At 37.5% G+C, this 144,179-nt stretch overlaps 2 protein-coding genes across 3 annotated transcripts; both read right to left on the bottom strand.

Moving 5' to 3' along the window:
- Positions 1-38,158: 38,158 nt before the first annotated feature.
- On the bottom strand, positions 38,159-47,068 carry LOC117399843 (delta-type opioid receptor-like). Its single transcript, XM_033999254.3, has 4 exons — positions 46,504-47,068; positions 45,773-46,022; positions 41,304-41,656; positions 38,159-39,815 (listed from the first exon to the last, which is right to left on the bottom strand). Exons 2-4 carry the CDS (start codon positions 46,009-46,011, stop codon positions 39,289-39,291), a joined length of 1,119 nt encoding a protein of 372 aa, XP_033855145.1. The 5' UTR covers positions 46,012-46,022; positions 46,504-47,068; the 3' UTR covers positions 38,159-39,288.
- A 27,387-nt stretch (positions 47,069-74,455) lies between these two features.
- LOC117400450 (V-type proton ATPase subunit H-like) lies at positions 74,456-143,968 on the bottom strand. Of its 2 annotated transcripts, none has more exons than XM_034000446.2 (14): positions 143,859-143,968; positions 142,485-142,632; positions 138,463-138,562; positions 138,272-138,361; positions 130,809-130,922; positions 126,162-126,266; positions 125,292-125,339; positions 123,154-123,251; positions 122,467-122,659; positions 111,151-111,329; positions 109,235-109,360; positions 102,402-102,503; positions 87,379-87,492; positions 74,456-74,848 (listed from the first exon to the last, which is right to left on the bottom strand). In XM_034000446.2, exons 2-14 carry the CDS (start codon positions 142,586-142,588, stop codon positions 74,788-74,790), a joined length of 1,434 nt encoding a protein of 477 aa, XP_033856337.1. In that variant the 5' UTR covers positions 142,589-142,632; positions 143,859-143,968; the 3' UTR covers positions 74,456-74,787. The 2 variants fall into 2 exon arrangements, with proteins under 2 accessions (XP_033856337.1, XP_033856336.1); XM_034000445.3 differs by lacking the exon at positions 143,859-143,968 and adding an exon at positions 142,924-143,101.
- Positions 143,969-144,179: the final 211 nt, after the last annotated feature.

Here is a 144,179-nt window from a genome sequence, read left to right as displayed (position 1 = left end):
CACTTTGTTTGGGATGCCGGAGAATGCGGTGATAAAGCGTTATCGTCTCACTCCGCAGGTCACCCTTGACCTCCTAGCTGAACTGAGGGATGAGCTAGACCCAACATCAATCTAGGGACCGCTATCCCTGCACATGTGAAAGTGCTCTGTTCTCTGCACTACTAAAATGTATTTTCTTTTCCGTGCGCCAAGAGGACTTTGCTGCCCTTCTGACACCTTTTTATTTTGGTTTTAATTTTCGTGCTCCACAAATGTCATACAGCCACTGCTGCTCTCTGTAAGAACATAAGAACATAAGAAAGTTTACAAACGAGAGGAGGCCATTCAGCCCATCTTGCTCGTTTGGTTGTTAGTACTCCTAACTCGGCAAGTGCGGCCGCTAAATAGACTGATGCGCTCATTGAGACCCTCATTGTCATAATTGCGGATCATTATTTGTGAGTGTTGAGTAATTTGCATTGCTGTTAAGCTTACATAGGGTGTAAGCTTAAGAATGCAGTGCAAAATAATTGCCTGGCCACAATGCAATTTGAATTATGTGTACTGCGCCTATACTTACATCACCCCCTAAATGTCTGAGGTTTTTAATTCTGGTTTGGTAACATTGGGTGTGTTTTAACTTGTAAAGAAAATGAGTTAATGACAATGGAGTAAATTGCTTTGAGAATCTTAAGGAGGTTCCTCCATACTGTAAATGGTAAATCAGACAAAAATCATGTTTCTGTGGAGAGCTGCCATTCATAACTGAAGAACTGTTCCTTGTTTTTTATGTGTGTTGTACCGTCCATGTTTTGCCATTCATTTCAAAATCACAGTAGGAAAATGTACTCAATATTTTATGTTTAGGGTTTTCAAAAATCATTACAATTCTATCTTGTTTTCAGCAATATGAAACAGCTGGGGTTCTTGGGTATTGTTAAGGTTTTCAATATGACGAACCTCCTTAAACTAGGCCCTCGTGGCATTTGTATGTGCAAATCTAATAGTGCTTAAACCACCTACACCTACTGCTATGGCTAGAAGTTTTGCATCACCTAGAATTTTAGGATTGAGACATTATTAAAAAAAAACAAAAAAAAAAAAACTATATAAACATAATTTAGACATTTTATTTAACATAATTTAATCAAAGCAACTACAAAATTATATTGCATAAGTTTACTGGTAGTACAGTATTTCATCTTAGATTTTGAAATGTCACATTTTTAAATTTCTTTCAGTTTTTCGTTAAGTACATAGAAAACTACAAAGCAGTATTTAATTCAACATGATAAATGTAACATTATTCAGCAGGTTTCATTCGACTTTATGAAGCAAAATGTGTTAATTCTATAGGGGGATGCTAAGCTTTAGACTAGCCATAGCTGTAGTTAAATAGCTTCCTATTTATTACATCTGAGCTTTTTTTGTTTGTTTAATATGATTGTTCTAAAGAAAATGCTTAAAGAACCAAAGCTCCTAACATATGAAATGAATAACAAATGTATTAATACTATAATTATATTAATAATACATTTTTACTTAATCTTTACATGTATTCCCTTGTTACATGGCTGTATTAGTTAATTTTAATTAATTTAATTGCACGTTTAATTATGGTTTACAGGTGTTCTAAGGCTTTGTGAACCACTATTCAGCTGAAAGGTGTAGGTGTTTTAACCCTTGTGTAAGAAACTTCACACAGTTTTACATTAATTGTGTTTCAGTAGAGTAGTTTTTATTCAAGCAGAAATATTCATAGTATTACAGCACATTTAGCATAACATACTGGATGAAACTCCATGGTACAGAGAATTACAAACTGCTTTACAGTTTCTAATTATACTGGAAGCAAAGCAATCACTTATTAACATACAGCCAATCATATACTGCCATCACTCCAGGCTTACCCAATAACAGCGGAAACATTGTATTACTCTAAATTATTTTTATTACCCTATACTAGCCTTTTAAAACACAGATAATATCTTTTTAAACCAGTTCTAACTGATTCCAGTTTTAAACATAGCTTTGTTATCTTTATGGCGTCACACACACGCGCACGCGCACACGCACACGCACATACCGCCCTCAGGTTCAGCTCCTGCCAAGTGAAACGTATACACTAACTTCAACTGTGAGTGGAAACTATGGGTTATTGATACCTGGGTAGTAAAAAGAGACCCGCGTCTCTTTTTACTACCCGGGTATCAATAATTAATTTGAGAATTTAAAGAAAAGGTAGAAAATATGACACTACAGTTGTAAGCACAGGTCTCTGGCCGGCATAATACAGACAGTGTTAAAACAAGCTTTGCAGTAAGCCTTTTCTTAACTGATAGGACATCAATGTTTTACAGAAAACAATAACACACAGAGCGGCAAATACACCTCAATAATAATAACTGTGGTGACTATTCTTCTCATTAACTAAATCGGAAAGAAAACAACATAACATCCTACTGGGTTTATGTCAGTGATAACTCTGTGATCCATTAATAATAACCGTGTGGCTTCCAATACAGAATGCTTTATCTACAGTTATTGCACAGATACCGTTTCTTACCAAAAATAAAAATAAATAAGCAAATAAAAAAAATAAAAATAAAATGTGGAGCACATTAAGTAAGTGTGCATCCTCCTTTTGAATGAAATATTTCCTTGGCAGAGTTTGAAATTCCATTTTCTCCTGCTTGGTAAAGAAATTACACACAATGCTTTGATTGGATGCCATTGTTCTGTATTCACAAGACAGAATTTAGTGATCAGGAACGGCACTTTATTGTTACAACCAATGACTGCCGTCAAAACCTAGCTGTGTAATAGCAGTGCTGTACTACTGCATTAGTTTAAAACTGAACATAACAGCCATGTTAACAAGAATAGCGGAATATTATTATTATTATTAGGCTGGGATTTCGTGGAGGTGATACGCTACTAGAGCGGATCATTACTGCTGTAACTAATAAAAAGAAAAATAAAGATTTTCATATTTGCAAAAAGTAATGTGGTCCCGACCTCGTCGTTATCCGGACAACCTGGGTGCTTCAATATATTACTGCTGTCAATCGATTTAACATTTTTACTGCTGTCAATCGATTAACATTAATCGGTTAATTTATGGGCATTGGTTGATTAAGCGGTAGATTAATCCGTGCACATTTTTAATAAAGGTAACAATATTATAGCAGCTGTCCTGCATAGTAATACTAAAAAATCAGTAGAAACTAAAATAAATGAATAAACCAATGGGAATTTGGTCTTTTTAAAAGCATTTTTATTATTATTTTTATTTTAGTAAATGTAGCTTTCTTCCACCATTTATTCTATGCTCTCCTGCCACAAACCAAGTATAGTACTTGACCACCTTGACTCTCCTCCAATTGCTCCTCCTGTTCTGTCTTCCTTTTCTCCTCTCTCTATTACTGATGTCTCCAGCCTATTGTTGAAATCAACTACTGCAACGTACCCCTTGGACCCGTGGCCAACAAATCTCGTCCGTCTCTGTGCTTCTGATCTTGCTCCTTCCATTGTGCACACTCTCAACCTGTCCCTGGATTCAGACCTGATTCCTGCTGCCCTCAAGACTGCCCGAGTAACGCCAGTGCTCACAAAACCCTCCCTTGACCCGGCTGTCTTATCTAACTTCCGTCCAATATCCAATCTTCCTTTTCTCTCCAAAACTCTCGAAAGGGCTGTAGCCATCCCTGCTGGGATCTCTGGAACCTGTCCCTCCTGGCTGTCCTCTTACCTATCTGGACGCATGCAGTCTGTCTTCTATGATGGAAGCAGTGGTGACGCAAACCCGGTCACCTGCGCTGTCCCTCAAGGGTCTGTTCTTGGGCCTCTATCTATATGCTTCCCTTGGGTCACCTCATCTGCCAACACAGCCTCATGTTTCACTCCTATGCAGATACACCAAGCTCTACCTAAAACTCGAGGTCTGGATGTCTGCCAATTTTCTTCAGCTCAACACTAACAAATCTGAACTTCTTCTAGTAGGATCGAAAACTCAATTCAAGAATCTCAATATTGCTGCCTTGAACTTCAACTTTGTCTGCTGCTGTCTTCCCCAATTGATGGGAGGCTGTGTGGTCCAGTGGTTAAAGAAAAGGGCTTGGAACCAGGAGATCCTCGGTTCAAATCCTACCTCAGCCACTGACTCATTGTGTGACCCTGAGCAAGACACTTAACCTCCCTGTGCTCCGTCTTTCGGGTAAGAAGTAATTATAAGTGACTCTGCAGCTGATGCATAGTTCACACACCCTAGTCTCTGTAAGTCGCCTTGGATAAAGGCGTCTGCTAAATAAACAAATAATAATAATAATAATAATAATAATAATAATACAAAGCCTTGGTGTACTTCTGGATAGTAACCTCTCCTTTGATGCCCAAATCTCCTCTGTAGTCGAATCCTTCTACCACCTCTGAAACATCTTAAAGGTCCGTCCCTACCTTTCCCTCCCAGATGCAGAGATACTCTGTCATGCATTCATCTCCTCTCAACTTGACTACTGCAACTCTTTCTATGGTGGTCTTCCGTCACACGCCATAAACTAATTGCAGCTGGTTCAAAATGCCTCTGCTAGGATCCTTACCAGATGTAAAAAACATGATCACATTACCCTCTGTCTTGCCCAGCTGCACTGGCTACCTGTAAAGTTCAGGATTACTTTCAAAATTCTCCTGCTTGCCTACAAGGCCTTTTATCACACAGGTCCAGAGTATCTCTCCAACCTCCTATGTTCCTGCATGCAAGCTGAGGCCCTCTGACTCTGGCTTGCTTGTTATACCCAAGCAAAAGTGCACCACACTCGGAGAGCGCTCTTTTAGCTTCATGGCTCTGACTCTGGAACTCTCTCCCAGCTTTAGTGCGTGTAGCTCCCACAGTCGCTCACTTCAAATCAACTCTCAAGAATGATTTGTTCTCTCTTGCTTTCAATGCTCTTCAAGCCTGATATCTGCTATTACCTGTTGTCTAAATTGCTATTTCATGTTTTTTCCTCCATTTTATTCGTATAATTCTGCATGACACACACATCCACAATGTTTAGAATTCACATCCTAGCCTTGTATTTAATGTATTATGCCTGTAGTTAATGTATTTGCATTGCTTTTTACTTTTTGTATTTAATGTACTATTCCCTGTATTTCACTTTATTTAATGTATTATGCATTGTTCCTCACTATCTTGTAAAGCGCTTTGTGATGGTGGTCCACTATGAAAGGCGCTATATAAAATAAATATTGATTGACTGATTGATTGTACTTCTGAATCTAGCAGAACCTGAGGCACCGAAGAGATTAAGCTGTTTGGAATCTTGTTACAGGTACCCGAGGAATACTGTGGCTATTGACAAGTGATTGCTTAACATGCTGTCGTAGTCAGAAATTAGAGAAAGTAAGTCCACATAATTACCTCTATTTGAAGAATTGGTGCCTTCAGGTATTTCTGGTGTACACCTCCATTTTTTCTGAGAAAGTTCTTGAAAATTGATTTGTAACCAAATCGACTACCATGTCTCTGTTGTCATAACATTTTTTTTAAATTTGTAAAAAGCAATTCAAAATATTACTTTGACGTTCTCAATATAATTCTCTATAACTGTCTCTGTAATAAGCAATATCGCGCGAAATTTAGCTATGCTTACACCCCATCCTAACATATTTATGTCCTGCCTCTGCTCACTAATGATTGGACAGCTGGAAAACCTGGGAAGATTTTTGACTTTCCCATTGGTTAAACCAATTATGTCTTGCCTCTGCTCACTCATAATTGGACCTTATAACAAGGGGTAGATCGTTGACTCTCCCATTGGTTAAACCTACTAAAGACCGTCAACTGTTTATGTCCTGCCTCCGCTCACTTATGATTGAACTGCCGCGGAAAAAATGCAGATCTTTTATTTGTTGATTTTATTTTATGTACAAAATAGAACTGTACGATTTATATTAAAAAAAATAATAATAATAATAATCTGCGATCAACTCTGTAGTTGATTAATCGGTCCGATTAGCCTATGAATCGGAGCAGCCCTAATATATAGTAACACGGCAGGGAGGGGGTTAAAATCTTCCCTGCCAAAAACATGTGGAAATGCACATTTTGTTTTAAATTAATTGTTTTATTTGTTTAATTATCACCCGCACCTGGTAGTTATTATCAATTAGTACTAGGTGCAGGGGTATTTAAGATGTGCAGTCAGTCTGCACGGGACTGCTGAGTAGACCGAGCAGTCATAGGAAAGTAAGTGCTGGAAACCTGCATAGTTTGTTTGTGTTGTGTGACAGGTAAACGGCTTAGCCGTCCTGCAAGTTAGTCAGGGAATAACCCGTTTAGTAAGTACTCCAAAACGGAGTTAGGTTTCTTTAAAAAAAGAAAAGGATATTTCAGGTACATAAAAAGGTAGAATAATTGATTACAAATCAATTATCAGGACGTTTCGGACTACAAGTCCTTCATCAGCTGAATACAAAAAAAAAACAGTGCTTTAAGAAGTTGATAAAAAACAAACAAGTAGTCTTTTAAACAAAATTCCAGAATGTTGATGATGATGATGATGACCTCAGAATAGAATGTTCTTTCCAAATGGCTCCAAAGTGCCTAGTTTGAAAATAAGTTCACATTCCTTTTGTTTCCTGACAGCATTAGCTCCATAGCATTGAACCATCCCACAAATTGTGATGTCTTCTATAGTGTGGTCATTTCTGTTAATGTCTGGCGACAGGAAAGGTAGAGGTGTTAATTCGTATACTTCTCAGATGTTCCACGAAGCGATCAGCCAAGCGTCATTTTGTTTCACCAATATATAGCTTGTTACATTTGATGCAGCCAATGCAATATACTATTCCTTTACTAATGCAAATAAAAGTATCGTGGATAGTAAATGAGGATTTTTCTCCCTTAACTACTGTGTTGCTGTGAATGTATTTACAAGTTGCACAGCGTGACCTATTGCATGGAAACGTACCCTTAAGACTGTCCAGATTGGGTCGAATGTTACTGTGGACCAGATGCTCTCTTAAATTTTTGTCTCTTCTGTATGACATTAGAGGAGGGTTATTGAAAATAGGAGCTGTAGAAGGATCATCTTGAAGAATGCTAAAATTTCTTTGTATGATGTGTTGTACTTTTTTGGTCATAGGATGATATGTAAGAACAAGGGGAATACGACTGTTGGTATTCAGTGTTTTGGTTTTGTACAAGGCATCCTTTCTGTTTATTGTCGATACTCTTAACTGAGCTTCTCTAAGTATAGTGTCTGGAAAACCACAGTTTCTGAAAAATGCACACATGTCATTTGTTTTATTCAAAAAATCACTATCATCGCTGCAAATGCGTCTCAGTCTTAGTAATTGGGAGTATGGAATGGAGTTACGACAAGCTTTGGGATGTGAGGAGTCGTATCTTAGATATGAATGAGAGTCTGTTTCTTTGTAGAAAATTGTAGTGTTGATGGTACAATTAGAAACCGTGATGGTAATGTCTAAGAGAAATTTGTTTAGAAATGTTCCATGTATACTTTAGAGCTGGATGAAACTGGTCAATAAAATGTATGAAATCCATTAAATCTTCATTAGTGTTATCTGAGATGCCAAATATGTTGTCAATGTATCGAAGATATAACATTGGTGAATGTCCCTTGTACTGTTGAAAAACTTTATTTTCGACCCATCCCATCCCATTTTTATTCCCATACTGACACCTCTAACTTGTTTATAAAAGTCTCCATTAAAGGAGAAACAATTCAAAGAAAGGACGAGTTGGGCTAGTTGCAAAAGAATATCGGTTGCAGGTTCTTTTACTGTCCGTTTATCAAGGAAGTATTTTAGTGCTTGTAAACCGTCACTGTTGGGGATAAATGTGTAGAGGCTTTTGACATCCATTGAGAAGAAAGTTATATTTTCACTGTTACCATTTAAAGAAATGATCTATTTGCAAATAATGGTTAGAGTCTTTAACGTATGAAGGTAGAGATTCCACAGTGGGTCTGAAGTCATCATCAAGGAACTTGGAAATTATTTCAGTGGGGCAGGAACATGCTGATACAATAGGACGGCCTGGGTTGGTAGGCTTATGAATTTTAGGAAGTAAATAAAAACGGCTACAGCGAGGGTTTTCAACAATAAGATTAGACACAGATTTTGGTAATAAGTTATTCTGGATGGCAGAATGGATAGTAGATGTGACTGTAGTTTGTAACAGTTGGGTAAGATCATTTGGGACTTTCGTATAGAAGTTAGTGTCAGAAAGTTGTTTAGATGCTTCTTCTATATATATATATATAGACAGACAGACAGACAGTGTGTTTAGTTTTAATGCATCCAGACTGTGGAACTCTTTGCCTCCCTCTATTAGAGGTGCTGCTTCGGTCGTTATTTTTAAATCAAGATTAAAGACTCACGTTTATAGATTAGCTTTTTTTAACCTAACTTAGATATAAAGTTGCTGGTACCTATTTTTATCTGCTAAATGTTGTATTTTATCTATCATTCTTATTTATTTCCTTGTATTTTTTACTTATTTCCTGTGTTTTTATCATTGTCTTATCTAGATATTTGTTATGTTATTTATTGCATTTATTAAAATAATTATATGTTGTTCATTTTGTGGTTTTACTGTGGTGTTTTTTTTTTTTTTTGATGATGATGATGCATACTTTCTGTAAAACGCTTTGAGGTACCATGGTATGGAAGGTGCTATACAAATACAATAAATAAATAAATAAATAAATAAATAAATAAATAAAATATAAACTGACGACTAGTTTACCTATTCAAATGCTTTTACCAGGACTTATCAACTCTCTTGGTCGTTTTACCCCATACACAGGACAAGACACACCTACATTATTATTATTATTATTATTATTATTATTATTATTATTATTATTAGAGGCAAGTATCAGCGTGCAAACACTGTGTAGGAATACAAAACTAAGCCTTTTAAGATGTGTCCACATCTGTTTTAACCACAATTATTTTGATAATTGCATTAGTTCAGATAGTACCATGGGACCTTTTTGTTTTGATTATAACATTTATACAGTTGGATAACAGCCATACCTTTGAACTCTTTTTGAGCCCAACTTGTATACCAGAGCAATCAACCCCTTAAATAATGCTTCCAAACCTTAAGAAATTCGACTCTGACTCGAAAATCAAAAAATATGAAAGAAAAAAAACAGAACTTCTCCCAGTTGATTAATTGAAATCTGCAGAAAAAAAGCTTTGTCATCATTTGCTGTGTTCATTATTATTAACATTGTTAACATTATAACACAATATAACATAATATAACTTTATAACATTATTAGCATCTTTAACATTACAACATTAGAAGCATTGTCCATAATGAACACGAGTCAAGCTGTTCAAGCTGTTCCAGTGTATCATGGTGCAGGGGTTAAACATGAGCTTTGTTGTAGTCACTTGTAGCTTTCTTGGCTGTTTCAAGAATTGCTGGGGTTACTTGAAGTAAGGATCATCACAATTGATTTGGCATTTCAAGAATGCAGTTAGAGTGTCAGGAAGCAAGCTTTTTCTGAATTCTGTTTGGATCTTGCAGGCCAAGGAGAAGGCTCTCTCGCAGTCTGCATTGCTGTGGGGCAGGCTCAGCAAAGCAGCACAGACCCTTGCCATTTCAGGGAACCTCGGTACACCAAGGGGAGTTTTCATGTTGATCACTTTAGCCCAGAAGCTATCCAGACTCTTGTGCTAGCCTTTATCATCCATCATGGAGACAGCAGTATCAGGAAGGATCTGGAAGTCTTCCCACTCCTCTTTCAGCAGCTCTGTGTCCACTATTGGTGCAAATCTTCCAGCCAGTCTAACAATTAGGACATAGTCTGTATCAACTTTCTTTGATGGGTCTAAAACCACCAAGTCTGGCAATACTGAATCTCCAAAGGGGAACTTGTCAATCATCTTCTGAACTGCTGCACTATAGAAGGCTCTGACATCACTGAAAATGTTCTTTTTGTATTTCATGCAGATAGATCCTGGCTGCCGTTCAAACTGAGATGGTGTCATCATCATGCTGCAAATCCCTGTCCACCAAGTTGATCTTGTGCAGGTCTTGTTCTTGGATGTGTTTCTTCTGAATGAACTTGACCAGAAACTTCCGCAGGAGACAATCCATTTCTAGCAGGAGAGCACCAATCTTCATTTCAGTTGCCTGAAACAATTTGTTAAAGTTGTTCAAGACTGGCGGGATGTGCTGTAAGAAGAGAAGAGTCAACTTAGTCAGTGGGTCTTGCAGCTTCTCTGGAGATGTGCTTCACTCGGGCCGGGTTTCTCAACATCAGCATGGCTGGCAAAATAGCTTTTCAGTGCAGGGTACTGGTTGAGGTCCTGTTGCACACCTTCTCCAGTGAAAGCCATCGACAATGCTTAATGATGTCAAGCTGGTCAATGTCTGCAAAAAGCTGGAACTCTCTGTAGCCTTTCACGTAGAGCTGTGTTCAAAGAAGTAGTAGATGTCTATGAAGAGATCATCCACAGGCACTGACATTTTCTTTACAGCAGACTTTACACATAGGTTAGCCAAGTGGCAGATACAGCCGATGCTGAACACATTGGTGTTCTTTTCCCTCAGGCGTGTCAAGAAAGAATTGTATGCTCCCACCATAACATTGCAGTTATCGCTGGCAAAACCAATCACATTCTCCCAAGGTATTTTGTTGTCCCTGAAAGTATATATGAAAATATACATGGTAAGTAACTTTTACAAATTATTTTGTTTACATGAAAAATAAATGTAAAAGAAAAATTGTAAAGGTGTCTGCTAAATGTTAAAAACTACAAAAAAAGAAAAACATGGGAAAGAAATCATAGGTGATCATAAATGTAATTATAAATCAGCAAGCCTAATCAATACCTGATCTAGTAATCATCTAATTATTTAGTACGGTCAGGATTTCTTCGCCAAAAGTGAGGGAATGTGTGTGTTTTTTGTAAATTGTGGCTTTCCAGACAAGATCATCACTAAAGCTAAATCCTGCATTTCAAACATAAATAGAAAAAATGTTTTATATAATAACAATATACAACACACAGATGATAGAATCCCTCTGGTCCTCTCTTACCACCCTACCAACAAAAAGATACAGACACTTGTGCAAAGGAACTTAAAAATGTTACAAAAAGACCCATCTACAGCGCCTATTTTCAAGACTCCCCCCTTGATATCATATAGAAGAGACAAGAATATAAGAGAATATGTACACAGGTACACAGTGATATTTGTCCTTCTGGGGAACCTTTGAAACTCACATATCCATGTAATAGACCACAATGTAATACCTGTAAATACATTCATTCTAAAACAGAGATTAGAGGCATTACATCTTTATTCAACATTCATGCACATTTTACATGTACATCTAAAGGAATAGTCTACTGTATTATCTGCAAGAAATGCAACAAATTGTATATTGTAGAACACTTAAGAAGCATTTGGATTAACACCACTGCATGTCCAGTAGCCCGTCACTTCAACAGTGATGATCACACTGCTGAAGACATCACAGTCTGTATGATCAATCAGTGCTATGGAACAAATGTTGCTCGGAAACAAAAGGAACGAGAGTTTATCTTCAAACTGGAACTTTGGAACCTCTGGGAATGAACATTCTATTCTAATAACCACAGAATTTGTGTATAATTACAAATCTTGAATAATAACAAGTTTACAGCACTGTATTAACTTTTCTTTTTAGCCAGCTGAAGCACTTTGGCCCGAACTGTCCTGAAAATAAAAGACTTTGTAATCTTTTAAACCTTTTGTGTATATCTTTCAATAAGGAACAAGCAACACAAATGCGTAGACAAAATGGTGAGTTCAATACCTGCTGTCTTCAGAGGCCAACTGTGACATTGGAAAGCTGGGTATTTATGAAACAAAATCCATATTGGTCTAGTACGGTAGAGATAAGGTTGTTAACAAGTGGGGGATTATGGATTCTCGATATATGCCTGTGGTGGATTGCCTTTGTCACATGTTCAAAGAAATACGATTTTTTTTTTTCTGAGAAAGCAAATCAATGGTCAATTTCAGATAATGCCAAACAGTTTCACAATTAAAAAATGATGTCTCTGAGAAACTGGGTTGTGGAGTGTTCCACAAATCCTCGACAACCCACCTCCACTGGGAAAAGAGTTTTGGTTTTAATGCCTTTTCTTGGTGGTTGCACCCCTGGATGGAGGAATGTTGTTCTTTGTGTGTCATTGTGGCAAAGTGGCTGCTGAGTGAGAACAGGTGCAGAGGTGATGCAGTGCAGGAATAATCAGACAGAAACTGTAATCAGTTTGGAAAAGGAGTCTTTTATTTTTTTAATCCCGGTCTGGCGACCAAACAATAACATACGGTAATACACACCAATGTGTAATGCACGGAGATAACAATAATAATGGGTTGTAGCCCAAACAATACATACACGTTATCTGCCCCACAATAATACTGGACATGGTCACCAGTCCGGGTGCGTGCAGAAGTGCTTGTGGTGGGTGATAACAATTTATTAAGTGACTGTGGTGTAGTGTTGTTCCGGTTTTGTGCTGGCCCAAGGCAACAGCTCCGGATCTGTGTTAGCCGTCTTGTGATTCATAAACAAAGACAATTACTAACAACGGCAAACAAACAAAAACACTCGCAAATACTTTTTCAGGTTTCTCTGGGTCTCTCACGGTCCTTCTAGTTCTCTGAAAAAATCAAGCGAAGGAGTAGATTGTGATTCTCTGTCCCCTTTTAGAACATAAGAACATAACATAAGAAAGTTTACAAACGAGAGGAGGCCATTCAGCCCATCTTGCTCGTTTGGTTGTTAGTAGCTTATTGATCCCAGAATCTCATCAAGCAACTTCTTGAAGGATCCCAGGGTGTCAGCTTCAACAACATTACTGGGGAGTTGGTTCCAGACCCTCACAAGTGCCTCCTATTTTCTGTTCTGAATGCCCCTTTATCTAATCTCCATTTATGACCCCTGGTCCTTTTTTATGCTATCACGCATGACCCCTTGGTAAATGAGTGCAGCTGTCTCTACAATCTGCAGTTGCTACATCGTTTCCCTTCTGGGTCAATACGTTACTGCAACGGAATCTCGCCTTCTTCCAGACTAACCGACTTCCCGACCCTAGGAAAGAACAGTCAGGCCAGTCTGTCCAAGAGAACTCTACTTTCGCTGCTTAGCACCCTCACAGGACGGGAGGGAGATTTACAACCAAGATTCATTATATTTCTGTCATATATCCCACCGCTCAGAGTGGAGTCGAAGGAACACTCGGCTTAATCTATCTTTTCCATTACTCCCCCCTCCCGGGAAAAATAATCTGCAATTTGATGGTCTTTCCCCACATGATGTACCTTGTGGTACATGAAGGGTTGCAATGCCAGATACCACCGAGTTAGCCGGGCATTGATATCCTTCATTGTGCTTAACCACTTGAGTGGGGGGTGACGAGATCAAATGAATGCCCCAGCAGGTAGTATCGTAATGAGTGAGTATTGCATCTTTTTGCTGAGATACAGTATCAGGTGTTCTACACCATCCACCTTTTGGGACAAGACTGCACCCAAATCCACGTCCGACGCATCGGTGTGGATGATGAATCTCTTGGTGAAGTGGGGGCCTGGCACAGTTTTCACAGCTTGCTCTACTTCTTTCCATTTAGGTGCGCAGTCCTCTTTTTGGTATTCTGGTGGATTGATAGGTGGGATGTCTGAAGGAATCTACATAGTCTCCTGCCTTTTTGAATCTGTGTGCATTTCCTCAAGATATCTCTCCAGCTCAGACTTAGTTCCTTTTAGTGTGCCATTTTTTTCTCTGGTGAATAACTTCTTTGCAAATCTGAATGGGTCTTTATAAAAGTTAGTTCTCGCACACTCCTTTTTTCTGTAGGTGCTCAGCTCTGTGCAATGTTGCAAGCTTATCTTTTGTAATAGATTGAGTGTCTCCGTCTGACTTTGTTCTGCTCTCCTCCATTGCTTCCTCGGCTGCCTCCTTTCAGTGTGGAGTAGTGGTTAGGGCTCTGGACTCTTGACCGGAGGGTCGTGGGTTCAATCCCAGGTGGAGGACACTGCTGCTGTACCCTTGAGCAAGGTACTTTACCTAGATTGCTCCAGTAAAAACCTAACTGTATAAATGGGTAATTGTATGTAAAAATAAATATGTAAAAATAATGTGATATCTTGTAACAAGAAATAAATAAATAATAATAATAATCTCACTTCCATATGCGTATCTCCAAATTTATGTTTTCTTTTTATTTCTAATCCAAAAAAAACAGGGATTACGCATCAAGATCCTTATTTACTAAGTAAGAATTAAGTCTCCAATGACGAAGCCACATGTGGAATATAATACCTTTTATTTTCTGCTGCACAGGAGTTATACAAGTTTACTGCATTACACTATAGTAAGCACAGGGCTTAGTAAAGCATATGAAAACTTATTTGAAGTTTTTCTTCATCTTGCTCAGCCCTAGAGTGCTATCTTGTTAAAATTCCTTTTCATCTGTTATGCTTTTTATGGTCAGATGTACTGTACTGCCTAACATTACAGGATTAGATTGTTTTGAGATTTTCCACAATATCCGTAATTCATGTTTAGTTTCCTCTTTCCACGAATGTCAACAGCACTGCACCACAATGATTCAGACGTCTTTGCAAGGTATTGAATAATTTGTCAATTAATACTGTTTGAAGACCTATTGTTGTGGCATAGTGACATGTTACTATTACAATTTCATTTCCCAGATGAGTTCCACTTAGCTCCCACTTGTTCTGTTTTCCCCTGTGGTCAATAAGCAGTAATACAATGGAGATATATGTATCTATTGTTTTATGTTTCAATATCTTTTTTTTTTTTATAATATTGAACAGCATCTTCAAGATTTCGATCACATTTTTCTCATCTCTTATGTAGGTCGTTCAAAATGTGCTTGTCCATCTCATTTCATATCCAATCCTTTTTCTTAGAAATGTAGGGCTCAGTCTATTACAATTTCTTCAATACTCATTTGAAAAGGAATTGAAACCAAATGAATGTCCTTACCCAGTGTGTTTGATTTATTTATTTATTTATTTATTTTTTATTATTTTTTGTGTCGGCTGCTGAACGTATGTAGCAGTGAATTGCTAAACCAGGAACCCACATAGGAAACAGAAGTAAGCAAGATGCTTGACAGATCTACTGCTGAGGCGGGCGTTGAGGGAGCAGAGGCTGCAATGGCATCTGCAAGAAGATGAGAGAGTAACAGAATACACCTTATTCACGCCAGACTCAAAACAAGGCTTGAAGTGCAGCTGCTAGCTTCCGGTCGCTGATGTCTCCAACTGCAGTGGAGAGAAGTTATGGCGTTGCACTGTTGCGTTCTGTTTTGTGAAATAATCAGTCGAAAAATATATCATTTAATCGATATCCCAAATAAGAAAAAATTAGGAAGGAATGGGTATATAAAATAAGAAGATAAAACAGCGGGCATGATTATTATTATTTTGAAAAGGAGGTGGGTGGAGCAAAGACTTGTGAATCATTATATTAACCTTTAAAGGTTCACATTGCCATTTTGACTAAAGAATTATTCAAATGGTATATATTGTACATATGAATCACAAACATATTTCACTATTTTTTTAATATATGTTAATTTTTAGAAAGTTATTTATTGTATCCCCCAGTGCACATTGCCCTTTTTAGATGTTAAAACTCCAAATTCTGTATGTATGTATATATGTGTGTGTGTGTATATATATATATATATATATATATATATATATATATATATATATATATATATATATATTTTTTTTTTTTTTTTTTTTCTGAAGAAAAATCTCAACTTTCATTTCTGTGTGAATGTACATATTCTTCATTATAGTCACAAATTTGATTACATTTCAGTTATACTTTCCGGGATCCAATTGAACATTTCCAATCAGTTCTAATCAATAGATAAGTAAGATGCAGAAGCTTGAGATTATGCATGGATACTAAAGGGAATGTGTCTTGTGGGATACAATGCCCAGTTTGTATTAAAAAAAAATGTATATGACACACTGAGTGTACTAAAATAGTCTTTATTAAGCACAACTGATCAAAATTACAAAAACGTTTAGTAACACGAGTTAACAAAAAATATGCTTGAGTTACACAATACTTGGTCAGAAAGGAGATCCTTAACGTTACATTAACTCCAAATAAACTGTACAGGAATAACAGAAAGAGGGACGTTTGATTCTTGTTTTTAAAATGTCTTTACTTACCTTCTTATTATTATACTTACACTTGTTCTACACACAAAACATTGAATGTGCTAATGGAACAGCAGATTAGTATACAACTGAACAGAATCCTAATAATGGGATTAATAACTGAACAGAACTAAGCTTGGAGAAACAAACCAAGCCTAGGTTTTCGGATATGGTGTTACCTGAACCCCATTCTTTTTCATTGACCAGAACGCCTTAGCCCTAATGCTACATCCATTCTCCTGCCTCTTAACTGTATTTAGAAAACAATTAACACATGCTTATACCAAACCAATAAACGTGAAACAATACAGAGGCTTGATATCAACATCAATATCAATTAAAGTAAACGTTCTCCAACTAAAACTGTGAGATCTAAACGTATTTTATATCTAGTACAGGCTAGAAGTTTCACTTTCTGATCACAAACACACTTGCTAATTTACCTTCTACTTCATGAATATAACCCTCGATCCAATTGCTGTACCCTTTCTGCTGTATGTTTTTTGGAATCCTCGCATTATTATCTGCCCAATTATCAATTTCTTCAACTTTTATTTGAGGAACACATATTAAAGATTTCATCCACATAGTGATAATTGATTGTGCTGCAAGTCAGTCATTTATAACAGTCATGTAATCTATCTTTTTTTGTTGTTGCTATTTTGAGAAAGATTAACAAAGCAGATATAAAATGTGTGGGAGTACTAAATTAGGTTTGGCAGCATGTAGCTTCATAAGTGTATTTAAATTATAACAGGAACAGATTCACGTCACTCCTAATGAAGATGTTGTTTTTTTTTTCAAGCCTATTTCTTGAGTAAACATGTTTATACAGCTTTTTGCAAAAAATAAAATAAAACAAAAGGGTGGTCTTATCCCACTTATTGTAAATGTGTTCTACAGCAAATTAAAAGCAAACATTTTCTGCACTGGTTCAATGTGGCAACGTTGGTAGTTGTGTGCATGATCCAGGCTCATCCTTTATCTGTCGTCTGAGATCATTGATTTGCATAAAATTAATCATTTCTGGTTGCATTTAGGACTACTGTTCATGTGCAACAAGAGGGAGCAATAAGACACTCATGTGGAGATGATAACTTTAAGTATACAGATAGATCACAATATGATAAAATATTATGCGCAACTGGTAGACAGTGCAGCCTGATAATTGATGTTGCTGCATGTTGTAGAGGCTATTTCAACAGCTCACTTCGTCAGTATGCCTTCAGAATGTCGGTACCGGTACTGTTAGTTTTCCATTATTTTCTTAGTTTTTGACATAGCCTTTATGCCTTGTACAATCCTCAATTAAAATGAACAAAATGTGTAATGCAATTGTTTCTAACAAAGTGTTTTTCTATTGTTGTGTAGAATGTAATCAAAACCCCCAGAATTGTCATTATCTTAAGCATAACAGACTAGAATATACAGAGCAGCTGAACAAACTATTCTAGAACAGGGCTCTTGGTGTCCAAATAGGATTCTAATTATTCTTGGAAGGAAAGAAAACATTACGTTTCAATACAAATGAGTGGTTGTCACCTTATGATTGACCTTATACTGTACCACAAGAATGATTGCTGAACTGAAGAAACACATTTCAAAAGGTATTTAATCAATTCCAAAGCTGTTTTCTACTAATGTATTCATCATTGTCTGGGGTAAGTGAAGGGTACACTCACAATACAAAAGATTAATACAGAAATATAGCTTTTGATTAGTTTCCTTCTCTGTAAATGTGTTTAAGAATATAAAGCCATGTCATATTTTTCTAGCAGTACTTGCATTGATTTGAGTGGGGCTAATGCTAGAATGCAGCAGCCCACATAAACACAAATACAGTTTTGAAACCTGCTTTTAACAAATCCTGTTAATGTCAACCTCTGCTTATTATCACCACAAGAAAAACAGTTTTGGTTTTGCTTATTTCATTATTTTTCTACTGAACCTTTTCTTGTCTGCAAATGAGCCATATTTTAATTCTTTCAAGGTTGCCACTGCATGGAGAAAAAATGGTAACGGTTCTACACTTTAGACAGAAGGAAACACAGCTCAAAAACAATACATTTCCAAGTAAAAGGTGCAGATAGTGCTGCTCAATAATATACTTCTTTTGAGGTGCAGTCAGACCTATTTTCCATCTGGTGTCAGATTGCTTTTTAAGTAAACCAAGTTACACCTATATTGTATAAAATGCAGAGAAATACCAGTAAAAGGCTTTTGAATCTAGTGAGCTAGAAGCTGTAGTATACTTCTGTAGGATGTGCCTTTGTGTGTCCTCATTATACTGCAATTGTGATAACCTTAGCCTTGAAAATCATGAAAGGGGTTTTCGCCTGCACCACTATTGTCTGTCATTGCAGTAATACAATGCATTTTTCCTTTTTTCTGTGCAAGGCACAGTCCCATTTTTTACAAAGAAAGCTCAACGTGGAAGTAAGCTGAAGTAAGCTGTTCCTAGTCGAAATAGAAATAGTATAAAATAGAGGCTTTGAGTTTTTGGTTAACAGGTTTTGTTAACTACTGGTCCAAAGGGAGCTGACATTTCTTATATTTGATACTAAAATAGTGTACATTGAATCTCATGAGACCTGGTCACTTGTAAAATAGTCAAACCATCGTATTTATGGAGAAATTCAACTATCTTCAGAAGCAGTTGTTTGTTTTTTTAATGCATTTTCCCCATGATGGCAGACAGCTGCTGTTCTTAGGCATGTATTGCATCATCACCTTGACTGACATTTAACTGGGGCTCGTTTCCTGATAACAAGTACTTGGAGCTCACATATGAACGTGCGACTGCTTCCAGTCTCTCTTGACCTGCGTTTCCCAAAACCCCATGTGAAAATGCAGCTCGTTCATGACGTTCACGTGCAACGTTAGGCTTTGAAGAGCTTCTTTGGGACGTTATTGGGAAACACATTTGAAACTCATTTATGGAGTAGCCTATATATAAATGATAGTTTAATTGTAAAAAAAAAAAAAATGCACCAATGATTGAAAATGCAGGCAAAAGAAGTGAAAAAAAAAACAAAATATATGTTACCCAAAATGAGGTAGAAATATTAATAATGAAGTAGAAATAAACAAGGATATATTCTGTAAACTAAAAAATAACGTAACGAATAAAACAAAAAGAAGAAATTGCAACAAAAGTAAATGCTTCAAACACTGGTCCTCCGCGAAATGGCGTTGAGGGTGCAAGCAGGTTTTATCGACTTTTTTCAAACGGAATCAACTGAAAGGCAATGGATTTGCAAGTGTCTTAAAACCAATTAGTCCTATAAAACAATGGAGAAAAGGGGAAGAAAAACAGGTTATTAGCAGTTGAAGTGGAAATTTAAAAAAATATTAGAACACTGATCTGTTCTATAATGAAAAAGGTCTGAAGCCTTAGTTAAATGCAAAATATGGATGGAAAATCCATATTTCCATAAAAAGTCCCATGAAAGGAGTGCAAAAGAAAACCAAAATATAATAAGCACTGTGTATGCTGTATAAACATTAATGCATATGAAAAAAAAAACCATAAGGAAATGAAAATCACATCCAAGATGCAGTACAGTTGATATTTCATGCCTACATTTAATGATTGTAATAAAAAAAATCATATCAATAAATCATGACATTGTAATGGTTATGCATTGTTGTCACAAAACCCAATTAAAATCTTAAATAGTAATATGTGATTTTTGGGTAGGATTTGTATTCTAATGTTTTTATTTTAATGTTTTTATCAAAACTTTCTTTTCCTAGTCCCTTCTTTCTCTCGCTGCATCAACCCTTTCTTAGGTCGCATTAAATACAGCACAACTAAGACACTGGGGAGAATATGTCTTAAATGTCACCTGTCTTTTGTTTAACTAAGTGATCACATTATTGGTTGTGAAGAAAATATCTCAGAGTTTACAGCAGTAGCCCAAAGGAACCCATAAACCATTTTTTTCTTCTAAAAAATGGCCTGCGTCATAAATTAGTGTATAGTGATGCGTATGTTAAAATTGCCAAGAAAAGACGCGACTGCCCTAGTACATAAATAGGAAAATGACTGGCTGCCCAAGAAAAGATTAACAAAAACATCCATGACATACAGGCAGCCATTTTCAAAGAAGCCGGAGTCATTGTCTGGTAGATGTCAAGAGGACTCTTCCGACTCAGAGGATAATGACTAGGAGAGATTCATTGTTGTTACAGCATGTTCATTTACCAATATGCCATATATACAAGTTTGTAGCATTTCATTGACAAAATGTGTATTCCTTTGTATAAATTGCATTTATTTGATGTTTTATGTTTTCCTTAAATTGAGGGTGGGAAATTTAGGCTGTGTCTTAAATTCAAAGGAATACGGAATATTGTATAATCAGCGAGCAGTGCTTTTTGGGTCTTGGAAAAAAAAAAACTGGGTATAAGGCTTCTGTGCCACACTAAACAACCACCAAACATTGTTACTACAGAAATAAAAAGTTGCCATTTGATTGTGTATATTTACTTAAACGTGACTTAAGCAAAACCTAAAACAATAAAAGAAAGTAAATGTACTTAAACCATTTACTGTACACATTTTCTTTAAAATGTAAATATGTTTTCAGTCAATCAAAACCTACAATATCCAGTATCCAACCTTTCTAAAGCTACTTTAGATTTTCAGATACAGAAAAGGTTTTTAATATACAGTACATTTTTTTTATTATTAAAATGCATACTGTGCAAAACAAAGGTTATACTTGTGGAACATATTTTTATGCTGCAAAATGTAATTCCTGCAGGAACTAATTTTTCAGCAGCTGAGATGCTGGCATAAATCTGTTGTAGTAAACGACAACATTGAAGACCTAGAAAACCAGTAGACATACATTAATGCTTTGTGACTACATAAAACATATCACAATACCACTGTCTGACAACCCTACAGCTTCTACATTTACACATTAAGCTTGTTCTCAATATATTTTTTCAATAAATGATTTAATTCAAAAGTATGTATCCATATGTCACAAAGACGGCCGGAGTGGGTGGCGTCAGACCAGAAACAGGAACACAAACGACAGAGAGATGGGGTTTTGGTGAGGCTGAACGCGTGATCGCGTTCAGCATTTAATAAACAGAACAGAAAATAAAAGGTTGGAACAGACAAAAACACAGGACACGGCACTTGTAGCCAAAATAAAAAGACAGACAAAACGGACTAACACTAAACAAACGGTGCACGGATAGACAAACAAACACGGTGAGAACAAACACTTATCTTTACGATCTTTTATATTTACTTTACTCCTCTCTCTCTCTCTCACCCGTTCTCCTCTTCCGAACACCTAACCCTGAGTGCAAGAAATGTGCGTCTATATATACTATTGTGCTGGGATTCAATTACTAATTAATTATTCACTTGAATCCCAGCACGTGAATTAATTCTGTGCAACCCCGTGCTCACATATTACATTTAACCAGCACGTGAAGTGATTTGTGCTCTCCTCGTGCCTAAATACAAATCTACACTTTAAATACACGTGAAACACAGACCCGTTTATATCCCGTGTACCAATGACTATACACCAACATTTACACACGCACGCAACACACAAATGCACACAGGGACGGGGCACATTGCCACACCATATTATTATGGTCGTTCATGTTGTGAAGCATCTTGGTGCGGTTTACAGACTTGGTAGGTGTATGAGGAACTTCATGTTTGATCTGATATCCGTTCCATATTGCAAAGAAATTAAATTAAATTACAATGGAGGATTGTTTTGAGATGTTATCCTGCAGCTGGGAGAAAAGAGCTTCCCAGCTCACAAAGCATTACTGTCTGGTCAGCTGTCAGGCAGAAAGGGAGAGCAAGACCAAAGAGTTGGAGATGCACACGATCAGCTCCAAAGTTTGTAGGCAGACTGGAGCACTTCCCTGAGCCAATGACAGCCGCCAGGTTTATCCTAACAGGGTCTGAGGGAGACCCAAGAAAATCTCTGCAGTGGATCCAGTAGTGTTTGCCAGTACAGCCATTACAAAAGAACTGGGGATTTTCACCTGCGGACTCTGTGGAGAACTTTTCACTGATATCGTTCACCTTAGACACCATGAAGACCAACACATGGGGAACATCGTTACACAGCAACAGGGGCTGGGCAAAAACAGGCTGTGCTCCCGCCTGGCAGGTCACAAGGAGAAACTCCCATAACAGGTGACGGGCCACTTAAAGAAGCATAGCAAGAGCCTGTACAACTAATTCAGCGTCTGTAATAAAGGTTTATCCACTGCTTCCAACCTGAAGGTGCATATACAAACCCACCTCTGTGATGCCTTCCCAGGCAACTCCCACTTTACTGAGCCAACCAGGGGGCATGCCCTTACACACCAAAACTCTTGATCAACGGTTTATTTATTTATTTTTTTTACTGAAGTGCATTGCGCGATTATAATATAGTGAAGTGCCATTTACGATGGTCAAAAATATATTTAAAAATACACATTTCTATAGAATATCAGTTCTCTTCAATGCTGTCCCCATTTAAATGTTTATTTGACCATAAATACCATTACACTGGATATAATCTGTCTTTAAATACAGAAGTCTACCAAGAACTATGACTTTAATGCAGAGTTTAAGCCATTACACATGCTCAGTATGGATCTAGTAGTAAGTATTCAGAATACCAATACTGATCATGTAATCTCGCAATTGAATTAGAATTTCAATACTGATATCATGTAACAGTGCAATCAGTATTCAAATTCTGAATTGTTGGGATTCTAAATACACACTCCATGTGAACTGAGTTGTTTTTTCGTCAAGGTCTCACAAACTGATGTTTCAAGGTACAGAGACACGTGAAAATCCTTGATCTGAAAATCAAGGATTAATCCGATCCTTTCCTGACTAATCCCCTTCCTCCCTCCTTGTATGAGAATCACTAAACACCCAAATCTGAATAAATCCAAAGAAATGTCTGGGATTTCCTCGACTGTCTAACTTTACCATTAATTTGTATTTTAGTGCTGTTATGCACTTTTCCCATGTGACACACCCTTACTGTAAACCTAATCAAGAATTTAGAATTTGAAGTAGCAAAGTTAAAGGTTACATTTACAGGTAACTAATGTATTCCAGATCACGGGCATCATGCAAACTCAGCCATGGGCTAATTCTCAAGTGCATTTATTTCACAGAAATGCTAATTTCCGAATTAAGTAGTGAAGGTTTAGCATTTCTTAAAAATACAACTTCACTTGCAATTACTGTGATGAAACATTTATAAGTGTAAATTTATTATAATAGAGTCAGCACTCGGATATCTGTTACCCAGATACACGTCAGCGTTTTACCGCCCATGTATTAACACTAAGATCAATCCCCATTATATATATGTAACAAATTAATGCATTTACCCGTCACACACGATTTACGACTCTGTCACCAGTTTTCTGATACAAAGCCCATCTCTTCAGTGTTACAGTGTACTTGTTTAACCATCCCAGCCTGTGTTTTTTTATTTCCCCTCGCAGGCCAAATCTGTCTTTTATTGTAGTTACAAAGCGCTTCCTCCAATTTCACATGTCGAAATGCAGCAAAAACAAAGCGAACGAGACAAGCTATGGTAATGTAAAAGTTAATCATTAAACAGTTTTAGATGCGTGATGCATTAAAAAAAAAATCTGTGATCTTTAGTTGCTTTTGTGTATTTTCATTTGCAAGTGAACTGTGACATTAGGGCCTTATCGAGAACTATATTCTGCAATTTTGAATACTGACTTTGGATACTGTTTTAATTCTTGAAACTGGTGTTGTTTTTTTTTTATCTTTTGCTAAATTGCAATGCCTTTTACGTTTTACACAGTTCTGTGCATGGGTAACATTTTGATTTAATTTTGCTGTTGGGTCGTTAATGGGGAATTTTACATTCTGCTATAATACATACCAAATTTAAAAGTATGTACAGTCCATGTGTCCACGGTCATCTCTTTTGGCAAGGGATATTTTCAGAATCGTATTGTTCTGAATTAAAATACTTCTTCTAGGGGTCCCTGAGTGGCTCATCCAGTTAAAGCACTGTCGTGGGGAGCACAGGATGAGTCATACAGCTTGGACGGCACCAGTTCGCGTCCAGGCTGAGTAAAGAGGCCGAACTTTGCTGGGGACGCCGAAGGGGACGTCACATTGGCTCTGGTGCTCCCAGGGGTGGGGAAGGGAAACCAGCAGGGACTTATTTTCCTCAACAGCGAACCCTACTGGCCAGACACCAAGCATAGTCAGAGTGGATAAGAAGCAGGGTTGATCTCTGTTTTCCGGAATCAGTAGTCCGCCCACCTCAGCTCAGGATTGCTCTGCTCTTGTGAGAAGCCTACTTATTTTAAAACACAGTCCTTTCAGCTATGTATTTTTATTGATTTATTTATTATTATTATTTTTTAATTTAGACGTTGCCAATGATTTTTACCCCATTTTTCTCCCCAGTTTAGAATTGCCAATTGTGTTATTATTAATCCCGGTTCACCGCTGCAACCCCCCGGCAACTCGAGAAACGGCAGCTGACACACTCGTCCTCTGAAATGTGTCCCTGCATAGCCATCTTTTTTCGCACTGCGGATCCACAGCGAAGCCATCAGACCTATAGTGCCGGAGGACAACACAGATCTGAATGGCTCCACTGCAGACCCGCAGGTGCCCTATCAGCCACAGGGGTCGCTGGTGGGTGGTGACACGTGGATTGACCTGCTGACCTAAGCCCTCCCTACCTGGGCGGCGCTTGGCCAATTGTGCGCCGCCCCCTGGGAACTCCCAGTCACGGTCGGCAATGACATAGCTTGGATTCAAACCTGCGATCTCCAGGCTATAGGGTGCATCCTGCACTCCACACAGAGCGCCTTTACTGGATGCACCACTATGTATTTTTGACATTGTTTGTAACTTTTCTATGTTGCCTGAAAAAACTGACAAAAGTTGGAACGGGCCAAAATGAAATAATCAGATATGTGTCACATTCGTTTAACCGTCACGGAAGTCAACATTTTATAGGGTCAGATATGTGAGTGCTGACTGTATCATTTTTTATTTCCACAGTTTTTAGCTTGCAGTGTTATCTCGTCATTTATTAATTCTGTGAACAATGGGTTTATAAATATAAAAAATATGTTATGGAACCGATTGGCACTGCTTGTGAATAAGGAACGGCAGTAAGTTTCAACACTGCTACCTAACTGACCTTTATACACACTATCCGACTGTATCAGGGAATAATGAGTGATTCCCTTATCCTTCATTGATGGGCATATTCTGACCAGACTTTCATTTTTAATATTCTAATTCTAATATGACACTAGATATTGTCTCTTGGTCTATACCTCAATGTGATATGCAAAGTCCTAGAAAAACAATTAAAGTGGCTGCTTTGGACATTTTTTCCCGCACAGCACTGTATATATAGCCATCCAGTGCTGATCAGAAGACAACTGCCTTGGACCAATGATGACATTGGATCATATATTGTCCCAAGTCTGTCTTATTGGTAATACAACTGCATTGACTGCACTAACAAAATGCATATCCCCACCAACCAGTGAATTATTAATTACAAACAGGCTGACAGATAAACCTTATTGTTCAACATCGCTTAACTGTTGACTAATTATTAGCAGTAAATCAATGTTAAATAGTAAACATTATGAAAAGATCTGCACCATCTATTCATCTAACGATCAATGACAAAGGTGCAAAACTTTATTTTCATTATTTGTTATTCAACATTGATTTACTGTTAATTAATTTAGATTAATCGGTCAATGGGGATATATACATTTTGTTAGTGCTAAGTGTAAAGAGAGGCAGATATTGGACAATGCATCATCCGTTGTCAGGTGCTCACTTCCTCGCTTACCCATATACTCCAGTGCCACTGACATGGGCCCAGCAGGGTGGGAGATGAGAACCCATACTCTTGGCTGCTTCTTAATTAACCCACTCGAAAACTGCTGTCCACACGGAACTACTGTCAGCCGTTCTTCATCTAGGTCTAGCCGGCTCTCTGACGCTCACAGAAAACGAGCCCTAGGACCAGGTTGTCCTGCATGGTGATAAAGTGAGATAACAGAACTATTTTTAAATGTTGAATTTCATTGAGACACTGAACATATAAGAGGCTTTTGATCAATTGTTGAATACACATTAATAAATAACATTAAACAAGGTGAACAAATATGTTGCCTTTTATTTCCACACAGTACCAAAACTGTCTAATTTGTCCTACTGATTTCCCCCCGGTTTTCAATTGTAAAAATAAACACTGAAATTCCAGGGAAACAATAAATAAAAATAAAATAAAAAGAAGAAGAATCCTAACCAACGTGGATAAACCATGGAGGCTAAGTAAGCAGTTATAGTTTAAGATGTTTTGTGTAGTTTTCTTCTACAGGAAAATGCATTCAAACTGTACCTTAAAAAATAATAAATATATAAAAAAAGAAAAATGTACACAGTAGTATACATTTTTTCATAGATTTGTAGCTTCTAAAGACAATGTACAGGAAATATTTTGGACTGGTGGAAGGATACATTCAATAATATATATATATAGTCAACCTCGATTAACTCGACATCCCACGAGTTAACCACGGGTGCACGTGAGCCATGGCATTAACATACATATAAGTAACAGAACTCACATGTTTATAGTATTACAGTATTTACAAGTTTATTTTTAGTTAAATGTCCTTATGAAAACAGTTGAAAGAAATGCAGTGAATGAATCAATTACAGTATACAGTACTGTACAAACTCAGTACAACTCGTGTAGTTTGATTGAAATAAGAATTAATAAAATAACTACAGCGTTATTTTTATGAAAAAATCTGGCTTGTAGTGTCTAATTTGGCGGCTTAAATAGCAAAAGCTAACAAATGTACATTATACAACATTAACTCAGTGAGCCAAAACAATAATAAACAAGCTACAGTCTCACACAGAAATCAAGCATTGTCGATTGTGTCGCATGCAAAAACACCCGCTTTGAAAGTTCTGCTGACAAGCTTGTTATCCCGAATAACCTGAGCTTTAAAGCCAATTGAACGAGAACTAATTTTTTGTTTCTCACTCATTGTGAACTGATACTGTAACCAGCTGCACTTGGTAGTTGTGAATGAATGAATGAACAATCCATTTCCAGTCAGAGGTCAGTCATGTGAAACGACAGTGTTGAGTTATCCACAAGTCTTTTTAATAGTTTGTACCTCTTTGGTACCGGTAATAAGTGTTGAGTTACAAGTAAAGCGTGGTGTCGAATTAAGAGGCAGGATGCATATAGTTTATATGGAGAAAATCCGGGACTAAGATTGTCTGTCGAATTAAGCAAAGGTGTTGAGTTATCCACCAGTCACGTTAACCAAGGTTAACTCCGGAGCCATAAACCCAACACGTGTGCTCTGGACCCCCTCCCCACACATTTTCCAGGCTGCTGCCCCTGCTCTATTCCCTTTCATCTCCTCTCTTCTCAACACCTCTCTGCTCTCTGGCTGTTTCCCCTCTGCCTTCAAACAGGTCTGCATGACCCCCATCTTGAAAAAAACCCTTGATCCCTCATCCATCCAGTCGGAGGTCAGACATCCAAAAATGGGGCAAAGCCACAATACTAGAAGTCAGCGTCTTACTGCAGTAGGCAAACAAATAATAAATAATAATAGGCAATGTGTCAGTCATGTATTGGAGGAGACGTAACTGCACTTGCTACCAAAGGGGGCGTGACTGAAGGTATATCAGGGGATGTGGCCGAGCGATCTGTTCCTATGTTATGGTTACGAAACTGTTATGTTTGTCGTTTACAGAAGGCTAATATCCAGGAGATGTAGCTAAACAGCCAGCAATTAAACCTGGACTACACTTCACCATTGTGCATGTATAAACCTGTAAATCACCACTTTCACTAAGAACACTCACTTTGGACTTGTGACCGTTTGTGTGTGTCTTGTTTAGTGTCTATTATTATTTCAGGACTGAACCCCGTGGTTTACCTGCACGATACACATTGTTGTGTAGAGGCAGGTATTATTTTTTCTGGTTGCAAAACAGGCAACCCAGCCAAATAAAGAGATGTTTAACTGTGATCTGTGTTGTTTCAAATCATTCCTGAGCACTACATCACCTCTACACCTGCGCACTACAAACCACTTTGCCACACTGCACTATCTGCGCTGCTGGAAGCGCTGGATTTCAGACGGGAAGCAGAGGCGAGAAAGAGAGAGGTGAGGTACATGGCACTGATCAAGCATCAGGGACTCGCTCCAAGCACCAGCTGGACATGTGATGGTACCCCCTAAAGCGAGGGCGCAGAAGATGACGGCACAGGATGACCTGGAAGGGTACTTGGTTGCTTTCGAGTGGATGGCTACCACTGTGTTATGGCCAAAAGAATACTGGGCTAGTCAGCAGGGCTCCTGTTTAATCGGGGAGGCCCAAGCCACCAACAAGGAGTCCAACCAGATTTTGCACCTGCAGGCTGACTAGTTTTCTTCCCTTTTTCGTCCTAGAAAAACAAAGAAAAGAGAGACGGATCGAAAAATGGGAAGGTGCATCAGTGAAACAAGGCTGGGGTCTGGTGGGAGAAAGCTTGGATGGTATCAAATGCCATTCAAAGGGAATCGGTACGCAGTGTGACCGAGAGGGCGAGATTACTGGACCATCCAGGGCTGATGTTACTCCGGCCCCTCTCAATATACCGGACGTGTCGGACAGAAGCGAAGACCTGGTGTGAGACCAACACAACGACCCCACACTGGTGCATGCTTGGGGACAGGTCCAGTCTATTGAAGGAAAGGATATTGAAGGCTCTGGGGCGCTAGTATTTCCACGCTTCATTATCAAGGGGCAATTATTATATAGGGTGAACCCTGCCACGGGCACAGGACAGCCTGTAACACAAGTGATGGTTCCCCAGTCTTATCAGCCCAAGGTCATGAGGCTGGCATATGATATCCCTTTTACGGGACACCTGGGAGCTGATAAAACTAGGGAATGCATATTGGCTTGATTTTATTGGGTAGGACTTCATAAGGAAGTGCTGAAATATGTAGCTACATCCCCAGACTGCCAGTGAGTAGCGCCGGGTCGAGTGTGCCCCGCCCCTTTGGTCCCACTGCAAATAATTTCCACTACCTTTGAACACAACTGCAATGGACATTGTAGGCCCTTTGCTACCTTCTGACTCTAGATATATATGCATATAATAGTAGTGGTAGATTATGCAACACGATACCCAGAGGCAGTTCCATTGAGGTCTACAAGTGCAGCTGCAATAGCCAAGGAATTAGTACAGATTATATCAAGAGTAGGGATCCCCAAAGAGATATTGACTGATCATGGAACTAACTTTTTGTCTCAGAAAGTGTATAAAATATTAAAAATACGTCCCATCCGGACATCTGTTTATCATCCACAGACGGACGGTTTGGTGGAACGTTTTAATCAGACCCTAGATGCTGAGATGATTTATCACATCAATTTATTATTATTTATAGCCCCATGAAGTAGAGGATGATTTAAGACCCTGTATAGAGGCCCCTAGCACCAGAGACATTCCAATGTGGGAACAGTTACTTCCAGATCAGAAAAGAGAGCTGCGTAAGATAATAGAGGATTTCAAGGATGTTTTTTTCTGACTAACCTTGTTGAATATGCTATTATCACTCCTCCAGGTATCACGGTGTGAGAGAGACCTTACCGGATCCCGGAAAGTCGCCGAAGTGGCGTTAGCAAAGAGGTACAGGTGATGCTCGAACTTGGGGTGATTGAGCCTTCCAGGAGCGAGTGGTGATCGTGATAGTCACCAAAAAGGACAGCACCAATCGCTTCTGCATTGATTTCCGCAAGGTAAACGCTATTGTCAAGTCTGATGCCTACCCCATGCCTCGGGTCGACAAGCTTCTCGACAGACTGGGAATGGCAAGGTTCATCTCAACTTTGGACGTGACAAAGGGAAACTGGCAGAAGTGGGTGGGTGAAACCCGTAGCCACCAAAGTCCAGGCTTTGATGACCACGGCAATCCCCAAAACCAAGTGCTAGGTAAGGTCTCTATTGGGGTTGGCCGGTTTTTACTGAAGATTTATCCCCGAGTATGCCACAGTGGTAAACCTCACTAGAAAGTGCGCACCAAATTTGATTAAATGGTCAGGAGAATGACAGTATTTTTTTAAAAACATTTTTTAAATGTAGTCATCGCCAATGGTTTTTACCCCGGTTTTCTCCCCAATTTGTAATGCCCAATTGCGACTCGGGGAACGGAGGCTGAAACACGCGTCCTCCGAAACGTGTTCCTGCCAATCCGTCATTTTTCGCACTGCAGATCCACAGCGAAGCCACCAGACCTATAGTGCCGGAGGACAGCACAGATCTGGCGGCTCCGCTGCAGAGCCACAGGGGTCGCTGGTGTGCAGTGAACCGTGGATTGCCTCCTTGGAACCCCCAGTCATGGTCGGCAATGACATAGCCTGGATTTGAACCTGCCATCTCCAGGCTATAGGGTGCATCCTGCACTCCACGCGGAGCGCCTTTACTGGGTGCGCCACTCAGGAGCCCATGCGTTTGACACTATTAAGCAGTACACTGTTATGAAACTGTGTTTACATGGGCGAGTGGAATGTGCTGTGTCATGTCAGTTTGACAGGGCAGCATCAACAACACAAATCAACCAAGAGTTTTTCTGTGTCATACTGGATGAGCAACAGAATATAGTTTAATGGGAGGGATGGCCTCATCGTAAGAGTTGGGCTGTATACGTTGTGCTGTAATACCAGTATGTTCTGTAATCTCCAGTGTTTTAGGACTATGTTGACAGATAGCATACACAAGCGTGCTGTAAATATCCATCCTTATGCAGTGCAGATGGATGTCTTGTGTTATCTGCAGAGTTGTATGTTGTTCGTCTTAACTGACGATGCCTTGCCCCTTCCACTGCTTGTAAGGGGGTGGGAGGGAATGCAGAGAGGGTTAAAAAACCTTACATTGCAGTTACCTACTTTTGTTGTTTTAATATCAAGCCTTACTGATGCATTAAAGTTGTTTGCAAATATTAGGGGTTTTAATCGATTAATGATTTATTGATTGAGCACACCTGTGGGCTTTGATCGATTACAAAATAATTGATAGATTAATCTTGTGTACCTGAGTGTGGTATCAAAAAATGGTGTGCAGAAAATACATCTTGAAAAATAGCGGATTTACTGGAAGGTATACCCAATGTGCAACAATTGCTCATCTGTGCTTTCCTTTCTACAACTTTATTGTGTCCCATTAGTCACAAGTAAGTTGATTTTCTTTCAAAGTGTATCAGAAAATGTATATTGAAAAATAGTTTGTCTGAAAAACTGTCTGGCTTAGTGATTTAACTGCAGTGTATATATTTAGTGTTTGCTGTTAAGAGCGTTAAAACAGAAGCTGAAGAAAGCTAAATACCTTTTATTATACTCAGTCAAAAATGCAATTCATAAATTGTTAATAAAATGTGCAAGAGTGAATCAAATAAACATCTCCCCCTCTTTTCGTGTTGTTTTGCTTTTAAAAGCACTATACCCTTTTTTTTTTTAGCCCATCCTCAGCACCACTGATTATAAAGAACAAGAAAACCCTCTTTAGTTATCCTTCCCTCCTCTTCCAATTAAACGTTCAAATTAAAAAGAGCCAGGTGTGAGCCCTCCCAAACTATGAAGCACCACAAACAACAATTAAAAACTAAGTTCATATTTTAAGTGACTCACTTTGGCTAACTTCCAATTGCATGTAAGCACATATTTTCAAACTGTCAAATGAAATGTAAGTCATTATACATATTATTATTATTATTATTATTATTAATTTCTTAGCAGACGCCCTTATCCAGTGCGACTTACAATGTTACAAGATATCACATTATTTTTACATACAATTACCCATTTATACAGTTGGGTTTTTACTGGAGCAATGTAGGTAAAGTACCTTGCTCAAGGGTACAGCAGCAGTGTCCCCACCGGGGATTGAACCCACGACCCTCCAGTCAAGAGTCCAGAGCCCTAACCACTACTCCACAATTAAGCATTAGCTGGCATTATAAAACTTTTGCAGTAAATAGTGTGAGTTACATATAATCTAAAAGCTCAATTCAAAATGTAACTTACTTTGCATTACTTTGGCAGCTTCAAACTTGCAAGAATATCAGGTCATATTCCTGTTTAAATAATCAAGAAAGACATACACAAGTTACTGTATATCCAGGATACACAAGAATTAACGTTACCTGGATTGGAATATTTATGATTTATTGAGTTTTTTTTTTTTTTTTAATAGGTTCCCCTATTAAGATTGGATTTTAGAAAAATATATATATATATTTTATTTAATTTGTTTCACTAGGAAGGAAGCCTAGAGACATAAGCCTACAGCGGTGTTTATCAGAGACAAAACCCAGAAATACCCTTCTTAGTTGACGCTAACAGGAAAAGCAAACACAACCACAGCCCAGTACAGTGTGTGGAACTGGGGTTGTAAATACAATTTAGAATCAGGATTAGTTAGTTGATTTTAACACTGAGTGTGTGTCAGGGAAAAGGTTCCTTGAGCAGGAGCTCCCTTATAGTGGGAGCAGCCCTTGACCAGTGTTTTGGTCTGCTTTTGTTTTATTAGCTGTGTTTTTATCCCACTGTGTTTTGTTTTTCCTTTTTGTATGTTGCACTCCGGTTTGTTTGTGTGGTAGTGCTCTACCATTGCTGGTATTGACACGTGGCTGTTGTGTTGGTAAATAAAACATGTACACCTCCATGTCAATCCCTTACAGAGCTTTTAAATGACCCTTTCATAAAACAAAATATAAATGTGTGGCAGGGCAGAAGGAAGCCCTGCACATGAACAAAGCGTTTTGTTGTGGTTTAGCAGCATGGCTGGGGAAGCCCCATCCATACACAACTTGTGCAGAAGGTGACCATCTCCCGATTTAATTAATTGATTAATTTGTTGCTAATCGGAAGATGGTCACCAATATAACAGCCTGCAGCTCTCCCTGTTCGAGGTGGGTGTTCAGGAAGTGGAGAACGAGAGCGAGCGGAGAATCATAAACAGAAAGTAGGAAAACAAGTGTTATGAGTGCTGGAAGTTCCAGACTTGTTAAACCTTTTTATTTTTGCTCTGTGAGCTGTGTTTTGTGTTTAAATATTTATTTTATTTTTGTTGTAAATAAACACGGCACCGCAGAGTGGAGTACCTCTGTGTGCAGTGTCTGTCTCTTTCCTGTCGCCATCACCCTCAGCGACCCTGTCACACCATGAAATAATGAACATTTCGAAAATGATTTAGATTCAAATTGAATAAAAACTATTTAAAATAAATCAAGCAGACTGAGTTCAACTGAGTTCAACTGCTTTGAAGTGTTGGCCAAATGGCTCCACTTGAGTGTCTATGTGGTGGTGGTGGTGGGATCACATACGCCAAGGTTAGATGGCAGCAATCTGGGTGGAAAATGTACTAAAACATCCTGGCTAGGTCTGAGAATCAAAGACTGCATATTCTGTGGCAGGCAAACCTTGAAATGATCCAACAGAGGCAATCAGAGTGGGCTGCAGATAAGAAACGGAATGGATTGCAGGAACAGTATTCCTTTTACCCCTCATTTATATTTCTGTTAACTCAGGTGTGTGTGTATTCTTTTTGCATCAGGAATCATCTCTTCCATAACGGGGCAGCAGTGTGGAGTAGTGGTTAGGGCTCTCGACTCTTGACCGGAGGGTCGTGGGTTCATATCCCGGTGGGGACACTGCTGTTGTACCCTTGAGCAAGGTACTTTACCTAGATTGCTCCAGTAAAAACCCAACTGTATAAATGGGTAATTGTATGTAAAAATAATGTGATATCTTGTTACAATTGTAAGTCGCCCTGGATAAGGGCGTCAGCTAAGAAATAAATAATAATAATAATAACAGCACACTGGTCCCTTTTAAAAACACTGTAACTAACTCATTAAACTATAACACTTTGGGGAGGAGGTGCAGAGCATTTGCAGATGAATATGGGGATATGGTTGGCAGCCATGGGGTAAATTAACTGAACGCACCACAAAGCATCAGCAATAAAGGAATTTCAGCTTTCTAATGGACCAATTCAACTGTCAAACCACAAATTCTGCTTGCATCATCTATGTTACTACCTGCAGCTCTCTGAAACTGGAAAATCATTCAATACCAGACTTTCACAGCAAAAATACAATTTTAGATAGATCATGTTACTTCAAAATCGTATTCCAGTCTTGTTACTTTAGAATGACTGATATCCCTTTTGGAAATAATACAATTATCCCCCCCATGTTCTTTTTTTTCTACTGTCTTTTTCTCCCAGGTTTATCATTTTACTTTTTTTTTTTTCTTGTGTTCCACCCTGGCGTATGTAACCCCCAACTCATTAAATTTATGAACAAAATTGGTAAAGAAAAAGTGTCTAGATGATGCATAGAAAAATGAATAAAAATACTTAAATTCTGAAGAAATAAATAATAATTGAAATGCACTTTTATAAGGTACAGCATATGACAGAGTAACATTATAGTATGCTGGATGTAACCACAATAGCAGATTGCTGTGTATACACATTACCTCTGTCATTCATTTAAAATAATATAAAACATTGTTTGGGGTTTATTAGCTGATAAGAGTGACAACTGTATGTGTAATAATATAGGCACATAGGTGACACAATCTATTCGTATGAATTATTGTAACAATATACAGTATGGAAAATTAAAGATGTCAGTTTTATTCAGGGTGCACTAGAACATAAACCTTATTGTACTGAGCTAACTTTATTGTATTGAGTAACCTCAAAAAAACTTACATCTGTTGGCAGATCAGCTAAAAACAAGGAAGTTTGCTTTGCATTGTGTCTTGCAATCCCTTTCCTTGTTTGAATTGTATGTGACACTTTTTTATAAACAACGGTATGTTTAAAAGTATAGCTATGGATTGCAATAGCAGTATGGATTCCATTACCATTACCAGTATAGTACATACATGGCAACCTGAGTGTTCCTTTCAACGTGGCATCATGGTTTTATGCATTATTTATAATTATATTTAAAAAATGTTTCCATAGCTGGCACTTCTGCTAGAACCCATTAACTGATGACAGTAATGGTTCCTGAGCTGGAGGCATGGGCACTTATAGATAGTACATTAGCTTGCAGGAACATTGCAAAGGATATTGTTATTATTAACCAACACTCTCTTTATGTCTAAAGACAGTTTTTAAAAGCTGAAAGGAAATTGCTCTTCAACCAAACTGCATCAACAGAAACCTTGAGAAATAATTTTTCTGTTCACCATGTTGTTCTCAGAAACATGTAAATCTTTGTAGTTTTAGTTCAGAGATGGATGTGTATTACTCATAGGATCCCATTTGTGGAGAGATGAATTTACTCCAAATGTTGAATACTTTAGGGCAGAAGGAAGTTTAGGAGAACAGTACTGATGGAAACTTCTGTCAGGTATACAGACGGCATAACAATTTTTTCAACCCAACTATTTTGTATTTTAGTGCATTACACATAGATGCAGCAGAGGAAATGTACCAGTCGGGGGATGTACCAGTCAGTTTTAATTCAATAATATAGTATAATAGATAAATCCATTTAACAAAAGCCCAACAAACATACGCTCTACAGTAATCATAAAAAGCATCATAAAGAAATTACTGGTCATCTACCTTGTTAATAGGTGCTATTGGGTGAATCATTCACCAAGGATTTTTTGCTTTGTAGTGTGTATGCTTATAGATTACACCGGAACAAAAAGTGCAGACCAAAAGAGAATATTTACATTTTAAACAATTTTTTAAGCAATTTACAATAGCAGCTACAGCATAATGATGTTCTAGTGGGCAATACACATGGACGTTGTGCTAAAACAATATATAGTAAGCATTATTTGGAGAACATCGGTGATTGTACATTTTTATAATGTAGATCTTAATGCAAGTACACAGTTACAAGATATCTGAAATGTACAGCGGTAACAAGAGAAAATGTGTTAACCACAAAACTCACATATTCACTTTCTTATGAAACTTAAGTGGAAAAAAAAATCTCATCCCAGAGCTATTACACAAAATCAAGTACAACATAAACAAATATATTTATCGTTTATATGTAAAGATAAAAGGTAATTATTTTTTGTTTTATTAATTTTGTAGTATGAGCGGTGTTAAAAAAGAAACAATAACATCATTTCAAACACACACAATACACAATTACTTTCATCTATAGACATGGGCAGACAGAATAAAGGCCACCACACACCAGATGCGATGCAGTGACATGACCACACACACCTGAAGCGACACAGACACGATGCGACAGACTTGAAAACTGCCAGATCTATACAACTATTGACAAAACTATAATCAAGACTGGTACATATTCCTCAAGATGATGTGGAAATTATGAGTGTCTTCTCCGACGGTATTTCAACATATGGCAATAAATCACACATACCAGGCCAATCCATTTCCTTCGAAATAGACTCCCATATATTTCTCTATCTTTATAATTGCGATGACCTTTGTCATAAAGCTCTGGGTATTTTTCCAGGGCAAATCAAATGTGTTCCTCTGTCATTTTGGAGACTGGTTCACCCTAGTGGACACCGTGCATTGACGCTGTTCTCAGATTGCTCATTTCCCTAGTTGTCGCACTAAGAAATCCAAAAAAATAGGTTTCAATCCTATTTATTTCACGTTGCTCCAGTGTCACCCCTGTGTTGTCTGTGGTGTGAAAGATACTTATCAAAAGTATAGGTTCTATTAATTTTGTCGCATCACTGCACATTTTCGCTTGTCGCATCGTATCTGGTCTGTAGCGCCCTGGAGTGTATCTGGTATGTACTCCAGTATATGGGAATCCCTGCCCGTCGCTATAATGTACATCATTTATGTATGTAGAAGGATACTCATTACCACATCTCCCCTGACACAATTAAGATAAAATGCCCAGTCAAAAACTGTACATTATTCTCTCTATATGTTTTGAAGGAAACATGTTTCATTAACAAGTCAACAATCACTCGTAATTACCATTTTGATAAAATATTAGCAAGTAATTTTGTATTATTTAATCGTATTACACCAACCTCCAACCTAAACCTAATCATTATTAACAGTTATTAATGTGTAACAGAAAATATGCAGGTAATTAGTGGAATTTGTTGCTTAAAATACAGTTTGAATTTCTCTATACAAGTATTGGTTTGTAGATATTTCCTAAAAGCTTTATCAAGCTTGAAATGTACTTTTTTTTTTTTTTTACTGTGCATTTAATAACATTTTTAAAACTAGACTGACTAAACATATTATACAGTCAAATGAGTTTTAAAGCCCTCTGTCAAATTCAGTTTAACATTCTTGTGCGGTAGCGACAGGAACAGGATTCACTACTTGATTGGTTGGTTTTGAGTCTTGTTTGGAGGATCCAGCCAAGGATAGTATTGTAGACCAATTATGTTTTTGCTCAACATTTGCTGTCCAATAGCTGCGAATCGAGCTCTCATTACAGTGTCCCGTTACAGACATGAATTCTTTTGTCTCCATACTAGCGTCAGCTACAATGTTGTCAGTTTAGCTGTAAGCAGGAATGTAATTTTAAAAAAGCTGGTATACACGCGGATTGATTTTAAATTTGAGATTCACAGTTGGTGCTGAGACATTCCAGCGGGCATGTACCGTCTACTACAGTCCACTAAAGCTGGAAGCTGATTGGCTGATGGTACAGAATCGTTTTCTAATTTATAGTAACCGCTGATAGTGATGTGATACTACATCTGAAATTCCTTTGTTTCAGACACTGTAACTTGTATCAGATAGAAATGATCTCACATTAAAATAAGCTATACTGTTTAGTTATTCTTATATATATATATATATATATATATATATATATATATATATATATATATATATATATATTAGTATATGGTGCTGTGTAAGACACAAGCTGTTTTTTACCCACTCCAGGTCAGGTCAAAGCCACTCGTGTGCAGCCGCTTTGACTTCCTGAAATGGATATCAGTCTTTCACAGCACCCTATATAATATTCTACGAATGATAAAAACAACAAGGGGCCACAAACAAACAAAAATTAAAATATGATATCCTATGTAGTGAGGAGATCCTGGAATAGGAAAATGTTAACTTAAGCCCCTTTCACACTGGCACCTCTGCCTGGGTCCTGACCCGTGTTCTGGCTATCCGGGTTACAATCCTGCATAGTGTGAAACCACGTACCTGGGTCGTACCCGGGTTAACCCGGGTCCCATCAACCCACCTCAGGATGTGGGTTGACACGCTTTGACCCGGGTTGAGCGAAACAAAATGCATGACGGCCGACGCAATAACAAACAGCCACGCCTGCGTGAAGATTTCACTTCCACAAGGAACGTTTTTGTTTATTCTGTTTAGCCATATTTTTGTTTCTTGAGACACACCATCAACCAGATTGCAGCAGGGATAACAAATAATTTGCTCTAATCAACATTTGGGCCGATGGTTCAATCCAGAGAAGCTTGGATGGAAGTGTCTGTAACAAGCTGCTTCCAGGGAATTGATACGCACATTATTTACTTGCGTCTGTTACCCAGGTCAGCCCTGCTTTATCAAAAGCAGTGTGAAATCGCGTAGCCGACCCACATGACAGCGGATCCTGACCCAGGTTGCTTCTGACCCGGGTAGAGCATGCCAGTGTGAAAGAGGCTTAAAATGTCTGAATAGCAAGATAAATATAACTCCGTTGCTGGAATTAAAACGGTTACATAACAGCATTCTGTATAGCTTTGCAACATTCAGAAACTGATCTTGGTATGTCACAAACATTGAATTTAAATTAATTCATTTTTGGATTAACACTTTTTATCCACCTTTTATGTTCATTTTGACACGTGAGGTTTATTCTCAGTGAACAGTGGGGGATGCTACTAGTATCATTTAGAGTGCAGAAGTTATCTGAGTTAGTCCTAGATCACGTGAATCTTCTGTTCCGTGAGGGGAGAAAGAGGACATTTCCACTGCTAGTCATAGTGGTTTCCTGGTTCCATCAGCATTTTCCTGATGATAAGTTGGATTGTGGACAGTACTCCTCACCCTGCTGGCACTCTGGCGATCTGTTTTTTGCTTTGAAGGGATGCAGAAGTCTTTAAAACATCTTTTGAAGTTTTTATCCAAGAATGTGTAAAGAATGGGGTTCAGGCTGCTGTTGGTGTAGCCAAGCGCCACACAGAAAAAGTAGGCCGCCATCACAGATGTGGTTTCAGGAATATTTGTTAATACCTTGACCAAAATGAAAATATGTATGGGAGTCCAACAGATGATGAAAATAGCCACCACCACTAACACCAGCTTTGTAATGCGACGCAAGTTTCGGTCCTTCTCCCTGGAGCCAGACAGCAGTCGGACGCTCTTCAGCCGCAGGATCATTAAAGTGTAGCACACTGAAATGATGAGAACTGGCACAACGAATGCAAAAATGAACACACAGATTTTCATGAGGGTGTCCCAGTACACATACGGTTCTGGAAACTGCAGAGCACATTCTGTGGTACCTGTGTATAAACAAAACAAAAACCAAACTTGAATATGTTAAAATAGAAAACCAGATCAACTGCCCAATTAAAGTTGCAAAATAATGTTTCTATTGATCCTATATACTGTTGCCACTATTAAAAAAAAACAAAAAAAAAAGTTTATTGCAATATTTAAACTACGTGCCTTAATGCCCTATTCATATTTTCTCCAATCCAGTTTAATGTTTGTGTGTACAAATTGCACGGTCACTAAAATTATATATATATATATATATATATATATATATATATATATATATATATATATATATATATATATATACATATATATATATATATACACACACACAGATGAACCCATTTTATATCACCTTGCTTAATATTATGCCTCATTTATTATCATGATTTTTCAAAAACCACTTGCCATGCACCATAGGTTCTTTGAGAAATTACCTCTCTTAATATCATCTCTCACAAACCTGCTAATTGTCACGTTTTGTGCAGCCAGTCAGATGCTGCGTGGCTGGGCTTTACTAAGTAACCACAAGATAGAATTAATTTCCAACACAACTAACAACCAATAATCATCTTGGCTGATAAATTGACATTTTGTTCAGCCTGTCAAATGCTGCGTGGGTGGTCTTAACGGGATAGATTTCAGTCACAAAACACCAACGTCACCAAATTTTCTTTAACAGTCATTCACAAAAAAAAAACACCCCAAGTGCAACGCCTAAATGATAGCTCTTATCAGTTGACAATTAATGCCTTTTTTAGATAGACACAAACTGTTTTGTTCCAGTTAATGATACAGTAAACTATATGCATTTGTTTAAATGTAAATAACTAAATTTAAAGTATTAAAACACTGCTCTTTAATTCACCGTTAGTTATTTTTTCTTCTCGCACTCGTAATGTGCGGTCATAAGAAAACATGAAACCCGGTTTATATCATGACCCACTTTATATCACAAATTATAAAATAGTTTAATGAAAGGAAATATGAACATGCTAAAGAGTGCATTTAAAACCAACTAAAGTTCTGTCTGCACCACTGGAAAACTCTCTCCAGTTCAACGAGTGTTACCTCGCAATAATCAACAACATAAGAAAGGTTACAAACGAGAGGAGCAGCTTGGTTAGGAGCTTATTTGTCCCAGAATCTCATCAAGCAGCTTCTTGAAGGATACCAGGGTGTCAGCTTCAACAACACTACTGGGGAGTTGGTTCCAGACTCCCATAGGGATAGCAAACACAGATGTATGTAATCCCTAAAACTAGAAATTGAGATAGCCAAAGCTGTCACTGCTTTTCATATGTATTATTTTTTTCTGTAAAAAATTGCTTTAGATCATCTAGGCAAGAGAACATCACTCCATTTGTTGAATAGAAACTCTCCAGAATCAAATGGATATTTTCCAGTTGTATTACAGCCACAGCCAGTGGCTATATTTGCATGTTCAGTTTGCAGGAAAACAGTGTGGTTATTAAATGTTGGCTACTTACCATGATTAGTTTGTGTGCTGCCCAGTATCAGTGCAGGTATACCAGCTGCTGATGAGAGTATCCAGATACAAACGTTAATTATTTTGGCCTTTACTGGTGTGCGAAAATCAAGGGCCTTTACAGGGTGGCAAACAGCAATGTACCGGTCGACACTCATCATGGTCAATGTGAAGATGCTGGTGAACATGTTATAGTAATCTATTGAAATAAATATTTTGCAGACTACTTCCCCAAAAGGCCATGTACCTAACAAGTAGTCCGTACTCTGAAAGGGCATTGTCGTGGTAACAAGAGCATCAGCCACAGCTAGATTAAAAATGTAGATGTTGGTAGCCGTTTTCATCTTTGTATATCTAGAAAAGAAAAAAAACAGATTATCCAGAGTTAATGAACTTCCATTTAATACTTGCTGGCTTTTAAATGGTTTTACTAATGCAATAGCGATAATACTTTTTAAATTGTGTCAACATCTTTTATTGTTTATTTATTTTACACACATACTGAAATTCACTAAATATAGTAAATATGATCCCAAAACACTGGAAAGCACTTGAACACAAGCTTTTGCTTGAAATTACATAAAGATGTATTTACATTTTACTAAGTTTCAATTTGCATTAATTTTAAGGACCACAAACACATGTGCTAAAGATTAAGTAGAGGGGTTCTGAAAAATACAGCGTTCCACAATATACTCATTTAAATATTTGTTGCGTCTTCTTAACATCTACACATGCAAGGGTGTAAGAATCAAAATAACATTGTTTTTATTAAATGTAAACGTCATCTGAACAATGCATTCTGTTCCGTCTTCATTTTACCTATTTTAATACTGTGCGAAGGCACCGAGGAACGTCTTTGGAATTGAAGCACTGATGCACCGAAGTAATGGGGCAAAGAGTGAGCCGCAGCTTCGAGGTCACGAGAGAGCCGAAGCACCATAGGGCACAGAGCCCTGAGGGCGTCTCACTCTGGAGTGCCAAGGCATGAGGGTGCCGAAGCACCAGGGGCATTGCGTGCACAGAGGCTCAGAGGGCACCGAAGCATCGAGGCAGCGAGCACCGAGGGCATTGATTCTAGAGCGCAGAGGCACAGAGGGCGCCGAAGCACAGAGGGCACTGTGTGCACCTAGGCTCTGAGGCCAAGAAGCACAGATTGGTGGCGAGCACCGAGGGCGTTTGATTCTAGAGCGTCGAGGCACCGAGGGCACCGAAGCACAGAGCAGCGACGAGCACTGAGGGCGTTGGACTCTAGAGCGGCAAAGCACCGAGGGCACTGTGTGCACCGAAGCTCTGAGGCCCTGTGAGTGCCGAAGCACCGAGGGCGTCTGGAGCGCTGAGTGCAACACCGGGGCACCGAAGGTCTGAGGTCCCAGTGGAGGAATTCACATTTTATTTTATTTTATTTTTGAAGCTGCAAATAGCAGGAGAGATTACCGACTTCCAGCAATATAAAATATTGCAGGGGAACTCCAGAAAACACGAAAGCGCTTTTTAATAGAGACTCAATCACAGCAACTGGACAGGTTAGTACCTTACCGCAGTGAGAAGCAAAAGAGGAAGAGGAAGTGGGACCGAGGACGTCACTCCCTGGAGTGGCCTATCGGCAGCTCTGACATAAAATGTTCTGTGAATACCTGACCAGTGTTAGGCATATCCCAAAAGTATTGTTGGTGGTCGTCTTCAAATTGAAAACATGTGACTAGATAACAGGTATCTTACTGTCTGTAAATAGTTCATATTGTAATGTTGATAACTTGCAGTATTCACTGTGAAGTCATTTTAGAGAATGGTTTATGTAAATAAAACTATGTCGCCTGCAATACCAGAGAATAGCTTAAGATACAGAATCAGAAATTTCACTAAAGGAGCATTGCGTTGAAAGAATGCAATCCTTAATGTTTATTTCTTGTTTTGTGAACTATAAAGGAGCTTCCATTGTATTTGCATGCAACTTACAGTTTTTAAAGCTAAGCGATTAGAAGATAATCTCTTACAGTGAAATCTATTGAAGTTGTTTTTTGACCAATTGCTCAAATGTTATTGCTAGTTCGTTGATAAAATGTTGTTGAATGTCTTGTTTGTTGTAACATTGTTTAATGTAATATTGACTGTGCAATTGTTTTTATGACTTTATTGCCTGCTTAATTGTTTGATATCCTGCATTGCTTGTTTTAACTTTTCTGAACGTATTAGATTGAATGCATGTTTAATAAAATTCCTTTTTAAAAAAAAATAAAATTCCTGGTAAATAATTTGCATGTGTAACAACCTTGATTAATGAACTTCAAATAGATTGTGGTCTATTTTTAGTTTATTGTAACATGTAAATCTACTATCGTTTTCAGAGAACGATATTGAGAAAAGGTTTATACATTTATAATAAAAGGTGGTTGTTTTAATTATAATTAACTGCCTACTATACCACCCACACCACCATCTGGCCTTGCATTCCACGTTGACAGCTTTTTTTAGATACATGTATACTGTATGATTCATCTCCCTTTACCATGGCAGGTGATCATTTTAATTTGTTTTTGTATGTTTTGCAAAATAAAATATCAATGTAAAACAGTTTGACAGAAATTGTACAAAAAAAAAATTCATAAGAAAGCTGCATGAATTCCTATTAAATTAAGTACCTCCAAAATATTCACATGCCATGATTATTGCAGACAATGTTCTTTAATTTTAATTGACACTGTCTTTGTGAAATGAGTTCATATTGTTTCTCTATGGGCAAATAAAACACCCATTCGTACCAACTGGCGATAACAACTTCACATCAAAACTGGATGATTTACATACTCTCCTCTAAGTTCTCTCGTCAAAAGCATTTCCAATGAACTGTTGTTGCGGCCCAAATCATAAATAGCCTGTTTTGCCTGAGGATGCCCAATAGAAGTAGGAAGCATACATGTCATATTCACGTGAAGGCTCAACAGCATGAATGCCATCAGCAGGGCTGTTCAGAACATATACTGTGTGATCTTTATGTTGCGAACCGCTTGAAACCCAGACTAGTGTATGCAGTACACAGGTGTGTCAGGTCTTCAACAGCCCTTTTCCAAGTAACTGCCAAGTCTGCACTGTTCAGTTTCTATCAGCTAATAAAGTAATTACCAGCCTGGACCAATAAGTACCATCTGTCTTCTTCAGTCTGTAGAAGACAGGGCCTATAAAGACTAGTAGCAGAACTTGGTGATTTTTTCCTTATTGTTTACCACTGGAAGTGATTGGGACTATAAAATATGTAAGGGTATAAAGCTTAGTGTTACTCTTACACAGAAAAATAAACCTTGTTATGGAAACTCCTTTATACTGTTTACACACCCCAGTTATTCTTACTCTTATCGTTCTACCTTTTAATAATGATTACTTAACCAATTCTCAAAAATATCATTAATTTGCCATTCATAACATTATCTGACACTACAAATGCTGCTCAAAAGACACCAGGATAGGACACAAGAGTCACTCTACTGTGTTATCCTCAGAACAGTGCAACGTGGACAATACAATATTTAGTGTGATTAAACAAGTAGATTCAGTGGATATAGTATACTGTGACTGCTCGTGTAAATCAGAGAATTCTCCCAGAATCCAAATTACAATATCTTGTAAACACATTCAGGCTACTCAGTCTCCTCACTTACTCTGGGTACCAAACACATATAATAAACCACTACTCCACAACATAACTGCATGGAACCATGTATGTATGCCTGCACTGTACATACATTACAAGCATATAGCAGCATTTGTCAGAATTGTTTTTGGATTAACTATTTCAAGCCATATTTACAGGCCAAGCTAAAAAAGCCTTGGGGGGGGGGGGGGGGGGGAGTTGGGGGTCAAAGACAAATGGCTGATGACCAATGCTGACTATGTCTAAAGCAAGTTTAATTTCATCTAGGATAAATGGGGGCCATTTTTGGTCAAATAAGTTTGATTTCTTTGCATCAGATTTATAATAAAATTGCTTTATAATTGGCATTGAGTGCATTCGTTTTCAGCTTTAATTTACTTTGCAAAAATTACTTCCATATAAAATCATGTGTTTCCATAATTTTTGCTGTGATAAGCGACTATGATGGACCTAAAGATACACTATTAATCTAGACTGTAGTATTGTGCAGTAGTGAATGTGTATACACGTTGTATTCAGTGTATATCAACTGAACGTTATTATCCCAAAAATATCTGGTTGAAAGACTGACAGGTAATAATTCTTTACTGCCCTGAGCTACTGTTTAGTCATTCTACCGAGATGAACCACTAAGGGGCACACGTGGCTTCAGAATGCATCATGCTACTGTTTAAAAGATGTACTGTACCAAAAGAAGTGTGTGTGTGTGTGTGTGTGTGTGTGTGTGTGTGTGTGTGTGTGTGTGTGTGTGTGTGTGTGTGTGAATATCAATGAACACAGCCAAGAACCGTACATACCGTTAAAAGAATATCATATCTCACCTGATAATAACATACATTACCAAGCAGTTACCTAGCAAGCCCACCACAAACACCACCGAGTAAACAGCAGTGATAATTGGAATAATTGGAGACATGGTGTGGTTTGTCCACTGGTTTTCATCGTAAGTGAAATTGTCAACGTCAAAATAGCCAGACAGCCAAGAGTTGTTGGTAAGACACTCTTCTGAGAAGCCTGACAAGCATTTATCTTCTTTAAAAATTTCCACTGGTGTGTCCATTGCGCCAGTATCTTAAGAAAAGTAACAACAAGGAAATTTACGTGCTTAGCACAGAGATCGCACGCAAAGGTATTCAAACAGTATTTAAAATGAAAGCGTACAGTACAGTGTCGTATTACATTACCTATAATAACTGTCATATATATTACAATACTTAACTCAAATGGATGAGAGCTGGACCAAATCATATGCTAAAAGTATTTGACTGCGCTCTGCATCATACCTGCACATAATTAAACGAAGTTAGCATTACAGTTGTCAAGTTTATTATGCCACTGGTCTACATTAATAAGTTATTACATTTGTTTTTAAAACAATGATATCTGCATTCTTTAAAATGTACAGATTTCAAATGAAAATGCACCTTAATTCGTTACATTTAAGCTATACCTTTAAAAAATATGCCGTCGAGTTTATCTTGACATTTGTGTTTGTTATTTGTAGGATCATTTAGATCAGGAACATGTGGGAATACAGATAATTATCTCTTACCTGTAGGCACGGTATTATCACAAAAATGCTTCTTCTGCACTGGTAGGTTTTAATCTTAGAAGAACCGCGTAGTGTTTTTTTTCCCAGCCTGTTGGAAGATGTGTCAGAAACTTTGTTGATTTTCGTAAGAAAAATTACCATTCTTCAGCACCTTACCGCTAGATGTACAGTACAGCGCTGACAGAATCACAGTCTCTTTCCACTAGTTCTTGCCTCTGCTGCTCACATGACATCAGAGCAATGACTATAGCCCAAAGACACATGTCCCCAGCTACTGAATACAGTACTGTAGGTGGGAAACCAGCAAAACTTCGCTTCACCCTTTAAATCTGTATTCTGCGTCCAGATCTATGTGGTAAGGATGGCGTGTGTGGGCGACGTTAAATGCAACACACAACGCAGTTTGTACGGAGTAAATGTGAGACGCTAGGCGCTCACTATTTATTAAATAATAATCAGAATTTAAATAAACACACAAATTAAACGGCACACGGGCAAAAACAAAACAAACACGGAACACAAGACTGGAATTGGTATGCTACAGCTGCAAGCATACGTATCATTTAAGTTCACATTACTCACGTCTTTCCACCTTCGAAACTCTCCCCCTTCACACTGGTAGAGCCAGGCTTTATATACTGTGGCTAGGAGGAGTTAATTAGACCATTATGATCAACTAACTCCTACTAGCCACATCGCACAAGAGTTCTAATTATGCGTGACCGTCAGCTAGCTCAATAAATCAATAGCTGAACAGTCACGCACTCACGCAGTAAAACTACTGAATACAAAATAACCAAACAATAACAAACAATAGCGAAACGCAATCTCACTCGTCCTCTATTTTAAATCATAGCGTTATATGGCGTTCTATCTGTCATAGTTACAGTAAATCAAATATACAATAATATTAATAATAATAATAATAATAATAATAACAGTGCACACATACTATATACAAAGGGGGCGGGGCTCCCCGTCACTATCATATAAGCATAACATATAGAAGCAGGTGTCGGTAACCATGTCTCGCACTGTTTTACGTTTAATGAGAGACTTGGTGTTCATTTATGTCCTAAATTTAATTCAATTTCATCAAATATGATAACTGAAAACAAATGAACACAACATGTGAATTCTTCTTCTTCTTCTTCTTCTTCTTCTTCTTCTTCTTCTTCTTCTTCTTCTTCTTCTTCTTCTTCTTAGTCATAGTAGTAGTCTTTGTAGTAATTTTTTTTTAAAAATCAGATGTATTTTATGTATGGAATCAGTAGATATTTTACGTACCTAATATGATCATTACAATTAAAAGCGGAAATGACATTGTCTTCCAAAATATGTTGCACAGAATTTGTTCTAGATCCATTGTACAGTTGAAATGTGCGTTTTGTTGTCAGCCATTCAAGTTTTGAGATGTGATTTGCTCATTTATTGGAACAGATGCAGACATTTCTAAGTTATTTCTTTTTCCAAGTGAGTAGTAATTGTTTGTCCTGATTGAAAACTGGGGTGTAAAAGTTATGTAAATTATTTTGGTTTACAAAATAATTTTTTCTGGAAATAAAACAAATCACTTAAAAGCATTAGGGCTGTCATCGCAGTTAACTTCTATGATTAGCGCGTGCATTTCTTAAGATATTATTTTTTTTAACACATATTAATCTCACTCCTCTTTTACCTTTTTAGCATACCCTATCACCACATTCAACTCGAGCGCATGCAACGCAATGAGATCAGTCAGCTTTTGCATAGAAAGTTAGTCATATAACTGCAATAATATAATGGAGCAAAATACTAAAAGTGAAAGACCTGTGAATGGAAAGAATATTAAAAATCAAATTCTGACATCTACTGTCAAATTGAAACTTTCAGTATCACAAATGTAGGCTACTAATATAATCTCAAGCACCATCTGTGTGCTAAACACGCGTTCACCTCTCAAAATGCGCTTTCTAGCAACAACTCAACAAGTGAAACCCGTCATTTTCGACAGAGTACACTTTTAGAAATTCAGGATCGCTGGAAGCCCATGAATCAAGCTAAGTATATATATATATATATATATATATATATATATATATATATATATATATATATATATATATATATATATACATACACACACAGTCACCTCCAAAATTATTGCCACCCTTGATAAAGATGATCAAAAAATACTGTATAAAATAAATAATACCAGTACTGAGCTATGTTGTAATTTTCCAACATGTGGAATATATTTGACTTTATTAATGATTCACTGGAATCAACCAAAATTACACATTTCTCAAATTATAAATTTATTTCCAAAAAAAATGAAGTGTCACAATTATTGGCACCCTTGTTTTCAGTACTTTGTGCACCCTCCCCTTGCAAGGATAACGGCACTGAGTCTTTTTATATAATGTTTAATGAGATTGGAGAACACATTGGGAGGGATCTTAGACCATTCCTCCATACAGAATCTTTCCAGATCCTTGATATCCTTTGGTCTGCGCTTATGGACTGCCCTGTTCAATTGAAACCCCAGGTTTTCAATGGGGTTCAAGTCCAGAGACTGAGATGGCCATTGCAAAATGTTGATTTTGTTGTTAATTAACCATTTCTTTATGGATTTTGATGTGTGCTTGGGGTCATTGTCTTTCTGGAAGATTCACTTGCGGCCAAGTTTCAGCCTCCTGGCAGAGGCGATCAGGTTTTTGGTTAAAATGTCCTGGTACTGGGTAGAGTTCATGATGCCGTTGACCTTAACAAGGGCCCCAGGACCAGTGGAAGCAAAACAGCCCCATAACATCAAAGATCCACCACCATATTTTACAGTAGGTATGAGGTTCTTTTCTGCACATGCATCCTTCTTTCGACGCCAAACCCACCGCTGGTGTGCGTGGCCAAAGAGCTCTATTTTCGTCTCATCTGACCATAGCACCCGGTTCCAATCGAAGTGCCAATGCTGTTTAGCAAACTCCAGGCGCTTATGTTTGTTGGTTGCTCTCAATAAAGGCTTTTTTCTGGCAACCCTTCCAAATAGCCTATTGGCATGGAAGTGGCATCTAATTGTAGATTTGGAGACTTGGTGATCCCAAGATGCAACCAAGTTCTGTAATTCTCCAAATGTGGCCCTTGGATTTCCCTTTGCCTCCCGAACCATCTGCCTCACTGTGCGTGGGGGCAAGATACACTTGCGTCCTCTACCAGGCAAGTTTACCACTGTTCCAGTGGTTTTCAATTTCTTAATTATTGCCCTAATAGTGGTAAGTGGTATATTTAGTTTTTCAGCTATTGTTTTGTACCCATTGCCTGATTTATGAAGGTCCACGACCCTTTGTCTCTTTTCATTTGTGAGTTCTTTGCCTTTCCCCATGGTGATGGATGACAAATGGATTTCATATGTGTGTTACCTCATTTTTATACCCCAGTGAAACCGGAAGCCATGGAAGGCCACAATACAGTTCCGTAAGACTGAGATGAACTTAAAGAAGTAGAATGTTAATGCAGATTTAATTTTGTTTGATTTTATTTCTAAGAATCTTTAGAATATGGTTTTCCCATATATTTGAGCATAAAATGTACAGTAGCTCATTAGCTGTGTTTATTTTATACAGCCTTTTTTGCTGATCTTTATCAAGGGTGCCAATAATTTTGGAGGTGACTGTATACATATACATATATATATATATATATATATATATATATATATATATATATATATATATATACACACACACACACACACACACACAGATGAACCCATTTTATATCACCTTGCTTAATATTATGCCTCATTTATTATCACGATTTTTCAAAAACCACTCGCCATGCACCATAGGTTCTTTGAGAAATTACCTCTCTTAATATCATCTCTCACAAACCTGCTAATTGTCACGTTTTGTGCAGCCAGTCAGATGCTGCGTGGCTGGGCTTTACTAAGTAACCACAAGATAGAATTAATTTTTATATACACTGTATATATATATATACATACACACACAATTAAGGAGAATATAACCATTACTCAATGAATGAATGCATTATTTTATTTAAGTTATTAATAAAAGAGAATACTTTTTTTAAATGGCAAAACATCAGTAAAGGATTCCCTTTTAAAGGAAACGGATAAGAAAATATACAGTATACTTCTAAAAGCATTAAGATGAGTAATAAACCGACTCCATTCAGCACTGTAACCAGAGCTGACATCCTACCGAGGTCAAGCTGAGGTTTCAAGCTATAGCTGGCAGTATTTATATGACTGCTTGGTATTGACTATTCCACCTGCAAATCTATGTTACACGGCAAACCAACTGAGAAAATTAAGGAGTCTTTTGTAGTTTACCAGAATTTTTACATGAGCATCAGCATTGATGATGCAAAAAAATAACCGATGACACAACCTCGGTGTCCAGCCCTGACTCCATTGTGAAAGCAGCTGGTTCAAGCAATTTAACAGCAAATACCGCAGTTTTTTTCTGCATAATTATGTGTAAATAAATATAAAACTATAAAGAAGGGGCAACAATATTAATCCAGAAATAATAATAATAATAATAATAATAATAATAATAATAATAATAATAATAATAATAATACCAATAATGCCAATACAATACAAATTTCATTTATATAGCTTTCTTCATGCAGGCATTCCAGGGTGCTTTACAAAATAAATATAAAAAAGCCAGTGTCTCATATGTAATCCAGCTACAAATAAACAGACACAAACAAATACGTTTTCTAACAGGATTTAAAAGATTCAATTGTGCTAGCATTCCTGATATGAATCGGGAGCAAGTTCCAAAGACGAGGGGCATTATAACTAAATGCCCTGGCTCTGACAGAGTTCAAACGGATTTTAGGGACTGTCAGAAGGTTAGCATTTTACAATCTCAGGGAACAAGCAGGGACAAATGGGGTAAGCAGATCTTGAAGATAAGAATGTGCAAGACCATATAAGGCCTTATAGGTAATAAGAAGAACTAATAATAATAATAATAATAATAATAATAATAATAATAATAATAATAATAATAATAGCATCAGTAATAAAACAAACTTGAATGAGATGGATGCAGTAATTGTATCAATTAAATATGTAATTAAAACCAAGATTAAGATTAAAAAAATGTATCGCAAAACAGCCCTAAAAATGTTTTAAATGTTCATTTTAAATAAAACAATAGCTAACTAGTTCTCTTCTTTGCAATTGGTAATAATTATCCCCTACCCCCACCTCCTAAAAAATTAAACCTCCTGATCGATATTCACTTGATTCACAATCAGATTTTCAACATGCATATGATAGATTTAATAAAACTAAAATCTCAACCATTTGCACTTTTCTGTGTTTACATGACTTGAAGCATTTAATCCAATAACATATTTCTATATAATTTTATTACTTTTTAAAAAATGTAGTTTACACAAAATACAGGAATTTCTGTGTTGTTTTAAACTGTAAATGTACCAGCAAACCCTTGGGACTCTAATCATTGGGAGTAATTATTTCCCCTTCATTAAAGTTTGGGTACGAAAACAATTGTTTACAACAATCAATTAGTGAAAGAGGTAAATATGTATTTATGCATTTCATACGCCAATTTTATTGTAAGTCAAAGTCAATTATTCTGCAATACATTTTCAAATCAATTGTAGGCCTCTTCATATCAGTTTAAAATAAAATGCCTTCAAATATTATTCCTGGAATCAAAGCTTTGAAATATAATACAAGCATTTAAATAATATTGAATTAAATATTTAAAAATAAATAAGGGGGCTCATCCAGTAAAGGCGCTCTACGAGGAGTGCAGGATGCACTCTATAGTCTGGACGTTGTGAGCTCGAGTCCAGGCTATTCCTTTGCCGACCGAGGACGGGTGCTTCCAGGGGGCGGCACTCAATTGGCTGAGTGCCACCCGGGGGGAAGGAGGGCTAGGTCGGCCAGGGTGTCCTCGGCTCACCGCGCTCCAGCGACCCCTGTAGTCTGGCCGGGCGCCTGCGGGCTTGCCTGTAAGCTGCCCGAGAGCTGTGTTGTCCTCCGATGCTGTAGCTCTTGGGTGGCTGCAAGGTGAGTCCGCAGTGTGAAAAAAAGCGGTCATCGCCCTCCCAAGTCAGCGCAGGGGTGCTAGCGGTGAGCTGAGCCTAAAAATAATTGGTCATTTCCAAATTGGGGAGAAAATAATAAAATAAAAAAATTGGCAACGACTAAATTTATAAAAATAAATAAATAAGTGGCAATTATTTTTTACAAAGCACATGCTGCAGATAAAAGGTTCTTATTTGAACCTTCTTATTTTTGTTCTATAGAACGTTACCAACGTATGAAACTGAAAAATATCATATGTTTCTTCTATAATATTTAATGTGTAGATTTAATAGTGATAATATGCAAGAACTGATATGTATCCAATAAATAAGGATCTACATTTACAGTATTACATTAATCAACTGGCTACTGGAGGTATCAAAGTTGTATTTTGAGCATGTTATATGCAGAAAAACACAGCCTGTTTTAACATGCTTTCTCAACAACATCACTTATTGCCAATTTCAGTGATGTGTACAAATTGTATCTGATTCATGCCACTTTGGTAAAATGAACTCCTTTGATTTCACATTCTATACGGAAAGAACATGTTCTCTATGAGTTATGTTATGCTGTTCTGCATTTTCTCTCACAGTGAAGATATACTGCAGGTAAGGACACATGGATACAAAAGATTGTACCATAATTGTATTTGCATATCTGTGCACTGGTTTATGGAGTCTGAAATTATTATGCTAAATATAAACAGTTTTCTGTTTCCAAGTTTCTTTAACCAAAAATAACAACAACCCCAAATCTGCTGGACCAGTCCATTCATCCCATGGTGAGTCATGTGGTCTAAGTGGAAACCATACAACATACGTGTGTGTGTTTGAAAGGGGAATAATAATCAATACATAAATAATGGTCACAGGTATCAGCTATTATTTGTGATGTTTCTTTATATTGATTTGCACATCTCTTAAAAGGCTGGTGTGTTAATATGGTAGCTGAATCGATGCAGAACTTAACATTTTAGAGGAAATATGTATTTCTTTAGTTTAGAACTGTTGCTATGAATGACTATTCATAACACAATCTCATCTCAAGCAGATATAATTTAAAAATAGCTTTTAGCAGTAATTGTTAGTTTGCTTACCCGTACATCTAAAATAATCTCTGAATGTCACATAATTGACACCATTCTAGTACTGATTAAATTAATGAGGCAGTCCATGTATGTATGACATGTAGCCATGTGCTTTTCCTAGTTTCCTAAATTCGTTTTTTTTTTAAGTGTATTGCAAACTTTCTAGTTCAGGAGGTTCACATCGCCACAGCCCAAAGTAAATGTGGTAGCCATAGCAAGGAGCAATTAGGCAGACAGAAAATTCAACATTCACAGCATGTAAACCAATCGGGTTACAGAACGCAATATGCTGGGAATGGACTTTGGATAACTGGAAAATATGATATAGTCAACTGAGTTTATGAAGTATGGTGAGGTTATCTTGACTGGGAAACACATAGAAAACAGTTGTGTCCAAATATGATGTCTGTATCAAAAATGTTTTCTGAGATGCAGGAAATATGGGGATGCTTAATTAAAACATTGAGTAAAAATAACGAGTGACGCATTAAATTATGAAAGTGGGAGAGTGCAGATTAAATGTTTACAAATAAAGTTTCAGTCATACACATGATACAGTTTAATGGCATGTTATGTTTTCTGTCTGATTCATAAATGTACTTTATAAAATGCTTTCAAAAATGTTCCAAAGCTTGGACCACCTTGACATGGGATTTTCCTGCGGACCACTACCACCAGAGGACAGTACCAGTTCAGTACTAGTACAGATAAATATTGCTGTTAAGACTATTACCATCAAAAGGAAATGCAATCTTTACAACTCAATGCTGATTTGAAGTATTTCCTTTAAAGTACATTACTGCTTTCATACATGATGATGACAAATGTCTCAGGCTATAAACATAAATTATAATTTATGCAACACAATTTTTGTTCCTGGGTAGTAAGTGTTACTTCCTAATTGCTTATGCCTCAAAAGTATAGAAAATGGCTATTATTCCCCACAAACTTTGCTTTTGTGACCAGGACAGTGATATTTTGAAATTTACCTATTTCCAATGAGAAAACGGGCAGATTTGTGTCTTTTCGTTCACATAAAGTCAGAAAAAAACAACATATGAATCCAAATTAACATGTATTTATACTAAAGTAATACAAAAATGACTACAAAAGATTTAGAAGTGAGTAGTTTTTCGAGATTTACGATTATACTGTAAATCACTTTCATGAATCAACCCCCAAATGTAGTCTCCCATCATGTTCTCGTTATACTGTCCTTGGTAGCGGCGTTCAAAGTCCAGTATATCCTGGTGGAAGCGCTCGCCTTGCTCCTCCGAGTACGCTCCCATGTTCTCCTTGAATTTATCAAGATGAGCATCAAGGATATGGACTCTGAGGGACATCCTACAGCCCATTGTGCCGTAGTTCTTCACCAGAGTCTCAACCAGCTCCACGTAGTTTTCGGCCTTGTGATTGCCCAGGAAGCCCCGAACCACTGCGACAAAGCTGTTCCAAGCCGCTTTCTCCTTACTAGTGAGCTTCTTGGGGAATTCATTGCACTCCAGGATCTTCTTTATCTGTGGTCCGACAAAGACACCGGCTTTGAACTTTGCCTCAGACAGCTTAGCGAAGAAGTCTTGAAGGTACTTGAAGGCTGCCGACTCCTTAACTAGAGTTCTGAAAAATTGTTTCATAAGGCCCAATTTGATGTGCAGTGGTGGCATCAGCACCTTCCGGGGGTCCACCAGTGGCTCCCACTTGACGTTGTTCCTCCCCACAGAGAACTCGGTCCGCTGTGGCCAGTCCCGCCTGTGGTAGTGTGCCTTGGTGTCCCTGCTGTCCCAAAGGCAAAGATAGCAGGGAAACTTGGTAAAACCGCCTTGGAGACCCATCAGGAATGCCACCATTTTGAAGTCTCCTATGACCAGCCGTACTCATCATACTTCAAGGCGTCCAGCAAGGTCTTGATGCTGTTGTAATCCTCTTTGAGGTGCACCGAGTGAGCCAGGGGAAGAGACGGGTACTTGTTACCATTATGGAGCAGCACGGCTTTGAGGCTCCTGGATGAGCTGTCAATGAAGAGGCGCCACTCATTCTGGTTACAGGCGATTCCGATTGCCTCGAACAGACTGGTCACATTGTGGCAGAAGCAGAGCCCATCTTGACTGGTGAAGAAGCTGGAAAAAGGTTGGTGACGCTTCCTCTGATCTGCGACTTGCACACTTTCATCCAACAAGTTCCACTGCTTGAGCCTAGACGTCAAAAGCTCGGCATTGGACTTGGTGAGACCAAGATCTCTAATCAAGTCGTTGAGGTCTTTTTGGTTGGGGTAGTATGGGCTTCTCTCCTCAGCTCCACCTCTGAAATTGTCATCTGGATCTACAACGTCTTCCTCGCTCTCTGACTTGCTGCTCTCTTCTAAAGACGGCTGCTCTCTCTCCGGAGGAGTGGGTACGGGGAGCTCATGGCAGTGTGGCACCGGGGTGATGGAAGAAGGAAGGTCCGGATACGTGATAGCAGGTGCATTCTTGCCAGTCCGACGTTTGGAAGGGTCCACCATGCAGAAGTAGCAGTTGCTTGAGTGGTCACTGGGTTCCCGCCAAATTCCTGGGATAGCGAACTTCATGGCTCTCTTTTCCCCTCTGTACCATCCTACAAAAATACATTTATTTCACCCATGACTAATGTGTAAGAGATTCTCGCAACATTTTTCATATATGATATATTTTTTCAATAACATTGAAAATTGTAAAACATTTTAAAATTAAAAACTTTTACAATTTTAAAAATTTTCACAAATTTTATAACATAAAATTCCGAGCAACAATTGTCCATCTTACCTTCCAGAGTTTTTTTGCAGTGCTCGCAGGTGAAATGAGGTGCCCAGGGTTTGTCTTGATCCCCGACAGGCATGCCGAAATATGCCGTGTAGGCCTCACACATCTTAGCAGATGCTTCCACCGAGTACTTTTTCACTCTTGTCTTGATAAATTGGCCGCTGACATAGCAAAATGTGTCTGCTGGATGCTTGCAGCCTCTTGATGCCATCTCAGAAAAATGCAGATATGTATCCACTTAGGCAGCTGGAACTAAACTGAACTGGTAGGCTTAAGGCCCCTGTATTTATACTACTATTTATATTACTGGAAAGTTCTAGAAAGTTCTAGAAGTTACTCCAAGTTTACTCAGCACTGAATCTATCTGGAATGTTCTGGAAAATAGGTAAATTTCAAAATATCACTGTCCTGGTCACAAAAGCAAAGTTTGTGGGGAATAACAGCCATTTTCTATACTTTTGAGGCATAAGCAATTAGGAAATAAAACTTACTACCCAGGAACCAAATTAAAAAAAAAAAATTGTTACACAGTGTTATCTTTATAAATACAATTAATTTAAAATAGATGCACTCCCAAATCCAGAATACTACATCTTACATACATGGTTGCTGATAATTTTTCTCTCAACATTTAAAAAAAAAAAAAATATATATATATATATATATAGAGAGAGAGAGAGAGAGAGAGAGAGAGAGAGAGAGAGAGAGAGAGAGAGAGAGAGAGAGAGAGAGAGAGAAACATGTCCATTTCCATTTTTAAATTATCACAACAGTTGTCATATCAAACAGATTATGTATAATCAAAATGGAAGGCTTTAATGAAAGAATGTATTCATGAATAGGGGTTGTGAGTTTTGGGTTTCCTTCCTCCTCTTGGTAAGCTTGATATCACCCTTGTTATCTGTAAAGGCATAAGCTGAAACACTTGCTTATAATTATAATGGGTTTTCTGTTTGTTAATTACTTTTAAATCTACAATGTCTGATCTCTAATAACTGGTTTGTATTCTGTGGGATCCAAAAAGCAGTATAATATTGTGTTGTTTTCTGTTTTTGAAATTCTAAGTAGAAGTCTACGGTAGGTAAGGTTAGTGATTCCAGCCAAGTTAGAATGGATGCAGACGAATTTCAAATTACAGTACTGTATCAAGACTAAACTATCTTGAGTATTACCACAGCTAGACCAAATATTTGAATACCATTATTAATATATTCAGGACAGATCTAAACAAGTAATCAGTCTGCATCTACTTGTTTAATTTCTAAAACTTGCCATCCAAACTGGAGATTAGTTGCTATTGCTGTTGTGGTTACTGTATCGCCACTGACACACCAAACACTATTCTCAAAGTTTTTACTTTACTTGCTCTACTAAATTTAAATAGATAGATTTGACACATAAGATACAGAGGAAGCAGCCTTTAGGGTACATGATTGTATAGGGCATGGGTGTACTAGAACAGATATTTTCTTTCATCAAGCAGAAAAAAAAGGTTAATTATAAAATGTGTATTTACATATTAAATAGTAATATTTAGTACAGAAAGGATAACACTGAATGATAACATTCAAGATCCGTAACTAGAAATTAGAGACCCCATATTGTCCAATCATGTAAAAGAAAATCTATGATCCGTTTTCTAATTTACTCTTGATGTCTGCAGTGTTCTACGTATCACAGTGATATATTTTTCCAGCATGATCACAGTTGTTTTGAAAATTGTACTCACACATCCTGGTAAGTCAGCTGGGGAATGTTGCTGATTATTAATAATTTGGTAAGGAAATGACTGAGGGTACCACACTGCATCCACAGCCTGCAGAGTAGCTAATGGCATCTTTATTTAAATCATTGATGAAATCCATTGACAAGTCAGAAAACTGTGGATGGATCTTGCAATACAGGGATAGTTTTGAAATGCTATACAAATACTATACAGTGACATAAATGTCAAATATAATTTCTCTGACGCTGTTCAGCGGTTCACTGCCAGGGGTGGCCTGCCTTTTTTAGAGGCTTGCCTTGTCCTTTTTTGATTTTCAGAAGTTTTATACCTGCCTCTATTTCTGAAATAAATAAATGTAGTCGTCGCCAATGGTTTTTACCCTGGTTTTCTACCCAATTTGGAATGCTTAATTATTATTTTTATCCTGGTTCCCACTGCAATACCCTGGCGACTCAGGAATGACATGGATTCGAACCTGCAATCTCTAGGCTACAGGGTGCATCCTGGACCACTGTAGGTATTTCATCACCCTGTTTGTGCTGGACAAAACTAGATGCATGTTTTGTGCTCTTAAAATGTCAAATTTGTCAACAACTCTGTCAGTCGTACCTGGTAATTTAAGACACACTGAATTGGTTTGCAAATACTGGTAGTTTTACGTGATTTCATCAGGAACAAGTAGTTCTCCCATCGTCTTCTACATCACAATGCCCAGAGAATGAGGTCACAGGTGCAAGTGATTCATTGTCTTGCACTGCAAAACCCATCTGGTTTGTTTGAAAGCTGATTACAGCCTGTCATCCACACAACACTTACAGCAAAACATTATTTTAAGCTAATCAATAATCAAATAAACTAGACCTAAGAATTTTGCATTTAATTGTACAAACTAGCTAAACTAGTATTGGTTCAGTTTGCTAATCCTGTTAAATATTTTAATCTAAATCCATGCTGTATGGCAATAATATATTCTATTTAATTTAGTGACAAAACAGTTCTAAATTTCCAAAATTTCCAATACACTAATAGTGGTTTACCATGGCAAATTTGCACAATCATTTTACAATTGAACATACTGTTATCATGCCTATACAATTACTGTGATATGGTTTTACCTTACTATTACTATGCTTTACTACACAAATAATTTTACAATTATGTATCACTTTTATTTTATACTTCTATTAGGATAGTTTAGCAAGTTAAATGATGCCAACAGTTTAATGAGTAGCAGGGTTTTGCTGTGCTAGTCACCTTTTCTAGCATTCTATTTCTGCTGCCTGCATCAAGTGTGCTGAATTTTGCTTTGTACTGCATTAGGCCTGATGGGAATAAAGTGTCCTTGAGTAGGAAGTGTGGGAGCTGAATGGTGTTTTTTTCATATACACTCTTTTTATTTCCTGCCAAACCATTAACCTGGGAATCTCATCAGGATGAACAGAGGCAAGTGGACTGAAAAATCAAGACAGCCGGCATTTCAAGAAGCTTTAATAAAGATCTATAAAACAGTTGTTCAGGCTAGGATACCTGACAGAAAAGATTGCTGTCATGTTTAAACAGTTGTTTAAAGACACTGTACCACCTATAAACTGTCAAGTATGCTAATTCAAAAGACCCTGTAAAATATTATATAGACCGATGGTTATATTGTACCATAACAAAAGTCTTTGACAACATTTGTGATTTTAACAGTGAGCCTTTAATATCTTGTTTGAACAGACAAGGGATTTTTTTAAAATAATTTGACAAATGCATGAGAGGATGCAAGTCTAGAAGGCCATCCCATTTCAGATTTTTGATTACTTAATGCTGTGTCTTGGTTGTCCATTCTTGACATACATACACTGAACATTTAATATTTGTCTCAGTACCCCTAAAAGGTTTAGGTTCAATTCCCACTTTTGACAAAGCAATAATTGTAATTACAGGTGCACTCCACTTATATAAAGGACTCCAAGGGACAATGGAAATCAGTACTTTATAAACGAAGTACGCAGTAAACACAATTAAAAATGCTGTCTATAACTGCGAACATGTACGTATTAAACAATATATACATTCTAAACGAGCCAGTTTTAACCAGAGTAATTCCGCATTAAAACCCATGTTGTTTGGCAGGGACATGCCTCAATAGCTTGTAAACGGAACTCCATTTTAACAGGATGCCTGTAAGTGGAGTGCACCTGCATTTGTACTTAAAGTTTTAAAACCATAACCACACCAGAACAAAATTCCAGTGCATTTGTTAATTGTTACTGAGTGAAAGTGAATTTTAAAGTACTACTGTATCTCTATATGTGCTTTTCCTTTTTAGGCTACAAACTGTAACTGTTAGGTCCAACATATCTGGCGCTTTATCATACTGATCACTAGCACATTATTTGAGAATACTCCCAGCAATAAGAACAGGCAAACAGAAATTAAAGTTGTGTCACAGGGCTGCTTCTGAAGCAGTGGCACTTAAATTTGATTTACTATCACCACTACTAAAGGATCCCCCGTAACCCAGAATCCTACAACAGGCACAGTGAACACCAGACACAGGAGGTCAGTTCAACAAAGACAATTTTATTTGTATCCACAAGTTCAATCATAATACAATTCAAATCCAGGCCCAGCTCTTTGTCTTAATCGCTGGTCGCTGGTCTGCCATCACCACCTGGAAAAGGGAACAAACCAAGCACGGCCCAAAGTGTGGTTGCAATTATCACAGTAGGGTAACTGTTCTCACAAGCTTCACCCCTTTCAATACCTAAAGTACCCCATGCAACAGGCCTTCCGGCACAGCCTGTTATTTAACTTCTGAGGGCTTTAGCCAGGCCTTGAGGTGTCAGCGTGAGGCTGCTGACTTCCACAATCCTCTCCTGCCAGGGCCGTGTCTGCTGCTCCCCAGTTTCACGGTAGCCTTCCTCCGCGAGTGGGCTGAAACACAACAACACAAACACACACACAAATCCGCAAGGTTAGCTATGCACTTCTTGTTTAATTTCAATGCCACTGTACACTATGTGTGCACAGCACCATTTGTAAACCTCTTAAGGCAAATAGAATGATACTGGTTACTTTACTGCACCAATACTTCTCTTTCCCTGCTCTGGTATTTCAATTCCAACTGCAGCTCTTCTCCTTCTCCTCAGTCCTCAGTCCTATGCAGATCTCAGCTTTTCATTTGAATAAGTGTATTCGTTCAAATTAGAATATATACATACATAACACTGCATCACACAATTTTTAACTTTATTTGTTTAAAATTTGTAATTATTCTCTACTTCATTTCTCTGTATCATGTTTTTATTATAATATGCGTTAAGAAACAAAAGGATGGGTGCCCTGTCTCCCTAACATGCACAGGGACTGAGATATGAGTGATTAAGTGGACGGGAGATCGCTCCGACTCCTGCCCAGGACAGACCTAGATTTATCAGCTACACTTTCCCAAAGGACCCAGCAGAGGTTGACAGTAAAATTCAGAATTATTTTTACACAAATACTTGTGCTAATGTGATTTCCAAAATTATGTTGCTTTACGAAATAATGTTAATATCTTACGAGCAGTGCTTCTTGCGACTATTTCTTTTGTTTGCATGGGAATTTAAAAGTCAATCCATGTTAATTGTCATAATTTATCAGGAGTTAGTTTGCACTTGGAAAAGGAGGGTTTTATTTAACAAAAAAGCAGAGAGAGGGTGTACAGGACCAGGGTTAATTTCTTACAGACTTCCTAGATAGTTCAATATTTGTAGTTATGAAAATATTTAAGCCTTTTCTATACTTCTGAATGAGATTTATTAACTTGTTTTAACTATTTGTACCTTACGGACTGTTTGTTGTATTGCTAAAATTATATACTGTTATTTGCAGTGTATCGTTACAGAAATGATCAATGTAACTGTAGCTCTGAACTCTGGATACACATACATTATATCAGGGGTTCCCAAACTTTTTTTTACCTGAGGCCCACCTGTTCAGCTGCATTAGGCACTGTGGCCCACTAGCACTCCTTGGGAAAATGTCAAATTAAAAACATTGTATAGGTTTAAACCTGTAACATTATAAATAAACCTAATCTAAACTGTCCTTTATTCATCTGAATAAATATTGTGAATTCACATAGACTATGCACTGAGTGAAAATACAATTTTCTTAAACACTTTAATTTTAGTAAATAAAATACATTGCAAAAACTAAAAAGACGTTTTTATCAAACCTTTGAATTAGGTACCTTTGTATAATTGAACATTTTAGAAATTATTATTTATTTCTTAGCAGGCGCCCTTATCCAGGGCGACTTACAATTGTTACAAGATATCACATTATTTTTACATACAATTACCCATTTATACAGTTGGGATTTTACTGGAGCAATCTAGGTAAAGTACCTTGCTCAAGGGTACGGCAGCAGTGTCCCCCACCTGGGATTGAACCCACGACCCTCCGGTCAAGAGTCCAGAGCCCCTAACCACTACTCCACACTGCTGCAGTTATTTTTGTTGGTCAAACAATAAAGAAGTGCATGTCTCTTATTATTCCCATTCATAAATGCCTGAACAGGAATCACTTTTGAGTAAAACCAGTACAACGTGCACAAAAACATGACTCTTAAATCCTAATTTCTGAACACTTTAACTAAAACGTCCAGCCGTTACCTCTCACGCTGAACTGTCATGCACAAAAGAGACGAATGCACACAACAGAGGAAAACGAGAGCCTTGCATAATCTACTTTTTTCGCCACTACTCTGTATAACCAAATACAACTTGCAAAAACACATTGTTGGCTTGCTACAATTATACAAATAAAAACCTACACTCTCCCCTGCCAGCCTCAAGCCCGCCCTCAAACTTTCACCAGGCTACAGGCTTCACAATGTGGCAAACCTCGGTTACCAAAAGCAGGGGCTTCTCACAGGCGGAGATGGAACGTGAACCCAAGGCCTCCTGCTTTGAAGCATAGAACCGATACCACTGTACAAAAGAGCCGGGCTCCCTTGCAAGACCAGATATCGGGCTTATGTCTTCATGTTTAAATGGCGTCACCTACCAGCCCTGACCCCTACCCCTGTGCACACTCCAATACTGTAAGTGTTTGATGGCTACTTCTAATCATGTTGAGTTTCTTTATCGCAGAGGAGAACAAAGAGTACCAGAGAAAATGCATGATTGAGGAATTCTCCAAACAATTAATTATAAACAAACTGTGTCTTGGGTTAGGGCAGGGCCGGATTAACCTATATGCAAATTACGCTATAGCGTAGGGCCCCCAGCAGAACTGGGGCCCCCACGAGGTCACCGTTTGTTTGGGACATTTTACAAAAACTGCATGTTGGCAGGCGGGCCCACACACACAGGAAGAGAGGCGCACAGAAGCTTGCTTTTGGTTCATTTTTCTTTTATGACAGGCTAGGCATTCCTTCTCGATTACAGCATACCTTGTCTCTGAGTCTCTCACGCAAGCAGCTTCCTGCTTATGTACAATACCCCCTGGGACAGATCCATCCCTAGTCCTATGTCAGAGGCATCAGTCTGCACAATAAAATGTATGAATCATGCTTAATTTACAAATTAATTTATTTCAGTTTTAGGGACAATTTAAAAACCTGTCCTGTCTCAAATGTGCACAGTATGCCTCTAAATTTTAGAAACTTTCCATTTTAATTAGGGGAGTGGAATTTTTGAAAAAAAAAGCATGTAAAGGCAAACAAGTACAATGCGGGAAGCTGAAGGAAATTCAAATGGAAATTTGAATGTTATGCAGTGAAAACATAAAATTATTTTACTCTCAACTGTTGTTAGATTACACATCATAAAAGGTCTACATAAATTAAATATTTAAAATCTTTTAGTGACTGCTTATCACAAAGACAGCCGGAGTGGGTGACAAACGAACAAACACGGTGAGTGAAAACACTATTTTTCTTATTTATTGTTACAATTCTCTTTACCTCCGTCTCCAATCCCGTTCTCCACTCACCGAACACCCAACCCCGAGTGAGTGCTACGTGTCTCTATATATACTGTTGTGCTGGGATTCAATTACTAATTAATTATTCACTTGAATCCCAGCACGTGAATTCATTACGTGCAACCCCGTGCTCACATATTATTACATACTTTAAATGCACGTGAAGTGATCCCGTGCCTAAATATAATTATACAATTTAAATACTCGTGGCTGCACACACCCATTTATATCCCGTGTACCAATGACTATACACCAACATTAACACACGCACGCAACATACAACACATAACACACAAAACACACACAGGGGCGGGCACTTCGTCACACTGCCTTTGAACTTTTTGGGTGCTTAGAAACGGGAATATACTACATGCTACACGCTGAGGGGCTCATGTAGTCCAGTAGTTAAAGAAAAGGGCGTGTAACCAGGAGGTCCCTGGTTCAAATCCCACCTCAGCCACTGACTCATTGTGTGACCCTGAGCAAGTCACTTAACCTCCTCGTGATTTCTGGTGAGACGTAGTTGTAAGTGACTCTGCAGCTGATGCATAGTTCACACACCCTAGTCTCTGTAAGTCGCCTTGGATAAAGGCATCTGCTAAAATAAACAAATAATAATGTAACACCTTGAATAGAAAGTATTTCATTTATTTGCATCACGACCACCTTTAAAAAAATAAAACAGCTATTATATTTCTCTTTGTATTCCAGATGTTGTTGTTTACTCCAACAAGCAAGGTAATCAACAGAATGAATGCTTGCGGGGGAGTTTCTTTGCTATTGTCCAGATATTGCTGATTTAGTTTTCTTTTTGTAGGTCTGATGTTTTTGTGTTGTCCAAACTGTCGTAATCGTCACTCGATGATTTAGTCTTAGTTTGTCTTAGATTGCTTTGGCTGGTCTTAGATTGTTCTCTTAACTTTGACGTCATAAAACTTACACAGAAATAAAACAGATGAAATTCAACACGAAACGTACAGTAGGATTTGACTGGTCCGATTTCCAACACAGTAGGATATCACGAATTTCACAGAAATCATGTATTTGACTGCCTACTGTAAGAAATATGCATTTTGTTTAACTTACAGAAGTTTACATTACTCTTCACATCCCGCTACAGTAGCTGTACACAGTCCGGCGTCAATGCTGTGAACTTGATTACTACAGCAACGGGGTCAAACAAATACTGGCTTTATGATTGGTGAATTCCTCATACTGTACAATGACATTTCTAGAAATGTACAGTGTGTATAAGAAAAACACAAAAGCTATGGTTTTGTCATTTCAGGTTTGCAGTTAACATTTCTCCCGTGTTTTATATTTTGTTGCCAGAAGGACCTCGATTGGCGACTTTTGCCAAATCCCAGTCTGCAGAGAGGGAGTCCCCTGCACCAGCCTTGTCAACACAGGGTCGACCATGACACTGGTCCGCCCTGATGTCCAGGACCCCTGCATACACAGGCAGCTGGACCTCCAGACTGAGACCTTGCACTTACAAGGGGGCCCGGCTCTGGCCTTAGCCTACCTGGAGGGGCCAGCCTATCCCATGGGGCAGCTGGACTGAGGCTTCAGGAGATCCTGAGACAGCTGGCGACACCCGCTTATCCCGACCGGCAGACACGACCCACGGAGGGAGCCAACTCCCGCAGCGCCTGCCCAGGAGACCTCAGCCCTCCCTCAGGTCCCGCACCAGCAGGAGTCATTGACTACACCTCCTACAGCACCAGCCCGGGGGAATTCAGTTCTCTCCCGGCCAGGTGACACCAAGGATGGAAACCTACACCTCCTACCCCTCCAGGGCTGTCAGCACCGCCTGGGCTGACCCACCAGTCCGCCGTTCCAGTCCCCCCCATCGCGAACCCCAGGAGAGAACCCCTCTCTGGCCACAATAACTGCAGTCTGACGCGATAGGCTTGGCCTAGAGCAACAGGCCCAGCTGTGGGACCTGTTACTAGCCCTGAAGACGACACCTTGTCCAACACTCTATTGATACGGGGGAGGCCAGGCCCATTAAACTACGACCCCGCAGCCAGCCCTGGCAAAAGAGGAAGCCACAGAGGAGGTGCTGAAGGAGATGCAAGAGGATGACCTCATCAAGCTGTCGGACAGCCCCTGGACGTCACCAGTAGTCATGGTTCCAAAAAAAGATGGGAAGTGGCGCTTCTGTGCTGACTACAGGCAGCTGAATGAAGTGACGGGTGTAACATCTGGTACTTTTGACACTTTTAGTATTTGTAATATACTTTTAATCAGGGCCGGATTAAAGGACATGGGGGCCCCACGCTAACCCATATTTTGGGGGCCCTATGCTTTTAATAATCATTTAATTGACTAACTATTTCTTGCTGATAACTGAATTAGTTCAATACATGTAAAGGTTGCTAGGAATGGGTGAAAGTGCTATGCAATAGGAGTCTTATTTCCATCCTTGTGTATCTGCCTGTCTGTCTGTGTTTCTTTCTCACTCCCCACCCCCCTCTCTCTGTGTCTCTTTCTCTCTTCAGGAAGGCTATGGCTGGGCTTAATAAACTAGTTAAGGAAACATTCCACACCAATCTAGACAACTGCCCTCAGCAAACAGGAAAGCAGTGGAAAGCAGGCCATGAAGGGTTTCCCGGCAGTCCTAAAGCCTGCCCATGTAGTTATGTATATATTTCAACACAAGCAAATACAGCTAGGGCCCACAAGAGTATGACGCCGTTTGTACTCCATATTTCTCCCCAGTTTAGTACAATTACTATACGTTTCCTTAATGCAACACCGCCAAGTCATTTACCTCTTTACACCCCTGCAGAACAAATGCCAGCCTTGGAGGTGTCTGCTCAAGCCTATTGGGGGCCTGTCCAGTAGGACTTAGCACAATGAGCTGAAGCAGTTCCTTGCAGTTGTGCCAGCCTGTGGAAGCCATCTGAGCTACTGCAACCCTGCCTGTGGGATCCCTAGCATAAGCGGGAACCTGCTCATCTCCGACTGCAAAACACTTTTGTGCACCACAGGTATGTGCCAGATAAGCCACATACCTAATTACAATTTGTACTCTTCATTCCTGGTGGATCACTACACAATAAATGTGTCATCTCTAACAAACAGCACAATATGAAAGAGAGGATTTGAAAAAAATTTTTTTTTTATGGTGAAGGCAAATAGACTATATTATTGCACACAGAAGGATGTGGATCTGTCTTTAACAGGATGTGCTGTCCTTGAACCAGTTGATCTCACTTAGGTCGACTCTGGTATTCTTGAAGTTATCTATTAAAAAATGTCAGACAATTTAAAACATCTAATCTTTTTCAACACTCTTAGAAATAATGTGTTATATTCAATAATTCAATTGGACTTACCTCCATCATTCTGTCTTGAAGTTTCTTTCCTCTTATGCCTCCTTTGCAGCTACATCTTCTATCCGGGGTCAATGGGTCCCATCACCCGGCCTTGATGACTTGTGACAGCCCTCAGAGGTTTCACCTCATAAGAGGGCATCTCCTTTTAGGCCTAAAATCAAGATCCTGGGCCACACCCATCCCATCATTCCCCCAAATACATATTCTAAAGAGTAATCACACTGTTGTCTCACTTATTGCATACTATTAATACTGTAGATTTTTTTAGTTTTGTTTTAGTGAGAGTATTGGAATACTCTTTATATTAACCAGTTTTGACAGACTTGTATTGATGTATGCTGGGCATATTTTAAATAAGCACAGGGGTAATACAGCATGAAACTAATACATATTTAGCTTAACAGCATACAAATCATTGCCTCCAATTTTATATCAAATCAAACAAGTGTATTTTTGTGTTAGTACTAGCAGACTCTAGTTAGCATTTTCAAGATAATTGTTAAGGATCCTGTGCTGTTGTGAAAATGATAAGAAAAGAAAAGAAAATGAATCATATAGAGGAATGAATTAGCTGGTGCTTCCACCAGTAAATCAGAAGACAATAAGCTTTTCTCAAAGCTATAAACTACAGACTTTTGAATTCAGAACATGTAAGTAGTCTTACGTTATTTTTTATTTGTTTTAGAATTGTAATGGTGTTTTTTTCCCTTTCAGATAAAAATTGAGCTAATGGCAGTTTGGAGTAAACTGAGAATCTAGCCCAATGTTTCTTATCTAATGAAATATTTTACTATGTTCTGATGTTTAAAAGCATCTTGTGTCAGTTGTGAAAGATTGCTTAGAGGAGCAAGACATATATATTAACTGATAGATTAAATAAATCATTTGAAATTCTAGAAAGTTCCCTTGTTAGGATTAGCATGGGTTTAATATCTTGAGGGAGAGTACATAGAGTTTGTGGTGGTTCGTCCCCCCAGGATGAAATCAGCCTCTGCATCACTCTTAAAAAGTACTTTTCCAGAGGGCCTTGAACGCAAATACATTGCCATGGGAACTAGAGTTATCTGCTTGATGAAGTTCCTGTGAGAAACAGGTTCAGTCAGCACTATAATCTATTTATACATAGAAAAGCTGAGCTTCAATACCTGGACAAGAGGTATGGGAATATTCGACCCTATTCGAAAGATGTATTTATTTGTTCATGTTTTTGATAGATTCAATAATGTGTGGTATTTGTGAAACTGTTCTAAGCTGCTGTTGGATCCTTTCACAAAAGAATACAAATACACAGGCATCTTTAACACATGTACTCCCTTGGGATACATATTTCTGTGCAAACATGTGCAGACAGTTTTTTTGGTTTTTACAGGCGTCAGAATGAAAACACGGCATATATTCTATTAAATCACAAATATGTGCAAGAATTACAAACAGCAATGTTAGAATGTGATTGAGAACCATTCATTATTATGCTACCAGTAATGTGTTGAACAGGATTTAAACAACAGCGCTGTCTATTTAGAGGTGATTTCATACTGTAACAGTTGGTTCAAATAAAACATTGGGACCCTCAGGTAACATAGGACAATGTACTCTGAACTCTGGAATTGAAAAAATGGACAGTACACTTACAAAAAGAATTACTAGAAATTAAGGAAATGCAACAGTTTCGGTTACACGTCTTCATTTTTCCGTAATTGTACATAATACTGATTACTATAAATAACATTATTTAAACCTGTCAGATCAAATTTGTCAACACAGTGAGGAAGCACTTTTGTGTGCTGTGAGAGATACAGTACATCCAACACAGCACTGAAGTAGTTAACATACTTCTTAATTGATTAAGGCAGAGGTTCCCAAACTTTTTTTTGAGACTTAAAAATGTGCATGACCCCAGAAAGCAACAAAAAAACATAGCAACCAACACATTAATATGTTATTTAATGTACTCACTAAGTCTAATGTGACATGTGGGCTTGCATGTTGTGACACAGCTACTCAAAATCCAGCGGTGTGGCTGAAACTGCACATCTAATTTCTGATGTTACATCCACGGTGGTTCAATACCGAGACTTGATGCACATAAGTGCCGAGAATCCAGCTTCACACAATAAGTGCTGGCAAATGGCACTATTTTAAGAAGCGTGTTGAGAGTGCAGGATATTCACTCTTGACACTAAACCAGACCTCTGCTGGCAAATCGCATCAGACGTGCACTGAAAGGGGTTTTGCACCCAGTTATATTTTGTCACGTCTAAGTCGGGGGAAAAAGGACACATACACTGTATCTCCAGTTGACTGAGATGCTCAGTGATGACCTGCGTGGGAGGCTGAATAATTTCATTGTCAGCCAGGAAATTGCAAAGCTGTGGGAAGGATTCATAGTTTGACTTGAATAGATTATTCTTCCAGAAAGCCATTTTTTTCACGAATGCTGTGATTCGATCGCTCAGCTGAAAGATGTTGGCGTTCTTTCCTTGCAAACCTGCATTCAGTTCATTCATTTTTGCAAATATATCTGTGGCATATGCAAGCAGGCATGTCTTATTTTGATCACAGAGAAAATCAACAAATTCTGTTTTTTTGTAGTCCATCGCATAGGCAAGCATTTCTTCTCTTAGTTCAAAAAATCGTTCTAGTACCCTTCCTCTTGAGAGCCAATGAACTTCAGTGTGGAACAGCAACACGTTATGATCGGACCCCATGTCTTCACACAGTTTTGCAAACAGACGCGCGCGAAGAGGGTGAGGCTTGATGTAGTTCACAATGGATGTGGCCTGCTGCAAGACTTCACCTAGCTATGTGCTGAAATCTTTAGCTGCCAGTTGCTCTCTGTGGATCATGCAGTGAGTCCACACAGCAGACGGAGCAACTCTCTTCACTAAGGCCTGCAGCCCTACTTTATGACCTGCCACAGACAGCGCCCCGTCTGTAAAAACCCACCATGCGCTCGAACAGGATATCATTGTGCTTTGTGTAGCCATGTAGCACATTGAATATTTCTTACGCAGTCTTGTGTCCTGGAAGAGGGAGACAGAACAGAACGTCTCTGTGAATTGCACCCTCCCATAAGGTGCTCAAATCAACCTGAAGTGCAAAAGCATCCGTGTTTTTCAGACGTTCCACCAGCGTGTTTTCTTGGTTTGCTGCTATTGCCTCAATCCTTCTTTTCACAGTGTTGCTGGATAGAGGTATAAGAACATAAGAACATAAGAAAGTTTACAAATGAGAGGAGGCCATTCAGCCCATCTTGCTCGTTTGGTTGTCAGTAGCTTATTGATCCCAGAATCTCATCAAGCAGCTTCTTGAAGGATCCCAGGGTGTCAGCTTCAACAACATTACTGGGGAGTTGGTTCCACACCCTCACAATTCTCTGTGTAAAAAAGTGCCTCCTATTTTCTGTTCTGAATGCCCCTTTATCTAATCTCCATTTGTGACCCCTGGTGCTTGTTTCTTTTTTCAGGTCAAAAAAGTCCCCTGGGTCGACATTGTCTATACCTTTTAGGATTCTGAATGTTTGAATCAGATCGCTGCATAGTCTTCTTTGTTCAAGACTGAATCGATTCAATTCTTTTAGCCTGTCTGCATATGACATGCCTTTTAAACCCGGGATTTCGTAACGCAGTTACGTGATTGGTGGAGATCAGCAGAGCCTATGCAGGCTTGCCTGCAAGATAGGTTGTCTCACTGCGCTGAGAGGCTGCTATGCCTTGCAGTGTGCAAGCAGGAGAGATACCGCGGTAGATTATCACGACCCCATCCGTTGATGAGGCGACCCCACTTGGGGTCGTGACCCACAGTTTAGGAACCGCTGGGTTAAGCATCAATTGAAATTCCTATTTAATTTTTTCTTCATCAGATTTTAGGGTTCAGAAATGTGTGAATCTAATGTCAGATATTTCAAAAGCTGAGATATCTAATAATAACTTATGAATATAAAAGTTATATGAATGTGATTTAATTTACAGCACTCTAATCTCCACCTCTCTTGACTTGTTTCCAATCTTTCACTTTTCCTTGACTTTCCTGTCTTTGTTCCTAATAAATGTAACTTCATATGAGGAAAGGAACAAGCAGATAATGATTATCCATAACGTGACAGTTTGCTGGTTGATAGTGTGTCTGGGAACGCCAAAGCTTTTAAATTTAAAACAAATTGTCGCCTTTTAATCTGTAAACAGGCGGGTTTCGCGTCGCCGATACAGATCCACTTTATAAACACATAAGCATAACAATAATGTGTAACGTCTTCAGTTAGGGTTTAAAAAAAAAATACCTCTTGTTATAATTCTTCGATCTATTGATGTTGAGGTTTAAGTTTTAAATTGAGATGAGGCAAAACATACATTAAGATAATTGGCCAGTTAAAAGCTGTCAATTCCCTTTGAATCGAAAGCACTCCGCAGAACCTAATGACATAATTTAAGAGCGTCAGCATGTTCAAATTAAATGTCGGTTCGTTTTTTTTTTTTTTTAAACCCTACATGAAGATGTTACACACTATTGTTATGCTTATGTATTTATAATGTGGATCTGCATCGGCCACGCGAAACTAACCTGCTTACAGATTAAAAGGCGACAATTTGTTTTAAATTTAAAGCACTTTGGAGATTATACACACAGCACAACCTAATTGTGCGATTTAAAAGTTTAAGCGGCTTTCAACTGAAATGTGTCGGTTCAGTGAGACCTTAAAGAAAAATTATTCGGAACCGCTGTATTTGTCACATCCTTAATATATATATATATATATATATATATATATATTTAAAGGACAACTGATGTGTACCATAAGGTGCAAAATCCAAAAGACAAAGGTAATGTAGGTACACAAAAATGTGAATAATTGATAGAAATTCACATTTGTGTATACCTAAATTTTCTTTTTGATTAACACTAATAAAGAATTACATTATTTGATACATTTTATTGACCAGTTCCATCATACATGGAACATCTCCAAAAAAATACAATATTTAGACATTTCCTTCACTGCTTCTAATTCTACAAACAAATATACTCTTATTTATTATACCTGAGATACGACTCTTCACATCCTAAAGCTTGTCGTGACTCCATTCCATATTTTAAGACTGAGACGCATTTGTAGTGATGATAGTAATTTTATAAAGAAAACAAATGAAACTGTGGTTTTCTAGACAACCATTAGAGAAGCTTAGTTACTTTATTTATATATATATATATATATATATATATATATATATATATATATATATATATATATATATGATTAACATAAAGGATGTTTTGTACAAAAGCAACACACAGAATACTAATAATCGTATCCCCCTAGTTCTTACCTATCATCCTGTGACCAAGAAAATACAACACGTCATACAAATAAATTTTAGTATTCTCCAACAAGAGCCCTCAACAGCTCCTATTTTCAATAATCCACCATTGATGTCTTACAAAAGAGACAAAAATCGAAGAGAATATTTAGTCCACAGTAACATGTGACCTAGTTGTGACAGTGTTGTGCTGCTTGTAAATACATCCACAACAACATAGTAATCAAAGGGTCAAAATCTTAATTTACTATTCATGAGACTTATACTTGCACCAGTCCAGTAAATGAATAGTATACTGCATTGATTGTTTGAAGTGTAACAAACTGTATATCGGCGAAACAAAACAGCGTTTAGCTGATCGCTTCGTGGAACATCTACGAAGTACAGTAGTCTCTGCGTATTGGAACACCTCCGAAGAGAACACTTCAGCTTAGACAACAACTTTGTGGTGAAACTGATTTTTCCCATTGTAAATGTTCCGCCTAAAGGAACAGGAACTTTGCTTAAAAGAACACTGTTTTTGGCACAGATAGTGATTCATTGCTAACCGATTCAAAACTGATACAGTACTGTTTTGCAACCTGATACCTCATCATCATCAAACTCAAATTCAAACAGTTTATTCATTCTTTTCAAAAGTGACTTTTCATCGCAAGAGTAATCAAGCGCTGTTGCATTTAACATGCATAGGGGTGCTGTGTTAAATTATTCATTATTACCGTTTGAGCCGCTGTTGCATTTCTGCATGTGCCTTGATAAGTTCGTTTCTCAGTTAGTTTATTATTATAGTTTATTAGCATACACTTGCCTATTACTTTTCTCTTACTTATTCTGTTCATTTCATATGTTGATGCATGTTCATCATGACAATTAATAAATACATTTGTATTTATTGATTCATATCATGATTGAGCTTGGCATATTGTGTCCAGTGGTCAACTCTGTATTAGAAAACACTTCGCTTGCTGCCTGAAGGGTCTTCTCTTAGCTAGAATTAACACTACATCTGTTGGCAGACATTTCAACACAAATGACCACACTGCAGAAGACGTCACAATTTGTAGGACAAATCCCTGCTATGGGACAAATGCAGCCAGGAAGCAAAAAGAATGCAAATTCATTTTCAAATTAGGCACATTGGAACCTCTTGGAATGTCATCATCCTCTGAACTTTTCTTTTGAAAGACAACTTGCTTATAACAGCTTGTTTACAGCACTGCTTTTTCCATCCTGCGAAAGAGGACTTGTTGTCCGAAACGTCCGGATATAATTGATTTTTTTTCTTTTTTTTTTTAAAATCAATTATTCACATTTTTGTGTACCTAATTTCACCCCTGCAATATTGCAAACCTCGTTCCACTGTATTTTTATTTTCTTCAGTAATACTAATACTGCAAGTGGGTCAATATTATCCCCTGGAGGAAAACAGCTGCATGATTAATATACTGATTAATATACTGTATTTACTCATAAAGGGGAAGAAATAAAACAAAACCAAAAAAGCAAGTTGTACTAAACTGAATTAATAAATGACTTTAAAATACATTCATTATAAAGAATGGTCTTACTGTGAGATAAATGGATATAAGGAAAATAACTATATAAAAAAGAAGGTAAGGTTTATCCAGATCAACAGTATTCTTTTCAGAAAACAATCCACACATTTCTTAATCCACACATTTCCACCAGCTTAATGGAATCTAGTTTATTGGAATGGATATATTCGTACATCTAACACATAAATAAGTAACTATTACAGCAATGAACATTGGGCTTGTTTTAATTAACAACACTCCTCCATATGCAATCCACATAACACGAGACACAAAACTTCAAATTGAAAGATTATCTTATACACTTTATGACATTACTAGGGTATACTGCATTATCTAAACACAATACATTTACAGTAACAACTAATGACATTCAGATATTAATGGTTTCTTTCCATTGCAACAATTGATTTGAAAAGGACACACACATTACAGGGATCCCCTAGCTTCTTGCTGCTACAGCTGGAGGTTGCTCTGACTGTAGCTGCTTTCCAAGATATTCCCTGAAAAGAAAAAAAAAGAAAAAAAGAAACAGCTGTCAGAGAACATACTAAACAATGATACACATTGACTTGGTTTACATGCACATGAAAATCGACTCTACAGTCATGACTGTGTGACGTTGCCACGCGAATACATCGTGAAACAGCAAAAGGGCGTCCTTTTGGCAGCGCGACTTTAAGGGCAGGGTCAATTGCTTTCTCACGATAAAAATAGCTGTAAAAGCCCATGTAAACCGGAGCAGGAATCGTGCTTGTGGCTCATGGGATTTCAGCAGTCAAGATCCCATTCTTCTGACTTACACACACACACTGTACCTTTATGGACTACTTCAACACTAGAACTGTAGCGGTTATACTCATATCTACAACCACCGGTACATTTTAAACACCATCAATATTAAAATGAAAAACAAACTATCGGATACAATTCAAAAGTTTTATTCAAGCACGTCATATCAAACATCTGCACAGCCGAAACGCCGTATTTAAATGAAGAATTACAAATAAAAGGGTTTATTTTCTAAATTACCACATATAAAGCGCTATTTCAAAAAATGAAAAACTATAATAAACATTTCAAAAGACACTAGTGTGTAAACAGGTATATGCACATACATACTAAACTGTATAAACCAAAGTAGTTTTTAATCTAAAACGAAAGTAACATATGATTTATCTTGTGTGTTAGTCACTCGCAGCACAGAATCCAGCCTGCAGCTTTGCAGCTTTCTGATCGAAATATTTCTGCTGAAGTGCTGTGGCTAGCTTCAAGATGAAATCTCTCCTACCTTGTACAAAACAAAGGAATTGATGGCTGCCAGGTCCAGTAGAGATAACAACAGGCTTGTCTCTCTCTCTCTCTCTCTCTCTCAATATTGTAGGTTATATTCAAAATAAAAACAAGTATTGTAAAAGGTGGTTCTAGTGTTAATGAAATGTAACTTTTAGATGTTCCACAAACACACAAACGCCGCCATTGATACACATAAATACACATACAAACTGGGCTGACTCGGCTGTATTTTCATGATCCAGGGCATATCTAAATATGTTGGTACACAAAGTATCACATTACATGTACTATATTGCACTTAAGGTCCCTTTTTCATTTTTACACCGGTTTCTGTTAATAATTATAGGCTTAAGCAAAGACTTTTTACATTGTAATTAAAGTGAGAACAATATTTTAATTAACAATATAAAAAACACCCCCCCCTTTCCAAGTTCACAGATTTTTGTGTCATTAGACAACTATTGTAATTTTGCTTACTATGTGAGTAAATTGATCATTGACCAGTTGGTGGTTTAATCTGTATGATCTCCATGTGCTGTTCAAGAAAAGACAGGAGTTGCACGGACCTAATACTGTAGGTCAAATGGACAGAAAAATCAATCTAAACTGTAAGACAAGGAGGTAAGGCATTACAAAATGCTTCCAAGTCATTAGGATGCTGCAGACTGATATGTCATCCATTTCAACAAACCTTCAGCTGAGGTTAATTATTCATCACCAACAACACTTTGTACCAACCGTTTAGCTGTTTCTTGCTTGCAGAACAGCAGCTATGGTTCAGGGTCAATTAGAGCAAGTAAAAAGTGACAGTGTAATTTAAAGCTGTATCAACCAGTATTAATTAAATCATGCACCACTTAAGCTAATTATTACATCTTTCAAGAAAAATACAGAATGATTATTGATTGACCATTTCCACAAGCAAGTGGAGTATTGCAGCAAGATGCTTTATAATCTTACACTTGTTTATTTTTCTATGATTCTGTTATATTTTCTTACACATTGAAGAATACTTCTACAACTAACAATGTTATCCACTAATTATGCCTCCATTGACCAATTCTATTTGTATTCCATAAATGTAATATGTAAGGTTCACTCTTTTTCATTTAATAAATGTACAGGATACTTTATGTATTTAATAAAGTATCCTGTACATTTATTAAATGAAAAGTAAACCAACAAATGCATAGTGACTCTACAATAAATCACAATATATAACATTTTTCAATGCTGAAAATGATATGGCACAAATGGGTAGTTCCATTAGTTTTGCAAATTCTGAAAGCAACTGATAATGTAGGAGTACATTGCCTGTGCTTGTTATTTAGTTGTATTTATAAATCTAAGGCAACAACCACTTCCAAATATCCTCCTTATATTCTCTGGCAGTTAAATGGTGTATCCATTTTGAAATAAACCTCTGCTAATGGTGATACAGTAATCAATTCACATACACATTATGTGTTGCTGCTGTAATCTTTATGTTTCATTTGGATAGTGTTCTCACATTGTTACTTTAAGGTTTCACAGACCTTGATTAGCACATAATATAACCTTACAGAAGGTAGTCCAAGATTAGTGGTAATTGCGGTCTGTGAAAGCACCCCTTAGTATTCATGGCTGCAGACTTATTTTGTTGGTCTGACTGGCAGTCATTCTGTGTTTCAGACAGTGAGTGAGAAGGAATGTTTGTCTTCAGATATATGCTTTCATTTTGAAAAGAGAAACAAGATGTTTTGTGTTGGTATTTCAGTCAGTTGTGTTTTTTGGAATCTATGTGGGATTTTATACTACAGCAGACATTTTGTGTATCATTTTTTTGAGATCAGGTGTCTTATTAAATACAATGTGTATACAGGGGTCATTCCACGCCAACACAACCAGAAAAGGGACATTTCGTTGCCCGTCCATCTCAGATTTTCCTAGAAAAATTCACCTGGGGGTTTTCTGACACGCTGAGTTCAGAAATGATAGCCATTATTTTTTAATTTCTCCTTCATACCCTTCCTCTCCAAAACCCTCAAGCGGGCTGTACACTGCCAGCTCTCTGCTTTCCTGTCCAGCCACTCTCTGCTCGACCCTCTCCAATCTGGCCTACGCTCTGCTCACTCCACTGAAACCGCTCTCCTGTCTGTCACTAACTCACTAAACTCTGCCCGAGCTGCCTCTCTCTCCTTTGTCCTAATTCTCCTCGACCTCTCTGCTGCCTTTGACACTGTCGATCACTCTATTCTACTATCCTCTCTCGCTGACCTGGGAACCTCTGGCACGGCTCTGGTCTGGTTCTCCTCCTACCTCTCCAACCGCACTTACCAGGTAACCTGGCGTGGAGCAACCTCAACACCTCGCCCTCTCTCAACAGTCCCCCGAGGGTCAGTCTTGGGTCCTCTCCTTTTCTCACTCTACACCCGCTCCCTGGGCCCCCTCATCGCATCCTATGGTTTCTCATACCATTTCTAAGCTGATGATGCTCAGATTTTCCTCTCCTTCCCCCTTCTGATCTCTCTATCTCCATTCTTCTGGAATCTACCACACTCTCTCCCTCCTCCTCAGCTAAGAACCTCTGAGTCAACCTGGACTGCTGCCTCTCCTATTCCCAGCACATCTCCACTTCGTTTAATCTGTAGTATTTTGCACTCAGGAGATGCATCAGGGTAGAAAACGTTAGGCTATTATCACAACCCTGGTTCCCTGAAACAGATAAGTAACCATTACCGAATGGGTATTTACCTGTAAAGACCTCGAAACCTGAATAGATAGACCAAAGCTGGGCGCCAGTGCCTGTGATGTAGTCATTCCCGCCCCTGAGGGCATTAGAAGACTGCACACACAGCTACCAGAATAATTTTTCCTTCAAGCATGCTGCAATCATGGATGCAGTGACCTTGAAGGTGTGGACCGCCACCTTCAATGGGGCTAGTATAGTTTCCCTGCGCTTCGAAAAAGGTATGGGGAGCTAGAGAGAGGCCAAATGGCAATACTTGAACACATACACTGTTCCCTGAAAAGCGAACCGCAGGTACTTCCTGTGCGCTGGTTTTATGGGGATGTGGAAATAGGCGTCTTTGAAGTCCACCGTGGTGAACCAGTCGGCTGGCCTGAATGACTGCAACAGCTGTTGCATCGACAACACTTTGAACCTCCTCTAGGCTCAGAAACAGGTCAATTTGCCTGAGGTCGAGGATTGGTCTGAGGCCACCATCCTGCTTGGGCATGGAGTAGAACCCGTCCTCCAACTAGAGGGGGTGTACCATATGAATAGCCCATTTTTGCAGCAGAGCTGCTACCTCCAGAGTCACCACAGCGGCGTCCAGTCGGTCCATGACAATTGCTTTAGACACACCCATAAGGGAGAGGGACTGCAGAGAGTAGCCGGTCTGAACAGTAGTAAGCACACAGATGTCTGTGGTGTACTAACGCCAGTACTCCAGATGGCTTCCTGTAACAATTTGATTACCGTTAAGTCTATATAATTTGCATTACAAAAAACAAAATTTAACTTTTTAAACTTCATACAAAGCTAGCAGTCTGAGAGAGAGCACAAGTAGCCGACTTAAGGTTGTTCTATCCCAGGGTAGGGGTGACGAGAGCTGCCGGCTTCATGCGGGGCACAAGGCCGCTGTGGGACTAACAAAAACCACGGCTGAGTGCACAATACGTGTAAGTAGTAATTACTATAAGCACATAACAATAAATCACATTAATTAGCATAATTACATAAGTGAATAAGCAGATATAAGTAACTTGATACTTACCTGTTCGTAGTCTCTCCCACTCAGGTTCAGAGGAAAGGAAAAATGATGACAATGTCTGTGTCTGCAGTCGGGGGTGGGCACCACTGCGCCACAGACTCTGACATGCAGCTTTGATTCAGGTTAACAGGGTCTTTAGATTAAATACCCATGAGGTAATGGTTACATTTTCTACTTGATAAGAGAACTACTACATTTCAAGTACTGTCAAGGTCTTAAATTTGTCACTTTTAGTGCGAACCCTGAAACTTAACTTCAATCAGTACACTTTAACTATACTACCAACGCAACATATATGTGCTGAAGGATAAATTAGGCTTAATAGTTTATTCAAGTGACACCATCATCGGCTACTGTTTCCATGACAGCAAATACGATTGTCATTTCAATGTAAAAAAAGATATAATGTAGCCACTAAAATATTCTTTAAAACTGTCTAAAAAATACATGCTCAATAATGCACATGCTATTATTAATAGCGCCTTTTAAACACGCAGGCTGTCAGTAACCACATTACCCAGACTTTGGTCCACAGTGTTTCTTAAACGGTAAACAGGGCTCTCATTTCCATCACACATTTCATATCCAACAAAAGACTGTCATGATTTTTCCATCATTCCATTTTTTTAATTATTCCAGTATGCTTACACAATATATATATATATATATATATATATATATATATATATATATATATATATATATATATATATATATATATATATATATATATAATTTTTTTAATGCTGAAATCCTTGTAAACCTTGAAAAGACATGAAACATGACGTTCAAATATGATTTGTGTCGTCAATGTGTATTGCACGGTTTAAAAATACTCCAGTTCTACTAGCACAAAAGAGGGCGCCTGGACTTTTTTTTTATTGCCTTTTCTGCATTTTACCTAAAAATGTGTTTTATGGCTGATTTTTATATTGGCAGCAAAAAACAAAACAAAACAAAACAAACAAACAAAAAAAAAACACTACCTCATTCACATGATACTATTAACGGGACATGGTCTGTTTATATATATATATTACACTTTAGAGGAGTTGATTTTGCTTGCAAGCATCTTTGCAAATGCAGCAACCAGTTCATCTGGGGTCTCAGGTTTGATGCTACGTTCCCGCCAGCTGCTCGCCACGTCGCCACAAGCTAAATGTTTTCCTGTGTAGCTCAATTCATTTTCACCAAGTTCACCACGCTGGCGAAGGCTTTGAAGAATGTACTTGAGTAAGACTATGCCAGCATGATTACTTTTAACATGTGCTGGTAGATTAATCAATACAGACAGTTTTGTTTAATTTAATTTAATTTCGCCCATGGAAAAGCCATTTACCTTGATTATGTAAATACGCACTAATACTGTGTTTGGCGGGACAGAGGTTCTAATTAGAAACAAAAATGACCGTGATAGTCACAGTCGCTGTTTGCTATCTCTAAAATATGTTGAACTTTAATTTGGAAATAATAACAGAATGGCTCCAAGAAGATTCAGAAGAGAGACAATTAATAAAAGAATAAATACATTTGTTATTTTAAAAAGAAGGATTCATCTCACTATGATTTATTGAGTTCTAATGTTGGAATCAGTGCAATATTTTTGTCAGTAGTCCCAGATGAAAAAAAACACGTTAAAAAAACTGTTTTTAAAACACAGTCATGGCTGTACAATCCTACTTAATATTACAAGCTTATGTAACTAGAGCTGCGGCTGGTCAGGGTGGCGTTTATATTAACGTACTCTTATTATAGCACTGTCTACTGGCTGTTTCGCTTTACTGTTCTGCAGTGGAAAGAAAAACGTGACACCATCAAAATAAAGTAAAGGTGCAGCACATAAATATCTGTAAACCAATTCAGAATTTATTTTAGGCCATTTGCTTGCACCGTTTTTTCACGTGGGACTAGGTCTGGCATTGATTAAATGGGAATCAGTTATAGTGCACTTTAAAGATACTGTTAGTGTGTAAGTAAAGGGTAGGGTCTGGCATTTAAATATCTACTGTTTTCAAATAAAATACTTTTTTGTCTTGCTGAAAACAGTATGTTTATAACCAGTTTATATAAGAACATAAGAAAGTTTACAAATGAGAGGAGGCCATTCGGCACATCTTGCTCGTTTGGTTGTTAGTAGCTTATTGATCCCAGAATCTCATCAAGCAGCTTATTGAAGGATCCCAGGGTGTCATCTTCAACAACATTACTGGGGAGTTGGTTCCAGACCTCACAATTCTCTGTGTAAAAAAGTGCCTTCTATTTTCTGTTCTGAATGCCCCTTTATCTAATCTCCATTTGTGACCCCTGGCCCTTGTTTCTTTTTTCAGGTCAAAAAAGTCCCCTGGGTTAACACTGTCAATACCTTTTAGGATTTTGAATGCTTGAATCAGATCACAGCGTAGTCTTCTTTGTTCAAGACTGAATAGATTCAATTCTTTTAGCCTATCTGCATACGACATGCCTTTTAAACCCGGGATAATTCTGGTCGCTCTTCTTTGCACTCTTTCTAGAGCAGCAATATCCTTTTTGTAACGAGGTGACCAGAACTGAACACAATATTCTAGGTGAGGTCTTACTAATGCATTATAAAGTTTTAACATTACTTCCCTTGATTTAAATTCAACACTTTTCACAATATATCCGAGCATCTTGTTGGCCTTTTTTTATAGCTTCCCCACATTGTCTAGATGAAGACATTTCTGAGTCAACATAAACTCCTAGGTCTTTTTTCATAGATTCCTTCTTCAATTTCAGTATCTCCGATATGATATTTATAATGCACATTTGTATTGCCTGCATGCAGTACTTTACAGTTTCCTCTATTAAATGTCATTTGCCATGTGTCTGCCCAGTTCTGAATGCTGTCTAGATCATTTTGAATGACCTTTGCTGCTGCAACAGTGTTTGCCACGCCTCCTATTTCTGTGTTGTCTGCAAATTTAACAAGTTTGCTTACTATACCAGAATCTAAATCATTAATGTAGATTAGGAATAGCAGAGGACCTAATACTGATCCCTGTGGTACACCACTGGTTACCTCGCTCCATATACAAGTTTATACTTAACAAATACAAAATACAAAAATCATGTAGTAAAATTGTATTATTTTAGCCTAGTGAAGTTGTAAAAGGCAGAAAATACCTTTATTATGAATTCTACCAGTGACCGTTGTTTGCAAGTCATTCAGGCTTGCATTAGAAGCTGAAAAGCTCACCTACTGGTACACTATTTGTTTTTAGGGAAACCTGTGCTGAGTGTGGTGTTTAGAGGAGAGGGTTGTTGGACACAGTTATAGTTTGTATTGTGTACAAGAAAACAGTTTTATGGTTATCTTTAATATTCTTTGGTGTGGCTAAAAAATGCTAAGTTACTTTAGTCACAGTGGTTAACTAAATGAAAGTGTTAAATAGAACGTAGTGAGGCTTGCTTGGCTGCTTCTGTATAGCAGACAGAGTAGGAGTTCATTTAGGTGTGCATTTTTCTAAGTTATGTAAGACCAAAACTGTTTTTTTGGGTGTCACTCTTATCAGCAGTTTTTTAAAACCCCTAAAGAACAACATAATTTCACTCTGATTTAGATTGAAGTCCAACAATTGCTGTACTACACAGGAACTTATTAATAATCAACTAATATACGTTTATATTAGACTTGCCTGTATCTCCTAATGTGTCATGTGATAAATGTCGTCATAACAATATTGTTAAACATACTGTAAAGGTTGTATAGTTGGGAAGTTGAAGTCTCATGAGATGTCGCATCTAACCACGTACTTTGCTGTATAATAAAGGCTGGTATAAAACACATTTTAAATACCGGTATCTACAATATAATTTGTAATGAACAGCAGTGTAAGCAATCAGAGATTAGACAGTGATAAACTCCACTATTGCTACATCATTTTTTGATATCCCAACCCATTCATTACTGTATCTTTGCATCAGGATAGTTTCACTTTAATATTTTTGCTGAACAATATTAAGGAAGTTATTAGAATTAAAAGCAATGTAAAACATAGTGCTTGAGAAGACCTGGAGGCAGCTCTGAGAAATAATAATACTGAAAGGATGCCTAAGCTTTTCACAAAGGCAACTGATAACTTGTTTTCTCTTTCTCCACCCACTACCTTTCCTATGCAGCTGCTTTTTATATTGCTTTGTCTTTCCAGTGCATTATTCTTCCAACATCTTTCTCAATTTTAGCTCCAAGCCCCCTTTATTAAGTTCAATTCTGTTAGCTCAGCCTTCTCTTAGACACACAACTTAAACCAGATATTTGAACACTGTTACTGTAAGATGACGGTAGGTTATATATCAGTCAATCTTTATTTTTGTATAGCACCTTCAATGAGGGCCGCCACAAAGCACTTCACACGAACAGAACAATATATATAAATAACAATAATCGTAATGATAACACCTTGCGCACCCCTTCCATTCCACACAGCACACCAGAACACTACCCATAAAATAGATTAAAGTACGTAAAATAAATAGTAAAAATAGGTCAAATATGCCATATAGAGACAAGAGAATATCATTTTAGATAACTGGATACGCCAGGCTATACAAATGCGTTATTAATCGAGATTTAAAAACATCAACCAAGGCAGCTTCCCTTACAGTTCTGGGCAGGTCATTCCATAATTTAGGAGCAATATAGCTGAAACATCTACCATCTGAGTTTCTTTTTTTCTGAATAATGGGTACAGAAAGTAACCTACCATCCTCAGATCGGAGTGACTGATTGGGGACCTATGGTGTAAAAGATCTTGAAGGTAAGGTGGAGCCTTATAGGTTAATAACAGCACCTTAAAATCAGACAGGAAGCCAGTGTAGGGATGCCAGCACAGGAGTGATATGATCTCATCTCTTAGTTGCAGTTAAAACTCGTGCACTCACATTGCTACCAATACCGATTAAAAAAAAAAAACATTACAATAATCAATTCTCGATGATAAAAAAGCATGCATCAATCTCTCAGCACCCTTGTCTTAAATGAAAAAAATACATTTTTGTAACATTTTTAATGTGTGCCTCAAATGGCAGGTCTGGGTCAAAGATGATACCTAAGTTTTTTTTATTTCTGCTCTAAAATCTGTACAAAGACTGTCAAGCACAAAATCAGACAAGTGGATATCCTTGTATTATTTCTGAGGTCCCAATATCATCACATCTGTTTTGTCTGAATTTAGCATTAGGACATTTTTAAACATCTAAATTTTTTATGTCAGCAAGACAGGCATTCAAAATATTAGCAGCAGATACATCACCCTGCTTGAGTGTGACAGTGAAAAACTCCATGTCTACGAATAATATTCCCCAAGTGTAGCATATAAAGAGAAAACAGAATTGGGCCAAGAGTCGAACCCTGGGGACCACACATGTAACCTTTAACAAAAAAGAGGTCTCCTCAATTTGAACAAGCTGAAACCTGTTCGAGAGATAGGACCAGAACCAGGACAGGAAAGTACCTGACAGTCCTACCATATTTTCAAAATCATCAATTTAAACAGATCAATGGTGTCAAAAGTTGCACTTAAATCCAATAAAACAAGAACCGAAGGTGAGCCCACATCAGAGGACCACAAAATTTAATTTACAACTCAAATTAGTACCACCTCAGTGCTATGACACGACCTAAAACCAGACTGAAATTCCTCAGAAATGTTCTGTGCAGCAAGAAATCTGTTAAGTTGCTCCGCCACCACTCTTTCTAACACTTTGGATAAAAAAGGAAGACTGGATACAGGCCTGTAGTTATTAAAGTACTTTGGGACAGAGTACATGTTGCAGGGTTTGTCTTTTTAACTATGACGCCCACTCGCCCAGCTCTTGTTCACATGTCAACAAATGCTCTACGGTTTGATTAGATTCAGACAGACCAAGAATATTTGCATCATTATTTTTGTCAGTTGACATGTCTCGATTTGGTACACAGTTGCTCATCTGATTTCTGATGCCCGTCACTTTTTTATTGAAGTGATTCATAAACTCGTCATAGCTTACTGGAGGAGTATTTTGTGTAACACACTCCAATTATGGATCTGTTAATTTTGTTATGGACTGAAAGAGAAATCTTGAATTATTCTTGTTTTTGTCAATAAGATCAGAATAATATACTGAGACAACACAGCCCTGAATTTTGAAAGATTATCTTTCCAAGTTAAAGTACCTGTCGTAAAGTAGTTGTCCATCTGCGTTATAGTTTGCGACACATACGTTTGTGTATACATGTTGTATCATTAAACCAGGGAGAACATCTTTTTGTAGATAGTTTCTTAAGTTTATAGGGTGCAATAGTATTCAATGTGCTTGTCAGAGTGGCATTAGTTATTTACCAACTCTCAGACCGCTCCAGACTGAGTAAAATCTAAAACGGACAAAGTTTCCAGAAACTTTTTAGAAGTTGATCAATTTAGAGATCTAGTTTTATTTAATACAGTATGGTGGCTGTTTCATAGAGTCGGGTAATAACATTTCAGAGACCACCACAGTGATCTGAAATCGTTAGATCATTGATGGACAGATTGTGAATAATTAGACCACGAGAGATAACCAAATCTAATGTATGGCCATGAATATGAGTAGGACCAGTAACATGTTGAATAAAACCCAAGGACTCAAGCAATGCCAGAAAACTACCAAGAGGATCTCTATCGACATCAACATGTACATTAAAATCACCTAAAAAGTAAGATCCTCTCATGTTTGACAATAATTGCTGATAAAAAAAAACAACTCACTGAATTCAGATAGAAAAGAAGAATAAGAAAAAATAACAGCAGCAGCTGAAATAGAAATGCTATCTATTACTGACTGGGATATACCTCTGTGTAGCCTGATCTACCTGAGTATGCACTGACACCCCGTCCTCGAGTATATAAAGTGCAGCGAACAGAAAGGCTCACTGCCAATTTTCTATTCAAGTCCACTGTGTTGGAGTGAACGCTGCGACCTCGAAAGAGAGTGCCTTTAGACAGTGATGAGACACTGTCAATAGGCGGTCGTGGTTAAACACTGGCTGAAAAACCCTGCTGTTGAACCAGACATGCACAGGAGACCCAAAGGTAGGGTCTGAGAAGCTGCTGCCATCAAGCCCAGAAGTTTCTGAAACGTCACTACCGTGTGCGCTCTGTTGAGCTGAAATAATAATTAACAACATGCTCTCCTCACAGACTGCTTAGCTTCGGCTGGAGTTGAATTAAAATTCTCGATTACTATTATCTGTGGAGAAATATTTTTCTCGTATTTTCCGTATTTTGTTTTTACAGCTAAACATTTGAGAATAATTATACTTTTTTATTGCTTCCAATTTTTTATAATAAAACTTGTTTCTTTCTTAATTTTTTTTTACCTTCTTTAGAGAAATGTTTCCCTCTTGTTAAATTATTCATTAAAATGATTAATTTAGATGGCACATTCTCGCATTTTGACTGGAACTCTACTTTCTGTTTTAAGTTTTCTGTTTAAAATATGATTTTGTTCTTCCCTTAATATCTTCCCACCAGTCACCACTAAAAATCATATACAAACTGAGTATCCAGCCAATCTTTAAAATATGCCTGTAACAGGGTGACGTGTTATGTGGGTAGTCACTGGAAAATACTGAAAGGCATAGAGCATTGGTGTTGATACGTCGCTCAGGCACACAGATTTAATTTTAACACAGAGCTGACACTAGGGTACCAGCAATGGTAGACATAGTGTCACATTTAATAAAGAAATAAAAACAAAAACAAAAGATAAAAATAAAAGTTTGCCACACAAAATGACGAGCGCTAGACCCACTAAAAGGAACATCCCACTCCAGGAATCCAGCACACAAGTAGACTTACATGCCAGTAAAAAACATCTGGTACCCTTTTTATTTCACTCAACACAATCAATTGAAACTGCTCCCAGTGGAAAAAGTATGATGGTTGGTTAAAATAAATGAATAAATAAACTTATAGCAAAAAGCAAAAAAAAAAAAGATTACATACCAGTTATGTACCATCAGCTTCTGTACAGCTAGTAGCGCATTGTAACGAACTTGCTGGTCCTCGTGGTGCATGTGGTTCATTACTAACTGCTTCCCACCAAGCTGCTCAATTACTCTGCAAAACAGGATTGAAAACAGTGAGGTCAGTAACAAGTAAAAAGGTTTTTTTTAACCAAAACACATGTCCACAGGGACATAATTCAGAATGAACAGTTTGTAAACGTGATGTAAAATGGGTACAGTGCTTCCTTGCTATACGGCTCTAGATTATAACGCGCCTCAGATATAACGCTCCTACAGCATGTCCCCCATTCCCTATACTGGTGATTCATGCAATATTTTTACAGTGAATACAGTACTGGTGTTGTTCAAACTGTAAACAACTTCCGTTTCTGTCTTTCCCTTTTGATACAGTATCTGAACTGAAGAAAAGCTGCGCTGGCACTTTATAACACAGACATCTTATTCAGCATTCGTTTTATAACTAAATAAATATTAGTCCTATTATGTGGTTATCTTTCCTAATGTATTTACTTTTTTGCTGCGAGAGGAGCTGCAGCTTTCTCCGGGAGACGAGATGCTTCAGCCCCGACTCCCTCTCCCGACGCGCTCTCCTCCTCGCACTTGGTTTGCTTCTCTGTCGCTTTGAACTGAACTCCCGACCGCCGTTTAGTCAGGCTATTTATAGTTTAAAAACTGCTCATTAAAATGATCCATAAGTGGGAATGTTACCTTTTTTTAATAGAGTGTTGATTACATGGTGCTTTATGCATGGTTAATTCACAGAAAAAGTTACATTTTTGCTTCACTATATGTGCATTATAGAGGGGGAGTTATTTTATTTTGTATTTTAGTCAGATGTGTGTTGTTATGTGTCCTGCGGCACCCCCACCCGCTCCCCTGTTTATAATGCTCATATTGTGTGTCCACCGAGACCCACGTTATAGTGAGGGAGCACTGTATGTGAAAAAGATATGGTAGTACAATGGTTAATAATAATAATAATAATCATAATAATAATAATAATAATAATAATAATAATAACTTTCATTTAACATAGCGCCTTTTACACCTAGGTGTCTCAAGGCGCTGAACAAAACAAAATAATGAAACACACATCAACATTACAAAACACAATGAATAACAATTAATCAGCTAAAAAAATCTATAGATACATAAATAAATAAAACACAATAAAATAGGTAAATATAGAGAGAAAATTTATCATCACAAAAGCACAGTATATTATAATAAACAGTGCAGACTGCAGTAGATTCAAAGAGTTAAAAAACACAGGGGAGAATAAGTGTGTCTTGAGGGTATTTTTAAATTTGGCTGCTGTTAAGTCAGAGGTCAATGCTATAACCCTGTAAATATCAGGCTTTGACACGATGGCACCTTTATAATAATAAATGGTATGAAAGGGTTCATTTTTCTTGTACTATACCCACAATCGAACTTGACAGAGACTATGGAGGCTATTTAAGTCACTGGTCAATGGTAAGGGTCCTGTAATATTTTGCAATTTCCATAAGCCTTACAGGACCAAGCCTTTAAAGACCAAGCATTTTTCAGTGGGATGCTCATCCAGGACCAGGGTTTTTTTTTAGGTTAATTTAGAGCATATTGTTAAAAAAAAATCGAACTTGACAGAGACTATGGAGGCTATTTAAGTCACTGGTCAATGGTAAGGGTCCTGTAATATTTTGCAATGGTTTAGAACTGAACATTTATTTTAAAAATAAATATTGAGAACACCTTTAGAATGATTCTGGTGAATCAGAATTTACAGCAGCATTTCTGCCAACAATGATTCATCGAATCGTCTTGCCATCTTGAAATGGAATTCTGCGGAGTGGAATATTATTATTATTATTATTTATATTATTATGTTCAAATCAATTTCTGTACATAAACGGAACATATACAGAGAATATCCTATTATCAAAGCAGTGTTTTAAAAACAGCAAGAACGGAATTAATACTTCTACATAAACTACAGAACGCTAACTATTATAAGCAAACAGTAAAATTGCAATGCCATACTAAATGTTTATAAGCAATAATGGACACTAATCTTGATTATTTTGTAAAAATAAATTTATAAATATAACAGTTATTCATTCTATTATCAATAATAATGAAAAAAACATAAATGATATAAATTCATGAAACATTATCTGCCTATATCCACTAGTTTCTTGATATTTATTATTATTATTTGTATATTTAGCAGACGCCTTTATCCAAGGCGACTTACAGAGACTAGGGTATGTGAACTATGCATCAGCTGCAGAGACGCTTGCAACGTCTCACCCGAAAGACAGAGCACAAGGAGGTCAAATGACTTGTTCAGGGTTCCACAGTGAGTCAGTGGCTGACCTGGGATTTGAACCGGGGACGTCCTGGTTACAAGCCCTTTTCTTTTACCACTGGACCACGCCGCATATTTATAAATGTTGTAAAACATATATATTAAAACACTTGCGAAAGAATAAATGTTTACAGTGTATTTCCTTTTCTTTCTTATCTCTATACAAGTACCTCTGACATTTTCTCTCTGCATGCTGCTGAAAACGTTCTCCGGCCTTTAAAATTGAAACGCCCCTCTCTGGGACTATCAGGGAGTAAAATTCAATCCCTCCCCTATCCTGTCCTAAAAAAAAAATATTGGTGTATAGAAGGCACCTGAACATGAAACGACCAAATCCCATAAAAAATAAGGTACGCTGTCTAACTGTACCGAACAACCGTAAGGTAGTTTTATTGCTAATAAACACCTGGGTTCATAGTTAACAGGGCAAGCACTTGCATGCACTGAAGCACCCTATATGTAGGGGTCTACTTAAATCGCGGTGAATTTACATTTTTCACGGGTATGTTGCGGAATAAAATTAGGATTTCGCGGACATTTCGCGGACCTGTTTAAACATTAAATAAACCTAAGTAGACAGTATTTCAGAGCACTATAAAAGCCTAAAAATAGCGGTACTTGCTTCCTTACTAAAACAGAGTGCTCTCTTTCACGCATGCAGCATCCCCCTGCAGTTGACTTGCCCATACATTGAGACTGCACGTCTGCATCCACTGAATTGGTTGGAAGTTAAGGCAAAGCTTTGCCAAGTTATACAAAATCGTGGAAATCGATTAGAAACAGCCCAAAAACTCGGTTACACAAGGGTATCTGGCATACTTTAATAAAGTCAATGTATGCAGCACGTTCGTTGTCATGTTATTTGTCCCATCCAATAATTTATTTTATTAATACCGAGTCAAAACAAAGAAGACGTGGCTATTCGGGTCTAAAATTACAACTGTAAGCAGCAGGTTGAAGCGAGGTGGCTGTGCTGGATCATTTTAGTACTGATTTAACTTGCAGACAGGAATACTTTTTGTCTGCTGACTTTCCAGTCTGGTTTCTGAAAGCTGTTTATTTTACGTTCTGTTCAGCAGCCTCTGTGGTAGCCTTTTCTTTAATGTGTGATTCTGAAGCTAAATAGCGATCGATCGTATTTTCTCCAAATACACATTAAGATATGGAAAACAATTACCTCAGTCTGCATGTACAGTTTCTCTGGGAAATATCTTGAAACGATCATCATCCTAAATATACTTTGCTTTTTTTGGCGTCCATTTCTACTATTTTCCCCCCAATGCTGAAAACTAGATTTAAGCAACCTAAATCAAAACAATGCAGCACCAACTTTGTCCCGCCCCCTCCTGCACAGTCAGTACAGCAGTCACATAAAAGCAGTAAAGACGCACTGATAGGCTGATTAAAACCTTGTCATTTGAATAGTAAACAAGAACGCTAGCTGCGTTGGAGAATTTTTTGTGTAAATGTTATTTGTGGACGTTTTTTGTTTGTTTGTTTTTTGCTTAAGTGCAATGCACACGGGACGGTGAAGGAATAAAAACGGGCTATCTAAACAAGGAAGATACGTAGTTTGCGTCGCTTGCATTGTGCAGTAGTTCATTTAAACGCGGTTTCTTTTTTTTCCTCTCCGTACTTGTTTGTATGCATTGTCCCCTAAGCAGGCCCGTATTAAGGTATTTGGGGGCCCAGGGCTACTGACATTTCAGGGGCCGCCTTGGAGAAACCCCCCCCCCCCCCCAAAGCACAAACTCATACAATACCAACACAATAATGTCATTCGAATAGACAGTGGACAGCGTTACCACTCACATCACAGTAGCTATGGCATGCAAAATAGTATGGTAGTCAGTACTACCACTAGCTCTCATTACCGACTGCATCGTTTCGAATTAAATCAACACTAGTTGTAGTCGGTGGGACCATGTTTCAGGCAGCACAGCATGATATGACATTAGACAAAAACATAGTGTAGTCGGCGCTACTCTCAAGCCTCCTTAACACTGCAGAGTATAAAGACACATTTGACTTACCATTGCTAGATCTTATGCTTTCTTGCCTTAAAACTTAAAAAATAATTCCTTACTAATGTCCGTGAAGTCCAGTTGGCGAAGCAGGTCATGTTCAGTGAACATGAGAGTTAAATGATTGAGTCATTAAATTCAGTAATTCATTAAATTCTCTCTGAGGCGGAAAAAGTACTGTCTTACTGGCAAATAAGGGGACACTTGCTCACCTAGTGCGACCTCACCTCCTCAGTTATCGGACCCCAACATGCCGTATCAGAGCTAGCAATAGCATTATCTGTTTTGTCAGTTTCTCTCGCCTTAAATTGGCAGTCAATGGCTGGCTCTCGTTTTTCTCCTCTGCTGTAGTGGCTGTGCACTCAGCGCTCACCGACTCGCTGCTCTCTGCTTGCTCCTCTGACTCATGTGGCTCTTCCTAACTTTTCATTCTTCTGACACTGACTTTTAAAGAGTTTAGTGAGTTTTGGGGTACTATTTATAACCTCCTCGGATTTAGCTAGTTTGAGTTTAGTGATTTTTCTTTTTTTCGCACCGCTACTCAGCTTTTCTTATTTGAGTTAGCATAATATTTTTTTTTTATTTCGTCAAATAACTACGGCATGCCAAAAGGACACAAAATGTTTTAAAAAATAGGCAAATTGTTTAGTTTAGTACGTGCTTTTTTATTTGCCAACCGTTATCAGTTTGACTTTACAGCAGTGGTCCTCAAAGTAATTTGGGCACGGGCATAAATTGATCTTACTTGGCTGTTTGCGGGCACGCTGACTATTGCATAGGTTCTTATAGTATAACGTTATATAGAGAGTTTTAGTGGGAGTTATTCTTTGTTTACGCTGATAAGGCCAAGTCTCAGGCAGTAATTGTGTGTGCTGCGCTTATTTTTCAAATAATTCATATAAAATACGCAATGCAAATATTTTTAAATAACATGTTTACATAGATAACCATGAATAAACTAAAATAAGAGGATAGCGTCTCGCTTTGTGTCAATTTGTCAAATCTGTCAACACTACTCTTTTTTAAAGATCGCTCATCTCCCAGTACAATTATTCAGAGAAAGTGGATTTGTAACTAAATCTACTACGGTGTTTCCCTTGTCTGGTGAAATTAAAAATATATATATAGAGAGAGAGAAAATTCAATTCTAAATACTGAAATGTATTATTTTTCTCAATAACAGTCGGCGAAATTCAGTGTTTACCCGGCATATTAACAGCCCGCCTCTGCTCACGAATGATTGGACAGCTGTCGGATCTTTCACTTTCCCATTGGCTACTCACTCGCCTTCAATTTTCATGCAGAATACCGTGAACGGACTCTGCTTAATTATGATTGGACAACTGCGTAAACTTGGCAGATATTTGATTCTCCTATTGGTTAAACTTACTGTCAGTACCTGCAACTGAAACAGACAGAGTTAATGTCCCACCGAGCTAATTTATGGTTGGGCTACCGCAGAGAAAATGCAGATATTCAGTTGGATGATCGTATCGCAGAGGTACTTCAGGAAAGAAAAAAATATGTCGAGTACGTACAAGCACAGCATAAGCGAGCAGCACAGAATTTGCCAGCGGGCACCACTTTGAGGACCACTGCTTTACAGGGACGGCGGGGGCCCCCCTAGGAGGCGGGGCCCCGGGCTTCAGCCCATGTAGCCCATTGGCTTAACACGGCCCTGCCCCTAAGAGGTGAATTTCGTGGTGATCCCTCAATTTCAAGATTTCAGCGAAATCGCGATTTAGGTAGGTCCCTACCTATATGGTCAGAACACCACAAGTCAATGATTTCACAGACAATGCACTGTGAAAGAAAACACTCAGAGGAGGTCAGTGTGGTCGGTTTTAGTCCTGTCCGAACTGGGCTATAGACATCAAACTAGCATTAGACCTTCATAATCTAAGGAACTAAAGTACAAATCTCTGAGATTCACATAGTAGACAATAGCTTCTGTTAAATTCAGGCAGTATATATTTCTAGGTTCCTTTTAAATTATTTGTGTTTGAATTTTTTTCTAAAGTAGTTTAAAACCGAGAAAAAAAAAATCAGAAAAGGATCTGTCATTTTAGAAGTCTACAAGCACTCTGCTTCTGAATCCTGAGTAGAAGGGGTATTATAATATTGTACTTGCAACTGAGAGTGAATGTGAAAAGAAATTGCCTCACTGATTGTGTTTCCAGAATTTCTAAGTTGTGGAAAGAGAAAAAACAAGATAGAAGAGAGTCTTCAACTTTTACCTGGTGAACCATGAATACAGTACCTATAGAAAGTCTACACCCCCTTAAACTTTTTTCACATTTTGTTGTGTCAGTGCCTCTGAGTTTCATGCATTTAAATGAGGATTTTTTTCCACTTATCTACACACATAATCCACACTGTTAATGGGAAAAAAGTTTTTATTGAGAAAGATTATATATTAAAAATACAAAACTGAAAGATCATAATTGGATAAGTCTCCACCCACCTGAGTTGATTTCTTTTTTTTTTTCTTTTTTTTTATTTATTTAATTTAGCAGATGCCTTTATCCAAGGCGACTTACAGAGTTAATACTTGGTGGAAGCACCTTTGGTAGCAATTACAGCTGTGAGTCTGTTGGGATAGGTCTCTACAAACTTTGCACACCTAGATTTGTCAATATTTGACCATTCTTTACAAAACTGTTAAAGCTCTGTCAAGTTCCTTGGGGAGCGTAATGCCACAGATTTTCATTTGGATTTAAGTTGGGGCTCTGACTGGGCCACTCAAGAAGATTTACCTTTTTGTTCCTTAGCCACTCCAGTGTAGATTTGGCTGTGTGCTTTGGGTCGTTGTCATGCTGAAAGGTGAATTTCAGTCCCAGTATCAGCTTTCTTGCAGAGGGCAGCAGGTTTTCCTCAAGGACTTTTCTGAACTTTGCTCCATTAATTTTCCGTTCTATCCTGACAAGTGCCCCAGTCCCTGCCGATGGGAAACATCCCCATAACATGATGCTGCCACCACCGTGCTTCACAGTAGGGATGGTGTTCTTTGGGTGATGCGCTGTGTTGGGTTTTGCGCCAAACATAACGCTTTGAATTTAGGCCAAAAAGTTCCATTTTAGTTTTGTCAGACCACAAAACTTTTTGCCACATGGCAACAGAATCTCCTGAGTGGTTTTTTTAGCATACTTCAAACGGGATTCAAGGTGGGCTTTCTTGAGTAAAATACAGGCCAGATTTGTGGAGTGCTTGGGATATTTTTGTCACATGCACACTTTGACCAGTCTTGGTCATAAAAGTTTGTAGCTCTTGCAAAGTTGCCATTGACCTCTTGGTAGCCTCTCTGATCAGTCTCCTTCTTGCTCCGTCATCCAGTTTGGAGGGACAGCCTGATCTAGGCAGGGTCTTGGTAGTGCCATACACCTTCCACTTCTTCATAATCGTCTTGACCGTGCTCCAAGGGATATTCAAGGCCTTTGATATTTTTTTATACCCATCCCCTGATCTGTGCCTTTCAACAACTTTGTCCTGGAGTTCTTTTGAAAGCTCCTTGGTCTTTGCTTTGAAATGCACTACCTAGCAGAGGAAACCTACAGGAACTGATGAATTTATCCTGAAATCATGTGAATTACTACAATTTAACACCGGTGGAGGCCACTTAAGTTGGTTTGTGATTTTGAAGGTGATAGGTTACACCTGAGCTAATTTAGGATTGCAATTACAAGGGGGGTGGACACTTATCCAACCAAGCTATTTCAGTTTATATTTTTAATTAATTTTCTACAAATTTGTAGAATATTTTTTTCACTAGGAAGTTGTGGGGTAGGATGTGCATATCAATGAAAAAAAAACTATTTTAATGCATTTTAATTCCAGGTTATAAGGCAACAAAAGGTGAAAATTTTGAAAGGGGGTGTAGACTTTCTATAGGCACTGTATAGCTGAATGTGACTCCCATTTGAAAGAAATGAGGTTAAACTCACACATTTTCCCAACCCAGTGATTTTATTTTGCCTTTCTATCTTTGGTAATTCCAGGGTTCCGGATTTGTACTTACAAATCAGTATTATTAACCAGAACACTTGAGGAAACTCACATAGAGTATGGCCTGTTAGTCCATAGGACTGCCGTGGTTTGTTTTTGTTGGTCAGCAGGGAAAGCCTTATCAGTGCAATTGTTATTGTTCAGGTTGCTAGAGCTGTACACATGTATCATGTTTGCATATAGTTAAGTGCAGTGTAACTATCTGATGTTTTATTTTTTATTTTTTTAAATAACATTAAAGAGTAAGTAGTGGGGTTCTGGTTCCGACAACCTTTTACACTTATAACTTTAAAGTGTGTTTCAAAGCAACAACAATCCATGATGTGGTACAGAACAGAAAAGCCAGAGAATTAGTTATGTTGTTTTTTGGTTTTTTTTGCTCTTCCTACAGTGATTTAGAGGACAGATCTCAAACCCCAGTGCACTAGAGCGGCCATTTTGAAAAGAGCTTTGAAACAGAAATAAAGTTGTAAGTGTGAAAAATTGTCAGCATGTTAACAATGAAAAGAAAAATTACAGGTACGTTACTTAAACAGTTGTAGCAACACGTGGGGACGTATAAGGCTATATTTTTCGGAACCCCGCTACTTACTATTTAAGGATAGCAACGAAGTATGTCAAAAAATTATGTTTGTTTCAAGCTTGGTGAAGGGGAATCAATTTCCTGGCAAAATCATACTTTTGGAAATGCCTTACTGCAGTTAAATCCTATGCTTCACACGTTGTAAATTGCATCTGCAACAGAGCAGGACACATCCATTTGTTAATGCAAAACATTTTCAGAAGTAACTGAAAAAAAAAAATAATAATGGTTTGTACTGGATTAAAAACATTAAAGACGCAGTCATGGACTGCTCCCGAGGACATAAAAACGCTGCATCATTTTTCCTTCAAGCCTGCTGCAATCATGGAAGCAGTGACCTTGAGGGTTAATAGTTACATTATACTATTTCAGGGAACCAGTAACATGCAGCTAAGGCTAAAAAATTGAGGGAGAAACTCACCACCATGCCTGTGTTGTAAGGGTCGGCTGAAAAGCCATCCTTAACACTCTAGTTCCAAAAACAGGGCTTTGAGGATCCACTACATTCAGTTTATAGAACTATACTGCAGCATTGCAAATTTCCTTGACAGATGCACCCTGGAATAAAGCCCACAAAGATACCATGCCTCTGGTGGAATAAGCAGTGAGCTTTTCTGTCTGGGCTGTGCAGAGAGGCAGAACTTTGCTGGGTACCCTGAGGGGGGCGTCACAATTAATAATAATAATAATAATAATAATAATAATAATAATAATAATAATACCAATGATAAATATTGTTAAAGAAACCATATATAGTCCAACACAATCTCAGGATTATCACACTTTATTTAAACCTGTAGCGTTTCAAATTACTGGTATGTTCCTATTTCAGTTTTGCACAATACCTTTTTAACAAAGAATCTCTGCATTTCACAGACGCAAAAAATGATCATATATACAATGTATATTAAATACTATCACAAAGGACAGATTCCTGAAGTGACCAAATATACAATATAGCTGTACAGTCAAATAAAATCAATTGTATTGATTTGTAAATCGTGGTTGGCCAGGAGAAACCACGGTTGAGTGCTTCTGAGCATACTAGAAACAATTAACCCATGGAATGCTACAGGGCTTCCACTTCATGTTTAAATATGCTTCCCAAATGTTGTAAAAACAGTGGAATAGCCACTGGCTTTGCCATGGCACAGTATTTGTAGAAATGCATCCGGTCTCTATGCAGTAGATTGTGTTCTATGCATTTACATATATGTCACGCAAAGTTCTGGTTTTATATGATCTCTGCTATGTAATCATCTATCCAAACAGAATAAAGAATCAGCCTAGCATTCAATCTAAACTCATCTCAGATTTTGATTTCACCTATGCATCCATAGATCAGAGATCTCCAACCCTGGTCCTGAAGAGCTACAGGGTCTTCTGGCTTTCATTTCAACTGCACTCTTAGTTACTTAATTGGCTAATTATTGGCTTAATTAGTCAAGGTTAACATGTGTTCAAAATCTTTAGCCACTGAGGACGTCTATAAAACCTGTGTGATTCGGGCTCTCCAGGATCAGGGTTGGAGACCCCTGACCTAGAAACTCATTTTTTTAACCACATGTTTGAAACCCCGTCAGTTCCAGATGTAGCTGTTCAGTTAATTTCTACCAGTAAATCTGGTATGTTAAGACGTGGCTGGTTTCACAGACCCCGATTAGCACTAATCTTGGACTACCTTATCCAAGGTAACATTAGGTAGACCAAGATTAGTACTAATCAGGGTCAGTGAAACTACCCCTTGGAGTCAATTCTATAAAACACACTTACATTCAAACAGCTTATCTCTCAGGTACACTAGACAAGATAATTTAATTTTATGTTTAATAACATGCCAAAAATGACTGGTAAAATAATAAAAAAAAGCTTAATTTTAATTTAAATGTTTTCTCTTTCCAATACTTATTTTCCTCATAGGACTCCAAGGTGATATTAATAATTTCTACTTTTCTTTCTTCCAGAATTGCCTCTCAATAGAGACCCTTAGCATTACAAGTTTTCTGTCAACAAAGAGAGAGGGGTACTGGGCACATGTTCCTATAATTACAGCAGTCCTCTTTGGTTTCTAAAGATGTACATAACATTATATGTTGAGTATTATGAGTATGCTGTAATATTTCTGAATCCAATTTTGTCCTTATGATTTCCAGGAGATCTTGGCATGTATAGTATTTTCATAAACGGCAGAAGATTTTGGAGGTCATAATTAGGGCATATTACTGAGGTTTTGGTTTTTTAGGAAAAAATGTTAAGCCAAAAAAAAAACCTCATTGCATACTGTACAATCTCTTTCCATCTGGTGTCATGTACACTGATGGCAATTTGTGTTTCATTTTCTGCAGATCATTCCAAGAAGGCTTCAACAGACATTTGAAATCATTGAAACAGTAACAGTAGCTCATAGTCAAAAAGATGATATGACCATATACAGTATATAAAATTACCAGATCACAGGTCAAAACTTAACAGTCCTGCAGAAGGACACAAAAAATTATCGTAACCCTGGTTCCCTGACCCAGTCATGCCCACCCCCAAGGGTATAAAGGACTGCGTGCACAGTGTAATTTTCCTTCAAGCTTGCTGCGATCATGGACACAGCAACCTTGAAGGTTAATGGTTACATTTCTATTTCAGGGAACCAGGGTTATGACAAAAATCCAACGTTCCCTTTCAAGTAAGAAATGTATACCCAAGCCGAGCCTGCTTTGTATGTTCCCATTCGGAACTCCAGTATAAAGTAACCGGTACGGTACGGGTCTACCGGTTCACAGTTACTGCAGGTAGCACTGTACAGGGATGCCCACCTGTGCAAGCTACTGGCAAAACCACTCAGTCATCAGTACTCACACAAGACTGAGGGAAGCCTGCTTGTTAGAATGAAATAACAGCCCTCGTAATGGTGATGCACAGCTGTCACCAAAATGGAATCAACATGCTGTGGGAGGGATTGCAAGCAACCACAACCGAAGCAGCCTCTTGTTCCCTGAACCCAGTAGCTGCTCTCACTACACGTGTGCTGCAGCACGTATTACAGACAAGCCTGCGTTTAGTCTCTAAAATTACAGAAAAATACAATGAGAAAAGAAAATATTACAGTGTAGGGGAAATATAACCGATAAACAATATTATTAATGTCAAATATATGTTTATTGGTATAGCTCAGAATAGAATAATTCGAATGAAGAGAGTTGTGACACTCCGGGCTACAGTGATTGAGAACTGAGCACCAGACAATGCATTCACTTTAGTTTTGTAGATTCCAAAACACACCCTTATAATGATGTCATTCATGACCCCTCTTTCCTATACCTATATACTCGTGGCAGATTTCCAAGCATAACAAAATCTCCTTTTGAATCTTATCTCTAAGATTCATCCATCCCCCATGCAAGCAGAGGCCCCTTCTCTCCTTGCATTCCTGAGCTCAAATAACACACCTAGATTCTCAGTTCAATTTGTTACAGAAAATAACATATTATAAAATAATAATTCGTTCTAATACAAAAACTATTACAAAATTCCTCACAGAAGTCATACAAAATACAGTAATAACAATTACTTTAATTTTACAAACCGTCTTGTAATTTTGACCGAAGTCAAAACGAGAATAAAATAACTCCAGCCGGAGCTATTGCAGCCTGGGGAGAGAGCACAAAGTCAGCCGACTTACATTGCCCTGGGAAGGGTGACTCAAGCCACCGGCTACAAGCGGGGCACAAGGCCGCAATGTGATGAAACAAACAACAGGCTGTAGTGCACAATATACGTGTAATGAATGAATGAATGAATGAATGAATGAATGAATGAATTAATTAATTAATTAAAAACGCATAAATTACATAAAACACAATAATTAGCAAAGAATATACAGTCATAAACAACATTATACAGTCATAGGCTCCTCCTGTCAGGTCAGTTCTTGAAAAGAAAAATGGCATGGAGGTCTGTGACTGCAGTGCTTTTATGTCCTCGTCACAGGCTCATCGAGCAGCTTTGATATCTTATTCAGGTTTCAGGTCTTTAATTCTGTGTTTACACTTCCACCTCGACCCTAAGCCGACTCAGGTCCAACTGATCGTGGAGATTCTTATCATTTTTCATGAAGCGTTTACACTGCAGTTGTGCACTGAGCCAGCTTAGGTCCAAACGCGCGTGCATACCATCTAAATTACAATACATGCTCGGTGACGTCATAATGACCACTGAAGGGATGATGAGTTTTCCCCTCCCCAAACCACAAAGGCGGAAGAGGCAGAGTGGTATTACAAACAAACAATACAGTGTCGTGTTCATATTGTGGGGACTCATCTTAAAAAAAAAAAGATATACTTATCTTACAGTCTACGAGAGAAATGGTTATTAGTTTAGACAGTGTTTGACACAACATAGCGGTTCCTGACCCATTTGTTATGTGAAGGATTTCACCTTGAGTAAGAGAAGTAAATTTGCTGTGTATTACTGTAATAATAAAGACCCTTTTGTTTTCAAAATAACTCTATTCTGTTTCTTCACCAACATTATCTCACCTTGTATATATACATAATTGTATGATGCATAAGTCCTTTATTTTTTAGTTAAAATAGGCTAAGCAGCCACAAGAATACCGGAGAAAAAACATTTAGTGTATACAATTGCAGTTAAATTTTATTTTTTCAAATTAGCCTTGTTACAAATACTACTACTGCAAATGAATTACTAATATTAATAATAATAATAATAATAATAATAATAATAATAATAATAATAATAATAATAATAATAATAATAATAATAATAATTTGTCATATAAGTACACTATCTAAATTGTGAAATCACAGGGGCCGCAAATTATTAAAACAATCTTTATTTAAAACTTAGAACATAACATGTAAAATGCAATTGTGTAATAGATCAACTATAATCAAAAAGTGCAGAGAGGGGGTTGCACAGATATTTCGCCAGACCTGCCTCTATTTCTCGGTATATGTATTTATTTTGTGTTTCTGCTTAGAGGGCACTCTGGATTTGAGTTTCGCCCCACAACGCTATGTCAGCTCTGCTTTCTTGCTCTCCCCAGTTCACGCCACAGTTGTCAGAAACAAAAAAAACAAAAACAAAAAAAAACAACTATTCCATCTTTTTAAGCTAATCATTGGTACAATCAAAATATTTATTTAAATAACAACACAAACAAACAACAAAAAGACGGTGTGTTAAAGTGTGTTTGAAACTAAACCAATAACTTTAAGGGCAGCAGTGTGGAGTAGTAGGGCAGCAGTGTGGAATAGTAGGGCAGCAGTGTGGAATAGTAGGGCAGCAGTGTGGAATAGTAGGGCAGCAGTGTGGAGTAGTAGGGCAGCAGTGTGGAATAGTAGGGCAGCAGTGTGGAATAGTAGGGCAGCAGTGTGGAATAGTAGGGCAGCAGTGTGGAATAGTAGGGCAGCAGTGTGGAGTAGTAGGGCAGCAGTGTGGAGTAGTAGGGCAGCAGTGTGGAATAGTAGGGCAGCAGTGTGGAATAGTAGGGCAGCAGTGTGGAGTAGTAGGGCAGCAGTGTGGAGTAGTAGGGCAGCAGTGTGGAATAGTAGGGCAGCAGTGTGGAATAGTGGTTAGGGCTCTGGACTCTTGACCGGAGGGTCGTGGGTTCAATCCCAGGTGGGGGATACTGCTGCTGTACCCTTGAGCAAGGTACTTTACCTAGCCTGCTCCAGTAAAAACCCTACTGTATAAATGGGTAATTGTATGTAAAAATAATGTGATATCTTGTAACAATTGTAAGTCGCCCTGGATAAGGGCGTTGGCTAAGAAATAAATAATAATAATAATAATAATAATAATAATAATAATAATAATAATAATAATAATAATAATAATAATAATAATAATACATGTTGTGGTCAATGATAAATTATATGGTCTTTCAAGAATGTGTGGCAGGAGACTTCCTTTAGATATCATGTAATCATTTGTATGCAATAATATTGTTCTGGGACTCAAATTAATAATGTTTTGAATTATGTGGAGTAGTGTGGTTACAGTGAAAATAAATACTTGCATCTTACCGTTTTCCTCGAGGATAATGCCTCACATATTCCCCAACATCATGAGCTGCCACTGCTAAAACCTGGGGGTCATCAGAGACTTCCAGCAGCCTAGTCAGTATTCTACAAGAGAGAAAAAAGGCAATTATTGTAAGAGCTTTAGTTTGAGAGGTAGTCTGATTACACATTTTATTGGTAACTGAAGACTTAAATCCATGTTTTTGTGTGTGTGTGTTCAATAAAAACTAAATATCATGTTTACCTTAATTGTCACTGTTTATTTTTCATAAGGATAATCTATTTGTTCAGCATATGATTTATTAAAACACTGCATTCACAAAATAATCTATTTTGGTACATCTCCAATGGGTCTGAAGTTGTCTGTGGTGTTCCTCAGGGCTTTATTCTAGGTCCTTTGTTATTTTCATCATTATATATGCTACCGTTAGGTGACATTATCCGCACATACAGAGTGAACTCCCATTGCTATGCAGATGACACCCCGCTACATCTATCCCTAAATCCAGGAAGTACTTCTGTTGGGGAGTTACTTGCTGCTTGTCTTGCAGACATTCAGTGTTGAATGTCAAGGAATTATTTAATGCTAAATTCAGATAAAAGAAGGGGTTATGCTGGTGGGCTCTCAGAATTAACTAAAACATGTGGGATTACATGAGCTCAACTGTAGTAATCTCTCATTAAATCTTACACTACAAATGGAACAATTTGGGGGTCATCTTTGATCCTGATCTATCGTTTGAGACTTATATTAGGGAAGTTACAAAAGTATCTTTTTACCATTTGAGAAATATAGCCAAACAGACCAATTATTTATGCATCTGATGCCAAGAGATGCATGCCTTTGTTTCATCTAGAATTGATTACTGTAATGCACTTCTCTCTGGTATCCCAGCTCGTTCAGAATACCACCGCTAGAATTCTGACTAAAACCAGGAAAAGCGAGCATATTACCCATTTTAGCCTCCTTACTCCTTATACCTGTGCAGTATAGAGTATATTTCAAGATTTATAAACTATAACTTTTTGTGTCTCGCTCTTTAACACCTCACCTAGAATATTGTGTTCAGTTCTGGTTACCTTGTTACAAAAAGGATATTGCTGTTCTAGAAAGAGTGCAAAGAAGAGCGACCAGAATTATCCTGGGTTTAAAAGGCACGTCGTATGCAGACAGGCTAAAAGAATTGAATCTATTCAGTCTTGAACAAAGACGGCTACGTGGTGATCTGATTCAAGCATTCAAAATCGTAAAAGGTACAGACAATGTCGACCCAGGGGACTTTTTTCAACTGAAAAAAGAAACAAGGACCAGGGGTCACAAATGGAGATTAGATAAAGGGACATTTAGAACAGAAAGTAGGAGGCACTGTTTTACACAGAGAATTGTGAGGGTCTGGAACCAACTCCCCAGTAATGTTGTTGAAGCTGACACCCTGGGATCCTTCAAGAAGCTGCTTGATGAGATTCTGGGATCAATAAGCTACTAACAACCAAACGAGCAAGATGGGCCGAATGGCCTCCTCTCGTTTGTAAACTTTCTTATGTTCTTATATGATCAGTAGCAGTAGCTATAATAGCAGGGGCACATAGCAAATTCTTTAGTAATATATCTGGGAAATTAATTATTGTCATTAATTGTCAATGAGCTGAATGACTAAACTCCAGTTTCTCTATGTCAGTACATTCATTTTTCCTGTACAGGCAGGTGTCAATTTCTTTTATTTACAAGCGCTGGTATTGTGTACCATTTACATGTGATTTGTATTATGTTTCCTGCATTTAATGTTATGTACCGGTATATCAAAATTGTTTACATTCATTACTGTACGTAAATTGAAATCATTCTTACCTACAATTACAATGCACCCAAAACTGCAGTTCCTCAATGGAGCAATTTTAGCTGGGTCTGCTTTTTATTTATCAACAGCAGGAGGGTGCGGAATTGAAAAAGGGTTATTAAAAGGGTCTATAGTGTTATTTTAAACATAATTTTTCTGTTGAGATTTAAAGGTTCCCATATAAAATCCCTAGTCAGGCTTAATTTCACGGTGTCAGTTGGATAATAGACATATTTTAGTTTTAGGCCTTATCCCACCCACTAGGATACCAAGGCAGATCACAGAGGATACTGAATAAAAATTTGTTGAATTCACAGAATATACAATTTTGCCAAAAAAAAGCATTTTTACATGTTTAACAATGCATTCAGTCTGTCAAACATGGACACATGCTTTTAAATACTAGATTGATTATTTCGAGTATCGTGGTTTGTATCCTATGGTATGAGCAATGTTTTTTTGTTTTTTGTGTCGCATGACCATTGTAGCTACAGTACCAGTAAGGCTCAGAAAGTTCTGGTGCTTAAGCTATTGTATTAAATATTTGAAAAATACATGCATGTTTTCCATATTTCCTGAAACAATTTAGATGAGAAAACATTAGGTTATTATCATAACCCTGGTTCCCTCAAATAGAAATGTAACCATTATCGAATGGGTCAGTATACCCAAGCCATCACAAGGGCAAGATTGTCGCACAACCGATATGCTACAAGGCTAAGCCAAGGCTGCCTTGTGTGTTACCATTCAGAACCCCAGTAACAAGTAGCTAGGGCTAAAAAATTGAGGGATAACTTACCTCTATGCCTGTGTTGTAAGGGTTGGCTGAGGATCCATAACATTAAGTCTGTAGAACCTAGTAAAGGTATGGGGAGTAGCACACACCGCTGCACTGCAAATGTCCTTGACAGATGCACCCTGGAATAAAAGCTCACAAAGTTGCCATGCTCCTGGTGGAATGGGCAGTGAGCTTTTCTGGAGGGGGCAAGTTGGCCAGCTCATAGGTAGTCCTGACTGTGTCTGCTATCCATTTGGATAACCGCTGCTTAGACAGGGCTTGACCATGGGACTTCGCCCCATAACAGACAAAAAAATTTTCAGACTGCCTCCAACTCTGTGTCCTGCCAACATAATACGCTAGTACCACACAGGTAAAGCATATGGAGCTGTCGCTCCCTGTCAGACTGGAAAGGAGGCGGATGGAAGTCTCCAATTCCACAGACTAGTTGACATGAAATGCAGATAGTTTTCAGCAAAAAAGTAGGATTGGTACTAAACGTAACATTTGTCCTGGCTTCTACAAAAATTAAGCAGGCTTTCGCAATTGAAAACACTTGCATCTCACTCACACGCTTAGCAGATGTGATTGCAATCAAGAAAGCCGCTTTGAGCAATACAAATTTCAGCTCAGCTGAATGCAAGAGCTCAAATGGAGGCTTCATGAGTGCATCAAGCTCCTTTCAAAAATTGCCCCGCCAGGAAGTGAGTTCCTGGGGAGACAGAGTCAATTTTGACGTGGCAAGCGGAAATAGCTGCCAGATAGACATTTAACAAAGATGGGGATTTCCCCTCGTCAAACAGGTCCTGCAAAATTTGCAGTATAACTGCCATGGGACAGGTCATGGGGCTAGTCCCCCGAGGCAGGCACCACATCTGAAAGAGCAGGCACCACATCTGAAAGACGCCCCACTTGTACCCGTACTGAGAATGTGTGGATGCTGCTTTTTTGTAGGGTGTCAATAACCCTACAGACCCAGATGGCTCAAATGCAGCCACTCAGGGGCCAGACCCAGAGCTGCAGGATCAATAGGTCGGGATGCCATAAGGTCCCCTGCGCCTGACTGAGCAGGTTGCAACACTTTGGCAGTCTCCATGGCTGGCCTCTCATTAGATGCATCAGGGCTGAAAACCACAGCCTTCTGGACCAATAAGGGACTACTAAGAGCACCTCGGCCTGGTCCTGCCTGATTTTCTCCAGACGCAGTGGGAGCATGGCGAGTGGTGGGAAGGCATATAACAGTTGCCTCGGCCACTGGTGTGCAAAGGCATCTATAGCCAGTGGGTCCCCGCCTCTTTATGGAGAACCAGAGGGGACAGTGGGTCGATTCCTGGGAGGCAAAGAGATCTATCTCTGCTCTGCCGAATCTCTCCCAAATGAGGCTCCCTTCTGGTGACAGTGCCCACCACTGCACCGAGGTGTAGATGGGCTGGCGATGTCCACCAACAGAGTGTGAAAGTGGCGAGACGCTGTCAATAGGCGGTCTCGGTTCAACGCGGGCTGAAAAACCCTGCTGTTGAGCCAGGGCAGAAGAGAGTGCATGCGCAGGAGACCCAAAGATAGGGTCTGAGAAGCTGCTGCCATCAAGCCCAGAAGTTTCTGGAACGTCACTACAGTGAGCACTCTGTTGAGCTGAAAGAGCTCTAAACAGGTGGCTATTCTCTGCACTATGCCGACAGCGTGGACAGCATGAACCTGGAGTCCAAGGACACTCCTAGATAGGAGGCTGAGAAGACGAGAGCTGGATCTTCACATGGTGGCCGGTGACAAGGTCCATGTGGGTGTCTGCCTCTGCTGGAGACTGGGCGCAAATGAGTCAGTCATCCAGATAATTGAGTACTCTGAAGCACTTCAGTCTCAGTGGGGCCAAGATAGCTTTTATGCACTTCGAAAAAGGCACGGGGAGCTGGATAGAGGCCAACTGGCAAGACCCAGAACTTGTATGCTGTTCCCAGAAGGGCGAACTGCAGGTACTTCCTGTGTGTTGGTTTTATGGGGATGTGGAAATAGGCGTCTTTGAGGTCTACCATGGAGAGCCTGTCACCTGGCCAGGTTGACTGAAACAGCTGTTGCACTGCCAACATTTTGAACCTCCTTCGGCTCAGATACAGGGTGACGTGTCTGAGGTCGAGGATCGGTCTGAGGCTACCATGCCGCTTGGGCACTAGGAAGTACCTAGAGTAGAACCCTTCCTCCCATTCACAGTGAGAGTGCTGCAGCATCTCGTCCACCGCGGGACCAAAGGTATGCCCTGGTGTAATAGGGGCACCCAACTGCGGTGCTTTGTCCCCATCACGCATGCCTGGGAAAGCCAAAGATGCCTGTGTGCGGCTACCAGTGCAACCAGGTTTACCTACAGCCTGCCCACTCAGTTTTGACAGACGGAACAGGTTCTTATTAACCATGTGCAACTCATCCAGTTGTGGTGGTGAGGGTCTGTGGGTTTTAGTGAGGGACCTCAGCAAATGGGACAGGCAGGCTACCAGCTGTACCAACTCGGCAAATGAAGCCTCCACTGACGAAAATTGGGCCAGGCCCAGCATCTCTGCATCATGCACCCTATATCATATGGGAGATACTGAAATTGAAGAAGGAATCTATGAAAAAGACCTAGGAGTTTATGTTGACTCAGAAATGTCTTCATCTAGACAACGATGGGGAAACTATAAAAAAGGCCAACAACATGCTCGGATATATTGTGAAAAGTGTTGAATTTAAAATAAAGGGAAGTAATGTTAAAACTTTACAATGCATTAGTAAGACCTCATCTAGAATATTGTGTTCAGTTCTGGTCACCTCGTTACAAAAAGGATATTGCTGCTCTAGAAAGAGTGCAAAGAAGAGCGACCAGAATTATCCCAGGTTTAAAAGGCATGTTGTATGCAGACAGGCTCAAAGAATTGAATCTGTTCAGTCTTGAACAAAGACGACTAAGCGGTGATCTGATTCAAGCATTCAAAATTCTAAAAGATATTGACAATGTCGACCCAGGGGACTTTTTCGACCTGAAAAAAGAAACAACCAATGACTTACAGGTCGGTTTGGTTAGTGACTTTTAGCACAGGGTCGGTACAGTACTGGTCGGAACCGGGTCGGTTCGGTGAAGGAGTGACTCAAGCCGCTGGCTTCAAGTGGGGCACAAGGCCACAGGGGGTCGTAACAAACAACAGGTTGTAGTGCACAAATACGCATAAAATACGCACAAAACAAATACAGCAATTATTTTTAATATCACATATAATTTGTGTAAAAACACAATAAATGCAAAAGTCTACAGCAGAAAAAGTAATTATCTGAATAGGCTCTCCTATCAGGTCTGTTTAAGATATGATATCTTAGATATGATGCGTGGACAGTGTGGCAGTAGCAGCTTTGTAAAATTTAGGCCACAAAAGGGTTAATTGTTCTACTACAATACACGTGATCGAGCTTGACCTACATTTTTTTGTTTGTTTTAGTCTTTAACATCGCTATTTTGCTTGGCAGACAGCACCAGACATTATAGCGCCTGAGGGTCTATAATGCATTGAATAATAATTGGATTAGTGGGTACACAGATATTTTTTTTAATGCAAGTGTAACTTAGGTAAATATGGAAGGACAGAGATGACTCCTTACAAAGTTCATCATATAAGCACTTCTCTTGACATATTAAATAATTGAAGTGTGACATAGATACAAATACCTTCATTATATTACAGTTCAGTTTATTAGACATAAAACTAAAAAAAAAAACTAATAAAAATATATATATTTGGACAGCTGAAGTGTCAGGATAAATTAGAATTTTAAGTCGATAAACTGTTAAATAAAGTTCATCTAGACAAATGCTAAATGTCTCCTGACATGTTATGTCACTTTGTATAGGTCAAGCACACCATCATGTGACAAAAATTAAGCAGTTTTATGAATATTTCATCTTTAAAATTCCAGTCATAGTATTCCGATTTCCATTCACGGGTAAGTAAATTATTACCGTAATATGGAAGGTTATCATTTCCTTTTATTGCTGAAAAATCTGTTCTCTGCTTGCCTTCCTGCCAAAGAGTACTTTGGACGGAGTACAAAATAAAACCTCTGCTTGACACATCGATCAGCTAGAAACATGTGCACTTGCGCACATGTGTATGTCCTTTAAACTGTATTCAAATACGTTTACATATTAACTAAAAGTAAGTACTTTTTACTTTAAAATGTGTATTGTGTTGAGAGAAACTTACTTAAGTAGTTCATAGTTCTTTTCGTTTAATCGAACTGCATTTTCCCTCCAGAATTTTTCTGACTTGTGTACAGGGCTCCATTCCAAGCGTCCAGATTTTAATTCAGAACTGTATTCATCAAATGAGCTGAAAAAAGAGAAAGAAAACTTCAAACATCTTATGTTTTTTACAGAAATTCACAAAGTCCTTCCCCAGGCATCTTGTTGAAGACTATGCCTACTTTCATTTTTTTTTAAAGTTACAGTGTGTATGGTTTATTGAAATATTATAGATTAAAGCTAACACCAACTAGATAAAACCGTTTACATCCTTCTACTGCCTCAAATCAACACATAAATTAGTAAAAGTATCTGCTAGAGTAATACATGTAGAATGAAGAGCCATATATTGAAAACAAAATATAAACATGGCTGCTAAGGACCTACATTTAATTAATTCTGCCTGTCCCACACTACAGGACTGAGTGATTTCTAACTAAATTTTGCCCAATTAAGATACTTAAAAACACTAATGAAGCCAAGCTACCTAAAACTGCACATTTTAGTCTTTAAAAGGGGTTAAAGAACAAAGTGTAAATTTAGCAGTACTGCAGTGTTATTATTGACTTTACAAGACGAATGGAGATGTTGCTATTGAACAAACCACCTTACTGATCAAGCCACTAGAGAATCATCTTGCTTTGATGAACACTTTTTGAATGACTCATGCTCTACTACACTTCTCAATAATACAATGCATTACAGAATTCTTGAAAGATAATTATCCGCAAAATATAAATACATACATGGTACATGGTACCTCATACATAAACTAATAAATTGGTAAGGCTTTTGTACTGAGTAATCCCTTCCCAAGAAGAGGCGACAAAGGACATACACATTTCTGGTACTGATTTAATCAACACTGGATAACATTAATACTCAGCACTTTTCACATATGTACTAAAACAATGGCAGAATTTGCCTTAGAACAACACAATGAAAAGATTGTTACCACTAAATCTTAAATTTTATTATAAATTTTCGAGGCCTATTTTTGGCACAATCAGAATTTTTTGCAAGTTCTAAAAAAATAAAACATGAAAGCAAAACATAAGGATTACATACATGTTTTTTTTTTTTACAACATGCAATTGGAAAACCTGTCAACAGAATGCACAAGAAAGGTCTTGCTTAAATGATACAGTATTTGATGACTATACACATTGCTTGTGTGGTTAGGGCGCACAGGTCATGGTAGATTGATGGACTGTACACTTTAGCCACCTTTGCATTGTTTCTATGCAGAAAGAAAACAAAACAGTAACACCAACTGTACAAATACCAGGGAAATCAGTTTTCTTTATCGTCTCAGTTTTCTTTATTGCTAATATGATTTTAAAATAACCCATAAGAATGAATAAACTAAACTTTCAGCCTCAGACCTGGCAATTTGTGTGTAAGGGTGCAAGGCAAAAACTAAATTGAATCAGGTCAACCAAGCATAGTCCTTTAATGAACCATTTTAAAAGAGTTTTAAAATCTATTTATTTCTATATTTTTACATCATGGCATTAGAGTGTGATGTTAAAGAACAATGTCCTCAAGCCCATGAATCTTCAGCTTCACAATACATAAACAAATAAAGAACTGAAAAAAGATCTTTTAAAAAAGCTAACTACTTTTTTTTAGCACTGTTTATTGTCCAAGTTAATTGGGAAAAAGCTAACACCTAAAATATAGTAGAATGGACAAGTTTATTTTTTTAGGGCTGTTCAATGTACAGTAGTTGCCTTCTCTAGAGAAGGAAAGTGATTTGTGGTGTTACCAGTTTCAAACATTAATAAATATGTTCCTTTTAACACTGACAACTTTATTAAGTCATCCATACAATTGGTACAAGCGACAAAGAAACTGGTTAAATTATCAGCATCATACCTGAGATCCTGAACACTTTCACCAAGCTTCTCCAAAAGGAACTTGATATCCTCAGAGATGTCTTCATCATCGTATTTCTGCTGTTCTAGATTCTCCAGCTGCTTCAGCACTTTACATTGGATCATGGCCAGAGCATATTCTTGGTGTGTCTCTTTATCAGCAGATTTCTCCAAGAGATTCTAAAGATTTGAGATAAAAATATGAGTAAAACTTTTAAAAAATAAATAAGTAAATAAGGCAAAAAAATACAAGTAAAACCAAATAAATTTAAAAATACAGTAGAAGCTATCCTATCTGTTCCTTTACGTCACCATACCCTCTAGTAACCAATGAACCTGTTGCATGTGTCATTTACACATACTGCTACAAACTGAACTGTACTGATGGAAACTAATCAATGCACAATTCGTTATGGGGCCAAAACAGTAAATTCAGGTCTTACCACAACAAAGTGAATTCTGTTGCAGACAACATTTTTTTTTTAAGCTGTGCATTTGGGAATTCTGTTTTAATTTTTTAGACAATTGACAAATTCTGTATTAGTGTTTTGTTTTGCAATAAATTTCATTGGTTTTCTTTGTATAGTATACGTGCAGTACCGTACTTTGGTGTTTTAGACATACTGATGTACCTGACATTGTTAAATTAGAGACTACAATGTAGTACAATGACTCCCTCTGCGATACAATATTTTTACATATCCAATGTACCCCTGGAACCAATTAAATCAGGCATGAAAAGTTCTACTACACTGAAACATTTACATGAGCATTTATAGCATAGAATCGTAGAAGTATAACAAAATAGTGCTTAGCTTGTGCTGTAATAGTCCTCTTTATTTTAAGCATTGCTTTAGGTTTGTTGATGCAATTTTAACATTAAATTTGTTTTATACAACTATCCCGAGCAAGTGTAAACAAACTCTCCGGATTATAATGGCAGTTTCATTTGTGATGCTCTAATGTAATTTCTTGATGTCGGATAATCCTCAGGAGTGCGTTGTGGAGAACATTTGCAGATATAAACGCTTTTTAAAAGTATGATCCACCCATTATCTGTAACCGCTTAATCCTAGAGGGTCGCGGTGAGCCGGAGCCTAACCCGTCAGACACAGGGCGCAAGGCGAGACTACACCCTGGACAGGACGCCAGTCCATCGCAGTTAAAAGTATCAGCTGAATACATTTATTAAATACACTATCATTTGGGGAAGATAATTCTGTCATGTTAAAACCGCTTCTCTTTATAGAAACATCAGTGGGCTTAAACAGTAGGTTGTGTTGAGAGCTCAGTTATAAAGCAAAAAACAAAATGAAAAAAAAAGTTCTGTCCATTATTTTATCATTTTCATTATAAAAATGTGATGAAATACTGTTCTGGCAAATATTTAATTTTGCTTACAGAAATATAGGAACGGACAATTATTTCTGTTTGTATTAGTTTATAACTTTATATCTGGATTCATAGAACTACAGGAGGCAGGAAGTCAGTAACAGGGCTTAATGTAAAGCCAAAACCTCAATCTCAGCAGTTTATGTACATCTGTTCTGCGATACACTGGCAGTATACAAAGTAGGATGAATAGGACAGCTACTTGCCAGCCGTCTCCTCAATTGGAAGGGTGCAATGCCATTAACCGAAATTTCATTACTTAGTATTTTTTTCTTGATCTGATCCTATACATTTATTAAAATAATAAAATGACATATAACAATTTTTGTATGACCTACATTTTTCACCACTTATACACGGTTTATGTGTACATGTACATGTGGAAACCACTCATTCAGACAGGTTACACAAGTAATTTGATAATCCAAGCAAAAATCACTAGGGGACCATATGGCAGGTGATCACTGTGGATTCTGTGTCGCCAAGAAGATATGAAGGTGCTATGATAAAGAATTGTAGGTACTTAAAATTGCATCAACAAGCCAAAAGCAATGCATCAAAGGGGACATATTACTCAAAACGAAGGTAAGCTCTTTTGTTAAACTCCCACACCTATAAACACTGATTTTAAATACAAAGTGTCTAGTAGCCTATATATTGTATTTTTTTAAATAAAAATATAAAGATTATTCTTGTTGAAACATCACCGTTTCCAAAGACTTAACTTTCAATAACGTTTTTGGGGATCTAAAAAAATCTGTAGTGCAATCCATGACCCTGAAGCAAATGAACAGAGAAAAAAAATATGTTTCCACTAAACTAACCATCAAAAATATAGAAATTGCACAAGCGAAGTAAAAATGTAACTGTCTAGAATAGACATTTAAAATGTATTTTATTGAAGAAAGAAAGGATTTTTATTTGGAAAGTATATATATATATATATATATATATATATATATATATATATATATATATAAACTTTGCAGCCCCATCATTAAGCTATCCTGGTCTAAAGATGCACTGACACCATACTTCTTTTTTGTAAACCAGAAAGAAATATGGGACTCTTACAGAAGGGTCATTAATCTAGTAATGTCCCCTAGTTATACACTTGCCTTTGGGTTAAAATGCAAATAAGTAATCATTAAGGCAAAGTAGGGGGTGTAATTAACATAATCTTACATAGTCTTACTAAAACAATAAATAAAACAGAGTGATCACTGGGTCGAGTGCTGTCCCACTGCTGGAAGGGATTGATAGAATGATTAATTTGCGGTACGAGCACTGCAAAATAAGTCTGTCAGCTGTCATTGGATGGGCTTTTACAAAGCCCCAGTTCCTTTCACACCTTGCCTGCAAAGACAAATTTCCTTATAAATAATGTGCATTCTATAAGCGAGTATCGATTTTATTCAAATTATCATTTGCAAGCATCATACAAGCAGCTCATTAGAACCATCATGTTTTATGATACATATCATATTGTGACCAGCATATCGCAATACGTACTGTATCGTGACAATGTATCGTTATACCCCTCATGATGGCAGTAGTCGATGGTCCACCAGAGATTAACCTTCCTGTTCCTGACTGTCACTAGTAGTTTCTCAAACCACATAGTTTATTATTATTATTATTATTATTATTATTATTAATAATATCGTCACGTTCCAACCAATCAAACACATATATAAAATTCACATTGTTATTAAGTCAAATAAGAAAAAGAAACAGATTTATGCCTAGCCTCTTTGTTTAGTGTTTTTTTTTTTTTAAAGTAAAGATTAGAAACTTTAGCGCATAATTTCACTTTAACTTTCATCTTATTTTGAGTGTACATTTACATGCCTGTATTTTGGAGCCTTCAATCAAGGCCAGATTTTCTTGGAAGCAGTACTGCACATTATTCAGACTGAGCAGACAGGTGACACCCAGATGAGAGTCAACCATGTTGATTGCTATAATTTGCCAAACAACTGGACAAACAGTTACTTGATTGTAGGCCTAGAAAAGCTGTCAACTTTATGGAGAGCAGCAATCAGCACCAATTCAAGTAGCTTTTTTCATCAGTTGAAATGTCAAATCCATACCATTGACCCTCACATGGGTGTCATCAATGCTTACTTTGGAGAGCTAAATCCGGATAATCAAATAACAGCTCAATAATGGTTCACTAGACAGCTTCCAGTAACCCAAATTATGATATACTCATTAACTTGTACAAAGGAAGGTCCTCATCAAGTTTCATTGTTAAGTCTAGGAGCAAGATGCACCTGGGAATTTTGGCAAACTTTGAGCCCTGTAAGACTCTCAGTCCCTGTGACAGAAATACAATGAGTTTTGGTTGTAAATCTCCCTCCCGACCTGTGAGGTTGCTAAGCAGCGAAAGTAGAGTTCTTTGGATGGGCTGGCCTGACAGTTCTTTCCTAGGGCCGGGAAGTTGGTCAGTCTGAAAGAAGGCGAGACTCCGCTGTAGGAATGTATTGACCCGGAAGGGAAACGACGTAGCAGCTGTAGATAGTAGAGGCAGCTGCACTCGTTTACTAAGGGGTCATGCGTGATAGCATAAAGGGGACAGAGAATCGAAATCTACTCCTTTGCTTGGTTGTGAGAGACAAGAAACTGGAAGGACCGGGAGAAACCCCTACAAATAAGAAAAAGGATTTGTGAGTGTTTTGTTTGTTTTGTCACTGTTAGTAATTGTCTTTTGTTTGTGAATCGCTAGACGGCTAACACATATCCAGAGGTATCGCCTTGGGCCAGCCCTACCTGGAACAACACTACACCACAGTCACTGTATAATTGTTATCACCCACCATGAGCACTACTGCACGCACCCGGACTGGTGACCATGTACTGTATTATTGTGGGGCGGATAAAGTGCGTTTATTATTTGGACTGCAATCCATGTATTATTGTTTCTTCCGTGCTTTACACATTGGTGTGTATTGCCGGAGGCTTATTGTTTGGTCGCCAGACCGGGAGTTATAAATAAAAGACTCCCTTTTCCGAAACAGATTACAGTTTCCTGGCGTGTGATTATTTCTGCACTGCATCACCTCTGCACCTGTTTCCAATCAGCAGTCACTTTGCCACAGTCCCACATTTAGTTTGAAAACAGCTGTAGAGATTTTATACAAATCATTGAAGACTTAAAGGTTGCCATACACCGGATGAGATGCAACAAAAATAAATAGAACCTTTCACACACCATGTGACACGCCCAGCAAAGCAAGGGTGTCACTGGAGGGCAGCAAAATAAATAGGACTGAATCCAGTATTTTTGACAGCTCAATATTAAAATGAATTTTTTTTTTTTTTTTTTATATTTTCATTTAATGTAAAAATGTATGGATTATGAATTACAAAACAATGAATAACTGGATATACTTGGGGTGTGTGGTTTATGAAGACAATTATCCATTAGGTGATGAAGATGCCTGGTATGGTATGTTAATTAATATTTGCAGAGAGTGATGGTAAGTGTTTGTAACAATAATTATTCTTTTGTGTATATGAACAGGAAATATTTTCAATTTCTGAGGGTTACAATTTACGTAGAAAATATCAAAAGGCTATACTGTTTATCAAAAATAGTTACATTTCATAGTATGGCCACTGGTGTGCAATCATGTCGCACAGAAAGTGTTGTGCTACCCTTCAAGAAACTGGATCAAAATGAGTGCTAATCAAAGAAGTATAATTACTGAGCAGCCCTATTAGCTCATGGGAAAAAAAAACACATCTCACAGGCCATCACTACAAGCTTAATGTGCGCTGTGCTACAGTGTACAACTATATTCCAGTTACAAGAGCTTGATACAATATGTTCACAAAACTAGTATACCAGTTCTCTCTTATTTATTCTCTGCTAACAAAGGTTTGTCAGCAGAAAAACACAGTGACATTCAAAGGACTACACTGTTTTATCACAGCTTTTTCTGTGCTCAGCATTTTTAGACAGTAAACTAGCCAGCTGGAACCATAAAGCCTCAACACAACAGGGAGAGAGTATGTAGCCGTGAGAAAAATAATGGTAAAAGAAGAGCAACCTAAAGCAGAATGCTTAAATCCTGAGCTGCAAGGGCAAACAAATGAAATAGATAAATAAAAAACCTGAAAATGATTGATATCTGTGGAAAAGTAGCAAATCATGATGAATGAATTCTGACCAAAAACTTCACAAAAAGAATCAGCTGTACATTGATATACATAAAACCTGTCCACTCTTTGGACAACAAAGATCATGGAAGCTTATTCATAAATAATCAAATCAGCACAATTCATTCTGGCATCTGGATAATTTGCCGATCTTACAAGCAGAAATGTATACAGAGCGTGATTACTCACCAAAACTCATTCCACAATTTAATCAACTGGGAAAAAGAAAAACCTCTAAGATGGCCTCTGTGTCAAACTGTTTAACATTAAACTTTCTAAAAATAAAAAAAACGACACATGCATTTTCAATAACACCAAATAATCTTGATGTGGGATCAGCAAAGATAGTGCAATTCAGTTTAGCAGATAACTATTTAAGCAAGAAAACCCATTTACATAGTGTATTCAGTTGCTTCTTCAAGCCATTCTGACATGGTACTTTGTCCTTCAGACAGATGCATTTTTCAAATTGTCATTGCTAATATGCTACGACATCTGGTAAACAGGTCATTGTGAGTTTGGAGACTTTGATTTATTTATCAAATCCATGCACCCAGGGGGGAACTCATGGCAGTATCTCTGGCTAGAGAAGGATGAGAAATGCTGGATACCCCTTAAGAACATGCTCTGCAGTGTTCAATGCCCAAGTCTCACTTCAGCTTCCACAAGAGACCACAACTCGTGGGTTTGAAATACAACATTTACGGGGTTTATAAAAAGTGTTATTTACTGGTCATTGACTTATTCAGGACTTTCTGTAGAGTCAGAGTGAGTCAGAATATCATTCTGTGTATGAAAGTACCAGAATTGAAATATACAGGAGGAGGATTGTAAGCCATTCTCTGTGTCTACTTGGTTTCTGGTCACAAACTCCCCCACTGACAAAGAACGATTTTAAAAAGAATCATAAACTAACTGCTGAACAAATAGCTTATCTTCACGATCGCTGAATGACTCTTCTGCCGCCGCAAGCCAGACAGTTCTGGGTGCTTTGACACCTAAGACAGGAACCAGTCCATCACATAAATCCAGCCGACAGGGGGCGGAATAGCGGACCAATTGAGAACAAGGGGCCGCGTCGGAACAAGAACAACCAATGAGTGACACTCCACGTGGACTTAGGCACCGCCCAAAATGACCAAACTATCCAATCACAGGGGTAAAGAAAACATTACAAAAGTATGAGCGCAACACTCAAACAGCGCTCCCGACACGAAATCCAAGGTTCTGCTACACAAACCAGTCTTTGAACTGTGACAATCTGGAGATCCAGACTGCGACCAGCTGGGTCACAGATACCGTTTTCGGACAGTCCAATACGAGATAACTATTCTAGTGTTTGCCTTGGTGTGGGAGTCCACTGCGTAAGACATCTAAAATTTGATTACATACTTGTAATCAAATCTAATCTCTAATTTACCCCCGAATGATCACAGGAGAAAGAGTTGGATGAACATTTGAAGTCGACATAAATTGAAATATATATTCAATTTATTGAGCTAGCAGTGCCGGAGTTTGTGGTAGAATATCCCAGACATAACCGGACGAAGCGTGCGCATTTGGTGGAGGAATTGCTGTTTCAGGAATACCTAAATAGTTAATGACTCTTTTTCTTTGCAAAGACATTTGTTTCGTACCCTGAAGTGGAGACGAAATGCAAGGAAGGCAGAACCGGAACCTGGACCTGTCCTTGCCAGCAGGAGAGCCTTCGAGCGCCTGTATTGTTGAAGACATGGAACAGTTGGAGGAAGCAGTGCACATCTGTTAAGTATTCAATGAGTAGTGTTTTTAATCCTTTTATGAACTCAAGAATAAGCCGACAAAGTAAAATTAATGTTTTGTTTTAAGTGGAATGTAAAGAAAAATTAACCAAATTTTGACTCCTCTATAACTTTTGACCCCTTGACAGCGCAAATCATTTTGCCATGAACAACCCAGAGCACCGAGTTTAGTGTAAATTGGAAATAAAATAGTAGGGTGTTACCTGAGTGAGCCAAACCTCTTTCCAAAGCCAATACACTGCTTAAAGAATGGTCTGTATGCTTCTCTGACTTGGTTTGTTCAGATTCTAGGTGGTGAGATTGTTTCAATAACACAGTTGAAGTGGGAAATTTTTTTCTCTACACAGCAGCTGTCATGTTTAATTTCAGGAGAAAATATAATACAGAGGTGATGCTTTCCCCAAGCAGTGGGTTAACTGAAATGTAATACTTGGATACAAGTAGGGCTTCTGATTTTCGGTTTTAACCCTTTAAGCAGAGCTCGACACTAACGGTTGCCACAATTTTGTTCATTATAAGATCAGAACCTGTCTAAACATAAAAACAGAACTTAAACTTACTTCTACTGCTCCTCTCTCGCTCCCCACATGGACTGAATAATCTGATTCGATTAGACGTGCATGACGTTGATGGAAACACAACGTTCTCACCATTATCTGTATAAACTGTCCAGTTTGGCCCAGTATAACTGCATATGTAAAAAAAAGTCAGAAGAGGCCTTTTCAATTTAGATTCACACCTTCCAAAAAACCAAAGGAAAGCGGTGATCAACGAGAGGACTGTATCCCCTCGACATCATCAGTCTCTGCTGTGCCACAGTCTGCTGGTAAAGGGGATGCAGCGATTTCGTATGAGGAGAAACGGCAACGCAAATTCCAGGTTAAGTGGAAAGAGGAGTTTTCGTGGCTTGGATACAATGAGGATGATAACAAAATGTTCTGCAACATGTGTCGAAGCTATCCTACATTGGCAGAGACTGGAGGTCCTTTCTTGATCGGAACCAAACATTTTAGAAAACAAAATGTCCAAAAACACCATGCCTCCAAACATCATCGTGAGTGTGCAGGAGCAAAGAAAATGTCATTGAGTGTGTCCAGTGCTAAGCCCGAAACGATCCCTGACCATCTTATAAAAATGGACAAGGAGCTATTGGCACGAGTCACTAAAATTTTTAATACAGCATACATCATGGCAAAATCAGAACTCCCATTCATGAAATATTCTGAGATTGTTAATTTGCAAGTGAACAACGGACTTGATGAAAGTGATGCTCTATATCACAATGAAATGTTCAATGTTTGTTGGCCTGGGTAAGTGTGTCAGCTTGGTAAATAAATTATGCATTTTAAGAAAATAGCAATGTTTATTTATTTTTTTAATTTTTTCGGGCAACCTAAATTTCACTCCGGGTAACCTGGATTTTTTTTTTCTGGTTGCCCTGCAAGGCAACTGGAAATAAAAGTTAGTGTAGAGCCCTGCTTTAAGGATCGGGATCGTGTTAACACAATCATACTTAAGTGGGCTTCTAGGACCGTGCTCGTGCAAACACTCGTGCATTCACTTCATTGAAACAAACTTCCACTAACAGAGAACACAAAAAATACCTGTACAATGCAGTTGCGCATCTTTCTTTTTCCTGCCATGTCGACACATAAGCTGCATGATTTGCTTTTTTTCTATTGGGAGTCGCTGTGGACCAGGGATTATACTGCACACGTTGTGTACGTGCCTAATCACGCGAGATGTGATCAAATTCAAATTCAAAAACAGCTTTATAGGTTGTACAAGTCATTGCACTTGATACAGTATCGTATTACATGCAGTTAGTTTGCCCCGAAATGATTCTTAGAAGCGGATTGCTTGATACTTATAAGCGGCGTATTTTAGCATGGTTAGTATAGGAATGACTTGGTCCCAGTGGTTTTGATGATCACTATATGCAGTTGTGCACTGTATTAGCAAGTTGCTTTAATTTTGCACCTCAAGCTACATAGAATGGGTTCTGAACTTGTGGTCCCTAATGTATCCATTCTATGTAATGCCTGCAAGGTCAGTATCTTGGTTGCTTACACAACATCTCTGAAAGTAGATGTTGTGTACATAATATATTATGTATCAACAGTCTTAAACCATATAACAATGACAGGCAATGAAATGTGTATTTTAAACTACAAAACAAAGCATTCTCATGGGCATAATCAAAGTGGAATGGCAGATTAAATGGTCTGTATAGTAGAACCAATGTGGCAGCGAAATGACCAATATCTCTACTGGGTCTACTCCCAGCATATACAGTTTCAATAATTCATTAACACATGGAAATGAACATTTGACAAATAGTTTAAGAAGCAATGGTAACAATTTTTGTAACTTCCACTCCATTCTGTGCTTTTTACTTATATTTTCCAGTCAGTAAATCAATGGCTTTAACATTTCAGTGAAAACGAACAAAGCACTAAAACTAAATTAAAAACATCTTGAAAGCCGTCTGTCTTTTTATTATTTGTTTCGGCAGTGAGAGGGTTAACTTCCTCTCCCTGCCTACACGTGTAGAATGCAGGTTGTTAGGAGTGGAGCATAGTTAGGAGAGAGCTGGAGAAGCTGAAAGAGTGCTTTGTAAAACGATTGCTATCTACCCTTGAGAACCTGATTAGGTACTTGTTTCATTTGATTTATTTGTTCCTGTGTTATGTTTTGAAACCCTTTTGTTTGGTCCATGTGCCATTTTTTATTTGAAAAGCACTTTGTTTACATTTTCAGGTGAACATTTACTAAAATAGACTTACTGCACCGTTTAGGATTTGTAGTTTCATTTTCTGCAGGTTCATTAACAAACACTTCCACAAATCAATGCCTACAGGTATTAACAGAATGCACACACTGTAGCAGATATAAAGGTATACCAAGATGTAATCACTCCCTTTCACTGTCTGCACAATCAAAACCCCCACCATCACCTTAACACTGTCTGTTTTCCTTTCAATAATAATGATTTACAACGATGTAAAACTAAAGTATATCAATGAAAAGATCCCTTAAACGGCTGCAGTCCCACACAGGGCATACATCTTAATAACATCAAGCTGTCTCTATTAAAAAGAAACCTACGCTGGTAGCCAGAATGTGAGGAGATTTTGATCTTTAGCTGCACTTCCAATAATGAAAAGCAGTTGCAATTAGTCACAAAACAGACAATATGCAATCAGTCACAAAATAGCTTATGAGAGAAAGTATTTAAATACTAGAATAAAAAAAAAGGTTTAAGACCAATGCTATAACAGAGTGGTTCCAACATACCTTAATCCCAGGTAACATCTATAACCTTAAACCTCTAGTTGCATTCATTCACAGCAGTGGCAGATCTATATAATGCCACATTTTAACAGGGTTTTTCCACCAGGAGTATTCCCAAGGGTGATTTACAGCCCAGTTTAATAACATTTCTACATAGAATAAAATGCAGTTAAATGAGTTTCTATCTGGCTTTTCAAATCAATGGTGTTGGCATTAAGATCCCAATGCGGACAAGATCTTTCTTTATAGGTTCCATGCAGCCTGTAACTTATCACTGCAAATTATTCAATTTCTATGGGTCAAAAATTAATTAAATCAGCTCTACCTCTCAAATATGTTTGTAACTCTTGGTCTCATTCCAAGACCACAGGATAATTAGAGGTAATTAGAATTACACATCAGAATCTAAGAGATTATCAGGCCCACAGTTTTGTTCCTTGTCAATCTGAGGGAGCTACAGGTGTTGTGTTTAAGTATGCTAATTTGAAAATTCACATTAGCATACTCAGCCAGAGTGCCCCCTAAACACATATACCTTCCTCCAGTTCATACTGATAGATACAGTTGTGCATTCAGTCATCTTCATCCAGCACTTTTTTTGGGGGTTTAATATATGCACTAAAATCCACAGACACACATTGACTGACTGTCCCATGACCTGCTTGATGGATGACAGAAACGCTTACCCTAAATCCTGCTAGAATTATTCTGGTTACTTTTTCTTTGACTGACTCTTGGAGGATGTCTGACAGAGCAGGGACCACATTGTGTCGGCGGAGGAATTCACACATCTGAGGGCTGAATGCCAACAGCCAGATACAGAAGATCATCTGATACTGGAGCTGAAATCCACACTTATTGCTCAGGACTGCCATTATACTGAAAAATTAAGAAACACCTCCAAGTTTCATGAAGCAAACATTTAACACACTTAATATCAAACATCTTACTATTCTTACAAAAAAAATGTTTTAATAATGTACCATAATCTCTATAAATAAAATACAGTCAAAATAAATGCTAAAAACATCCATCTTAGAATGCTTCATCAAAAAAAATGACCCACAGCCATTTTTAATCATGTGTTTCATGACCTGTAATTGGTAAAACAAAAAAGGTACTATAGGTGACTGGTACTTTATCTGTTTCCAAAGCTTTCATAAACAAGAGGCATCCACCCCCCTATTTTTCACATTATTACCAATATTCTTTTGAAAGCATGAGGCATTTCATCAGGAATACAATGTTGACGTTTTAATGAAATGTTCCCTGTCAATTCACATGAAAGTATGGATATAATGTGTCATTCAGCACTTGTATTACACCTAGGTTTGGACTTCACAAATCTCAGGGGTTAAGGATTACTTACTTACCAACTGACCCCATCAGCTTCAACCCATGCAAAACGGTACTCATTAACCCTGAGCATCAACTGTAAACACCCAGCAACACACTGCACATACTGGGAGCTCTGAAAATCAAGAGGAAATTAATATAAATTCAGTAAAAAATTGTTACAGCATGAAAAACTACAAAATCCACTCACAAAAACATGAAACTGTAAGTACATGAAAGTAGGGGTTTCCAAATAATAATTATAAAAGTTCCTGCAACAAAAGGTTAAAAAGATGTGGTAGTGAAAGGGTTCATTTTCACTGGAAAACACTTGTAATGGAACTGCACTGAGAGAATCATAGAATGCAGCAGTGTATCTAATATTAAGACAATAACTAATGGTGTTCTCTCTCTATAGCGAAGAAACTTAGAAGTCACTCAACCTCAATATTAGGGGTATAACGATACAGTGGTACTCAACTCTGGCCCTTGAGATCTAATCCAGTCCAGGTTTTTACCCAAACAGGTTCTAATGAAGTTAACAGAAGCTGCTGTGATGCAATGAACTAATTTAGGACCTGGAATAAAGACCAGGACTGGAATAGATCTCGAAGGCCAGAGTTGATCTCAAAGGCCAGAGCACAATACAATATGTGTCCTGACACATGTGATGGGCCAGAAGGGCTACTTGTGTGATGCATAATAAGATTTATACAATCATTTAACAATAGACTATTGTGTTTAAAAAAACTAAAATGAAATGATAGGGAAATTATATAGTAAAACCTACATTATGCTTTTGGTCTAGTAATCACAATAAAAATGATACATAGCTCTATTGCAATTCATCAATATGCAATGAATCATTACACCCTTACTCAAAACAGACATATTTTGTAATGTCACAAACAATTTAGCATACAGGATTTATGTAAAACTGCAAATATGATGTCATTACCTCAAATGATTTATAAACATGAGGCTTTGACACAGTGTGGAATCCGTTTTGTAAAATTACTGGCATGAAATACCGTAGTTAAGATTTCTTGTATGATACCCACAATCTAACTTGACCTACACAATTCACAGAATACCGTTGTGTGCAAAGCAAATTAACCAAATAATTTTAGAAAATTGTTTTCAGATTAAATGAATTTTAAAAGGATCTATAACTAACAAAACAGTTCTAATCAATCTTACCTAATAGGTGACACAATCACTATGTAGGTCTCACATTTTCCTACTTGTAAGACACCATTATTGTAAATGCAATTTGATTATGTTTTTTTGATTTTTACAGTGTCTCTGAGTACATACTTCAGACCTGCTCTTTCAACATCTTCTGATACAATATAATATTAGCAGAAAAGCCATGCAATGAGCACAGTGGCATTACAATTATACAGGACTATGGTTTAATTTAAGACTGCATTAATTCTGGAACACACTTCATGAATAGTATCACCCATAATTAAATCACTTTTGAAAGCAAACATGAACAGCTACTTGATATGTGTAAGTAAATTATACAAGAATAGCAGTCCAGATGTACTGTATTCTCTGCACTATGCTGAGCTACACACCAAATTGCATTCAGTCCTGTCAGATGTATTTAGCTTAAAGGAAAGCTTAATCAACTAGTAAATGTAAACTTTTAGATAGACATATATTGTTTTAATATTAAAACATGGATTTAAAAACAGTCCATTTTCTTTAAAGCAACCCCAAGCTAAACCCCAAATTACTATAAAAATAATCCAACATTAAAAAGAAGAGTAAATATTACATTTTCATACAGATAATGACATTTTTTTTTCTTTTTTTTCTTTTTTTTCTTTTTTTTTAAAGTGTTGTAATAAAGTGAGGAGTATCCTACTCTACCCACACTTAATACTTGTGATTTCAGGTGAAAACTATATCTAATTTTGAATTAGTCAGTGCTGAAACACCAAATTTTTAAGCACTTGTTAAAGTTGCTTTGCCCAGCATGACAGCTGCAAAACATTACCCAAAAGATATAACACTGGAGTACTGGTTGCCAGCGACCATTTTAATATCTCTGGTGCACCTGTATCTTACAGTCAATAGACAAGACACTTAAATACACTGCAATGCCACTGTGTACTCCAAGTCATTTATATTTTACAAAATAACTTTAGGACGTTTAAATACTTACATCACCTGGGGAAACTGTTCCAGTTTCAGTACCTGCAGCACGCAGTTTCTAACAACAAATAAAAATGTCTGGGTGAAAAAAACAAAATGTGCTATATATGCTAAGTGCTGGACATAAATTTGCATCCAACAATAAAAAACCCACTAATTTTAATATTAAAAAAAAAAAACTATAACTACTGTTGCCAAAATATGAATTAAGTGTTAACAATAATTTACTTCATAAATACAATCATTGTGTAGTTGTAAATTATCTACTGATCACAATCAAAGGTGGATTGAACGGTCTTACGATATTCATAACTGTTTCCAGCATGATACAATTATTTGTCAACCTTTTTCTTCCAGGAGTTAACAGCAGTGAATGAATGACCAGTAAATGACCAGTTGAGGATTAGAATGGGCTTGACAAATACTTGTATCACCGTGAAAAATATGCGTTTGATCTATTGATACTTTTAGTTGTGGTCAGTAATGAATGTACATAATGTGGTCATGATATTTATGGAGTGAATTCATGCTTTTAAAAGTAATTACAAAATTATAGATGGATATAACAGACACAATAAATGTACTGGCAACAGTAGGTCCTATTCTCATTTATAACAAAAAATAGAATTGTGTTAAAGTGGGATTTCCACGTATGACTAGTACTGTGCTATATATATATATACACTGTGTGTATATAAAATAAAAAATGCACACACATACACATACACATACATATACATCACGTTACATAAGAAAATCTGATAAAATCACTATGGGAAAGGACTTTTTGAAACACTGAAATGAAAGTGAAAAATGCCAAAAGGATGCGTGTGTTATTTTTTATTATGTTGTTTTAATACAGCACAAGAAAAAAAATTACCTGGGAGCTTAACTGAGTCTTAATCCAGTTGAAGTAGTAATTCAGATCACTACCTTCCATCAGTTCCCTTCCCCAGGCTGCCAGTTTTGCAATAATTCTTGCAGCCTGGAATACAGAAATTTGAAAAAATAGATCAATCATGCACTTTTTTTTTTTTTTTTTTTTTTTTTTTTAAAGAAGAGTTCTTATACAATAACTATAACTAAACCCTATATATGTCAATATTGAAAGATTTACATCACTAAATGGAATAACTCATGGGTGCTCGTTGTCAGAAATGTAATGATTCTGTGTAATTTCTGTAGAACATAATGGTATGCTTGGGAAGTTCTTCCTCAGTGGGGCATGATAAGAGGCTGTTAGAATAGTAAGACACTCCTCGATAAATTCCTTTAAGAACTCCCTGATCGGTATGAATTATTTATTTTTAGGATATTGACATATCTTGTTGGAAATGCAAATTTTTTCACAAGGACAGTAAGTTAATCATACAATCTTCAATCCTGAGTGTGTGAGAGGTTTCCCAATTCAGGGTCTAACTATCCATCTTGATGCCATGTGTCTCAGGTTATTAGGCTCACCTGTGAAATAATTCAGTACAGAAACTACATTTTTCAAATTACGAATTTCAGGTAGTGTGTGGTTCCATTACAATGAGAGACGCAAAAATTATAAGAAGCTAAATACTGGCATTTCAAGTGGTTTTTTAAATCTTTTCACAATAATTACAGTTTATCGAGCCTGCTGTTTTGTGTGGTGTTACACTCCAGCACAGCATAATACAATTATGCAAAGCTGAATTGACGTGGTCTTTCTTAAACAGGTCTGCAAAGCCCTTGGCAGAACACCTTAAAAAAATGAGTTTGTTAAAGACAGAAAAGGTGTGCAAAATGTAATAGATAGACAGATAGAGATAGATTGGGTACATCAATTAAATTTAATCAGGAGCACTATACCACATTAGTGCAATAGGTGATGGGTCTAAAATAGAACAGTAATTTGATGATGTTGATGATGGTTACCATAGAAATCTTGCAGGCAGAATTCTCAATTTTCAGATGAAAGAATAATTAATAATTTGATTTAAGCTAGCAAATAGGGATGCCTTTTTTATGCAGATTGGTCTTTATAAATGGCCAGTTAGATAATTAAAATAATGATTCAGGAACTACAATGCAGGCAGTAACCTGTTTTAACTATACAACAAGTACGCGATCAACATACTGAACATCCACCACCATGACAAGCATGACTGAACTAGAATATCAAAGAATACAAAAGAATCTCAAAAAGGTTTTTTTATCACATAGAAACCAGAGTCACATGACCACAATATTGCAGCCATCTTAGATCACAGATCAAGTAAAGACTATCTCTAGCTTAACAAGAAAACACTTCCCCTTAAGGTGATTACTAATGATGTCCACAAACACCACACTCAATTGATTTATTAAATTAGATTTATGGAAATAATTTATTTAAAGCACAGTTTAATTTCAGCTGGAGTCCACCTTGAACTGTGAAACCAGTCAATAACCGAGTTAATTCAAGATTAAGAGGAATTTGTGTTTATTGTATGCAGTCTGTCAATGTAGATAATTATAGATAGCCTAATATACACTGCTGTAGGGCTGTATTACTCATCTGGGGATGAGGTGGGTTATTCTATTGTATTTTATTTCAATTCAGTTACAATGGAATGCTTATCTTATTTTTAACTAATGAACACTTACTGGTATATACAAATACAGGCTAATACCAATTAGGTGGGAATAGTTTAGTAAAAAGATGTGTTATCCCATGGTTAAAAAAATAAATAAATACACACACCATTGTACAGCAACATGGACAATGGAAGTAGTTCCCACACCCAGAGCTCTAGATAAGGTTTTGGGTCATTGAGTAATTTACTCTCCAATTTATAAACCATCCAGATTCTCTCCAAACACATAATATTGTATTTATTACACAGATTTACCTTCCAAAAATGTGGTTGACAGATAGGTAAATTGGTAAGTTAGGTTAAGGGGGACTACGACAACGCCAAGAAATCCTAAGGACCAAGAATCCAGTCCCTTATTCACCAGTCACAAACATGCATTGCAAGTGAGTGGATTCAACCATCTTTTTTTTGTTTTTTTTAATGAAAACCCAGATGTATTGGTCATGTGTTTCTGGCAATTCCTCACATTTCTACGATAGTTAAATTTTTACAGTTTTCACTTGCATATACAGCTGAAAATAAAGGCATAAGTAAACTTCAGTAGTGCTATTACTTCATGAAACTACAATGGCAGTGAAGTAAAATAAAAAATAAAAACATGTCTGCATGGAAAACACACAAGGAAAAATGCATAACTAACTACTGTTAGTTATGCTTTATAGTTTATTCAGTTGGCCAAAGTAAGGCCTTCACAACCTATTCTGGAATATTACATTTTATGATATAACAGCATTGCAAATCATTACACTTTTGTTAGATGTAGCTGGGAATTGTGCAGCATGTGATTGGAAAAGTAGTTTTGGTATTTATTTAACTTCAATACTTTAGTAAAGTACTTTAGTCTAGGTATTGTGTTGATTTATATGATTGATTAACCTTTTAAGTTTTGACCTGTTGTCACAGCAATAATAAAAAAATAAGAACTCCTAGCAAAACCCCTGATTTGTCTCCAGTTTATTATTAGAAGGACCTGAGAATTATGATCAAGTACAGAGTTGAGAGGGCTTGCTGTATTTTTTAAATGAGAAACACTATGGCTTTATTACAGAAATAAATGAAAAAAACACAAAAACTAGAAGTGCATATGTCTATATTTTCCTTATTTTTCATGCATACTTGCATACTTAATAGTTTTAGAAAAAAATTGCAGTACGGCCACCAGTAAGTGTTGAGAACCACTGATGTAGTATATGAATATAAAAACAAGAATCTGAGCTTATCTGTTTGAGACAAGTTTGCACACACAGTCACCAGGGAGCAAATTTAAATCTTAAATGTGTATCTGTGCTAGTGTATGTGTGAGAAATTACTAAGAAAAGCCACAGAATATCATTTAGAACATCATAATTTGATTTTGTTGCAAGTTCAGCAAACAGAAGTTCATTTAAGTGTGTCTCACAAAACATAAGGCATTAGCATACACCATGGGGGCTTGTTGAGGAATAAAGAATAAAGAATGTGCTGCCCCCAACTGGAAATATAAGTTATTGAGGTTTGTTGACAACAATGTATAAATCCATATTTTCCTATATATTGTGGTAGTAACAAATAAAACAGCATGTACAATACCCCATTGGGAAGAAATCTCCCGTGAACGGGAAATAGGTCTAGTTGAGGCCATAAGTACATATGTATGTACATCACACTTCACATTTTTTTCATATGCAGTAGTCTCCGCGTATTGGAACACCTCCTAAGAGTACACTTTGGCTGAGGGAACAACCTTGTGGTCAAACAGAATTTTCCCCATTGTAAATGCTCCGCCTAAAGGATCAGGAAGTTCACTTAAAAGGACACCTTTTTGGCACAGATAGCAATTTGTTGCTAACTGAATAAAAACTGATACAGTACTGTTTTGTAACCTAGTATATCTCATCATCATCATCATCGAAGTCAAATGGTTTATTAAATCTTTTCGAAACTGACTTGTCATGGCACGAGTAATCTACAGCTGCTGCTGCATTTTTACCGTATGTAGGGGTGTTTGTTAATTTAGTTTGTCAGTTAGTTTATTATTATAGTTTATTAATATACGCTTGTGTAGTGCTTTGGTTTGGTTTCCTTTACTTTTTTTATGATGGCCATTGTTGGCCAAATGAGGCAGACTGCACTTGCAGTTCTCAACACAACCTAAAAAATTTGTGAAAAACCCAGTTTAAGAAAACTGAATGATATCAGTAGTGGTGCAATGCAACACTGGAACGCAGATAGAAACATTTAAATGTACCCTCCCGTATATTAATATTACTTAGGTTATTTGCATTTGGAAGGAGAATTTCTCTCCCTAAAAGAAAACTACACAAACCCAAATTGCCCAAAAGGTACTACCAAAATAGCACCAGGAAAAGTTGAGAATTATTTGTATTTTTCCATGGAAACCACGTCACTGTTTCACTACCTGCACTCAAACTGTTTATAAAAATTATTCCCAATAAGTATGCTTCAGTCTGTAGAAGGAACACCACATTCTTACTGCAGAACGAGTGAGAGGTGCTGGAACTGCAAATCAAAAAACGAATTATAAGATCTTAGAAATAAAAATATAACATTTAATCTTGCGTGTGACCTGTTTGTATTTTTAACTGGAGTATACAAGCATTTTAAAGTGCTGGGTGAGGACTGTCGTTTTATAACATCCTCATTCTCAACAAGGGATGTATTTATGATCTGGCACATTTGCATTATTTGCATAATGCTGCTATCCATTTTTGAATGGTGATTTAGTATTTTTTGTCACTGATTTAGGTTCACTTTCAGATGCTTGTAGAGGAACCATATCCATTAATGCAGAAGTGGCTTGAATTAGTTGGATTTGTTTATGGTGTTGAATGATTTGATGTGTTTTGCACAACCAATATAGAACAGACAGCTAAGGAGACAGTACAGACTGCGCATCACATCTGTTCTTCCAAGCAGTTACTTACCATGTGAACAGTGAACAGATCCTGGCGATTCAGCATTGGCAGAAAGTAGGACCAGGCCGTGTTTTTAGTTCTTTTGGCGTAATCAAAGAAGATGTTAACACGCTGATGGTTTTCCTGTGGGTGAAAAACACAATTAAGCATTCATGTCTGACGCAATGGTAATTCATTTGCTAGGTAATTAGTGGCAGCAAGAGTTATGCGTCCCGAGCTGTGGAGGATATTATAAACCCTGAACTCTGACTGGATGAGACAATCCGCAGAGTAATATAATGCAGAACAAAGGACTGCTACAACAACTATTACTGACCAGACATGGCATTTGGCCTATTTACTAAAACAAAACCTGCCATTTTATATACCATATAAGTAAGTGTGTAAAAAAAAAAGGTACAGAGAAATGTGACAGCAGGACAGACAAGAACAATAGCTGTTTTATTTATTTTTTTGTTATTGTTCTGTTTTTTGGTTTTTTTTTTATACCATTGAATGTTTCAGAGCCTGCTATGTAATGATAAATAATTTTAACTTGCATATGTTATAAAATGTTTTTTGGGGAATTGTACTTTAAACAATAAGGATACAAAATAAGATAGTACACACTACTCCTGATGGAGTGCAATGAAACAAGAAGACAGATTGAGGAAGCTGCCGGAACATATTTCTGTATGATGTTCTAGAAAACTCAAGCTCGGATAACCTCACATTTCAAATGTATCTCTTTAGTAGTTGTTGCTTCTTACAGAATGTCTTTTAAAACGTTAGATCCTGTACTGAGTTGGCAGTAAGAAAAATGTACTTTAAATTTCACTTGAGAATAGCAAAAACATTTTATATGAAAATTAAATTGCAAAACTTGTTTTAGTTGTCCTTCCACAACTGACATTTTAATTAAGGAAAGAATATACAGTGTAATGAAAAACAGAACTAATCCTCCCCCCTGCTTTCTAATTCTACAAAAGACCCTTTACAAACAACCGATATTTATATCTAAAACAGCTTCAAACATTACAGTATATTTGTTATAAGGTTGTGCAACAAACACTTTCTGTTCCTATTTGTATGTCATGAGATGTCACAGCAAGTTAAACAGATCTGTCTGTTTAAACATCATTGATCTCAATGGATTAAACATATTTCTGAAATCTCTCTCTAACAATATAATATGTTACACTTATTTGTAAGTGACTGGGATTTTACAGTCCAATTTCTGAAACTGAAAATACATCACAGCCAAAAACTCCACAGCTGCCAAATTGTTTCTGATATAAATTTAGAAATCTACATTTTAATGCTGTAGCAAAGTGGTTTCTCTTGGAATAGATCAATAATTAAATGTTATATGGTTGAAAGATGCTGAAAAAGGAAAACATGTAGGTTAACTTATCAACGTTTCCAGTGGACAGATATTCAGAAATTTAGTGGCTCATGAGAACTTCATAAATACAATATTTCATGCCTCCTTAAGATTGGGGGTCTTGATGGCAGAAAAACTAAAAATACGCTATCTGTACCATACATGTGTGCTCTTTCAGATCATTTGTAATTCATTTTGTTATATATTTCAATTTTACACCACCAGTATTTTTTTTTTTTTTTTCAAGCATGGCACATACACACGCACCATGCGTTCATGTGGTAAACTTACTTTCTAATCACCCTGTATATTAAATCAAAAGGCAGTTGAATAATCCCACTGGGGCTTACCAATACCCTCCACTGTGGGATCTAAATTTAGAGAACAAGAGGTACAAATGTATGTTTTAACCACAAACGTGGATCTTTTTACATGTAAAAACATTCTATACTGTTGGTTTTGGGTAACATATATAGTTACCTCCTCGTTTTATTTTATTTTCAACTAACCTGTTAATATTTATGTCTCTACATAGCCTATATAGTTAAATGATCAGCTGATAATACCTCTTCAGCCAAAGAACCAGGCACGGTCATTTCAGAGCACCGTTACCATAATGTAACAGTATGTAGCGTGAGTTTTGTACTAAAGCAGGGTCAGCTGTTGCAGGGAAAACAAAGTTTATTTCTCAAACTGACCATTTAAAAAATGTGAAAGTGAACGCACAGAAATACTTGGGACTGTAATCAGGAAGTGTACAATGTACTGCGGCTTACTTGATGCAGTAAACAAAATAAAAAAAAATGCCATTTGCTAAATTTAGCTCTCAGATTGTCATATATTTTCATTAGCACAATGTGCTTGGTGTGGATATCGTAAATATAGCAGAACAAACTCAGTGCAATTTAAACTTGTTTTTACTGTGTTACATGCTGTGAGATCAGGACTTCACTAACACTGTGCATGGGAGCTGCAGCATGCTGTCAGATCAGGACTCCACTAACACTGAGCATGGGAGCTGCAGCATGCTGTCAGATCAGGACTTCACTAACACTGAGCATGGGAGCTGCAGCATGCTGTCAGATCAGGACTTCACTAACACTGAGCATGGGAGCTGCAGCATGCTGTCAGATCAGGACTCCACAAACACTGAGCATGAGAGCTGCAGCATGCTGTCAGATCAGGACTTCACTAACACTGAGCATGGGAGCTGCAGCATGCTGTCAGATCAGGACTCCACTAACACTGAGCATGGGAGCTGCAGCATGCTGTCAGATCAGGAGTCACTAACACTGAGCATGGGGGCTGCAGCATGCTGTCAGATCAGGACTTCACAAACACTGAGCATGAGAGCTGCAGCATGCTGTCAGATCAGGACTTCACTAACACTGAGCATAGGAGCTGCAGCATGCTGTCAGATCAGGACTTCACTAACACTGAGCATGGGAGCTGCAGCATGCTGTTCCAATATTACAACTGGACACAATTAAGGTGCGGTCACCAACTCCACACACACTCGCAAAATATTACAAATATAAACATGCTGAGTTAATTCCAGTCATCAGCTGCACAGATTAACCACTCAGCAGAATGAGGCAACAAACAAGTGAGTACAGACAACAGACCTGATTGTAATGGGGGTAGGTCTCAGTTTTACAACAGCAGTTTAAGATTGCATATAGTTACTGGTACACCTTGTGGTCCCTGCTGGAAACATTGATACAGGAGATGAAAAGGTTGAAAACCACTGTACTACAGTAAATGTTGCACTATAGTTGGTTTCTATAAAACAGCACTGAAACTTGACAATTTATTTAAGCTTCACACTGAACAAAGACTTTACTTATTGTATGTACTTTGATAGATTATACATTCTGCCAGAAGCAAATTTAGCAAAACGCTGCTAAATCAATAGCATGTGACATGTTTACATAACTTAAAATGCATAATATACATTCACTGATGGGTGGATTTACTAAATAGTGGTATTAGAGGTTGCGCTACACTAAAACCTGCATTTTATAAAGCTTGACGTTTTTACAACTGGTATTGCATTATTCATATTGCATTTCTGTTCAACATTTCAAACACAAAATACAGTGGTTACCATGAAAAACGATGACCAGTTTTTTTTATACAAAGCCCATCTCTCAAATATTACAATTTATTGGATTATTTGTAGTGTTCTGCGTTTCCGGTTTATTCCGAATTTTACCAAAAGATTACAGGATTTTTTTTTAAAACTGGATGTCGGTTTTTACCGATTTATACCCAATGTTTGTCTATTATTCAATATTTTCCCAGTAGTATTTTCTAGGAAATACACAATATTTTGATCAAAATGCTGTTTTATTTTGACTCCGACACTGTAATAAGTAGCCCTACACTGTATCCTAGTATACAGCAGACGTTCAAACGTGGTTCTCTGTCACTTCAAACACCTTATCACCTGATTATGTTGGCCAATCAAAGTCTGATTATTGTGGCAATTGCTGGGTATAGTAACTACTAGCTTGATCAAAAACTAACTTTAAATATTTACACTAAAATATAATATTTTTAGTGGATGAATAATGGGGAGAAAACATAAATCAGTTTGTGAATATTCAAAAGAAAACGAATGCTTCGAAGTATACAAAAATAAAAAATATCAGAAGTGGGTCAGACGAGGCAGAGGATGCATAGCGCTGCAAATACTGCTGCATTGAGATACATGTTCACGCTGACAATAAAAGAACATACTGAAAAATAAGCGGCACATTAAACTAAAACAATAAAGTGAACTGAGAGACAAGCAATTCATTTATGTGGCTTTTACACACGCTTTAATAAAAAAAGCACAGAATGACGGTGTTAATGAGAGAATTATTGCAGAGGTATGTATTGCGGAGGTATGTATTGTGACAGTACTGTCTGTCCGTCAGTTAAACACTGCCTAAGCCAACAATCTTAATCTTAAATATTTGACAGAAAATGATGATAATAATAATAATAATAATAATAATAATAATAATAATAATAATAATAGGTGATAGACAGTAAAATCATTTTTAGTTGGAATAGAAAAATGTTTATTTGCATGTTAATAATTATATGTAGTGAAGATTGAAACAAAGGTTTAGACTACCAATTAAATCAGTATAATTAATAGTAGAAAATGCTGAATATCTCACAGTTGGGTAGAATTTCTATGGAAGGTTCCCAGCCCAGAATAAAAGGAGACTCTTACACTCTAAATGAGGAGGGCTATCCTTGACTGTTCTTGCGAAATATTATTTGGCTGCAAGGCTATATTCAGTGCAATACTGGATTTTCAAAACTGTTAATGTCAGATGTACCCACATGAAACCATTTGGAAAACAATATGACTATTACATCTACTAACTGGTCCCAAAAATATGGTTCAAATATTTAAAATAAAAAAAAGTTATGTTACAGACATAGAATGTCTTTTATAATGTTTAAGCGATGTTGGGATTGGACAATGATTATTTAAAACTGGAGAACAAAGATACTTCGTCCACAAAATAGAAAAAGCTTGACATCAACACACTGAAGGACATTTCTGAAAATGGCACACTGTTATCATTTGACATAGCAAAGGAACTCTTTCAGTTCTTTCAAATAAGACAAGTCCTCAAAATGACCACAATATAGCCTACACACTAATGGAATACATCCAAATAGAAGAAATATTATTGCTGCATGCTAAACCATAAAAAAAAGGCTATGCAACTGCAGGTCGCAAATTAAAACTAAAGCATAAAAAATTGGAAAAATTGCCTGTTTATAAAAACAATACAGTATTCCAAAGCACTTTTACAATAATAATGTAAAAAAAAATAAAGCCCATACAAACATCACAGAAATAAGAAACAAGCAAACAGAATGCATACAATTAAAAAATGAAAGAAAAACAAAGCAGACATTAAAAATCGGGCAAATTAGCAGGTCACAAATAAAAAAATAACATGACAAAATGTATGCAATAAAATAAATAACCGAATGCTTTATATTATAGCCTAGTAAAAACAGGTGTGCGGTGTCTTTAAACACTGATGTGATATTAAGTAACTTCGCTTTGTATTATAAGCTTTCACAAATATTTTCAGCAAATCGAGAGATCTTGCTAGGGACGCAGAATCGATGAGGGAGGCAGTGATGTGTGCTGTTTTTCATCAAGTCTGCCGGATAGTGTTTCGTTCATCCAACCGTGTCCACCACCGAGTCTAACACTGCACTGAATACGTTGGCTTTAATATCGAACCCTCACATGATTTACACCAAACTCTTAAAAATATTCAGTAATTTAAAATAAATAAATAAATAAATAAATAAATAAATAAAACTGCATCACCATTTGTTGAAACAGCAAAAAATGTAATTAATTGGAACGGGTACATACATCTGAAGTAAGCAAATCACAATCGGACGTGTAGAAAATCTGTAACCAAGCAATTATTAAAATGAACAGGATACCCTTAGTGTACATAAATATACATTTCCTCTCTTCGGATCTGTAGATTTGTGTAGCCTATAGTACTGACAACTACTCAAAATCATCCCAAATTGAATAAGGTTAATTGCAAGCAGAAATGCACTCCAAACTATGGAATTAACAGCATTGCTGTCATATTTTTTGTACATTTGCTGTAAATTCTCCAGTTAATAACCGATAACTAGGTAGTAAATAGTGTCGGGTCAGGAACCCTGATGGGTGTCTTTTTTTTTTTGAGTACTCATGCAATTTAGTGCATTTTTGTGCTACAGTAGGAAAAAAATATAGGAGGTGTAAAGTAGAAACTGATTAGCTTAATTTGTCATAGTACTGTATGTAACCAATCTGTTGCTGTTGTCTTTATTTTAAAAAATGCATCAAATGCAGAATAAATGTTTACATCTTCAAGCTTTATACAATGTTTATATTTCTGACTATCCCACACAAGAAACTCTCCTGTGATGAGACTGTATTTCCAAATTGACCATCAGTAAGGCTCACGAGTTATTTACTACATCCTCACTTTTTAAGGATTGGTCATACACCACAGACGTACAAGTAATAACTCAGTTTCTATTTGCGGACCTGGAAAATATTAGTGAGCGGATATGTATATTACATTCAATATAACTCCAATGATTCACAACAGAAATTATTATTATTACACATGACTGTCAGAATCTGCAGTCAATGTGGTTGCCAGCCACCATCGCCACTTTCTGAAGCACCTGGTTTTTCACGGAGGACCTCAAGTCAAGTCTTGCTTAGCTTAAGAAAGCCGATGAGCTCAGTCACAGTTGTAGTTTTTTCTTTGACCTTTATTCTAAGTTGGCGGGAATCACTACCAATGTCCCTGATAAACATATGAACATAAGTCTGCTTAATTTATCTAAATAGTGGTTTACCTAAATACTGTGACAGCAAAAGTTTTATAAAATCGGACCAAACCAGACAAAACTGTAATAAACTAAATCAATTGAAACAAATGTGTGTGTGATTCTCTTTTGCACTTCAATTCTCTCAAATTAGCATTTTTGAAAAAAAACACGTTACAAAACATTTATTTTAAATACCAAGAGAGCGAAATTCTCCCCACCACTTAAACGCCTTATGTTGTGTCATTCACCAACCACCTCCTGCCCCTGTTGACTGGCATGCTTTGCCAAAGGCACTTCTGAGATCAATATGCATAACAGATTTCCTGAAAATAAGGCAGTAAGCCATGTTTTTAGTCTGTTTTGCATTTCCTGTACCATTTCACAAGGAGGGAGAAACTGTGCCCACCCCTTCATTGGATTGTTTCCTGACAATAACCAATTACATGCTTCCCTAAATGCCTGAGGTGTTCAGCAGAAGAGACTGCTCAGGTGAAATTACCAAGGTAAGGCAGGTAAACTGAGAACTGGTACCAGAACTAGTCTGTCTTAAAATGAAAATACATGCACATTTGAAACCTATATAGCTAAGGTGAGTGTAAACATTGTAAGATTAATATCGATTCTGTAGAATGACTTATTGTATAAAAGGTTTGAAAGATTTATTTCACAAATGTCTCATAGTCTTGATAGATTACATATCGCATAAATAATTAATAAAAGACTGCCATCTTACCTGAAGTGTATCATCGATCAAAGTCAAGATGTACTGTACAGTTTGCTCCTTGGAGATATGAGCCATAAGGTTGAGGAACGTTTTTGCACACTGTGTTGGAACAAAATAAACAGTCACAGTTAAAACAGAAAAGGAAAGGTAAAATGAATCATTAAAAAAACAAACAAAAAAGACTAATGTTTTTGTTTTACCTGGTGTCCTTCATTAGTCAGTATGGTGTGCTTCTCTTCAGAACGAGCCATTTCAAACTTCTTAATAAACTCACAGTCCTCTCCGGAAATCATTTGGCCTCTGAAAACACAGTAGATAGTGTCAGGTGTGGTTACTTTATATTGTGGAGGCCCTACTTCAGGGCTGCCCAATACATTTTAATTTGATGGGAGCTTTAACACTGTACAGCATGTAATATGTAGATTGTCTTTTGTTGTGGGTAGAAGTAGCTAAACAGGAGAACTCCGAACAACCGAACACCGAACAACCGAACACCAAACAACCGCCTATCAAATCAACCATGCAGGTTCTCGTGGGCTTTTCTTTCTCTATGGCAAACACTCATTGTGCGTTTTTACCGTTCTCACAGCAACACCAAAAGCGTAAAAAAGCAATGCAGTCTAACAAGTGCAAGAGAAAAGGATTTTCTATCAATGAATGCAATACCTTATTAAAACACTGCTCTTTTTTTCCCCTCACAATTGTGATGAGCTGTATAATAGGCAAAAGTCAAACCCGGTTTTTATAATGAACTATCCCTGCAAGGCAATCATGATATAAAGTGGGTCCATCTGCATTTAATTTACCAATATTTCATTTTATTTTGGGGTTACATATTAAATGAACAGATCATGTTTTGGGAGGCTACAGGGCTTGTCCCAATTATTGCAGTTATGTGGTGTGAACTGTATGTGTTGAAATAAGCTTGTGTATCTTTTGCTGAGAAAATGACAGCATTTGTCCATCATATACAGTGTGAATCATGTATGTGGTAATACTGCCAAAATAGCTCAAATAATTGTCAGTGTGGTCAGTCCAGCGTCTTGCAAATGAAAGCCTGCACACTTAAATTCAAAAGCAAAACAGGGCTCCCGAACAAGAAGTTTGAAAAATGCAGAATTACAGGCATTTCTTTTTCTTTTAAAAACAACTTTAAATGCAACTTTTTTAAACTAAGTGATAAAAATAAATAAAAAAACATACCCTGATTACTGTATGTACTTCAGCATTTTATTCTAGACAACAAAACAAAAAATCAATAGCTAATGAGTTTTCAGCCACTCACTCTTGGACAAGGAGCCTACCAATCACTCAAGTACTGAAGTACACAATTAGTGACCAAGAACTGGAATACTGAAATTCTCACTTCTAATACAGTAATAACATCCAAAAATTGTCAGTTCTTTTTTCTTAACTTACCTTCTGAAAACATGAACATAACAAAACTTGAAATTAATGAAATTTCTGTCAGTTGTTAACATTATTGAGACCAATTATTCCAGGGTTTTTATTCTTGTTTATTCATGATAGATGTGAAGTCTGACATAGGTATATTTTCATTTATTAATGATGTGGAAATTATTTATGCAGTTGGCAAGTACAGTAGTATACTAGCCACACAAGGCCGCGTTTCCATGCAGATTAGAAAGTCGATACTCTCTCCAGTGTCATTATTTATGGGACGTAGCAAGCACATAACACAGTCTATAAGAAGTGTGTGTCTAAAACACTGTATGATTTTAAAGGGTGGGTAAATCACCTTCTCATGCTAAAAAGCCGGAAATTTATTTATTTTTGCATGGAAACATGTCTGGAAGACAAATGCTTACAAAGACAAATCCCGTTTGTGAAGTAACCTTGCGCAACTTTCTACTAACTGGCCGCAAGAAGCAATTATTGGCAAGCTTCTTCTAGGAAAAGATAAGCATACAAGTTTAGAGACCTCTTCATTTTGTTTCTTTCTGCGACACATTTACAGTATTCAGCATTTCAGATTATTGCCATTTGACTCATAAAAAGTGCTTAAAGTTAAGTTGTTTTATAAGCAAGGTTACAAAAAATACTGAAGCTGCTACTACAAAAAAAAAAAAACCTTTACAATAAATACATACATCAATTTTTATGTCCCTTAGCAATAAAATGCAATTCATTGTACGCTAGCTTTAAGTAGCATGGGTACCTACGAAGGGGAAAACAATCTGTATAAATTAGCATAGCTGTATTATTGCTGCCGGCTGCGGAATGTTTGTGCACAATGCGAGCCGAAGATTACCCTCATCCGCCCCCTCCCCCCTCCCCCCTCCAAATGTATAAATGGGTAATTGTATGTAAAAATAATGTGTACAAAATAATGTAATTGTATGTAAAAATAATGTGATATCTTGTAACAATTGTAAGTCGCCCTGGATAAGGGCATCTGCTAATAAATAAATAAATATTAATGTAAGGATAGTAAACAGAGCTGTCTTCTGGAATTTTATTTTATTTTATTTTAATTATTATTTGTGTAACAATATGTCTGGGTTTTTCTTGTTTTTTCCCCTGTGCTTTTTTTTATTACATTTTTTTTGGTGGCCAAATGATGCAAGCTGCACCTTCGCTGTTTTAACACAACCTAAAAACTTAGTGGAAACCCAGTTTAAGAAAGCTATATGATATCAGTAAGTCGCACAAGGTCCAACTTGGAACACAAACATGTAAATATAGCCTCCAGTATTTTAAATTAGGTTATTTGTATTTGGATCGAGAATTTCACTGGCTAAAATAAAACCACATGGAAACACACACAACCCGAAAGTACTGCCAAAATAGAGTGAGAAAAAGGGAAGGCTTATTTTTATTTATCCATGAAAATTGCCTCAATGATAATGATTTATTTTTTCCATCAGGTTTAACAGCTAAAGAATGTGCATTAGTATTTTCAATTGTGATACACAGTAACATGACATTATCATATTTCTTATTTGTGAGTCATTACCATTTTAAGAATAAATGACCGATCAGTCTTTCTTCCATGATTCAAGTATCACATTGTTTATTAAATTAATAAAATACTGTAAATTGCTGAAAGCCACATAAGACATGTAAAGTAGGGCTAAAGTAGAAAACGTTCTTACAGAATTCAGTTTAAAGGGCCAAACACCTAAATATATTATGGCTACATAAGATTAGAAGTAGAAATAATTCAAACAGCTGTCACAGCAACAAGACTCATCTCATGAATGAGGGAAAGAAAATGAGCTGAGGACTAGTTGGAGTAAACAGCTTCAAGATACAGCCATTGCTTGTACCAACGAGGCCAGCCAGTTCCTAATTAAACTGGCTGGCCTAGTTGAAAATGTTAACAAGGGTAAAGAAATACCACAAGTCCCCTCAAAAGCTTATGAAAGGGCGAACAAAAGCATTGAACAGAGAATTGAAATAAAGCTGAATAAAACTAAATCTAAAAACTATTTTTTTTTTTTTAATTCAGTGCTGCAACCCCCCTTTACCTGCTAGTTGATCATTATATTTTACTTAAGATACTGCATTAGTAATAATATTGTAGTTGGTAGATATTTCTAATTTACTATGAAAAATGTAAAAACATATATCCGCTAAATTTGTTTGGTTGTTGCAAGGATTGAATAAAAGTAAACTGCTTCTGAATTTAAAATATAAAAGACTAATAAACAAGTATTCTCGAATACTGGAGTCATGGAATGATCCTAGACAACAAAAATATCCAACAACATCATTTTTTGTTAAAAAAAAAATAAAAAAAAATGAAAGTGAATCTTCTACTGAATCTAACTGTAAACAGTTAGTGTTCAGAGATGTATTATGGTTCCTTACACCATTCCATGTACTTAAAACATATTTTAATCCATTACCTCACGATTCTAAATCACCACTAAATCTTCCACATGAAGCTGTACTTCACAATAACAAAATCTCTTAAACATGGCAATGCTCTGCAGCTACAGTAAATGAATTGTAACCAACACCAAATATGGTCAAAATAAAAACAAAACCCTTGTGCAGTAAGTTTAAGAATTACCTTGAACCTGGGGAAGTAACTACAAAAACTTGAATTCTGAATAATAATATTATTATTATTATTATTATTATTATTATTATTAATTATTATTACTACTGTCTGTTTTTGATGTATGTCTAACATCGGAGTGCATCACCATCTCCAAAAACAAGACAGTGTTTAAATACATTTCCTTCTACTTACTGAAGGTATGATTGCCAGTTGACTTTATTAGCACGGACTTCTGCAGCCTTGGCTGCAATGATGTTGGTTGGAACAGCAGCATCAACAGCTCCTCGGATGTCCATTTTGGGATTGTTCCTTTCCTCTTTCCTTGCTCACAGTTTTCAATCTAAAACAGGATGAAAGAATAACAGGGTCACATTACTAATAGTACTTTTTCTTCAGCTGTGCTACACAAATAAATCATAATAACGCGACAAAATGTATATTTACATTGAATACAGACAACACTGGATAACAGAACTCGGTTTGCTGCATTAAAATATTGTTAAGAACATTTAATATATGCAAAAATACATTTTAAAAAAGAAATAAAGAAAAAAAACATGTTATGCTATACTGCAGTAGTGCAATAACTGACTGCTGCTTGCTTTCTTACAACTAACTGACATTTCCTTACCTGTACAAAGCATACAATTTAGAAGTTACTTAATTATAATAAATTAACAAAACAAAACAAAAAAAAAGTATTAATATAGTTTTATCTTTTTTAAATATATTTTGTAATAATATATTTTCTTATAAACCCCTCAGTCTTAACCAGCCCTGTGTTGCAGAAATATGCAGCAGCCTGCTTCAAATAACAATAGTGACCTTCAGTGGTGTGTCCTGCTCTAAAAGCAAAAACAAATAAACCTAGCAGTACTGTGTTGACAAAACAACTACAGTAACTATCAGATGGACAGCAGTGTAGATCTTCTAAAGGTAAGTCATAACCCGCTATAATCAGATCTCGCCGGTTGGCATCTGAAAATATCTGGTTTTGGTTTTGCACAATGTTTTCCCTCTGTTATGTATATACTGTATAATGGCTAAAGCAAGCCTCTCATTTTTTGTATGAACTGCTCTCTGTACTTAAAATGAAATCCACTACAGTATACAATTTGAAATAAAGCAGTGACCTAAATTTGAGCAACATACTAGTTAGTACTGAGCAGAAAGCTCTTTACTTATCGTAAACGGGAAGTAAAACTGGAATTTTATCGTAAATATATTACGCAAGATTGTTCTGGTTTGGGGAACATTAACGGTAATAATGTAGATTAACATATTGTTTAAATACACCGTTTTATTTATTTATTTATTTATTTTTAAACCAGACACACTGCTCGTACCTTCGTGTCATTCACACAGTGGTGTTACATGTCAATATTACTACTGACTGCCTGTGTGTCCTTCACAGACCTTGCAAATAGTTCTGTTTCTCTCACAAGCATTAAAGATGCATAGATGTCGTTAAAGTACTCCGTTTCAAAAGCAAATACAAGCTTTAATAAAACACAAAATGTCTACTAACATCTAATGAAAAAAGGCCGTATTGAATGTTTCTCTTACCTGCTGTTTCTCAGCTAATAACAAACCCCACAGCGTCACACACTCGATCATGTGACTTGATCATATGATGGGGAGTCGCACTGAGATTAACCATGTGATCGAGGACAAGCGAGCAGCCTACCAAATCAGTAACAAGACCAGGCAGGATTTAGGAATACTGTACTGGTTTTCCTGATATATGCTCTATTCAAAAATTGCCTTGACCATGACCTTTGACCTCTCCTTCAGGTCAAATGCAAAACTAGCTTATAACTCCTTTTAGAGTGCAGATAGGGTAATGGTTACTATGAAACACATCTAGCAACCCATATATGCTCCTAT

Source organism: Acipenser ruthenus, chromosome 4 (assembly GCF_902713425.1).
Source record: "Acipenser ruthenus chromosome 4, fAciRut3.2 maternal haplotype, whole genome shotgun sequence".
Taxonomy (NCBI): Eukaryota; Metazoa; Chordata; class Actinopteri; order Acipenseriformes; family Acipenseridae; genus Acipenser; species Acipenser ruthenus.
Note: the sequence above shows the minus strand (reverse complement) of the source record. Positions and strands in the feature narration are given on the sequence as shown.

Bases quoted from the DNA above. Each gene is read 5' to 3' on its own strand.
- LOC117399843 (XM_033999254.3), bottom strand. From the start codon at position 46,011: ATGGACACACCAGTGGAAATTTTTAAAGAAGATAAATGCTTGTCAGGC. The intron at 41,657-45,772 runs GTGAGATATGAT...TTTCTTTTCTAG, and splicing joins GTAATGTATGTTATTATCAG to ATATACAAAGATGAAAACGG. The intron at 39,816-41,303 runs GTAAGTAGCCAA...GTTTATACACAG, and splicing joins CAGCACACAAACTAATCATG to GTACCACAGAATGTGCTCTG.
- LOC117400450 (XM_034000446.2), bottom strand. From the start codon at position 142,588: ATGGACATCCGAGGAGCTGTTGATGCTGCTGTTCCAACCAACATCATT. The intron at 130,923-138,271 runs GTAAGATGGCAG...TTTCACCCACAG, and splicing joins TGATCGATGATACACTTCAG to GAAAACCATCAGCGTGTTAA. The intron at 111,330-122,466 runs GTAAGCGTTTCT...TCAAATCTTTAG, and splicing joins TAATTCTAGCAGGATTTAGG to AATCTCTTGGAGAAATCTGC.